This window comes from Rutilus rutilus, assembly GCF_951802725.1.
Source record: "Rutilus rutilus genome assembly, chromosome: 11".
NCBI classification, from domain to species: domain Eukaryota; kingdom Metazoa; phylum Chordata; class Actinopteri; order Cypriniformes; family Leuciscidae; genus Rutilus; species Rutilus rutilus.
The window spans coordinates 13,873,408-14,017,586 of record NC_140216.1 but is presented as its reverse complement, the minus strand read 5'-3'; the positions used below and the strand labels follow the sequence as shown (position 1 = coordinate 14,017,586).

The following is a 144,179-nucleotide window of genomic DNA, read 5'->3' as shown; positions in this document are numbered from 1 at the left end:
ATGCATGTTCTGTCATAGTGCGGGGCACTGCGGATGAGGAGAGTGATGAAGCTGCACGTTTTGCCCTATGTCTATTTTTGGCTGCTCCTAGCCTCCGAGGCCAAGAAACCACTTAAAATATAATACATCATCACTTGAAAATGGGGAATACGATGCTTAGCTGAAGGTTATATAATACATTCAACACACTTTTGCACTACATATATATATATATATATATATATATACAGTGAGGAAAATAAGTATTTGAACACCCTGCTATTTTGCAAGTTCTCCCACTTAGAAATCATGGAGGGGTCTGAAATTGTCATCGTAGGTGCATGTCCACTGTGAGAGACATAATCTAAAAAAAAAAATCCAGAAATCACAATGTATGATTTTTTAACTATTTATTTGTATGATACAGCTGCAAATAAGTATTTGAACACCTGAGAAAATCAATGTTAATATTTGGTATATAGCCTTTGTTTGCAATTACAGAGGTCAAACGTTTCCTGTAGTTTTTCACCAGGTTTGCACACACTGCAGGAGGGATTTTGGCCCACTCCTCCACACAGATCTTCTCTAGATCAGTCAGGTTTCTGGGCTGTCGCTGAGAAACACGGAGTTTGAGCTCCCTCCAAAGATTCTCTATTGGGTTTAGGTCTGGAGACTGGCTAGGCCACGCCAGAACCTTGATATGCTTCTTACAGAGCCACTCCTTGGTTATCCTGGCTGTGTGCTTCGGGTCATTGTCATGTTGGAAGACCCAGCCTCGACCCATCTTCAATGCTCTAACTGAGGGAAGGAGGTTGTTCCCCAAAATCTCGCAATACATACATCCTCTCCTTAATACAGTGCAGTCGCCCAGTCCCATGTGCAGAAAAACACCCCCAAAGCATGATGCTACCACCCCCATGCTTCACAGTAGGGATGGTGTTCTTGGGATGGTACTCATCATTCTTCTTCCTCCAAACACGTTTAGTGGAATTATGACCAAAAAGTTCTATTTTGGTCTCATCTGACCACATGACTTTCTCCCATGACTCCTCTGGATCATCCAAATGGTCATTGGCAAACTTAAGACGGGCCTTGACATGTGCTGGTTTAAGCAGGGGAACCTTCCGTGCCATGCGTGATTTCAAACCATGACGTCTTAGTGTATTACCAACAGTAACCTTGGAAACGGTGGTCCCAGCTCTTTTCAGGTCATTGACCAGCTCCTCCCGTGTAGTTCTGGGCTGATTTCTCACCTTTCTTAGGATCATTGAGACCCCACGAGGTGAGATCTTGCATGGAGCCCCAGTCCGAGGGAGATTGACAGTCATGTTTAGCTTCTTCCATTTTCTAATGATTGCTCCAACAGTGGACCTTTTTTCACCAAGCTGCTTGGCAATTTCCCCGTAGCCCTTTCCAGCCTTGTGGAGGTGTACAATTTTGTCTCTAGTGTCTTTGGACAGCTCTTTGGTCTTGGCCATGTTAGTAGTTGGATTCTTACTGATTGTATGGGGTGGACAGGTGTCTTTATGCAGCTAACGACCTCAAACAGGTGCATCTAATTTAGGATAATAAATGGAGTGGAGGTGGACATTTTAAAGGCAGACTAACAGGTCTTTGAGGGTCAGAATTCTAGCTGATAGACAGGTGTTCAAATACTTATTTGCAGCTGTATCATACAAATAAATAGTTTAAAAATCATATATTGTGATTTTTGGATTTTTTTTTTTTTTAGATTATGTCTCTCACAGTGGACATGCACCTACGATGACAATTTCAGCCCCCTCCATGATTTCTAAGTGGGAGAACTTGCAAAATAGCAGGGTGTTCAAATACTTATTTTCCTCACTGTATATATATATATGTGTGTGTGTGTGTGTGTGTGTGTGTATATATATATATATATATATATATATATATATATATATATATATATATATATATATATATGTGTGTGTGTGTGTGTGTGTGTATATGTATATATATATATATATATATATGTGTGTGTATATATTTGTATATGTATGTAGGTATATATATGTATATGTATATGTATTATGTATATGTATATGGGGTTAGGATGGGGGATGATGCCTCCTTAAGAACAATGTGGACTTGCTTAAGTTTAGCATGTGTAGTATATGTATACTAATATGTAGCCTATATATAATTGTAAGTGTCATTAATGTAAAATCCTAAAATTATTGTTGCCTATTCATTTTTATTTTGATAATAATTGAATAACTGATGACAAAGGAGAATACCAGTAAAAGAGATTAATCTGAAAGGCAAAATCATACTATGACTTCTATGCAGGCATATTACAGTTTTTTTCAATCGCTAACAAGCGCTTACCCATACTTCAGATACTTTTTCTAAACTCTTAACACAGACTCACACCTACAAAACACAATTGGCCAAATGGTTAATTGTCTTCTCAAAAACACATTTAGTTAAATATATACTAACTCTTCATTTCAAAACAGAACACATGTTTCTCTGCACACACTAACTTTACCAAAACACTGGAAATCTGACTCAAAATGAATTTTTTCTGTCAAAGAATAACACTTGTTTTCACTTCACAAGGTACATGCAGTCAATCAAAGTACACCAGGTTTCAAAATCCTGGCTATTGTTGACATTACTAAAACTGCATAGACTTTTATGTTTCAGTTTTACAGGTATTTGCATGCAAAATATGCAATCCACCGTTTTTACACTAAATTTCTTGGTTGGGAACTGTATGTCCACATGTACAGTACTGTTCACATTCATAAGCATTCCAGTAAAAAGCAAATCATTTTTTATTCCTTTACTGTTTACTACAGGAGGTACAGTAGAAACACGGTTTGATAGAACAGAAAAAGTTTTACAGTATTGCTTACAGTGAACAAAATATCCATGAAACACACAAGAGCATTCTGAACAAAAAAACACACCCACAAAACCCCCCACAAAATTACTGTATCTAATCTCTGCGATCTTTAGGGTTAGGCCACATGTTTTCATCAAGATCACATCTGATATCATCCAAGGTGATGCACCTGGGATAAAACTGCTTGGTATGTCGGATCCACCCTTGGAGCCAGCATCCATGGCTTCAAGGAGGGACATCTGGTCATGTGGCTGATGGTCATAAACCTTCCACCTTCACATTACATTTTGTCCAGGTTGACGCCATTTGGCCAGATTGAATCCTGCCTCATCTATGTATATGAATTCATGAGGGGCATGGCTGGCCTCCAATTCCATAACTCTCAAAACAAAGTTTATGTAAATCATGTCATTACTGTATACTATACTGTAACCTATTACTGTGTAGGTTACCTACTTGCAAAGTGCAAAGCTTATAGAACTGGACATTGAATTGAATATACAGTACACTATACCTGGACATATTGTCATTGTAGCTCCTTGACTCTCACTGATATATTGTTTTTTAACTGATATCATTGCAGAAGCAGAGGTTTTTATAAACTTTCATTTCATTTCATTTATTATACAGGAAAAGTTAAAAGTAACAGTTAAGTCACCGTCAAACGGGCCTGGCTCAGTTTAAGCAACTGGTTTACAGCAGGTTCCTGTTCTGCAGCAACATAAAACAATGAACAAGCTCAGTACATTTTTACAAGACATAGCAATAGACTGAACAATGAAGACAAATCTATAAACAAATTAGTGTGTGCAAGTATGACTATCCCGGAGAAATAGTTTATATGTTTTTTTAAAAAGTATGTTAGAAGATAATGTTCGAATATGATAGGGAATGTCATTCCAAATTTTGGTGTAAGTATAGAAAAAGGATCTCTTACCAAAATTATTTTTGTAAGACGGAACTGGGATAAGTTCCTGAGAGACTGACCTAGTGAGACGTTGTGGTCTCATCTTGTGTGTCGGAAGAAGCTCTGTGAGTGCTGGTGAAGTGCTGTTTAGAATCTGAGAGTAAAATGTAATGGCATGACAGTTTACATAGTTCTGGAAAGTCAAAGCTTTTGTATGTGTTAGGGCATTGCAATGATGAGACCATCTTGGGAGGTTACTATGAATCTTGAGTGCTCTGTAGTATAGTCGTGCTATCGGTTCGGTGATTTCTTTTGTAGTGAGAGACCATATTGGCAAACAATAAGACATAGTTGAGAACACAATAGCATGTAAGTAAGTTTCAGAGATTGAGGAAGAGAGATACGACCTTATCTTATTATAAACATAGAGTTTCTGATTCAGCTTTTATTCAGCTTCATATTGTGAAATATTAGTACAATTTGAAATAACTGATTTCTGTTTAAAAATATGTATGTTATGTAATAAATTGTGTAAAATGTAATTTATTCCTGTGATGAAAAGCTGAATTTTCAGCATCATTACTCCAGGAAGATGCATATGGACTCGAAAAGCTTGTTTCTTCATGACATTGTTCAAAAGCAACACATTTTGCTAGCAATCAAAATCACATTTTGCTAAAATCATGAAATTTACAAAAATGGTAAAAGTTAATGTAAATGGTAAATAAATAAATGCAGTCCATACTGTAGCCTATCTAAGGTTTGGAATATTGTTTTTGCTATTGTGGGATGTTGTGTGTTAACATTTGTAAATACTACAAAAACAATCCATCATTTTGTTGGGAGGTATAGCTTGTCTGTTAAGAAAATGTAAGCATTATGGAAATGTGTTCACTGACTGCATATTGTGTGAAAACGACAAGAAATGTGTGAATGGTATGGCCACAAAAGACCGATGCTGTGCTAATTGTGTTTAGAGTTTTGAAAATGTGAACACTGATTGGACAAACGCTTGTTAGCGACTGAAAAAAACTGTAATATTTACAAAATATTTACATATTTTAACTGAAGATATTTCACAATAGCAACACTATGAATGCAAATCAAATGATTTCACTTCACTAACCTGTTGGTTTTAATGAAAGCAAAGGTGCCTGAAATGTACATCTAATTTATGTAAATGCTGAATAATAACCCCAATTAATTAATTAATTATTAATTTTAAAAATGTCATCTTGCCCCATGGTGGCATCTTATACCTCAAATCCTCTCCTTTATGATGGGGTTAATGGAAGAACCACTATCCGTAGAGTTTTCGTAGGAACTTGTGGGTTCAATCTTTTTCCTCAGAGGCTTTTTGAAACTGCTATCCACATTTATGAGGGTTCAGAAGGTGTATATTGTTTGGGGTTTTGCACAAAATACTGTCTCCATGTCGGATTAGTTTCTTTTTTATGTTTTCTCTCACAGATCGTTTTGGATGTTTAGTATAAATAGAATCATCTTGTCTCACTTGTTGTCAATGTGACCCTGCAAACCAGTCACATGGGGCAATTTTTTGAAATTTAGATGTATACATCATCTGAAAGCTGAATAAATAAGCTTTCCATTGATGTATGGTTTGCTATGATAGGACTAGGATAACATTTGGCCGATATACAACTATTTGAAAATCTAGAATCCGAGGGTGCAAAAAAATCGGAACATTGAGAAAATCGCCTATAAAGTTTGCGATTGTGCTGTAAAATAAATGTTTTATATATTTACGGTTGGAAATTTACAAAATATCTTCATGGAACATGATCTTTACTTAATATCCTAACGATTTTTGGCATAAAAGAAAAATCGATCATTTTGACCCATACAATGTATTGTTGGCTATTGCCACTAATATACCCGTGCGACTTGTGACTGGTTTTGTGATCCAGGGTCACAAATGGTGTCTCTACAAGCTGTAAAGAACTAGTCAACCATTTTAATGCAATAGATTGAAGCTTATTTTGCCTCAGTCAAGTTCAAGTCAAAGTGTTTTCATAATGGAATAATGGCAAAGTACATACAGTAAAAAGTATATCATTCTATAAACTAAAGCCTATTAAGCCTGTAACAAAGATTTTTTAGATTGTGGGTGATAGTTTTAGAATAGTCCATTGAAATTGGTCTAATATGATATTGTGTTCCTCTGGTGGATCTTGGGGCCTGAGAAAAGATATGATTTCAGGCATAAATGGCACCATGAGCATGACCTGTTTAAGGGTAAATGCTCAGTCATCCATATTTGTTTCCATTCATTCTGTCCTGCGCTGCCTTCATCTGTCTTCGTTCTCATCTCTGTCTGTTTCCCTATTCACTTTAGGTTCCTCCTTCATCTAAATCAAGAGGTCTCAAAGTGTATTTCTTGATCTTAGCATAGCCACATCTCAAACTGCCTGACATCAGCATGGGCATGGAGAGTCAGGGTCCCACTCGCCCTGTAGGAAATCTGACGCCAAACCAGGTCAAGGCATTTCAGAACGTGGAGCCGAAGGCGCTGGGGGTGAGTTTTACATTCAACACCGCAAACAAATCTGATATTGAATGCAGGAAAAAGTGCACAGGAGTATCTTTATATACCAGTTATTTCACATGAGCCTCTTTGTTGCACATTTTTTTACAATATGAAAAACTGAATTAAATCTAATTGCCTTTTTGGAAACATACCAAGTTTATCTTGTTGTGTTGTTTCAGTCCATTCAGATCATTATTGGTGTCTTGTGCTTGTGTCTGAGCGTCACCATTCTTCAGCTCTATGAAGAGGTCCACTTCTCTCCTGATGTCATCGTTGTGGTAGTGATTGTTGCTCAGGTAAAGCTGAATGTACTAATGTTTATTTAATTTGTTGTAATCTGGGTTTAATATTTAATCTATTATTGAATCAAATTGTTGCTATAGTAGCAAACAATCATTTTTTAATCTGTTGTTACCAGTTGCTTGTGTCTGGATCCATTTTAATCCACACTGGAAGGTTTCCAACTCTGTTTTGGGTGAGTACAAATCAAAAGGATTGTAGAACCAATGAAAATATTTACCGACCAGACAAATGTTTGTTCCCCTCTTAATTATTTTAATGCTCATACACAAATGATTGTTATTAGTTTTGCAAAAAAAAAATAATAATTTGGAATGTTTTGAGCAGATAATGAATTCTAATGTTTAAATGATTGAAATTAGATTTGTAGAAAAAATAGAAATTGTGCCTGTTTAGGACAGTGTTGCCAAGTCCGGGGTTTTCCTGTGGAATTGAGCTACTTTTACACTGTTGCCGCTTGTTGAATCGCTTCCCCAGGAACTCCATTTTTATCCACAGGAATGTGACTTTTACGGTGGGACCCCCCACAGACATTCCAATTGATATTTTTTGGCCGTGATTGGGCGGGTTTGGTAAAAGCAATTGGGCATGTTTTGTTACGCAAACCTGGCAACCCTGGTTTAGGATTTTTTTTTTTTTTTTTTGGAGCAGATAGTAAAGGATAGGTAGCTAACAATTACATAGCCATCATACATATGAACTTATTTTTGGTCCTTATAATTTCCATACTTCCATTAATAGTTTGATTTGACGACTATTCAAATATGGAAAAGAATCATAAGAAAGTATATTTCAGTCTTTTCTCAGTACTGAGTTTCCCTTTTCAATGTTTTGACGAATCACAGTGAGTTATAGCTGTACAGTAACTTCTGTCCCATCGTGTGAAGGTGAAAGCCACACTGGTTGCTCACCTGGTCAGTGCAGCATTTTCCACTGCTGTTCTTGGGCTGCTGTCCCGTCACCTGCCTTACCGTCAGGACACTTACCACTGTGAGCACTGCAGGAGACTGGAGATCTATGCTGTGGTGAGCTCCCAGATCTGCTACTCTGTTACTGCACTGTTGAGCAGCTTGCATTATTGGAAGATGGGTTTGTGTATTTTTGCACATATACATTTACATTAATGATGAATGCATGTGGGTGTGTTTTGGGTGCAGTGGGATGGATGAAACACTGTAAAGTGGGTATGATGTGATGAACTGGCCACATCAACTTTCTTGTTACAGTTTTTTCTTTAAGAAATTTCCTTGATGCCTTTTCAAAGGACTGTACCGAAGTGCAAAACATAGCATCTTCAAAACTTTCAATAAAAAGCATAATGATGTTCTGTCTGTCAAAAGGCCAAGTGGTTCAGATGGTTGAATAATTTTTAAGAATGTGCAGTGCAGTGGAGTTAAAGAACTGTTTGTCTTTTTTTAACATAAAAGAAGAAAAGAAAAGAAAATTGGAAGCTGAAGTTTTAGTATAATTTTAAACCTTCATTTAAAATGATACGTATGTGATTAAATCTTCTGTTAATTTCTTTAATCAGTGTGATTATTTTGTTTAACCATATGGTTAAATACAGGCTTCATGAAGTGAAGGATTATGTTGTTGAAATTATTATTTGGGGTAGTGACTTATAATTTGATGTGGGTTTACACAACATACTTTATTAAATTGCTTTGAATAGGATTTTTTTTTTTTTTTTTTGGTAGAATATTAAGTGGTTTATCAATTGTTGAGAAATATAGAAAGATATGAATTGCTGACATAAGATGTAACAAAATATGTTAACATCGCTCCTATTCATTTGTTCTGCTTTGTAATTTATATTTTGTCTTATATAATTATAACAGAATAGAGTAATGGATATTGATCCTTTGCACTTGGTACAGACTTTTTCTGATGCTGGAGAAAGTAATAAAAACAGTGCCCTTTCAAGGTATTTGGACTATAACACTAAACTTTGGGGTTGGTTGGTTGGTTGGTTATACTGTACATTTGACTTTGAGGCTGCTCATGTTTATAGTCTATGTTTGTAGTAAAGTCCAGCAATGTCCAGCCACCTTACAATGGCTGGACATTGTAAACATACTCTGTGTAATACCTGAAAAGAAGTGAATAGTTTTTCAAAAGAAACATCTTTTTATAATAGCTGTCCAGTTAAGTGGTTTATGGGATTTGTCCCAATCTCAGAAGTCCAAAACCTTTCTGAGGGCACTGTAGTTTGTCAAGGAAGCCAAAAAACTGTAACAGTTTTTCTAAATTGACCAATTGGGTGTGCTTGCAGCAACATTTGTATATGAATAATAGCTTAGCTATATTTTTAAAGTGAGCCATGCAGGTCTTTGGCAAAATTCAACATGATTATGTTTTTTGTGTCTGCTTTTCCAAAGCAACAATACTGTTACAGGAAGTGCACTTATACTGTCGAGAGACATTGTAAAGTAAGTAATTCTTACCTTTATGTTTTTCTTTGTGTACATGAATGTGCTTAAATATTTTCTGATAATGCGAGAGAGAGAAAAAAAAAACAGGTACATAAAAAAAAGTATTGTTTTTAAGGTGACAAACATTTTGCTGAAATTCAAGCACAAAACATATATTGTTAATTCAGGTACATTTAGCCACCAATGTGACAGCCACTCTAACATTAGCCCAACATGCCTTGAATTCACCCTTTAAGGATCTTGTTTTTCATTGTAATTATCAAAAAATGATCAGTAGCTTTGCGTATACTTGTGTTTTGAGAGTGAATGCATGCGGAAGCAGGGTGTGGGTCATTTTGAAGATAGTCTTGTCAGTTTTGCACTTTGGGCCAGTTGTCTGAAAATGCTTCAGAATGAAAGATACCTTCAATTATTTGCAGATGTGCTATGAAAACTCAAATGGTCACCCTTGCTAATCTTCTGTCCATTTTTGTTATTTTTTATTATTACAACAATACCTGCCTTACTAGTGAGCTTGTCTGCATGTTTTTAAGAGCTGATCTCTTTGGCAACTTCCAAACATGTGGACGAGCACATCAGTTTTGATAGCTGTTGTAACTATTTTGTCTTTTTAGGTAAATTGACAGATGTTATAACCACTGTCTTGTTTTTCTGTCTCTTTTGGGTGCTGTCAGCTCTTGATTGATGGCTTCTTGGCCACCTTGGTTCTGTTTCTTGTGGTGGAGTTGGTGATCTGCATTGTAACCATTTTGTTTGGACTCAGTGCTCTTGCTAAAGCTGGTGTGAAGGTCAGTTAAACATATGCACAATAGTAGGATTAGAGAGAGTATGTGGTGACGTTGGAGATTTTGTTGTGTTTAAAGGGTTAGTTCACCCCAAAATTAAAATTCTGTCATCATTTACTCACCCTCGTGTTGATCCAAACCCCCCTTTCTTTGGAACACAAATGAAGGTATTTTAATGAAATCTGAGAGATTTCTGTCTTTCCAAAACTTTGATTCTTCAGAACGTTCATTAAGAGAAAGTAAAATGAAATCCATTTGAAATGAGCGGTTTAATTCAAGTCTTCTGAAGAGACATGATCACTTTATATGATGAACAGATTTTTTTTTATAAACATTGATCAGCTAATACATAGATCACTCAAACGGAAGTTTACCAAATGTTTACCAATGTTTAAGTTAACAAAAGCCTAAAATAGAGTTTTTGGTGAATAGTCTTTCAGTGGGAGGGACAGAAATCTCTCAGATTTCATAAAAAATATCAATTTGTGTTTAGAAGATGAACAAAAATCTTATTGGTTTGGAACAACATGAGAGTGAGTATTTTTTTGTGTGAACTACCCATTTAATGCAAGTAGTATGGTAAATTTGGTAGACTTCTGGTATAAATGTGATTTGCAATGTGCTCTTCAAAACTGTCTGAGCAAATCCTTTCCGTGATAAACTAATATAGTACATTGATGAACTCTGTTTTCCACAGTTTCCTGGTTTTAGACAGCGTGCAGCTCCATCTCAGCCAGAGGCGGTCACCCCTAGCCAACCTCAGGTACAACTATAAAGTTTTAGTAATTGTTCTTTGACAATAGGAAAGTCCAAACAACTATAACAATAACGACACAGAGGAATGATATCTTTGGAAACACTAACAGCCAATCAGAATCCACTCGACTTTAAAGAGCTCAAGCATTTAAAGCGGCAGACGACGTAACTGCAGAGTGTGCTTATAATAAACAGAGAGTTATTGTCCATTGTTGTGGATGCTAAGTATAGTTATTGTTATTTCTATCATGACAACTCTTGGAAGAGTCATGGTAATTGATATGACAATGATAATGTACTTGGTCTTGTTGCTGCTGCACAAATAGCATATGAAATTACTTGTAGCAGATCTATACAGGTGGAGCCGGGGAAGGTGAAGCACGTTGCAAACTGCTACAGTAAACATTGGCCAACTATTTAAATGTTGAGCAGCAAGCTCATTGGCTATATGCAACAGCTTGTGCCGTGTAGTTAACGATGCAATTTCGCTAAGGGCCCATCAGTATGCGCCATCTAGAGTTTCATGACAGAACTTTGTATAATCATTTTTATAGTAATCGTTCTTGGTGTGAAGGGGCCTTACTCCTTTTTTAGTTCTAGAACCTGTCAACCAATCAAACTTCTGTTTCTTCCCAATTCCATTCAAACCTTATAGGTGGAGGTGTTTGTCTCAGAGGTGGAGCCAATGCCAGAGCGCGTGCCTGAACCTCAATCTGAGCCAATAGAAGAAATCCCCAGCCCTCCCACTGAGCCTCAAGTGGCCCCCATGGACTCTTTAACAGACGTTTGACACTTCATGCTCATGTGATCTGTATGTATAGTGTAGGGGCTTTGGTGATCAGTGAGGTTTTAGCAGCAAGGGTTTTTATATTTTAGTGGTATATGAAATCGACATGATAGGGCTTTCCAATATGTCATTATGCTTAAAGGGATGGTTCAGCCAAAAATGAAAAATCTTCATCATTCCAAACCTTTAACACTTTCTTCCGATGAAAGTGGATTAGCATATTAAGTCATGTAATAGCCTAGTTTTGAGAGAGTACTTTGTGAATCATTATTCATTAAAAATCTTGCTTGACTTCTGTGGTCACCGTTCATGTTAATTGTTTGTAAAAGTGTAACATTCTATTATTTTGTCCTTTTGCATTCTACAGAAGAAAGAAGTTCTGGGTTTCAAAACACATGACGGTGAATGTTCATTTTGGGGTGAACTATCGCTTTAACATTGCATTACCTGGCCTAAAAAGTCTGTCAGCCGATGCACTCTTACTGATATTCACGACCAATTCGTACGTGTTTTACGAGGTGGCTAATTCGTATGAATTCGTACGATTTGTCTAAACCCCAGTGACGGGTAGGTTTAGTGGTGGGTTAAGGGGTAGGACATTCGTGCGAATTCATGAATTGGGCAACTCGTAAAATACATACGATTTAGCAAAATTCGTACAAGTGATGTCTTAGTGACGAATTAGCCACCTCATAACATACATACGAATTGCCGTGAGATTGGGTTGGATATTCCTCAAATATTCAGGGTCAACCCCTAACCCTGAATATTAAAGGTGCTGTATGTCCTTTTTTTAAATTGTTTTATTACTATACTAAAGGATAAAAATACCACAATATGTTTGCAGAGACTTAGGAAACATGCTATGTTTATCCCGCTCATTGCCAATTCACCCAATAGTATATCGATACCCCAAGTTGCCATTTGGAGGAAAACAAAGCGTATTGCAGCCATGGAAGTCAGCAAACAAACTGGGTCAGAGATTACAGATTATATCCGAACTAAAAAGCTGGCATCCATCTAAAAAGCATCCATCTTCGCGTCTGAGGAGGATGGGGTAGGGGAAACAACTCTCTCCAATATTTTGAATTTGGACTGCAGTACCCATTTCAACCGCTAGCTGTCAATATTACATACTGTGCCTATAAACATCTATAGTTAATTTAGCCTGAACCACTAATTTCACCGCTTGTTACCTAAAAAAATAAAAAATAAAGATACAAGTTTAAAAATCTCCCATTGATACGGTGATTGACTATTCATAATTTTAAAGTTAACTGGCAGCAAAGTTATCATCATGTTTGCATACTGCTTTGTGATTGATCTTCTCTCTTGCATCTGTTTGCATATTGAATTGTGATTGGTGCATGCTTGGGTTCTTCCTTGCATATATTTAAACATTCAGAGCATTTACACTGTGCAGTGTTTATTATTTCAATTGCAAATCAGCTCTAATGTAGCATTTCATTTACACTGAACCAAATATATGTTTAGATTTTAGACATGTGAATTTAGACGTGTGTGAATTCAATTTTACAGAGACTGAATTAAAAAAAAACTCTATTCAGGGTTTCCACGGACATGAAAAACCTGGAAATATCAGGGAATTCGAACATTGTGATTTCCAATCCTGGAAAAGTCAGTGCTATTAGTGAATGTAGATCTTTCAAGCTATCTCTATAAATGACTTATGGAAATTCCCCAGAAAATCAAGTACAAGATAATGAACAATAGCATTAATATTAATGCAGAAAGATCACAGCATGATTAATGTAAATGTAACAACAACAAAAATATGGAGGGACACATTTATCTAAACAATGCAAGCATGCACAGTTGGATCGGCTTAATGCGAGATGTTAACAGGAAGCAAATTTTTGATATATACTGTAAATCAGCTTTAAAACATCTTCAGCTCTCAAAAAATATATATTGCAGGTAATATTGTGTTAATTGAGAAATGGCATCTTACCACTTATTGCAATATTAAATACATGGACCTAACTTATCAACAAACAAAAAATGCTCTGTATGATGTTAATATACATGATGTAAAATATTCCCACAATTTGTTTGACCTCTTCAGTGTTAGTAGTAAATTGATGGCATTTACTGCCTAGCCTATCTTGAACTCAAATGCTCACAAGAAAATGAAAAACAGTAACACTATCATTCTGTTAAAAGAAAATAATATTTTGTGTGCTCTCCAAATGTAATATCAAAGAGTGGGATGAGTTCTCTGTATATATGATGTATACTTTCTAATGTAAAGTCATTGGTGCTAGTAGTAAATCTTGAAAATCCATTTCAGTGCAGGATGAGGTTGTGTGTCTAAGAGATCATGTTTTCATCTTGATCAAATGGAGAGAGTTAGAATAGGGGTTTTATGTGTGTAACCTTCGGCCCTTTCTCAGCTAACAAAATGTGTTCTAGAAATGTTTTGCTAACGTTCCCAACCGTTGCTAACGTTGAACCAACATTCTATTAATGTTACTGGAAGAACATTTGTTCATAACTTTGAGAGAACGTTAGCCGAAGTTCTGAGAACAGTCCATGTTAGCTGGGCTGTTTGTTTGCCATTATTGTTTCACAAGGCTTAATAGTAAAGCTAATAGTTATTGTTGTATGCTACTCACTATCCAGACTCACAGAATGTCCATTTTATTTTAGTATCTCAATTCATGAAATGAGATGTTATACAGTCATAATCCAAGGAACTACGGTTTATTACAGATCTAACAAACCAAAGTATTTTGTTTATCCACCGCATTAATACTTTCATTTACTTTCATACCTCTTTTACACAACATCTGTATATTTTGTGCTCTGTTCACTCTGTCACATATTGTTTGATTGTGATCTTAAGCATGCTGCTATTACTTCAGTTTCCACCAGATGGGGATCAAAGAAATTAGTCAGTGTAATAACACATTCTCATTGTGTCTGAAGTGAATTGACGTGTATTTTAGGTGCAGAATGGTGTTATTAAACCACTTTTTTGCACCAACAAGGTGATGTTATTGTGTCTTGTTTCCTTTTTTTTTTTTTTTTTTTAGTGTAGGCTATAAAAAGAACCTTATAGTAGTAAGTTGATGTTTTTCATGGTGGTTTTGATCAAGGGTAAACTATTATATTATATTATATTATATTATATTATATTATATTATATTATATTATATTATATTATATTATATTATATGCTGTCAAATCATTCAATCAAGATTAACTGCATTCGTCACAACTCCTGCTTGAAGCTAGAAAGACATATTAAATGATTTAATAAAAAAATATAATATGTATTTCTTATTAAATCATTTAATATGTCTTTCTTGCTTATATCATATATCAGATACTTTCAGATGTTTGCACTTTGTATTATCAGTTATGATTTAATATTATGAATCATCATATGCTTTCATAACATGACAGACTTCATGTTATTTATAGAAACGTGAAACAGTCGATACACTTAAGCTAAAGTAAAGGTTCCTCATTTGTGTTGATAGGAACATGATTGATTCTACCGTGAGTAGAGTAGATCCTTGTATTAAAAACATACGTAAACAACCTGAATCACCTTTCAAAAGCGACGGTGATTCATCTGCCCTTGTGAAAAAAGAAAGGTACACTTTAGCGTAATTCAATACGGAAGTATTTACTTTAAAAGAATACACAAGTGTGAACTGAATGTAATGTTTTCAGGAAATTAACTGCATGTAAATTGCAATTAAATAAAACCGTATTATAGTTTAAATTTAGATTAAATGCAGTTAGTTTAACTTTTTAGCATGCTTTTTTGACACATTAGTACATCTTTAAGTACATAATGTCCTGTACTCTCCTTGCCTTTTAATTTATTAGTAATTAATTATAGCTTTTTTTAAATACAATATACTTAAAAAATTTGAAGGACACTACAAGTGCACACTCGATACGCATTCATAAGAAATGCTTTCTTTATAAATAGCTGTTTAAAGGTAATCCTTTTTGATTAATAATCCACAAATAATGACTTTACACTCTTTGATTACCTTGTGACGCAAAACTGTTACTAAAGATAGAATTAGGTGCAGCACCTCTGACATTCGGTCAACTATTGACATTCTATTGAGAGTCAGAGTTTTTTGTCAGAGATGTCTGGCATTGCAGTTGTTTTTTTCTGATTTGGGATGATTACTCAACACATATAATGAATTTGAGTGAAGGCACAGCTTACATTAAAGTCTTCACTGATCCTTGACTGATTTTATGTGGTATTATCTTAAACTTGCTAAGGAACGTGTCATTGCAGAGGAAAACGTGGTATACTTGGAAGTGGTGTGAAGGATAATAAACTTTATTTTCTATAACGCCTTTAAAAGTTGCATCTCAAAGTGCTTTACAAGCATAAGTTACAATAAAAAAGAAATACATTACAGTTTTTCTCGATTGTTTACACACATTTTCTGAAAGCATGCCTCATATTCTCAGAACTCTACACACAAATCAAAAAACACACACACAATGGGCAAAACCCCTCATTTCTCCTGCAAAATGAAACTTTACATTCAAAACAATGTTATTTCTTTTCAAAATGGTATTTTGTTTTCAAATGACACACACAAACCATCATATGAATAGACATTTATAAGAACCAGTTGAACACTGATGTGCTCAATGTAAAACACTATGATGAATGTAAAACACTTCTTCTCCATTCATCATAATGACTTAGGCCTTTTTTTTTTGTTTAGTGTTACACTTTCTACAGACAGTACATACATAAGTGTGTTGTAAAATATTTGAGAATATTGTTTTTATACTCAGAACACACAAATACACGGTAACAAATATATTTTATTTTCCCCACAAAAACAATGTACACAGTGTACATCCCAACCAACACAAAATTGTACATACAGTGGTCTACATACAAAACAACAGAAGAATTGACTCTATACAGTTAGAGTAAAAAAAAAAAAAAATCCAATGTTGGCATCCACTGCTCCATTGAAGAGCTCACCTGTTGCCCTTTAATGCTAAAGCTCTGATTGCTAATTGTAAAACTGTGTGACGGGTGTTTGCCCATGTGATGAGTCAGTGTGCATATTTGAATGGCAGTGTGTTCCTTGTGAAAACAAGAGATTTTCTGCATGAAAATTGTGCCAAAAGCAGAGAATTGTGTGTAGTGTTTTGAAAAAGGTGTGTTTTAGAACTGCAATTTGAGTGTAAAGCAGGAATTGTGCTTGTAGTTTAGCAGAATTGTTTCAGGGGGTTGGTGAATGAGTTACATGTTGTGGTCATTGTGTCTCAAGTACCAGAAAATGTGTGTAAACAATTGAGAAAAACTGTAATATAAGAGAAAAGCATTCTGATACACAGTACAAAATAAAAAACCATGCTAAACAATTCGGCCAAATCTCGAACCGTTTCTCCTCCTAATCTCTTCCATATCGCTTTAAAATATCTATGAATTCAAATGGGTCTGATACGTTTTCTGGTATGTGCCGACTCATGCATATGATCTGCTCTGAGCATTTGATTGGACAGAAAATCTGATGAGAAGCTGAAGTGCAGAGTGATGTCATCAAAATCATTGATCCATGTTGGCGGAAGAGAGACTGTAAATTTTGAAACTTTATATCTTCTAAATGCGAATTGTGTCATTGTATTAGTGCACGCTAAGGCAAATATATAAAGCCCAAAAACTTTGATTTCATGGGGACTTTAAGGTTAAACACCCTTTAAGTAGCTGGTGGGGTGAGCCAAAGAGCATTTTCACAATTTTGAGACATCCATTTTTTTACATCTCAGAAATACATTGAGAAAGAAAGTCCACAGCCATATTACAGTTTTTCTCAATTGCTAAAACACTAAAACCCATTGGCTGAATAAAGTTCTCAGTTGCCTGAACTCATTTAGCTAATTGTGCAGTCTGTTGTCAATACCTTAAACCATTTCACATGGTAAAACACAATTTGCAGATCTCACTTAGACTTTTCAGCAAAACGCTAAACACATTCTCATTCTCAAAACACATTCTGCACTCTAATGCACGTCATCCATACTGGTAAACACAAGTGGCAACAATCAAATACAAATAGAGAACACACGTCATTGATTGAACACAACCACTCAAAATTAATTTAACCTGTTTCAAATGATGCCCAAAGACAAGAAGAAGCACACTGATCACATGTTTACTCCTTTGATTTTTGTCCCTTTTAGTATTGTATACTGTAGTACAGTGCATAATGCATATATCAATGATTGTAGGCTGTATACTGTACAATGAACAAACTGTATGGCCCTGAACATTGTGCTTTAACAGTACTGACTGCTCAATAGATTTTGACTGGCTGCAGGTTCATATCAACAAAGAACAAGAATTACAGTATCACAGAGACAAAGGACAATTTTGTGAGATGCAGGGTACAGTACTGTAAAAATAGGGGTACAAGGAGGAGGAAGAACAAAAAAAAATTGCAAAGAGCAAAGCAGAGTAGTAATTTCTGATAAATTTTGAGTTACTATGATAGAACATGTTTTCGTTCATCAAAAGACAATGACGGAAAAATATGAAATTTGTTTTGAGATTACAGTTTTTCTCAATTGTTTACACACAAATACTGGTACTTGAGACACAATGACCACAACATGTAACTCATTCACCAACCCCCTGAACCAATTCTGCTGAACTACAAGCACAATTCCTGCTTTACACTCAAATTGCAGTTCAAAAACACACCTTTTTCAAAACACTACACACAATTCTCTGCTTTTGGCACAATTTTCATGCAGAAAATCTCTTGTTTTCACAAGGAACACACTGCCATTCAAATATGCACACTGACTCATCACATGGGCAAACACCTGTCACACAGTTTTACAATTAGCAATCAGAGCTTTAGCATTAAAGGGCAACAGGTGAGCTCTTCAATGGAGCAGTGGATGCCAACATTGGAATTTTTTTTTTTTACTGTAACTGTACACAGTCAATTCTTCTGTTGGTTTGTATGTAGACCACTGTATGTACAACTTTGTGTTGGTTGGGATGTACACTGTGTACAATGTTTTTGTGGGAAAAATAAAATATATTTGTTACCGTGTATTTGTGTGAATAAAAACAATATTCTCAAATATTTTACAACACACTTATGTATGTACTGTCTGTAGTAAGTGTAACACTGAACAAAAAAAGGCCTACGTCATTATGATGAATGGAGAAGAAGTGTTTTCCATTCATCATAGTGTTTTACATTGAGCACATCAGTGTTCAACTGGTTCTTATAAATGTCTATTCATATGATGGTTTGTGTGTGTCATTTGAAAACAAAATACCATTTTGAGAAGAAATAACGTTGGTTTGAATGTAAAGTTTCATTTTGCAGGAGAATTGAGGGGTTTTGCCCATTGTGTGTGTGTTTTCTGATTTGTGTGTAGAGTTCTGAGAATATGAGGCATGCTTTCAGAAAATGTGTGTAAACAATCGAGAAAAACTGTAAAAATGTACTTCTCCCTGAGACCTATATGTTTTTTTTTTGTTTTTTTTTATCAAGTGCAGTCATTCAGTATGTCACAAATGAACTTTTTGATGGTACAGTAAGGTGTCACGGGTACACTCTCAGAAAAAAAGGTACAAAAGCTGTCACTGTGGCGGTACCTTTTCAAAAGGCACACCTTTGTACCTAAAGAGTGCATATTAGTCCCTCAAAGGTACATATTGGTACCAAAAGTGTACATATTAGTTCCAAAAGTATACATATTAGTACCTAAATGGTACATATTACAACCCTTTTGAAGGGTACTGTCCCAGTGACAGCTTTTGTACCTTTTTTCTGAGTGCAAGTCTACAAACAGAATAGCGGTCCATAGATATCTTTCGAGAATTATATGTTTTGAACAATGTGTTTTCTATTTTTTGGTGTATTGTTTTCTGACTGCTTGATAGTGTATATCATTTTGATCACTTTGTTTATGATTTGAGAGCAGTGTTTGATTTTGAACAGGTAAAACTGTTTTGAGGCGAAGGTTTTTAGAGGAGTCAGAGGTTTTGTAAATAGTGCTTGAAGATGAGGTTTTGTGTTTAATGTTTTCAGAAATGTTTTCAGAAATTGTGTTTTAGCAATTGAGAAAAACTGTATTATTATCAGGTTTTGAATGTTTGTAGATCTGGGTGTCATTTGCATAAAGATGAAAGTTAAGACCGAGTGATCTTAACAGTTGACCATCAGGAAAAGTGTGAAACTTAAAGAGTATAGGACCCAAAATTGATCCCTGAGGAACACCAGACATCCAGCCATAGTAACAAACTGCTTAGTGCTTGCTATCTGAGGCGGATGTTGGAGTATTGATTTTTCTTTTATCGTCTATGTACTTTGTAATAATTACTAATTCTAACATTTTAACTTACAATTAGTCTTATGTTGAAGAAAAATATTTGACAGCTTAATACCACTTTAAGCAAATTAACACACTCGTCATCTATAAAGTAACTGACACTAATTGAAGAGATATTACTCTTGACACAAGCTGAGATTAATCACTTTGTAAACTTTTGTGCTTGCAGCCTAGTTTCTTAAGCCCAACCACAACATGTTATACAATGTAAAGATAATTACTGAAGTCCTGAAGTCTTACAGAAAATTATTCTGTTGCAGTTTTATATTAAAATGATATTGTTAGCAAAACAATTTGAGTTAGAAGTTGAGTTGCTTGGGTATTCATTTTATGCTTTAATGACAACTACAGCACTTGAGCAGCATGATATCCACAAGCTTGTGTGAAACCTGATGATCATGTATGATTTTAGAATCTAAAGAGCATCTTGCACTGCAGTGGAAGCAAGAACATCTGATAAATGTTACAAGTGGCCTAAATCTTAAACATTTTTCCATTTATTTTTTAAATCATAAAGCTTTGATATTTATAGGTTTAAATTGGAAACTGGATCTCATATTTTTCCACGTGTTCTCAGACTATTGAACCCAATAATGTACATATTGCACAGTAATCAACCAGAAGACTTTTTCATTTAAGTACATTTAGAATTTCACAGCTGTGTAATCATTGCAAAAGAACAGAAACAACAATTCATGTACTGTATGCTGTATTTATTTATTTATATGTGATAAATATTGCAGTAAATATTATAATTATTATTATTCCCACAGACAGTGTAAATGTCCATAACATGAATGCAAATTACAACTGAAAAGAGGTTTATGGATTGATAACCTTGTAATCTGGATATACATTGAAGCAAACCACTACTTTTCTTCTGTAGCGTAAGATATCAGAGACCGGGGCAAGTTGTCACACAGGGAAGTGATTGTTGCATGCGTTTTATATGTGATTGCAATTCCTGTTTGCAAAACAGTGGTTTTAACTTGAGTCATCTTTTACATAATTGCTGTTTTATGTATTATTTTGTTTTATAATTATTTTATTGTTTGAGTAAATATCATCGACATACCAATTAATATCCTATAACAGAGGGTTTCAAACATTTAGATTTCAAGGACCCCCAAATATAATCATCCTTGTGTCAAAATTTGAAAGGTATCTTTTAGACCCAATTTATACTTTGAAAAATTAATACCATAAATCGGTCTAAAATTGTATTTGTGGAAATATTTTGTTTCTATTAAGTTGCATTATTACATTTTTCCTACTTATTCGTACTGTACTGTTATAGTGCTGTATTTATTTATTTATTTATTCATTTTAATCGTATTTTTAATATATATATATATATATATATATATATGGAATAAAAAAAATAAAAAAAAACTCAGATAGTATTTCATATTTTAAAAATGTATTTGTCTCAGATAAACTAAAAATTTATAATAATAAACTACATAGTTTGACAACATGCACCACTGTAGAAAACAACATATATTAAATTAGCTGTATTTATTTTGGGGGTAATAACAGTGGAAATGTTTAAAGGCTTTCTCAAGAATGAACATAACCTGAGACATATTTAGTGAAGTAAAAAGTGTGACAACTAACCCCGGTATGTTATACTGAGTAAGAGATGCAAAAGTTCACAGACCCAAATCCCCATATCTGTGTGACAATAAATAAAGTTCTAAAGTAATAAAGTATAATACTTCTATTAAACATGGTAATGACGACAAGTCCACATTTCTAGAATCGTATTCAAGAAACCAGCATCTTCTACGAGAGAAACCGCTTTTACCGTCCAGAACCTCCGTAGCGTCAGTTATTTCATGGCTCTGAAACAAAGACCACATTGTTTACATTAGTATTTATTTCACCAGTGTATGTAGACTTGCAACGGATATCGACATGTGATGTTCACTTTTCCGGAAATACTTCTCGGTAACTTATCAGTGTTCTACTAAATACTAAAAACCAATGCTACATCAGTTGATATTTTGAACCAGTTTCAACATACTGTTTACGTATTTTCACTGTTTAAGGTTAACAATATTACAGAGGTCAGAGAAGCACTACGTACGTATTAGGTTGTGTATTGTAAACTGTATTAAATATAGCAATGTAAATGGCATGTGAAGGGTGAGCTTTAATAGCTTAAGCCACTCCCTGGACTTTGTGTTATTTTTAGTGTATTGTACAACGTTAATGCACCAAGGTAAATAAGAAAGATCATTTCATTTATTTTTCACCATGACCCTACAGGACAAGCAGCTTCAAATAGTTGACGCATATTGTTAAAAATCAGTATACAACTATTTTTAATTAAAGCTAAATCATCACAAACAATTTAAGTAACCTCAAATAATTACTTCCACTTTACTCATCAGCATGGAGATTTTCCCAGCGATAGCTATAAATCATTGCCATTCAAAATTTGACACTGCAGCAACATATTAATCGTATGTAAAAGAACTGCATACATAGAGTTTAATCCTAATTCAATGCTAGCTTTATGAAATATATTTACTAGCATTAAAGCCCATATTTGTGTTACCATATTGTGCAAGCATTATGGTCACAATGGTAAACAGTTAATTGAATGGAGGGCTTGACCTCATACTAACCAAGTTTATGTATTTAATCTGCATTGTGTTGCTAGTGTCTCTTTGTTCATTATGAATAGATCTGCTCTCCCAGCAACTACGCGTTTCCCTGTAAGCCTCCCTCCATCATAGACAAACATGTTAGTCACTCCAAACCTCTCCCTTGGTTTCTGAGGCTGGCTTGAGAAAATGTGAACTTAAATGTTCATTTTAAACAATAATCAGAGTGTTGTTGTTGTTGTTGCATTTTTGTTGGTAAATGATAAATATATGGATGTCTATAATGTTGTCTGCAGAAGTTTGTTGTATACCTCTCTTATAGTGGTGTTGTGGTTATCATCTCTGAGGGTTCATCGCATACATCCCGGGTTGGTTGCCATGCTGTAGTTCCGGTTCTCCCTGTTGAAGAAACGATACAATGCTTAGGAGAGATCATAATAATAGAATCATAAGCATATTACACTGTTAAAAAATTATATGATCAATAAGTTATGACAAAATATGTTTTTTTACATTGCTTTAACTCGTCAAAACAAGTTAAGCAATTTTCAACTTTTTTTTATGTTATACAAGATTCAACTCATTTTTTTTAAGTCAGTTTAATGTAATTTAAGTTGAAATGACTTAACATTCAAGTTTTGTCTGTGCTCTGAATATTCAGCCGTTTCATTCATTGAATAAAATCTAAACAGTGAAGTTATTGAACATTGTTCCAATCTATTTAAGCATAGAGGATGCACTTGTTATAAGTCTGATGATCCGAACGATTCCAAATTGCGCAAATCGTAGATAAAAAGATGATTTATGTTTGAAACATGAGTGAATGACTGAATCACAATGTCTTATGCTGATGTTAACTAAATGTTTTTTAGGATAGAGGTGCGACCAAATTTCTCAACAGATTTTTTTAACTTATATTTCAGCCATAAGAAATTACATTCAGTTCTTACCAAGACTGGGTAGATTGGGTTGCTCTCAGGTGTGTGTGGCATATATGTGGGATTGGCAAGATGTTCTTTGAAAGATGTCCTCTGATAAGGTGCATGTTCTACTATGTTGGTTGTTTCTTCCTTTTTGACTTTTCTCCTACAGGACCAACAGCAGATCTGGAGAGATGGAAATGAGATTTCACACTATAGCATAGCATCATTCTACATGGGGACCTTTTTTCCTGTTATTACCCTTGTGAAAAAGAAGGTGAAGTAAGAGTACAGAAATAATATACTTAAGTCTAAAGCGAATGTAATGTTTTGTTAATTTACAGTTAAATAAAAATGTATTCTAGTTTAAATTGAAATCCGATTAGTTGAATCTAAGTGTGGTTTTTTGACCCACTTAAGTAGGATTTAAGTACATCTTTATATGTAATTTCATAATTGCTTCTATTATCTTTGAAATATGGTTCAAGTGTACCGCCGAATGTACTGACTTGCATTTATGATAAATTAAAATATACTTTGATGTAATTTCTATTGAAACTTGTATTTCATGTATTTAAATATACATAATTTATAAATTATAATATAATATAATATACATCATATAAATAATTACAAATTTGTTGTGATGAAGTTGCAATTTAGTACATTTAAAATATATTCATTTAAAAGTAAATATTGAATTACACTTAACATGTGCTTTAGTCTGCTAGTCAAAACATCAAAATAAGTGTACTTAAATAAATGTATTTTTTAACTTTAATTAAGATGTGCTGTGCAGTAAAACTTTTAATATGACATTAAAAACATTACATTAGAAAGTGCATTTTTTAAAAGCATACTTAAGTGTGTTAAGTGTATTTTAAAAGTGTGTTCTTTTTTTCAACATAATATATTATCAGCAAGTACAGTTTCTTAACAATACTTTTAAATTTTGAAATACACTACAAGTGCACATTGAATACAATTAAGGGCACTTCATTGTCACGAAGGGTACTTTGTGAAACTTGTGAGTTTAAAGCCAAGTGTAAATGTTAAGTTTTTACCAGTAGTAAGATGATGAGGAGAAGCAGTATGATGACGCATGCTAACACTAGCAATGCAATGGCCCAACCAGGAAGCCAATGAGAACCACTTCCTGCAAAGTGAGCAGCATTTCCTGCAAAGGGAGCTGCTGTAGCCATAGGAGTTGTGGATTTCGGAAAAAGCCAGACAGGCGTGACTGTTTCTACATTAAAAATATATATATATTCAAAATTTAGGTAATAATATAGGTTAATTCTAAAATGCATATATATGCCAGTTTAATTAAAATTTACACTGATAGTGATAAATCAAAAGAGATCCAATTCATAAATTCTGAACTTTGCCTGACCCTGATGAATACTTACCAGCAGTGAACTGTCTGTTGAGTGCAAGACCATTTGGTTGAGTATTATTATCTATGGCTCCCAGGAACAAATATTTGATCACAACATTGTTGATAAAAATGGTCTGAAACTGAATGGTACAATTCGCGATCATAGCCGCTCCTATGCTCCTGTAATCAAACAAGAAACAACATTTTGCCAAATTGATTGTAATATATAATGCAGTAAAATCACCCTTGTGTCAAAGAAGTACACTTTAGCATATTTTTAAACCGAGCATTTATTACCGAAATAATAATCTCTTTAAAACAATACATTTAACTATTGTATGTTGCTTGCAGTTAAATAAAAATATATTATTGTAGGCTACATTTAATTATAATTTAATTGTATTTTACATGGAACTAACTGACTTACTTTAAATGTCTTTGAAATTTGGTACATTTAGTACATTTAAAATATATTAACTTAAATAACAGTTAAAATGATAATCAAGTACACTGTAAAAAATTTCTAACCCTCCCAAATCAAAAATTTCAAGTGACCGATAACATCTAAATTTTTCAATTGGCCCAAGTAAAATTCTGTAAATTTCAATTGGCCCAAGTGAAAATCTGTACATTTAATTTTATAATTTACGGAATTTCACTTGGGCCAATTGAAAAATTTTGATGTTATCGGTCACTTGAAATTTTTGATTTGGGAGGGTTAGAAATTTTTTACAGTGTACTTTACATCTGTTTTAGTTTATGTTAGTCAACACATCAAAACGAGTGTCTTTAATGACAAAAGATTACTAAATGATTTAAACTGTAGCCTACTTTATAATAAAAAAAATTTAATTTGACATTATTACAAAGTGCATTTTTTTTTAAGTATTAAGAAATAGTTATGAAAGTGTACTCCTTTAATTTCATTGATATTCCGCAAGTACAGTTTAAGTACACTTCTTTTTCACAAGAGCATGCACTTATATGCTCAGTTCATTTAGGACCAAGTGACAAACACCTTTAGAAAAAGAATCAAATGAGGTTTACCTGAACCGTATATTTGTTACCCCTCTGTAAGTTTCTCTTGTGTCACAGTTAGAGCAATTAAAGGCCAAGTCCAACTGTGAAAGTCAGACAAAATCATGTTTACAGATCTCTCTTATAGGGTCAGCAGCAATTTACATGTAGCTGCTATTATGTGTAAAATAGGGACATCTATTCAATGATAGATCGCAGGAAACACTTACAACTCCAGAAACCTCGTTATACATCCGCTTGTACTGCTGAGAGGTTGTGTTGAGGAGGGAGTCATTGAAGACACGGTTGGTGATGTCCATGCAGAGGGAAAACGAGTAAAGGGGTGCAGAGTAGGTCTGTGGGGGTGACTGGAGCCCCTCAATAATCTTTAAAATGCTCAAGGGCTGAGCACCTACAAATACAATATGATTATTCATTGCCATGTTAGTAACCATCTAGTCACCATCTAATATATATATTGTTATTTGTATTAGATGGTGACTATATATTTATATATTACATTATGACTATTTTGGGGAAAAGACCGTCACAAAACTATATAAAATGTATTTGTTTAATTCATGTTTTGTGGCTGTGTATTTTTCCCATAATTCAGCTCATGTCAATGTCAGGACATTTGAATTCCAAAATTCTATTCTAATGGGTAATGTTAATAGTTTATTCACAAATCTCCAAGAGTTTTAAGTATTCAAGACACTAGTTGCAAATTGGTCATATTATGTATTATTTTACATGTATCAAAAATGTATTGAGATCAGACATTTTTTAAATAGCATATAATATTTATTTTTTTCTCTTTTTTATTACAAAAATTCCTGCGATTGTATGGTTTGAACAAACTGGGTTTACAAACATTATTGATATTTTCCAAAAACTGGCATTTTAAAATTATTTTAGCACTTTTTTTTTATTACTGACATGTTTTAATTTGTGTGTGTTTGTGTGCACCTATAAAAAAAAGAACAGATGTAGCCTAAATACCTATTAAACTAATAACTTCAACAAGCTGAAAGTTGGAGTCAGTGAATGAAATAAAAATGAGAAAGTGAGTTACCATAACAGTTTGTTCACATGAACTCTAAAGCGATATCCTGAAGATATTTCATTAAATGTAAACTTTTTAACGTACCTGCAGCAGAAAACAGCAGGAAGCACAATACTGCCCCGGTGAAATGCAACTCAATGTGCTTCATCCTGAAGAAACTGGATTAAAATTCACGGAATGTTGAAGTATTCCTGTGTCTTGTGTAGAGTTGTTCTGATGGTAAATGAGGTGTAATCTTTTATTTGCAAAGCTTTTATCAAGAGAAACTGCCAGCTGTCAATCAATCATGGATGGAGGCGTGGCTTTATGGGACCTAAAGTTAGAAACTGCTGATGAATCATATCTATTCTTTTTCATTGTTCTTCACTGAGATCCATGGACCTTCGTCAAAGCCATTTTGTTTGACTTGCACCCATACAGTACAGTGAAATATGCTTGCGTCAAAAGCAAAACTGTATAACTTGGCTGTGTTTAACCAGAGGTTAATGCGTCTGACAATGGTCAGCTGCACCCAAAGGAGAGGGATACATGTGCACTGCACAGGATGTGTTGTCATGGAAACATATTGTTAAACATTAAACATATATACAGTATGTCAAAATAAATAAAATGAGAAAAATCTGCTTTTTTCTCATTTTATTCAATTTGACATATAGTTCGAGGTAAAAACAAAAACAAAAAAACAAAAAAATAACTAAATTTAGCAGATTTTAAAACTGAAGTATAGGCTACAATTGCAAAAATGTAGAAGTTAACATGCAAAACATCAAACCAATAGCAACTGTTATTAAAAACTGTACCAAATAACAACGTATACAAATCTATGAATCTTGCCCCGACTTGACGTTTATGAGAAATGCTTTCATCTTGAGAACACAATTCAACCGTAATCTGCCTTCATTATTTAGTGGCCTATTGTCTTGTCAGTGTGTGTTTGATTGAATTTATTGAATTCTTTGATAGGCTACTGTGCATGGTTTGGGGAAAGAAGTTTCGAGGCTTTTTTAATTGTCAGCTTTTATTCTGTGGCTCATTGGTTCAAGACTGTACTTACATTCCATAACTCAAGTTTCCACTCTAATATCTGACTTAGGCAATAGGCAAAATAATTTTCTCACATCCAGCTAACAAATAGACATTTCTTGTTGCTGGTCATGCCAGATCCCTTTGCCAGTTTCAGTAATGTGAAATCATTTAAGTAGATTCAACCATTGTGACACCTGCTGGAATAAACATAATATTGAACTGTATCCTATGACACATAGGCCTAGTTCTTCTCCTCCAGGGGGCGCTCGACACTCAGAAAGGCACCTTCAGATCTCACAACGTATTGTGTCTTACAGTTTTTCACAGTGGCACAAGACACATTTCTTGAAACCTTCACCCATTTAATTAATAATAATTCATTACATTTATATTGCGCTTTTCTTGGCACTCAAAGCGCTTTTACATAGAGGGGGGAATCTCCACCTCAGCCACCACCAATGTGCAGCATCCACCTGGAAGATGCGATGGCAGCCATATTGTGCCAGAACGCCCACCACACACCAGCTTATTGGTGGAGAGGAGACAGTGATGAAGCCAGTTAATATATATATATATATATATATATATGGGGATGATTAGGATGCCATGATGGACAGAGGCCACTGGGCAAATTTGGCCATGATGCTCCTTTCACCTGTACTCAAAATTAAACTGCTTTCAGATCATTCACACAGCCAGTCAATGGATAAACTCTACAGATCATGCATTAGACACACTACATAAAAAGAAGAAGGAGAACAAAGCATCCAGAATTAGAGTTTTAGAGAATTAGAGTTTTGCAAAAAGAGTGCATGAGATTTGCAAATGGTGTAACTGTCTGAACTGTCTGAAGCCATAATGAAGTCAAAATTACTTTAATGATGAGTAACTGACATTTCATCACTTTTTGAACAGACAGCGACGCACAGATTAAAAAAAAAAATATATATATATATATATATATATATAGGCTATATATATTGTTACCCCTGGCACACCTGTTCAGGTTTTCCTTTGATTTGTCTGCTATTTAGTGTCATTCGTTTCTTTGCTCCTCTGGATTTGTTGATGTTTCCTGCACAGATTCCGGTTACTGACCTTTATCACCCGGCTTTCGACTACGCTGCCCTGTCTGCCATCTACAGAACCCGGTTTTGTTCATGAAATGTTCTGATCTACCTTTGCTTTTTATGTTTTATTTATTATACTTAAAATAAATTTGTATATTCATTTATTTAGGGTTTTTTTTTTTTATTTATTTTTTTATTTTTTATGTATGACTTTTGGAAGTGCAATTTGATTACCATATGCATTTTTAATAAAGTTGAATTAACGTAACCTTCTGTCATTTGTACTCTTCAAAGTTCAAAGTGTACACTTGCAAGTGTTGATTATAATTATTTAATGTTAGGCCCATTAAATAATAATAAGGATAAACAATATTTTAAAAAGTATATAATTATCTAACATCTGACTGATTAAAAATTAACCTCAAAACATAGCATGCTAAACGGGGATATCTATATCTAGCAAAATAATAATAATAGTAAATAAATAAATAAATAAATTTCAGTTGCTGAATGTCGCGACATCCCTGTCGCGTCTTAATTCGACATTGTTACAATGTTGCGAGCACGTATCAGCATAGTAGAAATGCAACGTGCCACAGACGTTGCCACAACGTAAATGTGTTTGCTGGGATATACCATATAATCGTTTAAATCTATTGACACTTGAATCTTTCAGGATTAGTGTAGCTTAAAAAAAAAACAGCGACCACAAACTATTTAAAATGGTTAAATAAAATATATTATCTTTTGTTATGTCAAATGTCTAATATGTGTGAAATCTTTTAAACACCACGGAATTTAAACAATTCAGACATTTCTCTCGAAAATCTGAGGGGGGGAAAAGTCAGAATTGCAAGAGAGAAAAAAATTTAAATTGTGACAAAAATATTTATTTATTTATTTATATAACTCCGCCCTCCAATAACTCGCAACATGTACTCTCCACGTGTACTCTCACTACACTAATTTCAGTGATATCTTTTTAGTTAGCGATATTTTATAGGTGTATTCAAAAAAAATAAGTTTACAACATCATTAAGAGCAAATGTGTTGTAATATCCTCAGTTGTAACAGTTGTAATATCAATGTAATGCCTGCTGTTAGTGCTAGGAACTCTTTGCCCGAGGAGTCTTTCTGGTTGGACTGTAAACTGAGGCGGACCACACGTGTACATGTGCCGGATGTAAACACAACTACCCACGTGTTCAAGTAGGATCCTAATGACTGTGCCTTACACATGGCTTTACATTCAGTAGGCAGCTGGTGATCTGTACACATATTTACTGGGGATTGAACCTGAAACACATTTTGAGGTAAGCTGTTCAGGGACTAATCTAAATATTATTGCTTAAAATAAAGTCATCTTTGTGGTTGTATCTTGCAGATTTCATCATGTAATGTTTTTATTGCTATTGGCTAGTTGTATGCTCATGCACGTGTTGACTGTACAGGTACAGTCATGGCAGGTAGGGGCAGAGGTCGTGGAAGAAGCCAGTTTACCTTCAGTGTGGACGCACTGGGTTTTGGGAGGGGTGAATCTTTACCAACATCTACACATACACCTTCTCCTCTTTTTCCCGTAAGTGTTTTAATGGTAATATGAGTGTCTTTACATTGTAATATACATTGTTAAAAAAATCTTTACAAAATTTAAGAAAAAAACAATCTGGCAGTTGTGGTTTAAACATGTTAGATGTGATATAAACAACATGTACATTTTACAATTTAAAACACATAAACCCAACAGCCGTTTTCTGCTGAATTAGTGAGGCAACTCTGCTTCTAAAATCTGTTTTGTACCTTTAAAATATAATGCCATCCACCATAATAACACTGGTGGTAAAGAGAAAACACATGATGAAGTTCTTATCTTTTCCACAAGCTAAGGTAAATACTAATATGAAGACACAGTGTCACACACACAAATACAAAACACCATCACACAAGACACTGAAATAATGCAATAAACACTAATTTAACAACATAAGATGTAACATAAAACCCTATTGTACATACCTGATTACAAACTAAGAAGAAACATAATTATTAAAATAAAAAAAACGATAAATTGTGAAATGTCTAAAATGTGAAATGGTATTGTATAATGACATGAAATGTAAGGTAAAATCTGTTACAGTTTTTCGTAGAGTAAGGGAACTTACTTTTAACCAAGTAACAGTTTTTTACAGTCTGAATTACAATAATTTTTTACAGTCTTACTACAGTTGTTGTTATTACACATATATAAATGCTATAAATGTCTTATTACGGATTTGTGAGAATTGATTGTTCTGAAAAAAAGGTTTGGTTTTGTTTGAGTTACATTTTTTCTTTTTTCTTTTTTCTTTCAGCCTATGCAATTTAGACCAGTGCCTCTGCTTACAGGAGAAGAGGTGGACTATATGCTCGCTCTGAAGCAGGAGCTGAGAGCCTCCAGCAAGAATCTGCCATTCCACATAAGAGCAGCCAGAACAAAGACAGGTACGATGGGTTGGGCAATACTGAGCACACTGAGAGTGGACAATTCTAAGCACAAAGGATGAAGATCCAACATGATTAGGACCCGTTTACACCTGGTATTAAGATGAGTTTTGGTCGATCGGATCACAAGTGGACGACGCTAAATACAGGTGTAAACGGGGTCTAAAACGTTTTGAGCTTGTCCACTTCCGACCACTTCCAGAGGTAGTTGAAAACGCGTTCGAACAGCCACAAAAGACTGCCTATTCTCAGACCTAATGCCTAGTCTGACCTAATGCGTAAAAATTATGGGAGGCATGCTAGCCAGACGGGTTTGGTTTGAAGTTGTTCTCTCAGCATTCCTGATTTCTAACACAAACTCACTGCGTGCGGCATGGTCTTGCGCATATCAGAGCAGAAACGAAAGCTGCTGCTCTGTATATTTTTCCGTCGCCTCTGAGCTTGTATATATGTAAATTATGCAAGCTTATTTCATTTATTAGATCGAAAGACATTTACCCGCCCATAAACCCTTCCGTCGAAGAAATCAGGACAGAAGTGGTTGAAAGTGGACAAAAGAGACGGATTAAAATACCAGGAGTAAACGGGTATGCGTCTCCCTCGTCTACTTGTGATCCGATCGACCAAAACCAGGTGTAAAAAGGGCCATAGGGAACGAGGTCATGCAATCTCTGGATTTGCATTTGAACTGTGGGCAGTCACTGAAATATTCAAAGCCAACGACCCATCAGGCATGGATGGTCAAAGACCAGGTTTGAACGGCTCTCTTTATTGTCTTCTTTTTTTAGATGTGGCACGGTACTCTGATAAATACCAAAACGGTGAGCCGAAGAACAACACAATTGAATGGAGTCCAGGTGAGACACAACGGATAATAAAGCAGAGGAAATTTAACAGTCAAACATGGAAACCTGAAATCCTCCACTGCATTCAAGTTTCAGGATGCCTTTTGTCTTTTTGTGATTTAAATGTATAAGCTGGCAGTAAAGACATTTAAAATGTTACAAATAAATGATGTTCTTTTAAACTTTCTATACATAAAAGAATCATGAAAAACATGTATCTGCTGTTACCACAAACATATTACGCAGCACAGCTTTTTTCAACATTGATCATCTTGAGCAGCAAATCAGCATATTAGAATGATTTCTGAAGGATTATGTAACACTGAAGACAGCTTTAACACCATTTTAAAATATATTCAAATAGAAAACAGCTATTTTAAATTGTAATATTAGTTCACAGTATTACTGTTTTTACTGTATTTTTGCTCTTGGTCTTTCTTTCAAGAAAATATTACCGACCACATGTACCACTGTAGAGGAATTTTAAAGAGAAATCTTTATTATTTATTGTGCTACAACTGACTATTCATTTGTATAGTCAAGAAAATGTAAAAGTCAGGTCTCTCTAAAAAATATTCGATTTCATTCCAGACTGGAGCCGACTGCCAAAAGAGCTTTGTATTAAAGTACGGAAACCCCGAAAAACACGTGAGAAACTCTATTATTATTATTATTATTACCATGTGCGTAGGTTTACAGTCTTATACACTAAATGCTACCCAGTACATGTGAAAATAGGAGTAAACCATGTGTCTTTTTAATACCTTTGTTCCGTAGTCATAGGTGCAAAGTCACAACTAAAGCGAAAACCAAAAGTAGTTGCTGGCAAAGAAGAGGTTCTCCAAAAACTAGAGGTATGAGTTTACTGACACCATAATATTTTGTTATGTTGCATTAACTGTTTTAAACATGCTTGGACATTCAAATAAATCGAAAAAATCTAAATAAAAAACAGACTGAAAGACTTTAAATAGAAACACAAACTATACCAAAAATTGATATTGACAAATTGTAACAAACGAGGCAAATCAACCATTTGCTTTCTCCTTTTAAAAAAAAATGCTGCTGTAATCTGTGTATGCAGCATGTTAGTAATGTTCATTTTATGGAATAACATTTAGACACTTGAGAAAAGAGAACAAGAGCAGCATTCTGAGGAAGAGGAGGAAGAGGAGAAGAAGAAACAGAATGACGAGGAGGAGCCAGATGCGGATGAAGATTATGTTGAAGAGGAGATTGAAGATGTAAGAATTTTATTTTTCTTCATAATTCGACACAAAACGCTGTGGCGCTGTCATTTACACATATGACTTCTTTCTTTTCTTTCAGGAGACAGACTACATCATGTCTTACTTTGACAACGGAGAGGAATTTGGAGCAGATAGTGATGACAATATGGACGAAGCTGTCTACTAATGTGGACATCACTGGGGGATACATGTTTCTATGAATGAGACTGAAAGTATGTATTTTAAGAAGTGTCTTAATTCGAGCATATTCTTTTTTTCAACTTGACACATGCTGAATCAGGTCAATACCGGAGACTGAATTTAATTTCATGACTAATGTAATTAAGATCTGAGAATCAATGCTGCTATTGAGATGCTGTTCAAACGGTATGATAGGCTCAGATACTGCTGCTATTCTAACAGTGTGCTGGAATGTTACTGAAAGACTATGTTTTTAATTGAATTATTGTAATTGGAAAGCTCTGCTTAAAAAGGGAACACACAGAAGCCAGGATCCTTTTTGTCATATAGGAGCGGACACTACAGACCATTTATCATGCATCTCATGTTTACACCTGATAATGCCTTGAATTGCAAATTAAAACTGTATGAGAAACTTCATCTGTTTTGTTTTTTTGTCTGAGTGGTTTTGAGTGTGTGACAAAAAACATCGGGACTACTTTTTTATGATGTTTTTTTATTTTTTTATTCGGGAGTTTGTATTCACTCCCATTACCGGTATATGGAAATGAGTGGCTAAGAGTGGACATTCTTACAAAATGTCTTCTTTTGTGTTCCACAGAAGAAAGAAAATCATGTGGTTTTTGTAATGACGTGAATGTGAGTAAATGATGACATTTTCATGTTAGCTATTTCTTTAAGAGCAGAGAAACAGCATCATTAGTCAGCCGGCAGATGGCGATATTTCCTTTCAGTGCAGGCTATAAACGAAATATATTCCCTTCAGTGTATAAACGAGTTCTGATAAGTCACCTGATTAGAGCTTTAACATCCCCATGTTGTTTTGCAGTGCAGGAAATATTTCACAAAAGCAATATCAGTACTTTTGAAAAAAGAAAATACATTTCAAGAGAAAGTATACATCAGTTTTGTAGTTAAGCTAACAAACCTTACTGAAACATATCAGCTCCCCTCTAACATTAAACCTAATTTACAAAGTGTCAAATCAGATGTGCTCCTTTTCAGAACCCTCGTGCTGCAACTACATCATTACAAATGTGTAGTTACATATAATTACTTAGCTACTATTTAGTATTTAGCTACCCTTTTTAAAAGTCTGCTGAAGTAGGCTATACTTCTTTTCATAAGGGGCTGAACTTGCACCTACACAACTTGCATGCAGAATTTTCCACCAGGGCCTGAGGAAAAACATGTTATACAACATATACCACGCGCTGTGAAGGACAAGGATGTGAAACTGAAGTCAACAAACAGAAGCAAACTCACGTTACTCACCTGAAGAAGGTACTCCCCACCCCCCATAAACAAATGCCACAGTCTAGAAACATGAGACGACCTGGTTCACTTATTGAATGTATTTGGACCAGCATGTGGCTATGTTGAATAAACATGGAGCATTGCTTACAGCAATGTTAAATGCCTGCAGTCCTGATAGTGATAAATGCACATTCAACAAAACTGTAGCACACGGGATATAACATTAGTATTTTTTTATTTAAAGCAGCCTGTTGTTTGTGCTGCATGGAGGGATCGTGTGTCAGTGTGAGGGCCGGGGTCTGTGAACTTATAACTTTGAGCAGCACCATACATTTCACAGCCCTTCACCCTGTCAGCAAGCTTAACGTGGAGGATCCCGAAAATGTCTCGGTATGCCATTGCCATGCTTTGCACAAACATAAACACACGTACTGCAGGTGGCTTTAACAAGCAAGAATTGTAGAGTTTCTCTATTAGTAAGACTCATAATAGTAATTTATGATTCTTTGTGGGCCATTTGGTTACATAAATAGGTGATGCTGCATGTTGACAACATGTGTAAACGTGTGCATACGTGTGACTTCCTTCTGAACTTTCTGTTCTCAGCGTGCCTTTGTGGTGAGACAAGGAGAACACAGTGTACACCCACAGACCTTATGCATGTGCTTCATTTGGAACAAGTCATTTCTGCTTTGTCCAGCTTGCTTACAAATGATACATTTGACCTGATTTTGACTTTTGACTGATTTCTTTTTTTGAATGTCAGTAATATAAACTATTATAACATACTCTCCAGATCAGAATCAAGCTGGATGCTGATGCTAAAGATGAAGCTATGGTTTTGTCAACCCAACACTGTACCAAAATTGTTTACCGTGCATAAATAAAAATGTCCTTAAAATCAAACATGCAATTTATTACTACAATGAAAGCACAACAATATGCTAAATTATTAACATCCCTTGTGAATAAGTGCACATATTGAATGTGCTCACAAACCGTATTTAAACCGTTTATTAAACCGTACTTTAACGGGTCTCGCGTTGTGATTTTTGTAAACCTTTTTTCTGTATCTAGGTATTGAGTAAGTTGGGTGTGGGCTCGAGTTGGCGTTTTGTGGATGTTTTGGGTCTGGAGGATGAGTCTTTGTCAGGGGTGCCATCACCCTGCTGTGCCATGATGCTGCTCTTCCCTTTAACGCAACAGGTACGTACGTACGTACGGACGCACGCACATGATGAGCGCGCACACAATGCATTATATTAAACGCGGGCGTGGTCATTTCTCACGTGTAATCCTTAAGACAATTTGTGTTGCTCAATCTTAATAGTTTTATTATAGGAAAGAAATGAAAGTTGTCACTTTAGTTTAATTGAACATTTAAACTCCCAGAATGAATCATATATTTATAACTTTAACCCACATCCTCCTCTTTCTTTTAGCATGAGGACTTTCGTTCCAAACAGTCTGTTGATGACACTAAATGTGTTTATTTTCTGAAACAAACTGTGGTCAACTCCTGTGGAACTGTGGGATTGGTACATGCTGTGGCCAACAACCAGGACAGTATTGATTTTGGTCAGTGGTGCCATGAACATCTGCTCATACACAATGCTTATTGATGCAGAGTAGAGCTGATGGCCTTGTTGATTTTAAAAATATTACATTTAACTTATCTTTTGAAAATTAGACTGGCTAAATAAATCAAACCAAAGATGTTTAGAATCCTTAACCAGGTTAATCCAAAGTGCAACAAATTTCATATGCATCCTTAAAGCTAAAACCGTTTATAAAAATATTATAAATCAGTCATATGGCACAGTTTAGGTTGTTAGGGAGAGAGGCAGATTCAAGACTTAACATTTTTGTATTTTGTATCTTCTCCCTACCATCTATAGACAATAACTCTACACTGAAGAAGTTGCAGATAATATAATATTAATGAAAAAAAAAAAAGCCACTTAAGTGAATCCGGCTCCAGGGGGTTAATAAAGTCCTTCTGAAGTGAAGTGATGCGTTTTTGTAAGAAAATATCCATATTTATAACTTCATAAACTATAAGCACTGGCTTCCGGTAATGGCTGTACACGAGTCGAGTTCCGATGGAAGAGTGACCCCTGACCCGACGCATGATGTAATGACGAACGCGGAAGCGTAGAAGATAGAGCAAAACAAAACAAAACATCAGTCACGACTCACGAATTAGAAGTTTAAAATGAGAATTTCTTAACTGAAATGTCGGAGCTTGAGCTTGTTGCCCAGCCCATTTGTTTGAACCGCTAGAGGTGTCTACTCTCAACTAAGCTTACGCTACTCCAACGTCCTACATCATGCGTCGGGTCAAAGGTTACTCTTCCACCGGAATTAGACTCGTGAACGGCCGTTACCGGGAACCAGTGTTTATAGTTTATTTACTTCAGAAGGTCACTTTATTAACCCCCTGTAGCCGTATGGATTACTTTTATGATGGATGGATGCGCTTTTTGGGCTTCACAATCTCAGGCCCTCACTACTCCCACTATAAAGCTTGGAAGAGCCAGGATATTTTTTAATATAACTCCAATTGTGTTTGGCTGAAACAAGAAAGTCATATGCACATGGCTTGAGGGTGAGTAAATGATGGGATAATTTTCATTTTTTGTGTGAACTAGCCCTTTAAGTCCTACTTAAGAGGGTCAAAAAGCACTAACAAATTTAGCTAACTGCATAGATTTAAACCATAATACATTTTCATTTAATTAACATGCAATAAAGCGTCTGAAACGTTTAGTTATTTCCATAAATAGCTCTTTTTAAAGTATTCTAAAGAGTACTTCTTTTTCACAAGAGAAGACAAGGCTGTATAAGAATACCAAATAGTTTCCAAATGTCACCTAAATTTTCATGTTAGTCATGTTCATAAATGGTAGATATTAATGTGTTCTGTTTTCTTTTTCTTTTAACTTGCATAAATATGTTTGCTGTAGCATACAGCAAGTCATATGTGCTTGCAGCTTCCTGTTTTCTCAACTCAACTTTATTTCTAGAGCACTTTCAAAAACCATAGTGGGTCCCAAAGTGCTGTACATGAGAATAAAAAAATTAAATAAAACCCCCTTTGTCGGTTAATTCTACTTATAAGGGAAGTAAGGAGAAAATTAGTTGCTTGGGTGTCTGTTTTGTCACTTTTTGTCATCACCTGATATTCTTGCCTGAAGGTCATGTTTGGTGGACTTCACACATGTCAGTTTCAGGACAAGATGCCAAAATGAGGTCAAGAAGGGCAGATTTAGATTGTCATGCTGTGCTGCATCAATCCAGTTAGGGAACTAAAAAAAGAGGATTCTGCTGTGGCAAGAAGGAGAAAGGCCTTGGAAACGGGCCCTCTCACGTGTGGTACAGCCAACACAACTGTGTGAATGTCTGAACAGGCTTGTGCTGAGATCAAATGTCCTTTAATGCACTTTAATATACTTTAAGGCAAGTGACAATATCAAAACAGCTTCTTTTTTTTTACCCTGAAAAGACTTGAGCAAGAAGCATACTCCACCCAAGTACACTAATGCAGATTTTATTCAGGTAGTTTATGATAGACATGTTGTAAACTAGTTTAACTTTGACTGCAGAAGAACACAGTTTATGTTAATGTGCACTATATAGGCAATAATGAAAATGCTCCGCATACTTGTTTGCATTATGAATTTTTGTTCTGATAGGGTATACAACACAAATATGAAATAAAAAAGTAGTTTCTGGCTTCAAACAAACGTAATACATCTTTCTATATTAGAAGATAGTCAACTGCATGTTATTTATTTATAATTCAATGAAAATGTATTATAGTTAATATTAAATTAAATTGAGACCTTAAAAGTGCTTTTTTGATACATACATCTTTATATGTAATTTCATAATTCTGTTGTCTTTGAAAGATGGTAAACTAAAATATAGCCTAAATGTAATTAAACGTATTATTAAAACATTATTTAAAGGTTTTTTGGTCCCACTTTATATTAAGTGGCTTTAAGTACTATGTACTCACATAGATAAATAAGTACAATGTACTTACTGTGTTCATTTTGTATTGTAAAACACTTTTGCTGCTATTGAGGTGTGATCCGGTTAAGGTTAGGGAGAGGTGTGGTGGTATGGGTAGGTTTTAATTTCTTCTTCTTGGAAGAAATTGCAGGGAGGAAAGAAGTTGCAGGGAGGGAAGAATTTCTTCCCTTATTCCCTCCCGAGTGTTCCTGCCCATGCAAAACTCTTAATAAACACCTTGTTTGAGTTTCACCTTGTTTCCTGGTCACAAAAATAAGGATACAATTACAAATCAGATCCTAAATTATATATATATATATATATATATATATATATATATATATATATATATATATATTGTGTTTACAGTGTGTTTCTATAACAAAGAAACACAAGAGGTCAGTCTTTGTTAAGACCCAAAGGAAACATGGATTTCAACCGATGTATCCACTATAGCTTCTTGATGTATTTTTTTTTTTTTTTTTTTTCACCTCTTCTGAGTTTGTTACTTTTTCAATAAATATATGTTAACGGTTTTATACATGGTTACTGTCTGGCAACTACAAATTGACATCCCAGTTCCGAGATTTATGGTTACTTATACAGGTTTTTAATGGAGCATGTGATTATTGACTCAATATAAAATATTTTTACTTAAATGTACATCAATAAACTGGTTGGTTCTAATGATCAAAGAGAAGAAATGTAATTTAAAGTAAAACTTTTAAAGTGTCAATTAAGTGGTCTTTTATTTCATTCATATTATATTATCTGCAAGTATAGTTTTTTTAAATATACCTTTAAGATTTGAAGTACAATATAAATGCAAATTCAAAACTATTAAGAGCAATTATATTTTTCACAAGGATGTTCAAATTTAAGGACAATGCTGTGTCAGTGATTTTGCAAAGATCTCTCAGTTATAAAATCCTCCCTTCTGCTGGTCACATGTTAGTCATGTGCTGCATCATTTCATTACCCCAGCAATTGCTTGAATTTGCTTTCCATTTAGCAGAAACAAGTAAACTCCTCCAAACCAAAAAAGATTTATGTATATATACGGCAATCGCTTATCTACATTTCTTTGCTGATTCTTAGAAACCATCTCTAACTCCTTAATCCCATGGGAGAACTGACTCAGCGCCACCCTTTTCCTGCTTCCTCATATTCAGGGTCATCTCGGCTCCTGAATCAAACTCTCATTGTGCGCTCATGGAACGTGTAGTATACTGCAGTATGCTTCCTTTGTTTGCTTAGTTCTTACTTCCTCATCACTCGTGATCTGTTATTCAATGACACAATGTTCTTGTTACTGCAATAAACAGTCCAGTTAATGAAACTGAAGTAAAGCAATAAACAGTCACAGTGTGAGCAACGCTTTGCATGCATTGCTTTTTTCATTACTTGTTTGCAACATTAACAGGTAAATTTGTACTAAACTGAAGTCGTGACATAGTAGTATGTACTTGTACCTCATATTTTGTTTAATGATCTCAGCACAAATGGTACATGACAATTTATGCACTAAAGTTCAATATTTAGGATTAGGCAGTTTGTTCAAATCTACATTAGCTATCCTTATTAGTGGTGCTTACTATTTTTACAAGGAGAAAATACTTTATACTTTAAAATAATGTACTTCAAGTGCATAAACTTATAATAATGTTTCTGGACACTAAATCACATGATAATTGCAATTAAATTAAAATGTATTATAGATTACATTTATATTAAATGCAATTAGCTGAACATTAGAGTGCTTTTTCACCCACTTAAGTAGAACTTAAGTACATATTAATATGCATATTGTTAATATTAGTCATATTGTCTTTAAAATGATACTGTCAAACACTTAGGGTGAACTAAGTTAATTTCTATTAAAATGTAATTATTTTAATATATTTGTAATTATACATTTAATAAGTTGGAATTATTTCATTTAACTCATATTATTAATGTATTATGCAAATATTAACTTTAAATACAATATCAAATAACACGAGTTAAAATTGAATTCAAATACTTCACATGTGCTTTAGTAAGTTGGTCAACACATAAAAAAAAGTGTACTTCTTTAAAGCTCAACAAAAGATTATTAAAACAATGTTTACTGTACAATGTACTTTAAAGTAAACCCTTTCATTTGACTAAAGTGCACTTGCACTGAACTCTGTTCTGAACTTGACTGAGTTCGTTTGGCCTTAAATGATCACATATAGACATGTATGTGTTTTCACAATTGTGTTTTTGAGAAAGACACTAAACTCTTGGTTGTTCCAGGGAAACGGTATATAAAACAGTCTGTCTGGGATAATGTACAATAAACAGCCCATTATTATTGGAAGACAAATTCCAACATTTGATCCCAGACATGAAGCATAAATGGACATAAACTAGATGTACCGCATGGCGGTACAAAATATGACCGCCGCTCAGGCCTGCACTGGCTTTCCACAAAAAGAAATGACGTGGAGCAATTTGGCTGTATATTGCGTGTTTATGTATATAAGTTGTATATTTTAAAAGACTGTCTGGAGTATTCCTGTGGATCATGGATAATTTAGAGTTTTGTAATTATTTGCTATTACTATTTAAGTTTTATATCAAAAGTCATTAGTTTAGACACTTAACATCCGTAATGTGAAAATGTCACATTCATAACAGTGGTTTTCCCTACATAATGTATTATAAAAATGAGTTTCAAAAAAACACTTATTGTGTTCAAGCAAGTCTTTTTCATGCTACATTGGTAACAACAAACAGCTTTTTAAACAAAAAACAAACAAAATTAAACTCATTCCCACTGTACCGTAGAACACTTAAGTAAATGTCCCATTGAAATGAATGGGATTTTATGGATTTAGGTGAAGAAAGTGTACACATAATACATTTTGGTCTGTACCATGAAGAGAAAACTGATTCAACTATATAAACTATATATTTTCTGAAAGCGTAGACTCTCAGGATGTGATCTAACATGGCATGAAACATGTCCCACCCACCTCATTAGTATACTGCCCAAGCATAACACATTGAGTATTGGTAAATCGGGTATATGGCTGATACCTAAAAAAAGTAGTAGTATGTGCATGTCTGTCTGTGTGTGTGTGTATGTGTGTGTGTGTGTGTGTGTTTGTGTATGTGTGTGTCTGTGTGTGTGTGTGTGTGTGTGTGTGTCTGTGCGTGTATGTATGTGTGCGTACATGTGTGTGCGCGTGTGTGTTTGTGTGTGTGTGTCTGTGCGTGTGGATGTCAGTGTGTGTGCATGCTTGCGTTTGTTTGTATTCCTGCATGTGTGTGTGTGACAGTATCATCCTAAACCAGCAACCCTTCGCTCAACAGCACCATCTACAGGCCGATGAGTGTACAGTCACTAAATGTGCACATAAATGAATTTATTTTATACCCCCCCATGGATGAAATTCTACGAAACTTAGCATACCCCCAGAGGATGTCAAGTTAATCATACACATGAAATATGGTGCAGTTCTGAACATCTCCACTGAAGATAGGGGCGATTAAAGCAGAATAATATTGCATTTTCATTTTTTATGGGAAGGGGCGCAAATCACTAATGAGTGATTATGGGCTAGGTTGATGTGGGCCCTTAAGACCAACATACCATAAAAATTTCTTCATCCTCGGTGCCACGGTTCAGGTAGTTATTTAGGAAAAACTGCATTTTTTGGGTTTGGGGGGGCCCAGCGCGAGGGGGGAGTGGCCCCCGGGGACCAAACGAAATTTTTCCGTAAAAGTCTAGTGGGGCTACATGCTCACCAAATTTCATGTTCCCCGGTGTTTCGGTGTCCCTGGTATCGTTGACGAAAAATTCAGTAGATGACCAAAAAAAACAACAAAAAAAACAATCCCTATATGACCGCTTTCGCTAGCTATGCTAGCGGCGGTCATAATAAATGAACTTAAAATGTTGCTATGAGTTGAAATAACTTCATAACGCAAGAAGAAAAAGAGCATAAAAGAGACACAAAAATATCAAAGTTATAGGAAATCACTTGCTAGTATTAATGCATAGAATAATGTTAAACGTTGAATGTTGCAATTGACCTGTTTAGTTGCTTTGACATATGGACCCTGCAATCTGCACTGGATGAAGGCTCTTCCTCCCACACGTATAGAAATTCCCATGTTCAAAAACACAACAATAATATTAGTTCCGGGAAACCACATGAAAGCAGGGAAGTGTGCTTATTGTTTGCGTAGAGTTCTCTGATTAGGGCGCTAAATGGGAATCAGAAGATTTTTAGACTAAACAGGAGAGAGACGTAATCAAGGGCATTACACTGAACATTATCTCTGGCTTTCTTACTGATGTTTTTGTCCTTCCAGAATCTTAATTAAAGCTGCACTGCTGAAATGTTGACGTAATGTAGGCTGACTAGCACTGCCCATAATATCAGTGCCAGTACCAAATCATTGCTTTGGGTCAAACATAAAGCATGTTCAGTGCCTTGACTTCCTCGTTGTGTCACTGTCAGCTTAGGCCTTACTGACGCTAGGGCTGTGATATATCATGACACTGTCTTCACACCAAGGCTTGTCAGCAGCTCATCAGTCCGCGGCGTCACCCCTAAATGAAGCCGCAGGTGTTGCTGTTCCTTTTAATATTGGCTTGAAGGACTGAGTCATGGCTCATTCAGTGGCTGAGGGGACTGTGTGACCAAGTTTGAGCTTCACTGATTTGTGCATGTCAAGGAGATTTCATAGATTATTTAAATGAATGTATATTTCACTCATATATACGCCACATAGAAAAGAAAAATCTATTGCAGCTTCTGTTTAATGCTGACTTCAGTGGGGTCATGCACACGGGCAAACAGGCAAACAGCCTTAGTGGTTATAATCATGTGCTACTAATAGAAAGGGATGCTCTTAGACAGAGTGACCCAGAAACTGCAGAGTTGATATCACACTCTTGCTGTCTCAACAATGCTCACTTGAGCCACTTAACCTTTGCCAGCAAGGATTCCCCCCACCATCTGCTGAAACCCTTTGGCAAATGATTGATGAAGTCCCTGGTATTTGGAACACCCTAATGTTCTGACCTTTTGAAGGGATACATTGAAAAATACATTTGATAACTCTTTGTATTGTATAAGATTAGGGAGCTATAAAGTGCCAATCAAAAATGTATGTTTCTTATTACATTTTGATCTAGAGGTGATTTTCATGAAACATTTCTTCTTATTATCAATGTTGAAAACTGTTGTGCTGCTTAAAGGTGCAGTGTGTGATTTTTAGCGGCATCTAGTGAGGTTACGAATTGCAACCAACAAAAGTTACGGTGGCCGACAGAGTAGCCAGTTCAGTTCATCTTTACAAAGATAAATTAAGAAATGATGGTCACTTTATTATTCAGTAAAACGATATGTTATTGCGAATATTATTGTTACTTGTTCATCATTGTGTCAGAGTTTTATTCGCTGACTTTAGCTTGCTTCCTTGCACGAAGAACAACATAGTGACGAAACATGTCGGCGCATGTATGTAGATAGAAATGCCTCATTCTAGGGTAATAAAAACATAACGGTTCATTAAAGGTGAACTAAGTAACTTTTTTACCTTAACTGAACAGCTTCGGAGTCATTGGAATGGTTATAATACTTATTTCGGGTTGAATGGTGGTCGTTTCGCACTCCCCTGGTGCTCGTGAGCGGAAAATACGCACTTGCAACTTTGGGGCGGCGGGCCATCGGCCGCCGCGTCAGGAAGTCTCGCGTGATATCAGGTCTCGCGATGTAAACAACTGCTTTACGGCCAAAAGAAATCTGCTAAAATGCTGTCATTATTGCGCTCCCTCACGCTGTCCGAACCTGAATGAAGAAGACGTTTTAAAGAATGTCCCATCTGCTTTGATGTCGTTGATCTACTAGCCTCTGGTGTCTGAGAATCACCAACGAGTTTTTACAACAGTGTTGTCAAATATCTATTCCGAAGCTGTGGGGGGAGCTCTAGAGAGAAACCTGCGAGCAAAAAGCGAGAATACAGCGAAGAAATCCCGAAGCTACTGAGTGCTGCTTTAAGTAAGGTCTTTATACACCTCTGAAAACATAGTTATGTATATGATGTTGCATTTCTGTCAACAGATCCTCCTAAATATTACACAATACACCTTTAACATACCATGATAATTTTTGGTCAGGATTCTTTTATGAATAGAAAGTTCAAAAGAACAGTATTTATTTGAAATATAAATCTTTTGCAACTTCATAAATGTCTGCTGTCACTTTTTGATCAATTTAACCCTTAAACGCATACATCGGGTCTTTAGTGACACTACCCTCATCCTCATTCATTATTTAAAGTTAGACATCGACCTTTTTAGTATTCCTCAATTAATTCATTATTAACAATATAACAAGAATTTTTTTTATACTGTATATATAAAAGAATACCTGTTTTCCCAGAATAAAAAACAAAAAACAAAATTGTATTGGGTCGCTAATGACCCGAGGTGTGTAACAGTGTAATGGCGCTTGCTCGCCTCAACTCGACTCGACTCGCCTTTGTTTGGTTTTCCACTGTGTAAAAGTTGTACCTGCACCTGCTTCCAGGTACTTTTTTTCGTATCACCTCCGGCGAGGTTCTGAGCGAGCTGAGGCGATACTAAAATGTGACGTGAAAACGCGACAGACTGCTGATTGGTCAGAGAGAATCGTCACTCATCATTTCCTGCGGCGTCGCTATGAAGACCAGGTACTATTGTGGAGGTACTATCTGCAATGGAAAAGCGAGCCGGGCCGGGCCAAGACGAGACGAGTCGAGTCGAGTCGAGTCGAGTTGAGCTGGTACTGGTAATGGAAAAGCGCCATAAGTATATTTTATTCTGCACAATAATGGTTGAATCTTTGATGACTGAAAAAGTACAATTCACCTTTATTCCACAAGGTGGCAATGTCTGATACACAATGAAGTGATGTTTCATTCATAGTTACTGCAGGCAGAAAACAAAAGAATTGGAAGTATCATCAGCAAAACTTGAAATGGCTCAGAGATTTACTGCAGAGCAAGTACTGAACGCAATAAAACATTAGTGTCACTGTCACTTGATGGTGGATCTGGTGAAGAAGCTGTCAGTGATCAAAATATTGATTTTGAAGATGTTGAAAATGATAGTTTGAGAATATGTTTGAGATGGCGAATATATGCTGAATGTACTGGGAAATGAGCTCTGACAAGGACAGTGATGATGATATAAAACATCTGCTCAAACAGAACCCTTCCAAGCTCCAAAAGGTAACAAAATGTGCTTTATTTTATTCTTATGTAATTGTTACTCTAATATCAGGAGAGCTGTATATTATCGGTAGAGTTCCATCCGTTTTAGATATAGATCCGCGTCGCTAAAGTCCCGAATATGTATTAATGATTGGCAAAACATTCATGCATTTATGGGTTAATTCATCTTTACTGAAATTTGAACAAAAATATAAATATGCATTTAAAAAAAAATCTTACTCCCAACTTATGAACAGTTGTGTACTTTTTAATGCTTACCATTGTTCATTTAATGTAATGTAATTTAGTTCAATTTAACAAAGGCATTCTTTTAATTCCTCAAACTCTCTGCAGTTCCGCCATAAACCTCTAGGGGTTCACAAACCCTCATTTCGGAATCCCTGATCATTTTCCAGAGTGGACTGTGTTTGCAGTTGTGAGTTACTTTCAATGAAGGGATCTTCATTTAAAAGCCTGGTACTGATCCTAAGAGTTTGTGCTTTCTATTACATATCAACTCATTATGAAGTTTGTGTACAGTTACAATTAAGCAACAATGCATTTTCTGTTCCTGTGCATCATGATATATCGGTGTAGGCATTACAGCACAAGTCAAGGTTAGCTGAAAAGATATTTCCTCTTGTGAAAAGTGTTTTTGCTCCGTTCACTGTAAACAGAACATTCCGATCTCATCCAGAGGCAGCATGGGAGGAGTGTGTCTGCTGCTTTTGCTATACAGGCCAATAGAAGCGTTCAGCAGCACACAGCACAGAAAATCAGAAAACATATCTGTGTACATTTCTGCAGCTCGTGCTGAGCCCTGAGGTTATTTTGATCATATCGCACATGAAATCTGGCACAATGTGTCAATGGATGAGAAACAACACTTCCCCAGTGATGTAATAATGTGAGCCTGCAGTGCTGCAGCCTAAAGGTATTTTTTTTTTGTTTTTTTTTATCTACTAATTGAATGTAACACGTATGCTAAGATTACCTTGTTTTGAAAAATGAACACTAAATGTGATGTTCTGGACAAATCCCATTTCCCTATTTTTAATCAGTTTCTCTGCCTTGTTTCGGTTCTCTGTGCCTGAATTTGTAGCTATTTAAAATTAACAACATGTAATGTGACCTTCAGTTCCCCTTTTAAAACATTCAACAACTTTAGGGTTGCTGTGCAGAACAGATTTCGACATACTGTTGGTTTTTACTCACAGAACTTTTTTTACACTCATTTTAAAACGTATATAAATATATATTACATTATAATATATATTACGTATATAAATTATATATTATTCCAGGCTTCAGTGTCACACAATCCTTCAGAAATCATTTTAATATATAATATATTGTGATCAACATCTTTGTTCAACAAATGTTCCTTGAGCAGCAAATCAGCACTGATTTGCTGCTCAAGGAACATTTGTTGAACAAAGATGTTGATCCAGGAACATGTACTTGGTGAAATCACAATCATCCATATGACACATATTAGCCTATTCTAATACTTATAGGTAGTGCTTTACTAACTGTGACCCACAAGACACCAGAAAATTCAGTACATCTCTGCTTGTATACAAATAAATTAGATCAATATTGAGCTGTTGGAGTGTCCAGGTTTAAATTTGCTCTCTCCGTGTTTATGTCTTACCCAATCTTCACAAGCCCAAGACATTGCCACGGTCCATAAAAGGGCTGACACCTGCATTTTACACAGAACAGGGAGGAATCAAGACACATCAGCCAACAGGGGATGCTGGCATGAATTCACAGCGTGATCACAGCATGCTCAAGCCACCCAACCAATGAGGTGGAGCGTGATCAGAGTCAACCACCAATCAGAAGTCAGAGACATTTCAGCTACAGTTGAGACTGAGTGTACACAACTATAGGGGAAGTAAATGTTCTCAGCCTCAAGCCAGGGAAGGATGACGTGGGTGGGGGAAAAAAAACTGCAACCTGGCAGAACACAGGAAGAATGAGAGCGAGGAAATGGAACATTTAGTATAATCTGTGGGGGTATCCAAATGTGCGTGGGTCAAAAGAGCGACCTCATAAATAGAGTTTGAATTCTGCCTGCTCTTTAATTTTTTTGGGAATTTAGCATAATGTTTGTCCTCTAAAATCATTGATGTTCGATAGTTCAGAAAAGTTTTATTATATTATTTTTATTGTATTGTATGATTTTTTTATATTATAGTGTATGATTGAAAGTCAGTGCCTCAATTTCACACAGTTGTAGTTCATCATAAATGAATATGAACATGATTCACTAACATATGACAACCACAAAGGGACATTTAGAACATTATATGTCATTTATTCTTTGCTAGCCACTTGGATTGATGATACTTTATCTAATGCTGTGAAAGTTTTACATTTTTGTAAGTGTTGAAATACTTTGAATGGGGCCACTTTGAAAGTATCTATTGCAGGAATTAAACTGCACACCATGACAGTTGTAAGCCAGAGGAACAGTCCGTTTCAGCTGAAGCTTATATACATAAGCACAACAGAGCATATCATTTTATCACACAATGATGTTGGAAAAGAACAAACATTTGGGATTCCTTCGTCAAAATAAGATTCATATTAGAATCTGACCTTCAAATCTGTTCTAATTGTACTATATTTGCTAAAAAATACAGTAGCCAAACAGAAAACAGGGTTGTGTGTGAGAGAAACCAAAAGATAAAGAAGGAAGACAAAAAACATGGGAAATCCCGAGCATGCATTAGGTGAATGAAAGCTTGCAAAACACTGGGCTCAACCAATGACATGCATGATTATGTATGTTTAGCCAATCAAAGCAAGGCACAGTTACGCAGCCAGACAAGAAAGTTGCTGTCATGGGATTACTATGTGGAAATTTTGAACCTGAACACATACCCACTTTATAGCGGGACTTTTTGAGTTAAGTGAAAATAAGTTGTCTCTGAAGAGTACTCAGAATTCCCATCTAAGTTTAGTCATCATTTGCGACAGGCTGGAGCATAGCAGATCAAAACTGAAATTGTGGTTGAAATAGTTTATTCTGTCTATCAACCCTGACTCACTTAACCTCAGATTCTGCTTCTGAGCTCAGAGAGTTGGCATTAGTACAAATTATTTCCCCTTTTCCTCGAAACCATTTCATGCATGTGAACAGTGGAGCTGTTTTTGTTTTTTTGTTACTGTAGTACTGCCAAGTAAGCCCAGAGTTCAGGCATACCAGAGGCGTTTTGTGTTGGGAGGCTGGGAAAGCCATATCTGGCCTCTGTATGCTACCGAAATGAACACGGATTGTTTTTAGGATTTTTCAGTTTACCGTTTGGACTACACAATGCACCAAATGCTTGGTTTATGACAATAACTATACTCAAATTCTCCCTAATTGTCCCCAAATCCCTGTGAATGTTTTTAGTCTGGATTAAACTTATTACAATTATCTGCTCTAGATTTAACCACATAACCTTTTTCAAAAACATTTGATTGTTTTAGGTCAGTCCTGAGCTAATGCTAATGTATAAAAGTTATAAGAGATAAGATGGCAGACTCTAAATACTATATGCTATGTGGTCAAAATAGTACAGTGTATATAGAATATGATGATTACACATACCAATTGACATGCAACACATTAACACGGTAACCACAAGATTAGTTTTTCTTTGAAAGTTCAATCTATCAGCTTAGTAAATGGGAGTGTACATTCTCTGAAATCTAACGCAATTTAAGAATGACCAGTGTAATAAAGTTTTTATTGTATCTGAGGAATTCATGACTTAAACAACTAGGCTACTTATTTCCATTTTCATAAATGAAGGAGTTTTTACATTGAAGCGGACTAAATTTCTCCCTGATTGGCTGGAAGGCACATATTGCCTTCATATCCTTATTAGTTAGTTTGCACATGGATGGTTACTCTGTACTCATATTTAGTTCCATCCCTAGTTCACACTTACTGGTGATGAATTATTAATGCAGTGGTTAGGTTTGGTCAGAATCTTAGGAAAGAGAATACTCTCTTAGGTGTGACATTACATGATGACGCACTAGCACAGTGAAACTACATCAGCTATGGGAAGCAGGTATAAAAATAGCTTCAAATATCATTTACTGATTGGAAATATATTTTTTGATATCTATATAATTCAGTAGTCATGTCAAAGCAATAACTAAATCAGCATACTATCATCTGAAAAATATTGCAAGAATTAGATGCTTTGTTTCCAGACAAGACCTAGAGAAACTTGTGCATGCTTTCATCACCAGCAGGGTGGATTATTGTAATGGACTCCTCACTGGCCTTCCCAAAAAGACCATAAGACAGTTGCAGCTCATACAGAATGCTGCCGCCAGGATTCTGAGCAGAACCAAAAAATATGAACATATCACACCAGTCCTCAGGTCTTTACCCTGGCTCCCAGTTAAATTTAGGATTGATTTTAAAGTATTATTACTATTATATAAATCATTCAATGGCCTAGGACCTCAATACATTGCAGATATGCTCACTGAATATAAACCCAACAGATCACTCAGATCATTAGGATCATATCAGCTTGAAATACCAAGGGTTCACTCTAAGCATGGCGAGTCTGCTTTTAGCTATTATGCCAGCCGCAGCTGGAACCAGCTTCCAGAGGAGATCAGATGTGCTCCTACTGTAGTCACATTCAAATCCAGACTCAAAACACATCTGTTTAACTATGCATTTACTGAATGAGCACTGTGCCAATGTTCGTCCGACTGTTTGTACTGTATTTTATTTTTTATTTTTCTAAACTGTTTTAATTATTCTTATTTCTTTTTATTATTTTAATTTCTTCTATGTAAAGCACTTTGAATTGCCATTGTGTATGAAATGTGCTATATAAATAAACTTGCCAACTTGCCTTGCCTAATTAATTGACAGATTAATAAGCCTGAGAGGCATTCTTCAGAGTTTAGTTAAACTATATTAGTAAATTAAATATATACATTAGTCAATGTTATCAACTAAATACCAAATACCCAAACTAGTTAAAAACCACACTATTTAGAGGGGTGTTTTTAGCTAGAAATTAGAAATCTATAGCTTTAGCTAGAAGTCTATAGCTAGAGTTAAGTCATGGTAACTCTTATAAAACGTGTGGACAGAGAGAGGGAGAGAGAAACATCCTAATCTCACATGTCAGATACATGATTTTGTATATGTGTATCTTATATATGTTACGCTTTTATCCAAAACATTTTACAGTGCATTTTAAGGCTTGCATTTGATCAGTATGTGCATTTCCGTGTTTTCTGGTGACTGAATCCACGAATGTCAGTTTACTGGTGTCATGCTCTACCAGTTAAGCTGCAGAAACAGGTTACTGAACTGGATATGTTTCACCTTCAGTGAAGAACAAGCAGCAGTTAATCATGCAAGTTGCTTCCAATCAAGTGTAGTCAATCAGTATTTTACATGACAGAATAAAGAGAATACAATAAAATAGGCCAAATGATAAAAAGGTACATTTACAGTAAATTCATTTAATTGAAAACATAAGAAAAAGCAGCAGTAGATCACCAAAAAAAATGAATTCTGCAATCATTTCCTCAACCGTCTTTCTGTCATTCCAAACCCATATGACATTTGTTTTTCCCCCACAGTGGAATACATAACTGGAGCTTTACGACACAAAATAACCATAAAAGTACTCTTCTGAATCCATATGATAGTTTTGTGTGAGAAACTGAATGTAAGTATTTAATGATATGGTAGTATTAGTCTTTACATTTTGTCTTTGGATCAGGGGTGCAGAGTTTAGCAGGCTTTCGGAATTGGACATTTTTCATACTGTCCATACTGTCATTCAGTAAAAAAAAATTATAATAATAATTAAGGAAATTATAAAATTAAGCATAATTTTCAAAACACAATTTTCAAAATGTGACCTGGACATGTTTTTGTGATGGTCCCCCTTGTAGTATTGAGATGCCTGTGTATACAAGCTTTAAAAGGGAAAATGGTGTGTTGTGATTTTGTCACGGAATAGTTGAACGTGAGACGAGGATTCAAATGCAGAGGAAATTTATTAGTCACTGGCAGACAAGGTACAAAACTCAAAACTCAGATAGCAAGCGGGAAGGAAACACCAGGAACAGGTAACTTGGACAACGAACCAGCACAGGACTACAAACACAGGGAGGCTAAATAGGGGAACAAACAAAGGAGGGTAACGAGAAAGACAGGTGGGACAAATTAACCAATAATCAGATAACAAGATGGGAGGGGCTAGACAATAGACAGGAGAGCACATGGCACAAGGAAATAACATGACAGCCATGTGCTCACAACAGACCAGACTAACACAAACACATGACAAACCGGGAGTGTCACAGCTCTGTCACTAAACCAAGAGAAAACCCAGACAAGGGTGACAGAACTGTGACACTACCCCCCCTCAAAGGAACGCCACCTGGCATTCCCAAAGAGGGACACCAAAAACAAGACAAGAACATCAAACGTGCAAGACCAAAGAGCAGACAAAACAAGCAGATCAGAACACATACACAGAGAGGGGAGGGAGGGAGGGAGGGGAGCCAGGGAGGGATGGGAGGGTTGAGCCAGGAGGGGAAGGGCGGGTCCGGACTCCTGGCTGAAGACCAGGGTGGCTCAGACAGTCCATCGGGTGGCCAGGGCGGATCAGGCGGCCAGGGCGGTGAAGCCCGTTCGTACGGCCATGGCGGTGAAACCCGTTCGGGCAACCATGGCGGAGAGAACCCTTCGGGCGGCCATGGCGGAGACGACCAGGGCGGAGACAACCCTTTGAGCAGGAACAGACACAGGCGCAGGAACAGACACAGGCGCAGGAACAGACACCGGCTCAGGCACAGGAACAGACACCGGCTCAGGCACAGGAACAGACACCGGCTCAGGCACAGGAACAGACACCGGCTCAGGCACAGGAACAGACACCGGCTCAGGCACAGGAACAGACACCGGCTCAGGCACAGGAACAGACACCGGCTCAGGCACAGGAACAGACACCGGCTCAGGCACAGGAACAGACACCGGCTCAGGCACAGGAACAGACACCGGCTCAGGCACAGGAACAGACACCGGCTCAGGCTCAGGAACAGACACCGGCTCAGACATCGGCTCAGGCACAGGAACAGACACTGGCTCGACGGCGGCCATCTTGTCCAGAGACACAGGCTCGGCAGACATGCCGAACAGCTCGGGCGGGGCCGGCAGGGCGAGCAGCTCGGGCGGGGCCAGCAGAGCAGGACGCCTGGGCGGCACGGGCAGAGCAAGTCGCCTGAGCGGCGCGTCAGGGATGGCAGTAACCTCTGGGATGGTCTCTGGGTTAGGAGCCACCGGACAAGTCGTTGTGGAGGGGTTTCTCCTCCTCCTCCGTCTCTGGACCACCGGACTCGAGACCACCGGAACAGGGACCACTGGTCTCGGGACCACCGGACTCGGGACCACCGGGACAGCGTCCACCGGGACAGTCACGGAGGGAGTCTTCCTTCTCCTCCTCTGTTTCGGGACCACCGGAACAGGGACCACCAGACTCGGGACCACCGGACTCGGGACCACCGGAACTGGGACCACTGGACTCAGGACCACTGGACTCAGGACCACCGGACTCGGGACCACCGGAACAGGGACCAGCGGTGAAGGCTCTGCGCTGGACGGGACCACATGCACCTGGCTGAAGAGCGATTGGACTCTGGAATGACGTTGGGGTTCCTGACGACCATGTCCCCCTCTACGACCTCCCCGAGTCCCAGAGAATCTGGCCAAGCGGGTTCCCTCAAAGCGTTGCAGGTGAATAGGAGCTTTAGAAGAGTTGCCAGTCGCAGACCTGGGCTTACCTCCTCTCAGCTAACCGCCGTCTGCCATGGTCTCCTCAGTCCTTTGAGCGCACCTAGCGAAGTAGTCAAACAAGGAAATTGAAGATTTCCCAGAGAAAAAAATCTCGCTCTGCTGTATCCACATATTTTGGCTGGTTCGTTCTGTCACGGAATAGTTGAACGTGAGACGAGGATTCAAATGCAGAGGAAATTTATTAGTCACTGGCAGACAAGGTACAAAACTCAAAACTCAGATAGCAAGCGGGAAGGAAACACCAGGAACAGGTAACTTGGACAACGAACCAGCACAGGACTACAAACACAGGGAGGCTAAATAGGGGAACAAACAAAGGAGGGTAACGAGAAAGACAGGTGGGACAAATTAACCAATAATCAGATAACAAGATGGGAGGGGCTAGACAATAGACAGGAGAGCACATGGCACAAGGAAATAACATGACAGCCATGTGCTCACAACAGACCAGACTAACACAAACACATGACAAACCGGGAGTGTCACAGCTCTGTCACTAAACCAAGAGAAAACCCAGACAAGGGTGACAGAACTGTGACAGATTTATGCTTAAAATGGGCACCATACATGTAAGGATTTGGTCTAAATGTCAGGGTTCCTATGTTTCAATGTGTTTTTTCCCTGTGACCCAGTTTAAACTTTGCCGCATTCATGGAGAGGGTGCTGGTGCTGGTGAACAACAACTCCCTGTTCACCATCGGCTTGGCAGAGGACCACACCAGCCCCACTCCACATCCAGAGACCTGTCATCCATCGACAACTGGCACAATGGAGATAAGAGAGTCCACCACAGGCAAGGGAGACCTGCCTGCCGCGATCGACGAGCCTAATCCAACAGAGAGGACAGGAGAGGACATCGACCCGGAGCCTGAGAGTCTGACCAAGTTGCGTGAGTCGGAAGCTCACTCCTCGGAAGCTCATCGCCACGGCTCCACCTCTGTCTCCGGTGCCAGTGATGGGCTCTTCGGCTCGTCTGCTACACCTGGGTCTCCATCTCCTGTAGCTGCATCTCCATCGGTCGTCCCCAGGGTGTTGTATGCTAAATAATAAACAATTACTTGTTAACTAATAATAAATTGTTACATTTTATTTTATTCTGACTACTTTTATTACATTGTATCCATTATTACCGCAAATCTGTGTCAGGTTAGTAACAGACTAAAGTCCAGTTTTGAGTGGAGCATAGGGCACGCCAACTGAGATTTTAGAGTTTCGGCTACATCTTGGTGCTAGTCCAAGTGTACTTATACTGTAAAGACTAATAAAGAGAATTTCCGTTTAGGAAAACAGAATGTTGCTCGACCAACCTAAATAGAGTGAGCCTTACCTCTGTTTTCTGTCAGGACCACTATCATCAAATACGATTGACAGTTAGCATACAGTTAGGATTGGTGGTATGGTTCTGTTCTAGGCAAGAACTCCCTGCACATCCAAGCAGCCTAGCATGGATATGAGCAGGGAGAGCAGCAATAACCCCCCTTAGGGCAAACAGAACAGAACCAACATGAATATATTGCAGACATCATTAATTCAAGATTTTAAAGTACATATGAGAAATTAGTCTGATTCAAAGGGGAATCAGAATGCCAAATCCTGACTGCACGAGAGGAGGAGCTGGGGATGGAGGAGGGTAACTACTGAGAAACACGATAGATGTTGATAATACTGAAGGAGCTTATATACAGTATGTATACAGTGATAGGCATCATATTCCTATAGGTAGACGTGAATCAGCTGAGAGTCAGCTGATGCCAGCTTGACTAATGTAACCTGCCAGAACTGACGCAACGTTTGATTATTGTAATATTACCCTAGCTAGTGTACATGGAGAAACATGAAATAACGAAACCAAAACTACTATCAGAGAAAGTAATGTTGGTCAGCCTATCTATAGCAGGATTCATGACCTCTGACTAGAGATAGTGTTGCTTTAATTCAAGTGTATACATATCTATGGAAACTAAACAAAATACTTTTAGAGAGAGTAAGCATGAGAGCAGGCCTCTAAATAATATAGTCAATTACATCTGTCCAGTGACCAAGACTCGAGAGTTTGTGACTGTGGGGTCCGCGTTAAATGGCCGCCGCAAGACCCTTAGCGACATTGAATGAACGAGTAAAATACGGGTAAAGAGTAAAATGGAATAATCAAATGTTTAGATAAATTATCATATAAATGACCAATAACTAATTGGCATTCCAACCTACATTCAAGGTCACGATAAAATGGAGTCAGATAAAAGTAAATTGGAATTAAACTACTTACGGAAATGACCGAACGTGAAGTAATCCTTCACCTGCTTAACGCAAACTTTCGTTGGGCATATTGGGTGGATCTTACACCTTCTTTCCCCTGTGGAACTCATTTGTACAATCTAAAGCACTTTTTTTTAAGTTTTAGCAATATTCTAAACAAATAGAGTCCAAACAAGATGGAAAAAGATTGAACTGTCATGCATTCATTCATTTGTACATCAACAGCTGAATTTGTGTAAGATGTTGCACTACAAATAGCTGTCACTGAGAATACTTATTCCTCTAAATAAGTATGAAATGGATGTGTGTAGTTTACATCAGTTTTACGGTTTCCAAAAATAGTTTGGAATGGATTGGATGGATCATTGTAGCCTCCCTTTGTTTCAGCCATTGCTCTTGCATCCAAAAAGTCCTAAATCATTTTTATGCGGTTATCTTCAACCAGGGATTAGTCTCATGATGGGTGCAGGGCAGAAACTGTCTGTGGACCAATGAGAAGTCCTGTCCTTCCCGTGCTTGAGGTGTCTGTCAGTTGTCCTAGCATCCTTATCTGATGGTGTTGGACCGCCAAGTCCACCTAGATCCAATCAAAATGTAGCAAACCTTTCTCCACTGTTGCAGTAAGAGAGGGCCCTGCAATAAAACTGGAATGTGCTGTTCCCTACATGTGGTAGAATGTATTCACGTAACAAGGTCAGGATTCTTTGTTTCTCATATGATGTGCATCACATGCTTGTATACAGAAGCTCCAATAAAGCATATGCTATGATGAGGAGCTACAAACAAGCAGACGAAAAAGAACAGCCGGCATTCCATTACCGAACAGGAATATGAGATGAGTTTCCATTACTGTAATGGAGAATCACCTTTGTTCCACATGGCTTGATGCCAAGCTTGCATAATATGACATCAAGACAGAGATGCCAACCTTGCAATGTCCCTACCCGCTCAGCACCTGCCTCTACATCTAAAACGTAAAAAAATAAATAAAAATGCCACGTTTTTTTTTAAAATATAACAAAAATTGACCCCTCACAGGCCTTTCAGGACTGTATTTGGAAATGTGGGATATAAAGAGAAAAGAAGCTAAACCAGAGGGTGAAAAGAGGTGCTGCAGCAATGTACATAAATAATGGGTTTTTAAATCATGCATATATCCAGACTCCAAAAATAAAATTATGAACTTATAAATGAGCATAATATCTGCACTTTAATACTAACATCATTGTTTGTTTGTTTTGAACAGACACGTGTGCAGTCAGTTTACTATGTCTATAAAGATCAATATACAGCCTATAAATATCTTTTATACTATTCCCAGACTGGCTGGCATGGCATGCTAATGATGGAAACAAAACAAACAAGCATTGTACTGTATCAGATAGACGTCTGAGCTGTCCTGGGTGACAGGTGACAGAACTCATGAGTCGTTTGTTGCACAATTTATTTTTGAGCTCTCTAATGGAACATTATTCAAACAGTCGCATATGACGTTCAGCACTAAAAAGTCTGAGCATCTGATGATAAACATACAGTGCACATACATCATTAGTTATAATTAAATTACGGGAAGTCCTTTGCGTGAAACTGTTGAAGAGGTTGTGTATTTATAAGGCAGAAAAGAATGAAAAGTCAAGTGGGGTGCTGTTACTGTTAAGGAAATGACTTGATTTTCCCACTCATGAATGGCAGATTAAGGACTGGCTAAGAAGCAGTAAGAATGAGGGGAAAGGTGAACGGAAGAGAGCAGTTTTTGAGGCTGTCACATGTGACTTCCTGTTTTTAGAAGCAGTGTCATACAGCAAGCTCGGGTTTCTTATGATGGACTGACTGGAGTAATATACACCATTCAAAATAAAGGTTCTTTATTGGCATTGATGGTTCCATGAAGAATCTTTAAAATCCATGGAAACTTTCAATTGTACAAAAGGTTTTCCTCTATAGTTGAAAAACTTTAGACTATTCTTTAGATTATTTTCTTCACACTAAGGAAATAGCAGTTATTTTAAGAACTGTTCACTGAAAGGTTCTTTTGGGAACCAAAAAATGGTTCTTCTTCGGCATCGCTTTGAAAAAAAACAACCTTTTGGAACCTTTATTTTTAAGAGTGTGTGGGGGATAATTTGAGGATGTAATCATAAATTGATGACTTTATGATGATTTTTAGTAGTGTGGTGCTTGCCCATGCAAAACTCAATGCAATGGCAACGTCTTGGGTGCTTTCCAAGCCATTTCTATGCAGTTAAGGTTTTTTAAATGTTCTAGGTACGTTGCTTGGGTGTTATGGGTGGTTAAAAATCAATCAACAGAGCCCTTTCCTTTGTCCCTTCACAAAAGTCCAATCACGTAAACAGCTTCTGTGAGCATGATTTGAGGTATCTCTCATGCCTGTAGTTAACTGATAAGACTCGCTGTGGAAAGGAGGTTGAGGACCAAATGTTTTTTTGGTCAGCTTAATTCGTACTAATTGATGTTTTTTTGAAAATGTAAAAATGCAGAAAGTTTTTTGTGATAGGTATTGGTTTAGGGGTAGGGTTCGGGTTAGGGGATAGAAGATACAGTTTGTACAGTATATAAATCATTATGTCTAATGGAAAGTACCCATAAAACCAGGAAACTGAGTGTGCGTGTGCATGTGCGTGTGCGTGTGCGTCAGTGGCGGATACAGAACGTCAGTAATGGGTGGGCCTGGTGAATATACGGAGGGGCCTCGGTTTTTTAAGCTTATATACACGCCTGATAAATATGTCAGCAGATCGGTACTTCGGTAGGGAATTTAAATAGGCCTATGCCTTGTAGCCTACTCATGTCAGTCAGGATCCCGCCTGCTTTAAACCTGAAGGTCATCTGTCTGTCATTACACGCGACTTGCACGTAGACTTTCACAACGTTAAGTCCATAGGCGTAATTTGCGTGTGGGACAGGTGGGACATGTCCCCACCACTTTTTGTCAGGGTCGATATTGTCCCCACCACTTTTTAAGACATTTTGCGGCACGAATGTACCAATTCTACAAATTAATAAAACGTCTCCAGTTAACTGGCAGAGCATTCATTTCGTTAGTTGTTTAAATAAGAGACGATCTAGCGCTTAAATGTGTTTTTTAAATCAAGTGATCAAAGTGCTCGTTGCCGCTGCGATCAGTGGTGCGGATACAGTGTTTTCTCGTGTGTCTCGCGCAAACGCCGCACTGTTTTTACTCGGACGCGCGCTTCAATCCGTTGCGGATATATTCGTTCTGGTGAAATCACAAAAACATAATGCAAACAAACGTGTCCCTGCTTGATATACAACCACTGATGAACATAATCGGTTGATGAGAAAAAAAAAAAAACAGCGCTACCTGAGCTCTAAACCAGGCGGAGTGTCCTGGGGTCTCATTTATAAAACTGTGCGTAGGAACCTTACTAAAAGTGTACATGCGCCCGAAAGCCAAAAATGGTGTACGCAAAAAAATATTCAGACTTATAAAACCGTTCGTACACCAGAACCTGCGCAGAATTCACTTTATAAATCCCAGTCAGCGGAAGATTGTGCGCACATGCGTCTCCACCCCGAAATAACCATATATGGAGCTTACAACGCCTAGTTTTACTATGCAGATCCTCATCTGCATATCATTTGCATATGATTATTCATCCACGTGATAACGTTTAACGGTACAAGACACATTACATTAATAAAAATCAAGTAGTTGCCTATATCTTGCCTTGTTTTTGAATACATAAATCAAACATTTCAGAGAAAGTTTTTCTCAATCTTTTCCATTGGCCGAATTGTATTTTTAATTGATTTATATTTTTAATGGAAACAGATTGGGCATTATTTGCACGAAACTATTTTCTCAGACAATCTGGTATTATCATGATAAGCAATTATCTCTGTGGTTAAAACATTAAAACACAGCACACCACAGGAAAAGTGTTCAAAAACATCGCATCCACAACAAATATTTCTATTGATTGAATATAAAAAAATGTTGTAACTTCTCAGTAATGATTTCACGTTTAAGTGTTAAACTCCATTCATTTGAATGGCATATTTAATCTAAATGTTTATATCGGAAGTAAAACATAGTTTAAATCATTATTTTATTTATTTAAACTGTTATTTGCGTCAGTTTCACTAAACGCCCCAACGCGCTCGCTGGCGTGGACATTTAAGAAGGGATGGATATTTGCTTCAAGGCTTGGTGAGTGAAATTATATTTTGTATTATTTTTCTGTTTATGTCTTTACATTTTCTGTCTAAAAGTGACCAAAAAGACATTTAACGTCGCCAAACTGCTCCATCTCCAAAACGTTCGTACGCATGGGTAAGAGTTTGCGTGCAGGTGCGCACATTTTCCCGTCAAGTTTGTTTTTATAAATCACAACTTATGCGTCGGAAGTGGCGTACGCCTCTTTTAGGGCCTGTTTTGTGCGTACGCAACGGTTATAAATGAGGCCACTGGGCTTTGAGTTGAGAACGTTGATTATGTCATCATAATCCGAACTGTCAAGTTCTCTTTCAAAAGAGAGAAGTCCAAAGTTGTTCAGGCGTCCAGTCAGCATGGATGATCTCAGGCGCGTTTGGATCCTGTTTGTTGCTTTCGGTCCGAAAGTTTCGGAGCTAACGCAGTGTTGCGTGATCGTATCACTGGACTGACGTGATATGCGGACATAATATTTTTCTTTTGTAGCTATTTTTCGTAGCTACAGTACATAAATGTCCTCAGGAAACTATTAAAATTTAATTATTTATTAATGCATTATCATTATTAATAAAATTAAAAATCTTTAATTTAATAGTTTTTATTAATCTGACAGGGTGGGCCACCGGTGAGGCCCACCCAGGCCCACCCATAAATCCGCGCCTGGTGTGCGTGTGTGTGTGCGTGTGTGTGTGTGTGTGTGTGTCGTTTTTGTGCTCACCCCAAAGTTTCGAAGAAAGGCAGAACTAATTTTCCATTCTCAGTTTGGCTTAATGACTCCATGAATAGCATTTCCATGATGGGAAATGGATGGAGCAACAATGCTGGTAAGAAAAGAGAAAGAATGGAGAAGAGACTGTGTGTGTACAAAACATTTAGGATGATTAGTTTAGGCTACATCAAAGATATTCTCCTAAATCTCCAGCATATTTGACAGTCATAAAGTTAGAGAAAATACGCCTGTCCAGTTTGGCCATAACAAATCATCACACACTGTCTGCAACCCAGTGCTGCATTTCCAAGAATTGACAATGACACAAGAGAAGGTCCCTCCATGAGGAAACATGTTTACCCCTGTACCCCTGACTATACAGAACATTTGCTATCATGTGCTAACCAATCAAGAGTGAGCTAATAATACTAGCTGGCCAAAGAATAGAAAGAAATGGGTGTGGTCAAATATTCTGAAATATATTTGATACTTAAAGGGTTAGTTCACCCAAAAATGAAAATTCTGTCAGTAATTACTCACCCTCATGTTGTTCCAACCCCGTAAGACCTTCGTTCATCTTCGGAACAGAAATTAAGATATTTTTGATTAAATCTGAGAGCTGGCTCACTCCTCCATAGACTTCTAAGACATTATAACTTGCTGGCCCAGAAAATGTATTAAAGACATCGTTAATATAGTCCAAGTTACTACAGTGGCTCAATCTTAAATTTATCAAGCAACGAGAATACTTTTTGTGCGCAAAAACATAACAAAAATAACGACTTTATTCCACTTTTCATTTCCTTCTCTCTGGGCCTCGAGTTTTTTCACGTAGTGTTTTAGCGCAGCGCGTCTGTGTCGCGTCTGTAAAATATCTTAATTTGTGTTCCGAAGATGAACGAAGGTCTTACGGGGTTGGAACAACATGAGGGTGAGTAATTACTGACAGAATTTTCATTTTTGGGTGAACTAACCCTTTAAGCATAGTAAAATCTGATTCATTCATTTAATTAGTATTTAATGTATTTCTATTTATTTCATTTTATTTACAAATTACATACAATAATTTCTAAGTAAATACAATTAAATAAGATTATTCCATTTAATTTACATTTATGAAATACATTTGAATAAATAAATAATATACATTAAGAATAAGAATAATGTTTTTTTTTATTCTTATTTAATTTATCGATTAATGGTTATCGCTAATCTAAGCATCGATCACTATTAGCTCCTAGGAATTTGAACAAACATAACTCATCAACTATTTGTGCTACTCACATTTTCTTTAAAAATAAATCTATAGTTTATTATATATAGGTTAAGCCCAAGTGAGTTACAAGTGACATTTCTCAGGTATAGAAAACCTATAACCTCTGGCTGAATACTAGAGACTGAGTGCTAATGGTTTTGACATGTCTGGTCTATAACCAACTGTATGCTTCAGGCAGTGTGAAACTATGTGAATCTATTAGTAAGCACACAGTAATCCTGAACTGAAACTCAGTCTCATGGCTCTACAATTTTATTCAAGGCAAGTTTAAAAGGTTAATGTGCTGATCTGGTGTTGAAGATAATGATAATCTATAAAAACGTATAGTTTTAAAAAGTATAAGCGGCTTTTCTTTACATTTTTAGAGGTGAAAATGCTGGTTTGAGAAAGAGCAGAGAAAGAGATTTGTTATCCCCAGCACATGAACTTTCACATTGTTTAAAAGATTCTGAAAAACTTTTCCAATTGCTTCTTACGGTCATTGACTTCTTATTTGTGAAGCTTTAAATGGCAAGAAAGGGCTTGTTTCCTCCCAGAGGTCAAGAAAATATTTGTTTGAAGTCAAAGGTCAAGAGTGTCTGACCTGTCTGTCTAAATATTCCCACTGAACTATTTTCAGGCATCTGTTTGCTTTTCGGCAATAGGTGCAAATCAAAAGTGAAAGCCCCCAGAACTGTGCTTAATTGTATTAAATGTGAATTTGTAGTGTAGCCTACTTCAAATCTTCAAAGTATATTTTTAACTATACCTGCAGATAATATAATACTAATGAAATAAAAGGCCACTCAAGTGTACTTAAAGAGAGTACACTTTCAAGACTCTTAACCCTTTAACTGTCAGTCCCATTTTTGGGGGCATAGACCCCTAAATGGCATTTCCACTTTAAATGGTTATAAATCTTAAAAACTTTGGAGCACAGACTTAAGTTTGGTCTCATTTTAAAGGAGACAATTGGCAGATTATTGTAGAAGTAAAAAAAAAAAAAAAGTGAAAAAGGTTTTCATTTTATGAAATGTAAATATTTAAAAATATAATTATTTTACATAAAATATATATATTTTATGAAACATGTTTTACTTTAAAACTGCAAGAAAAACAAAGCCATTAATCTGAGCAATTACGTTTTGTTCCAAATTTGAGGTTGATACCTCAAGAAATTAGCTTTCAGTGAGATTTTTCTGTTTGGGGTTTGGGGTTTTTCTGTTTGGGGTGTAGTACAACACTTCTCCACTAGATTACAACCTCCATTGCTGACCATATTATGACTCTTTCATTTCCATATATGGTTTGATTGATCTGAACCATATATTTCCATAATTTTCATACTATTTATAAAGTAGACAGAAGTAATATGGGCAGTCTGACAGTATTTGATTTGAATTCAACCTCTAGCAAACACATAAAAGACATGCAGAAAGAACGTGTGTTAGGCCTAATAGCTCACAGCCGCATTATAAATTGATATCTAATAATATCTTTAATATCTTATATTTAAATCTTTTTATATCTTTATATTATATATTTTTCTCTATCTCTATCTGTTCGTGAAATGACAGCAGAAAAGTACATTTTAAATGTAATTCTGTTCCCTTCATAGGTTTCATTTAACAAATATCCCAGCTCATAAAATAATTTTCTTTATTTTAATTAGCCTATAAAATTAAATGCACACAATAAAGCCACAACCTCAAATAAGGAGATAATAGAGGATTCGGTAACACTTGATTTTACAGTGTCCTTGTTACATGTTACATATACTTTATAGTAAATTATGCATAATTACATGCAACTAACCCTCAACCAAACCCCAATCCTATCCTAACCCTATAGTAAGTACATGTAGTTGCTTAATATTACTCAGTACTTACACTGTAACCGAGGTTTCTATTTTAAAAAAAGTGCTAAGAGAAATTCAAGTTGAAAGGAAATATTCAGTGATTGAAAATTGCTCAAACAAATTTTACTATGCATGTAAATTAAAATCTGAACAAATTATGGGCTAAAGTATAGGCCTACATAAAGGCAGCGTGCTATCTCCGGGAGAGAGTGAGACAGCGAGAAACATATTTGCCTAACATATCGTACAAGGTTTAAATAAACATATTAAGTAGAAATATGTATGATCGTGTAGAATCTTATAATCACTTGACATGCACTCATCATTGCGTAGTGATTTGGTTTGTGTATTCTTTCATTTGCTATCTATCCCTCGGCCCAGCTGTTATCCAGTAGGCCTAAACGGCACAAGGATTGAATGGGTCTGCCGAATATTTTTTCTTATTATGCGGTAGAATTCGGTATTCACTTTGAAGCCATTATCCGTTTCCGAATTAGGAATTTGGGTCTGTAGAAACAGTGAATCTTCAATGTTTTCACGTATAGGCTGTAGGCCACTGAGCACGTAGCACATGTACCTCTGCTCCTGAGGCTGTTTCAGAGGTGTAGCTTTAGAAAATAATGCTAAGCATTTCCCAAAAGGCATGTGAAAGGCATCCAACAAATAACTGAACACAAGACGTGCCTTGTCTGGTCTGCCTGTTCACCTGGTCATTATGCATGTGCAATTATCAATGACACCTATACCTCCCCATGTGTTTAGCACATCTGTAGACCTGGCTGGTCATGGTATATCAAGATCACAGTCCCATATACCCTTGTGAAAAAGAATGACTACTTTTAAAATGAAATAATATACTTTAAAATAATGCTTGAGTGTGAACTGAATGTTTTCAGATCCTTAATGTATGCTAATTTAAATACAATTTTTAAATGTATTATAGTTGACATTTATATTGAAATAAGCTGAACTTTAGAGTGCTTTTTGACCCACCTAAGAATATTTTTTTAGTGTAGCCTACTTAAGTGTGTTAAGAAACAGTCATGAAAGTGTACTTTCTTTAAGTGCACTTAAAGGGATAGTTCACCCAAAAATGTAAATTCTGTCATCATTTACTCACCCTCAAGTTGTTCTAAACCTGTATGAATTTCTTTCTTCTGCTGAACCCAAAATAATATATTTTGAAGAATGTCAGTAACCAAAGAATTGATGGGCCCCAGTGCTGCATCTGCAACATACAATAATATATTATGCAATTCAGAAAAGAACACATAATGAAGTAACATAATGTCAGTTACACAATCTGGAGGGGAAAAACACACTGTTGTTTGTATTCTAGAGTACCAAAATACAAGAAACACTGGATTTGTCAGTTTAACCATGTCTAGACAAGAGATTTCTCCTGTCAAACCAGCGTATGTGTAATATGGTCTGAATTAATCTGCTGGGAACCACATATTTTATACAGATATAAGAGAGGAAGATTTAGATTTAATATTAGTATTAAAGCAGCCATGTTGGGAGAGGGATTGCAGATTGGGCAAGTGCATTAAAAATGACAGGGTTTTCCTGAGGTAAATGAACAGAAAGCATGCGAAGGGAAGGACAGAGAGGGGCTCATTTAGCAAGTGTTTTGCACAAGATAAACAGTTTTGCCCTTATCGCTTGTTGCTCTGCGGCAGCTCTCACGTCTCAACAAATGCTTCATGCGCATAAGAAAGAGAGCAGCACAAAAATGACGTTAATGACTTGACCCCTCTTCAACTCTACAAGACTGTAAGAAAAACTGCTTAAGCAAAGAAAAACAAGGTATGAAGGCTGGATCTGATTCATGTGATAAAAAAACGTGCAGGGTGTCTACTTGGAATCAAATTTGGATCAAATTTAACACATTTTTCAAAATTCAGACCAACAGTGTTGAGTGTTTTGCCATTTTTCTCGCAAGAGACTGTAAACTACATACAAATCAATAATCACAAATAAAAACACCAACATTATGGGTAATTTAGATGTGTTTTACCAGTACCAGGGTCCTTGAATCCCAAGCAACATCCCAGGTTTTACTGAATAAGCCTTGTTTTCTGTCATCGATCAGATCCTGAGGTTTGCCTTGAACAAACATGAACATCCATGTCTGTTTACCTTGCATTGATTCAAAATTCACTTTTGGTCTCCTATTTCCACATTTAAAGGGATAGTTCACCCAAAAATGTAAATTCTGTCACCATTTACTCACCCTCAAGTTGTTTCAAACCTGTATAAATTTCTTTGCTCGGCTGAACACAACGGAAGATATTTGAAAGAATGTCGGTAACCAAACAGATCTCCTGCCCCATTGACTACCATAGAAGGAAAACAATATGGTAGTCAATGGGACCCGAGATCTGCTTGGTTACAAAGATCTTTCTTTTTGTGTACAACAGAACAAAGACATTTATACAGATTTGGAACAATTTGAGAGTAAACAATGACAGTATTTTGTATTTTTGGGTGAACTATGCCTTTAAATCTTCTCTTTAGCCAAGCACTGAAAATAAACAATGACCTGTGACCGCGAAACGATGGATTTTCTATCAGCAGAATTGTTTTTGATTGGAGAAAGAAAGCTTTTAAGGGTTTGTGTAATGTGTTGCTATCTTCTCCATCTGACACAGTCTATATCACTATAGTACTATATCAGTAAAAAATACATTTTTGCATGTGATAAACCTCCACCACAATGCTAATGCCAAATAGATGTTTGAATGGTCAATTACTGGCCCAAGTCAAGAGCTCACCTACGTGTTCTGACATACGGGTCTCTAGATAGACCTTCAACGCAAGTACATGGGATTGTTTTGCTTGTTTGATGAGCTAGGCGGAAATCACAAGTCTGATTGTTTCGAAAATAAAACTTCCACTCAATAAGTCACACGATTTGAGGTATGATTAATGTCCATAGCACAAACTGGACGAGTTTTAAAGTTTAATACCTCAAAAAGCCTCGGGACCACAGATGAAAATTAGCATTTATGCTATAATCTAGCTCATTTAGTCTGTGCAGAAGTGTAAGATTGTTCATTAATGTGCACTGTCCCAAATAAATAAATAAATAAAATCCCAATTTCCTAAGAATACACCACTAATTAATCATCTGTTACAATAAGCATTTGATCTCTGATATTGATTCATAAAATGTCTCTTACAGACTGTTTGTGGTTTTAATTTATGAATACTTCAACTGAACAAAAGAACGCAGAAATGATCAAATCATCTTAAAACCTTTATTGAAAATGCTCATACAAAAAAAAAAAACACTTTAATTTAGATACAAAAAGGATATTTTGCACGATTTATAATAACAGTAACAGTCATCTTGCACTCTATAAGAAACAAAACAACACAGACACACACGAGAAGTTAAGGAAGATATCCACAAGTGAAAATGTTGATCAAAATGTTTTCAGGATATGTCTACACACAGTGCAGGTTCTGGTCTCGCATATGAACATGGTCAGTGCTCGAAGTCCAAACAGACCCTAATTTTGGCACTTGAAGTATTAAGTTCTTTTTTGGCCAAATGTTCAAGTCCACAGTGGAAGAGGCAACATCAGTGGAGCCCTTTCTTAGGACGAGGTTTTGAATGCATTACTGTACAGAATCTTGAAAAAAACATGCAATGCCTGATCCCTCAGCGAACAATTTTGGAAGACAAGAGAAAAACAAAACAAAAAACAAAGGAAATCTCCCTGCGAGTAAGTTTTACAGTAACTTGCATCCATAAAAAGTGCATTCAAATGAAAAACAAAACACTGGTTCATTATAGACTGACACTACATGATTTTCCTTGATGAAAATATCGATATACTACATGTCTTCTTTACATTTCAGTTATTTAGAATAATATATTTCTGCCTAGCACATTGACTTAACCTCACAACCAACATAAAAAAAAACAAATGCATTTCTACAAATGAAATCTTTCATCCCCACAAAAAAACAAAAACAAAAAACCATTGGGTTGTAATGGAATGATAACAAAAATAAGCTGATTGCTATTGAATGATATGTTGGGGACTATTGGAAAGTACATGAACACCAATGGGGAAAGTCTATGTGTGCTTAAATGGCTATAATGCGGCACCATCAGTTTGCACCTCAGGCAGTAATCTCGAATCGCCAAACAGTCTGTGCGCCCTCTTTCAGACTCTGAAACAGCATCAAAAGTATGACAGAAACATGTTTAACTTAAATGATGCATTATATAAGATGGCTGTCAGCAATGCAGGCACAAGTGAGCTCGGACTTCACTCCTTTTTCCTCTGAACTTCGACTAGCTCATCCTGCAGAGGGGCCGCTCGGGTCCCAAAATCCTCCGCTCCTCATACATCCATACGACACTTCTCAAACCACCTCTGATTCGCATGGTGAAAGCCCGGAGTGCTTAAAGTGGGAAAAAACCCTTTTATGATGGGCATCAGTTCAGTTCTAGAGCTGCTGGGTCGGTTCAGCAGACAGGGAGCATGCGGGCGTTTCCATTGAATTCCTCTTCCACCTAAATGACAGAAAAACAAGAAATTAGATCAGTTTTTATGTTGATATTCAATAGCGACTGGTATTCATATTGTATACACTAAGGTGCAATCACATTAGTACTATTTTGGTAAAATTTTGATGGTTGGTCAGCACCACGTTGCCACGTGACCAACTGAACCATGAGCATAATCTGCATGGAGAACTTTTCCGCCCTCATGTCAAACTCCCAAACGTGCAAATTCTTATTGAAATTTCGCCAAGCAAAGTAAATGTGGCCGCACCTTTGGCGAATATACATTACACTCACCTCAGAATAAGTGGGGAGTGGGGGGAACTGGAATTGGGGTGCGTTCATGAAGATGGGACTGTCTCCTCCATCATAGTCATCCAATAGAGGTGTGAGAGGTTGATCTAGGCTGCAGTCGCGTCTAATGTCACAGTAGCTTGGTGGGGCGGATGACGGCATTCGCAGGGACACCCAGCTCGCCGACGCTGTGCTGACGGAACCATCCTGGCTGCTCATACTGTTGGTGCGGCTACCAAAGCCATTGTAGGGAACGGTCCCAATAACCAGAGGCAACTCCAAAATCAACTTATCACTGCCAGGGATGTGCATATAAATCTGTAGATAAAGAAGAACAAAGAGCTTTCAATAAGTGCCTACTTTGTAGATGAAAAACACAACATCATGCAACTACAGTAACTGCAATATGCAAAAAACTCACCATGAGTGCATATTCCACTCGAATGATGTTGCAGCCTAAGATGGAGGGCTTGATCTTAGGCACACGAATGCTCTTCCCCTGCCAGGCGTCGCACATGCCGGAGATGATATGGTTGCCACGTACTGAGGAGAGTTTTTGCCTGAAGACTTTGGTGCGGTTATTGGCCTGGTAGGTGTGCTTGGCGATGATTGCCGCTTTTGGTACCACGATGCGAGAGCAGGTGTTCTCAAATTTGGCATCAATGCAGATCTCTTCGCCCTCGCAGAAGCCACGCCTGTCAATCTTGGCGTTCAGAGAAACCTGGCCATCGGGGATGAACATGCAGGTGACCTTCTTCTCCTTCATGCCTCCAGTAGGGGACTGGTGATTGATGGAAAAACAAATATGATTAACTTGATTAACAGAACAACAGCCTCTAGAATTTGGATAAGCCCAACCAAAAGTGATGAACTATGGCCTAAAGCTCATCTGTTTTGAAATATAAAAGATATTAATATGAGGAACTCACCAGCAAGTCTGGAGTGTTGACATCCAAGGGCTCTTCAACTTCAAAGTGTTTCTTACACTCCAGGGCGGGCTGAGAGGGTCTTTCCATCAGAGCCTTCACAAAGTATTGAACAAACCCAAATTTGCCCTTGTAGGAAGACACCAGCTGCCTGTTGGGAAAATGACATTTGTATTAATTTACAGACAAATGTGACTTAAACGGAAATGAATGCCTAGAGCTTGTCAATTAGAATGCTTACCCTTGTTGAGGAAGCTCAAAGCCAAATGAGTATTCGTATTTGTTGCCAGGACGGAGAACAACCGAACCATCTGTGTCTGTGAGAAGCAAAGGTAAGTATATTAGTTTTGGACAGTTTCAAGAGATCTTCAACAAATGAGACAAAACAAACCCACTAAAAACTTTAGCAAAGGAATCCCCTCATTATGAATCTTACTTGGCTTTCAGTTAGGAGCTATTGTTTATATGTTTTGCATTTGACATGACATTTAGGACCACTTTCAACAGTATAATAAAAGATCAGTACAATGTAAAACATGCTTGTACACAATAAGTTTATTGTATCAAATGCTTCACTTAAATGGTAGCACTTTATTTTACAGACCTATTATCCATGTACATACTATGTACTAATAACTGGGTAATTCTAGGTCCTAACCCTGTCCCTGAGCCTATCCTTTAAACCTAACCTTAATTTATGTTACCTTAAATTACCCAGTACTTTAATAGGAAAGTACACTGTAAGTACACGTACTGTAAAATAAAGTGCAATCACTTAAATGTTAGTACACAGGCTAGTAGTTGAAGACAAAGTGTGAACGACTTATTTTAGAATATACAGTATTTCACAATGAACTGCCACATTCCAACATCAGCATCATCCCAGCAAATGCATCTACCAGAGCAAAGTCAACATTAAAGGGAAGATAAACCGTTTTAAATCACCTGCGGGATGGTCGTCCAAGTAGACAACCTCTTCATACTTCAGATAGTCAATTTCTTCACGGCATCTCTGTTTGCCTTTCGCGTACTCCACTTTAGCGCATCCAACTCCCACGACCCTCATGGCCATCACCTTGGTCACTTCCGAAACCTCCACCAAGATCTTCCCAGCCACTTTATCTCCACTGCAGTAAAATGTCTTGGATGGATCGCTGAAAACGATCTCAAAGGCCTTGACTCTTTTTGTCATCGCTACCATAGTGATTTACAAGCTAAAAAGAAGAAGGAAGATTCGCGTCTCTAAGCAACTAAAAGTTGGTAAATCAGCCAGATATTTAGTAGTCCTTCAAAAGTGCATCCAGTCTTCAGTCCAAACGAATTAAAGTTTGGTAAGGAATGAATTGCAGAAAATTAGTGATTTATGCAAATTCAAAATTCACACTGCTGGCTCGCATGGTTAGTATAGAAGCTTTGTGCATGCTGGGCTAGGCTAGGGTTTTATACTCAGACACTTCTGCCAGTGACTCACTAGTCTTGTTTACCATTTCAGCTGTTCATGTGGAAGTGGAATGCACTGGATGGCTCAGCGCATGCACAGCGCTCCCATTGGTCGAAATTAGGTGTTTATGTCGTCACTGGCCAATCAGCGGTCAGAAGCGGCGCGTGGACACCTCGTGGCTGAGAGCGCCGAGCGAGTGCACAGCAGCTGCGGGAAGGGAGGAGGCACTGAGGAGGAGGAGTTGAACCAGATGATGAGACGTTTCTGAACAATGCAGCGATGTTGCAAGGGCATGCCCAACAGTTTGGAGAACCAATGATAAATTCAACTGAAACCTTAAATGTGAGCTACGTGAAACGTTTGGTTGTTGATGAGTACCAGGACACAGGGAGGAGAGAGAAAAAGGCGGTTTCCCTTGAAAAAAATAAAATAAAATTGGGTGTGTTGAAGAAAACTGATGTCCCTGCTGGTGCAAACTAGGTTAACATCCAATGAATAAAAGGCACTTGACTATGTTTACAGAATTAGGGCTGAATATGTATGTGGTTTGGTTACGAAATTTAGCACATTTTTGTATGATGTATTATGCATTTGTCCTGTGTGAACACTTGAATGTACTTTTACACTGATCAACATGTTTGTCATTGGTCCTAGACAAAGTGCACCCCTACCTTTGCCTTGGGAGAGAGATTCTGCAGGGTTTTGATACATACTGCTGTATATGATATGACATGGCATCACAGAGGGGACTAGCACACTCTTGTGAATGCAAGAACAACTTTATATATATATATATATATATATATATATATATATATATATATATATATATATATATATATATATATATATATATATATAAAAATAACATAAATTACATTTCTTTAGTTTTTTCTTTATTTACATTTTTGTAAAAAATAATTATAAAAACGTGCTATGTGTTATCTTTGGATCACAAAAGGCAAATGCATACAGCACCTGGAGCCTGGACCTCTAAACACATCTAGGGATTGCTCTGACTCCATCTAGTGTTCAAAGAAATATTCTACAATATTAGAATGTTTTTCTAAACTTTTGAGAAGCAAATCTTAATTTTATTTATTTTTCAGATACTTTCTTCTTCTTGTTTTCCTCCGGAATATGGATTTTATGTGTAACTTGCAGAATAAACTGTGAAACACATGTAATCACATTCTATACTCTCTTAGTTTTGACCCAAGAGACCATTTAAAGGGATAGTTCACCCAAAAATGAAAATGCTGTCACATTTACTCTTCCTCAAGTTGTTCCAAACCTGTATGACTTTCTTTCTTCTGCTGAACACAAAAGAAGATATTTTGAAGAAAGTCGGTAACCAAACGACTGATGGACCCCATTGACTTCCATAGTAGGAAAAAAGAAATACTATGGAAGTCAATGGGGACCAGCAACTGTTTAATTACCAACCTTCTTTAAAATATCGTCTTTTGTGTTCAGCAGAAGAAAGAAAGTCATACAGGTTTGGAACAACTTGAGGAAGAGTAAATGATGACAGCATTTTCATTTTTGGGTGAACTATCCCTTTAAGCATGCCATAAAAATGTGAATGTGATGTTTGTTGGGCAGTTGATCCGCTGCTGCCACAGAGAACCACAGCGCCTCCTACTGGAACAAGAGATCAAGAGATTTTTGGGTTGAATGAAACATTTGCTCCCTCTGCTTTTCATTCCCGTTTATAGCACAATCAACAGAAGGCATGCCTGATTTTTGGAAACTACTATTTTTTTTTAACGTTTTATTGTTTTTCAGCACATTAGAATCATTTCTGACGGATCATGTGACACTGAAGACTGGAGTAATGATGCTGAAAATTCAGCTTTGCATCACATAAATTATAAAGTAGCCTATATTAAAACAGAAAACCATTATTTTTAATTGTAATAATATTTTACAATATTACTGTTTTTTCCCCCCAGTATTTTTGATCAAATAAATGCAGGCTTGATGAGCATATGAGACTTCTTTCAAAAACATTAAAAATAGTCATGTTTAATGTTGTAATTACTCCAATGATAATCTTTCTGTATGTGTCCATTCCATTTTAAAAATGTATTCTCAAAACTTATCCAGTGTTTCAGGGCATATTAATGAGCCAGCTGTGCTTTCAAATTCAGGAAAATAAAAACTAAAAATAAATAATACTAGGCCTACTAATAATTATTTGACACTCTATAATGTGGTGTGATAAAAATCTACTATATTTTACATTACAACATGCAAGTAATAAATCTTTCATGTTTGCAAACCACCGTTTGTAATAATTGTATCATTAAAAGGTTGAGGTATAACTCACATGTACAGTCTATTGAGTATTAGTGTAACCTTGCCGTTTTATAGTAATAAGCAAGGAGTTGTTTTAGCGTTTATTCCTTTAATAAGTGGTTGAAAATACATCATACAAAATACATAATTTTAATAGAAACATAGGGTACCACCATAGACTGGGAAAAAAGGGGTAGGCTACCACACAACTGACAGTTGCCAGTAGGAACCACAGAGCGCAGTACTTCCAGGTGAAAAGTCACTCAAATATGGCTGCTCCCTTGGAGTTGTTCTGTTGGAAAGGCGACTATGGATTACCTTCAGTAGATATCGACTGTTTAACTGTGCTGGTAAGAAAAACACATCGGTTGGTTGGTTTATCACATTAGTTTATGTTTTATGCTTTGCGGTATTTGTCATAAATGTGATGTATTTGTGTGTCGGTTGTCAGGAAAGATGGGAGGTGACTTCCAGCACGCGTTATTGATGGTGCCAAAATCGCACACACGTCTATGGGTTCAAACTTCAAACTCTCATATGTCAAACCGTTGTATTTCTGATAATATACTGAGCGGTCGTCTTTTTGGTTCAGTGGATGGGGTACGTCAATTAGCCTACAGTAATTTAAAGGTATAGTTCACCCAAAAATGAAAAATTACCATCATTTTCTCACCCTCAAGTTGTTCTAAACCTGTATGAATTTCTTTCTTCTGCTGAACACTAAAGGGTGAGTAAATGACAGAAAAAAAAAAATAAAAATTGAAGCATCATTTAATGAGATGTATTTTTTCCTAAAGTTACAGCCCTCCCTTTAAATCAGAGATGCTGGGTTTTCAGATCTACTGTACAACTTCCATTGTTTTATTAGAAAGAACAAAGACATCAATAATAGTGTGAAGTGGCCATGTGTGTCTATTATCACTTGTCTTTGTTTGTGTATACTACTCATTGTGGATGACAGTAGAGAAAGACAGGATTATCTGCCTGTCCGCCACAGCTGTCTAAACAACCAACAGTTTGTGTATGCTAGGGAGTGAAGTGTAGATATCCAAACTCCCCTAACACAAAAACAAACAGTGTAATCGAGAGGTTCTTATGTTTCTCGACAATGACAAAAACAAAAAAAACCTGAAACTTTTCAACATGAATGGACATGCAGTGATCCAGCTATTTATTCAGTCTGAGTTTCTTTTTGACCGTGCAACTTTGAAATAACTTCAATGAGTGTTTCACTATGAATCGATTGCTTTTATGTAACTAGGGAATTATACAAATCAGGTAATGGCACAAATGTAGTCAGTCACGACAGTAAGTAAGAAAGACAGTATAAAAGCCTAAACCCCTGTCTAAAGCCTAAACACTCTCAATAATTAAGCCGTTTGGATTTTCTGAGCAATATGATGTCATATTGCACAGGCTCCGCCCACAGCCGCTGACGAACTGTCCCGTATTAGCATATTTCCGCCCTGTATACTGTCCTATAATCCTATAATGTAGAGCTGCTTGATTCTGGATAAATTGAGGATCACAATTGTTTTTAAATAGAGATTCTCCCAAGATTCTGAATAGACAACTCAATAACATGCAATTTACTAGAGGTTCTGACAAAATGTTAATTGTTGCAGTCTATAAAAAAAAAAAAAAAAAAAAAAAAGGTGAATGATTGATTCAATGACTTGCTCATGAAGACCTCTTTTTTCATTATTGAAGAATCAGCATTTTTGAACAGATCTACAAACAATTGAACAAATGAATGATTAATTGACAAATGCATTTTTCTAACAGTCACTTGGTGCACATACTGGTGTAACAATTAATGTAATGATACAATCTTTATTTGAAGCATCAAGTTACTTTCAAAAGGTGATTTTAGGCTACTCTTTTTTTTATTTTTTTTTATTTTTTTTATGGCTATTGTTAGACATCACTGTTTTATATCCAAACTTTTATCCCAGTACTTCTGAGATTATTTGAATTATTGTAACACAGAAATAATGATAGTGTGTGGTTGAAAAAACTGTTTGTGAAGCTGTTTTATACCTGACAACAGCTCTCTCTGGGTCAGCAGCAGCACCAACACAGATTTGAATGGCAAATCAATGTTAATAAGGAATTAATCATGCCGCTGTACCATAACCATAAAAATATAGTTCTAAAGATCGTTCTAAATATAAAAGAATAGCAGAGTCCATACCACAACTTTTACGATAACGGCACAGAGAAATGATATTGTTGGAATCACTTTTAGAATATTTTTTTCTAGCTGATACAATAAAAAGATTGACATCCTGTGGGAATCAATCATTCTTTAAAGAGCTCGGGCATTTAAAGCGGCAGAATAATCATTTATTAGAATAAACGGAACAGTATCGTGTGTTGTATACATTATTATAGTTATCGTTATAGTAATATCTTTCTTGGTGTGAATGGGCCTTTACCCTTATAGTCTGAAAAGTCCATTGAGGATAAACTTGATACAGTCAGTCATATATTATATTAGGATATGCAATGGTAGAGCCTTTTTGTAAACATTTACAGTGAGGAAAATAAGTATTTGAACACCCTGCTATTTTGCAAGTTCTCCCACTTAGAAATCATGGAGGGGTCTGAAATTGTCATCGTAGGTGCATGTCCACTGTGAGAGACATAATCTAAAAAAAAAAATCCAGAAATCACAATATATGATTTTTTAACTATTTATTTGTATGATACAGCTGCAAATAAGTATTTGAACACCTGAGAAAATCAATGTTAATATTTGGTACAGTAGCCTTTGTTTGCAATTACAGAGGTCAAACGTTTCCTGTAGTTTTTCACCAGGTTTGCACACACTGCAGGAGGGATTTTGGCCCACTCCTCCACACAGATCTTCTCTAGATCAGTCAGGTTTCTGGGCTGTCGCTGAGAAACACGGAGTTTGAGCTCCCTCCAAAGATTCTCTATTGGGTTTAGGTCTGGAGACTGGCTAGGCCACGCCAGAACCTTGATATGCTTCTTACAGAGCCACTCCTTGGTTATCCTGGCTGTGTGCTTCGGGTCATTGTCATGTTGGAAGACCCAGCCTCGACCCATCTTCAATGCTCTAACTGAGGGAAGGAGGTTGTTCCCCAAATCTCGCAATACATGGCCCCGGTCATCCTCTCCTTAATACAGTGCAGTCGCCCTGTCCCATGTGCAGAAAAACACCCCCAAAGCATGATGCTACCACCCCCATGCTTCACAGTAGGGATGGTGTTCTTGGGATGGTACTCATCATTCTTCTTCCTCCAAACACGTTTAGTGGAATTATGACCAAAAAGTTCTATTTTGGTCTCATCTGACCACATGACTTTCTCCCATGACTCCTCTGGATCATCCAAATGGTCATTGGCAAACTTAAGACGGGCCTTGACATGTGCTGGTTTAAGCAGGGGAACCTTCCGTGCCATGCATGATTTCAAACCATGACGTCTTAGTGTATTACCAACAGTAACCTTGGAAACGGTGGTCCCAGCTCTTTTCAGGTCATTGACCAGCTCCTCCCGTGTAGTTCTGGGCTGATTTCTCACCTTTCTTAGGATCATTGAGACCCCACGAGGTGAGATCTTGCATGGAGCCCCAGTCCGAGGGAGATTGACAGTCATGTTTAGCTTCTTCCATTTTCTAATGATTGCTCCAACAGTGGACCTTTTTTCACCAAGCTGCTTGGCAATTTCCCCGTAGCCCTTTCCAGCCTTGTGGAGGTGTACAGTTTTGTCTCTAGTGTCTTTGGACAGCTCTTTGGTCTTGGCCATGTTAGTAGTTGGATTCTTACTGATTGTATGGGGTGGACAGGTGTCTTTATGCAGCTAACGACCTCAAACAGGTGCATCTAATTTAGGATAATAAATGGAGTGGAGGTGGACATTTTAAAGGCAGACTAACAGGTCTTTGAGGGTCAGAATTCTAGCTGATAGACAGGTGTTCAAATACTTATTTGCAGCTGTATCATACAAATAAATAGTTAAAAAAATCATATATTGTGATTTCTGGATTTTTTTTTTTGATTAGGCTATGTCTCTCACAGTGGACATGCACCTACGATGACAATTTCAGCCCCCTCCATGATTTCCAAGTGGGAGAACTTGCAAAATAGCAGGGTGTTCAAATACTTATTTTCCTCACTGTACGTATCACGTACAGCGTTTGTCCGATCAGTGACACTGCAAATATGCAAATAACTTATTTGAAATAAGAATGTTAACCCAGGGTTTAGGAATGTACAGTGAGCAATGAGAAACATGAAGGAAGATAACCCAGGATTCCGGTTACCTGGGGTTTAGAATAACCCAGGGATAACTATTTTTAGTGTGAAAAGTTTCACTTTGTTTTTTTGGTCTTCATTAGTCATAGTTTCTGAAAAACATGAATTTTTTTGCTCTGTGGTAGAAATGATATAGGCAGCAGAGGTGCCGACTTTCCTCTTTTGTCTAGCCTAAACATTCTCATGGAGAACGGGTGGTTTATGGTTTCTATGTCTACAGAAAAGTCATCACAGAGGCTCAAGTCTCCAGCTGCTCTTATGTTGAGTAGATTAAAGCTATGTAAGCAGATGCTGGGAATGGGAGCTATATTTATTGAAAAATGTGGGTGGATCACTATCACAAAATTGCTTTGGTTCAATTGGTTAGATAAAACAATGTGTAAAAAAGGCCAAAAAATCATCTGGATTTAGATTTAAAGCAGGGGTGAGTTCAGTCAATTGCGCTGGTACTGCTTTTTCTTATTTTCTGAAGTTTGACACATTAATTTATGCATTTGTCAGACGTTTTTATCATAAGCGTTTTGTATTGCATTGAATATAGCCTATGCTTTTTTTCATTAGTTCATGCATTTCCTGGGAATCAAACCCATGATATTGGCATTAATAGTGCCATGCTCTACTGTTTGAGCTACAGGAACACTTAACTGTCTAGTTAAGATAAATAATATTTTCCAGTGAAATAGGGTCTTTTTTTATTGGCCTGAACAAGTCCAACCCAATCTCATGAGAAAACATAGGCTAACTTCTATGTTTAAAAAAATAAGCATGAAGGTCCACCCCAAAACCTAACCCTCAGTCGGATATAAGCAGTTTGTACGGAAGCGTACAAATGAGATTATAGGAATTCACCACCAATTCACCAAAACTTAAAATAGTGTCAAATTCATATGATAGGTTATTGACAAGTCTTTTGCAGGGATGGGTCACATTAGTTGACTACCAATAAAACTGTAAAACATGCTTCGAGACCGCTGCATTCTGTTCTATTCCGTTGCACTCCATCCAGCTGTTTTTGAATATACAAAAATGCATCTTTCCCTGGCTATGCCAGACTATTATAACTGTTTTTATAGCATAACCCTCTAAACACCACATAAAAAAAAAAAAAAAAAAAAATCTTGCCAAGGCAACAGTTTGACTTGATGTACCAAAATGACTAAAAATTAAATATAGGCATAAGACATTAAAAACATTTTTTATTAAAAATTATTGATACACACAGACAGACTTGAAAACTTAAAATGAGTTCACACATTGATACTGAATAGAACATCTTTTTTTTTAACGTCCGTTAAGTAGTTAAAAGAAGAACTTATTTAGAGAGTAGGCTAGACGATCTCAAAAGCACCCTTTCGAGCTGCTCAGACCGCAACATAAATGTGCAGTCGATGTTAGAAAAACATGAATGAAGGTTTTAAGACCAGTAGCACATGGATAGGTGGTGCAGCTGGCTTGTGTGTGAGATTGAAAAACATAAGCATTACTTTAACTGCATCCAGACGTTTCTCAGGGCACTTCTCAGGTTACCAGCTGTGCTTGCAGCCATTCAACTCGTAATCTTAAAGATGTTGTATTAATGTGAGCCTGTCTATTATTACTGCTTTAAATTTTGACTGTGTCCCATGATCTCATCTTGTATTTTGGATACATGATTCATTTCTGTTACAAACATGCTATTATACTCACTCTGTTAGTTTTCCATAAACAAAGAAAACATAACTCTATGAATTATTTTCCTGTTAAATGCCTTCTCAGCACAGCAGTCAAGAGCCGCAAACCACACTGGAATTTACAGAGCGGCAGCGCTGTTGTTTGATGTTCTTTAGTAGTACATTCGTGATGGGTTGGAAATGAAAGAGACTACATCAGGTCTCTCTCATCTGATCTTTCCTACTTACCTTCGTCTACGTTCAGTGACTTTCATAAATTCCACTAAGTGTGAGAGCTGTGATTGGCGTCTTCATGTTCAATTTAATACAGAGCTGACTGCAAAATGTTGTTTACTATCTGGACTTGGAGTGAGTCCAGAATTTGATCTCCCCGTTGGCAAACATAAAACCCTCCCAGGCACTAACTCAAGTCAGCACATTTTTGGACGGCACAATTAGTGACTTACCCGTTGAGCCCCCACAGAAATGTCTCAATAGCAGTGTAGCAATGCTATGATGATCCAGCCCTACTATTACTCATCCGTGTGAAATTTTAACTCCTTTGAGGAGTAATGACAGACTTTTTATTTTTATTATAAATTTATTTAACTTTTTTTTTCCCAAGTATATATATTTTTTCTTGATTAAAAAGCATGGCTCTAGTCTTAGATGCTGAATGGTCATTACAGCGTTCCACCTGTGCCATAATTCATATTATATTAGGGTCAATGTCATGACTTTCATTTTATGCTCTATACATTAAAAATGCAATTCACACACCAAGGTTATTGTAGTAAACTAAAACCATTAAAAAACTGTGTAATTGAAATGAAATAAACATTATCTGAGATCAAATATAATTAAACAGAATTCAACTTATTTTCAACTAGTTGTCAAGGCAACATCTCATTTTCTCTCATTTTCATTGTGTTTAACTTTATAGTTATCTCAATGAAAAACGATTATAGTATCTCAATGATCCTAAAATAGCACTGATTCATACATAAAATTATTTTTTTAAAGTGAAGATAATTTTTTTTAGGGTGATACAACATTCCTGACATTAAAAGGAAGATAAAGAATAGACTTTTTTTTTTGGGCCAAAAAGTAATTTTTAAAAATAAAAACTTTGACTAAAAACCATGTTCATATATAGCCTATAATGTTATTATTATAGCTATAGCATCTTGTATGTTTATATGAACAATTTTAACAATGTTTGATTGCTTCTCCAAGGTCCAGATACTTTACAAATGGTTGTCATACTTTGTAAGAACTACTCGTGTTTATATGAAAAACTATTCCTCTGTGGATAAATTATTGGGATTTTACTTTCAGAACTCAACTGTTGCGCTACATTATTATTTTTTTGTATCTTGGGAATAAACAACTGAGTTTATTCCATGTTTTCTCTTTCTTTTTTTCTCTTTAGGCCTATGCCAAGTTTGCTGGAGCTCCTCTCAAAGTTCACAAAATCACCAACCCATGGAGAAGTCCTACAGGTGAGTGGTCATCTGATACATCAAGCTGTAAAAGTGAGCTACTGCCAAGGACTGAAGACTGAATGACAGCTTGTATGAGGGAACCTTAGAGTGACCCAAACTGAAAGAGGGTGTAATGAGCTGAGTTCAACAGGTCATAGGTCAATGTGTCAAGCCTCCACTGACTTCTTGAACCCTGCGTGGAGTGTGTTTGATTTGAATACACGTGTTAAATTTTTCTAAAATGTTCTGCTGCAGGGGTTAACATGCGAGTTGTTTCCTCCTCCAACAGGTACTCTGCCTGCTCTGAAGACTAGGGAAGAAGGAAGCATCTCCCAACCCAGTAAGATCATCATTCATCTCCGAAAACAGGTGAACAACCCCCCCTCAACCCTCAGAGGCTAACAACCTTTGGGGGCAAGATGAACTCTCTCTCTCTCTCTTTCTCTCACACACACACACACACACACACACACACACACACACACACACACACACACACACACACACACACACACACACACACACACACACACACACACACACACACACACACACACACACACTCTCAACAGGTGAGGATTAGACTCTAAAGCTTCTCAGCATCTAAATCAAGATCTGCATCCTCAGAAAACAGGTGAAGGATTTTCCTTAAACCAGTTTATGAGCAGATGCTAAGTAGATTGTGAAAGGGTGTTGAGTGATGTAAAGACAGCTGTTCTGAAGCTCTTTTAAAAGGAAGTTGTTAATGATAGTAAAGATATTTAAAATATTAAAGATATTTAAACATAAATATTTCTATTTCAATTTTTTTTTTGTTCTATTGAACTTTATGAAGAAATAAAAAGTCATTTTCCACAACAATATTTAGCAGCACAATTGTTTCCAATATTAATAATAAGACATGTTTCTTAAGCAGCAAATCAGCATATTGAATACTTTTTGAAGAATCATATGACACTAAACTGGAATAATGGCGGCTTAAAATTCAGCTTTGCCATCACAAAAATATGACATTTTACAGTATATTCAAATAGGGAACTGTTATTTAAAATTGTAATAATTTATATTCATCCTTGGTGAGCATTGGAGAAAAACATTTACTAATCTCAAATGATACTGCATAATTCATTACTGCTAGTTTATGTAGAGAAAAACCTAGAATAAGTCGATCCACTGACGGTCTTATTTCATAATATAACACCAACTGATTTTTTACACCATTGAATATCTGTATGCTAATAATAAATAAAATTCAAAAGATTGTTACCTGACAAAATCTAAATCCACCCAGAAATCGCAGTAAAATTATTATTGTACAATCCTAATGGAATATTTGCTGGACATTTTAAAAGAGTACGATGTTGGTCATATTGGTTGTTGTAGCTGTCATGAGATTGAGAGCTGTTTCCCAATAACAGCTTCCGGTTTGTGTTTTAAATGCGGTGGGTATGGCATGAGCGTTTATGGCTTGTTAGAGGTGAACTAAGAGCATGCACAGCATGTCCGAGTTGCTCCCAGGAAAGAACTCTGGAAATTGACTAATTTTATTGCTTAACCTTTCCTTATTATATCCATTAATCATTGAGAGAGTTATTTTTGGCAATGTGGTAGACATTCAGAGATGTCTAAACACATCATGGTCAGTTACATTCACTGCTTACATTCACATTAACAACTGCTGGCATACTGCAGCTGCTGCTTTGATTGTTAGTCACTGCTGATTTCACCCTTACAGTAGATGAAGAACAGAATGCAATCCAAATGTGATGAGTGCTTTTGAAAGTTGCAGTTAAATAATTGTCTGTCTCTTGTTTCAGAAGTACAATGCAGACTATGACCTTTCAGCAAAGGAGGGTGCCGATACGCTTGCCTTTGTCTCTCTACTGGAGGAGAAACTGCTACCTGCACTGGTGAGGAGTGAGCAGCAAAAGACTAGGGCGTTTTCACACCTGTTAGTGAACCTGGCGCGTTTTCACCCTTAGTTCAGTTCGTTTAGGCATATATGAACATGGCCACATCCGCACAGAAGAAATCAGTCTGAGATAGGCTGCGTTTATCGAAAGTGTCGTGAGCTAAGTTGATCGTAGAGAGCATTGGTGGCAATGGTTCTACTATCAACTTTGGCTTATGATGCTTTTGAGAAACGCAGCCGTGGTCTCGGCCCACTTAAAAAAACTAAAACTGGAGTGGTTAGCTTGTGGAAAGACCCAACGGACCAACGAACCAGGCTGTATCACAAATTATTTACGAGTAACTACGTAAGTTGCATAAAAAGCAGCAGTGAAAAGCCTAATTTAAATTTGGTCGGATGAACAACTGTCCAAAACGCGTGGAAGTTTACAAGGTGTTTAGCAAGCGTCTCAAAGAGATGTGCTTTAATTGCTCTGTGGAACAGTGTCGTGCGTAGGCTAACAAAAACTTTGTCAACAATACATGCATAAAAGTTTGAGATTCACTTCGCAAGATTGGGAGTCCAGGAGATGAAATGGATAAGTTTGTCAGGTGCACTCTGACCAATGAGAGGACAGGTTACTTGTATAAACAAATTTCGGTCTGTTTAGAAATGCTGCCTTGAGATAGCAAACCAAACCAAGAAGAAATTGCAACATTGTAACTATTTGAACTCCTGTTTCGGAACCAAGCAAATCTGAAAACTCCCTAAAACAGAGACCTCTGTCTGGACAAAACATATTCAAAGCCCTTATATTGTATCCAATATTTTCTGTTCATTGCAAAGCTATTTCTCTTTGTACAGTCATTTGTACTCTCTGCATGATGACACAGTTTGTGATGCTGATGTTTGATCTTTCACTGTCCCCCTCGGACATCCGTCATGTTTACTGATGTGCCGCACATCCTGTTTTCCTCTTTAAAACTGTAAGACGGAGACATTAACAGTCTTAGTGGAACTTAATTGGAGTTCTGAGAAACTTCATATGTCTCTGAACCATTCTGTCTGGGTAGGTCTACACACTGTGGATAGATTCGAAAAACTATGTGGATGTTACACGGGGCTGGTATGCAGAAAACATCCCCTTCCCTCTCAACTTCCTGCTACCCAACCGCATGCACAGCCAGCAGCTGGAGAAGTTGAGACTCGTGAGGGGAGACGCGGTCCTGGAGCCCGGTGAACAGCTGGAGAAAGAGGTGAGATGGGAGGAACAAACGCTGAAGATTTTAGTTCTGTCACAATGTTCTCCTTCAATGATTTAAAATTGAAATTGAATGCTTTGAAGAAATATATGACATGAAAAAACATACAATGTACGCTATTGTTCTAAAGTTTGGGATCAAGTACAATTTTAATTAATGGGTTAGTTCACTCAAAAATGAAAATTCAGTCATTAATTACTCACCTTCATGTCATTCCAAACCCATAAGACTTTCGTTCATCTTCGGAACACAAATAAAGGTATTTTACTGTTATTTTACCATTGATAGCCTATGCAACTACCACTTTCAAGCCCCTGAAAGGTAGTAAAGCCATCATAAAATTATCTCTAAAGCGTGTTGATGAGAGCACCATGACATATGCGGGTTGTGTTGACCTGAGAGCAGACGTTGTTGCGTGAACGTGCATTAATATTTTGTAAATTAGGTTTTTCGCAAACAAAGCACTCGCGTTGCTTCATAAAATTGAGGTTAAACCACTGGAGTCATATGGATTACTTTAATTATGTCTTTACTACCTTTCTGGGGCTTGAAATGAGTAGTCTCGTAGGTCATAAATGGAGGGACAGAAAGCTCTCTGAGCTTTCTGAAAGCAATTTAAGCGTTGTTTTAGGTGACTGTAACAGGTTAGACAACCTTTCTAAAAAGCTTTCACTATTTAAGTGTAGTTTAACGCTAATCGATACAATAAAGGTGTAATCTGCTAAAGTAAAATCTCATCCAAATTCATGTCATTAAAGGGGTGGTTCAGAATTTTGGACATCGGACCTCATTTACAAGTTAGCCTGTGTGTTATTTATCAGTGGAGACAGTTTTCAAAAATGTTCACCCAGTCCTTCCAGTTGCATAGTTCGCCAGTGCTAGGCTAGCGCGAGTCAACGGTATCTGTTAGCCTCCCATTAAAAACAGTTTTACCCACTCCACAGTACACCAAAAGCAAATAAAGTATAACGCCAGACTACCGATGTAAATGTCTGTTGAGAGAATAATGTTAGAAATCAAACTACTCTTGCATCTCAATGATCGCATTACATTTACAGGAACTAGTTTCTCAGCAGCGGCGGAATTTTACTTTGCTCCGGTTAGTAACTTGGTACTGTGCCGAAAAGTAAACACAGAACAGAAGCGCACTACAGTCGGGACGTCTAGCTAGCTAACTTATATGTAGCTATACATTTTCTGCACTGGCACCACCGGTCTCCCGATGTTCTGTCCCGGTTCTCTACGGCATCTCCAGCTGCTGTTGTCTCTACAGACAGACATTCTTTCTATTTCTGCCCTCTGTGTTCGTCTGTGTATTCCGGCTCATACATGTAAGTTACGGTTCGTTGAATAACACACATTCCTCGCCTGCATCGTCTCCAAAGTCCAAAACATTGCCATGGCGTTCAAACGTGGCCATAGTCCTATGTCTTGTTGATTTCTTCGTGAAATATACTCTGCTTCTGCTGTAGTGATGAGTGTCAGCGGCAGGTAAATACACTTGCGTGATTGTCATGTGGACCGGCTCTCTCGGTTGCCTAGGTAACTTAATATCACTTCGCCGCTGTTGTAGACTGTGCTAATAAATACAGGGAACAAAGTATAACTATTGCAATGCGATGAAAGGGTAGTTTGATTTTTAACATTATTCTCTCAACAGACATTTACATCGGTAGTCTGGCGTTATAATTTATTTGCTTTTGGTGTACTGTGGAGTGGGTAAAACTGTTTTTAATGGCAGGCTAGCAGATACCGTTGACTCGCGCTAGCCTAGCACCGGCGAACTATGCAACTGGAAGGACTGGGTGAACATTTTTTGAAAACTGTCTCCACTGATAAATAACAAACAGGCTAACTTGTAAATGAGGTCCGATGTCCAAAATTCTGAACCACCCCTTTAAGGCCTGGTTTCACAGACAGGGCTTAGATCAAGCCAGGATTAGGCCTTCGTTTTAATTAGGACATGTAAGTGGCTTTTATAAACATTACTGGTGTCTATCTCGAGACAAAACAATGGCACTGACATAATTTAAGATATGACAGTGCAAGTTGCTTTCAGTTAAAACAGCTCAAACATGCATTTTAGTCTGAGACTATGCTTAAGCCTTGTCTGTGAAACCAGGGGGAAGAAATTATTTTACCTCATCTCAATATAAGCTGCTACATTCAAACCATGAGAATTTCTATATGTGGGCTTTGTTTTTGACAGTCTCTTGGTGGTCTACATTTGTTTCAAAGACACTCCTGAGTCCTGGACCATTCTGCAGGATCTCCGTCATATGTTTACACAACATAGAAAGAATTGGGTCAGATGACTCATTGCCATGGCAACATGTCTTCATGTTATCACTGCTTTGTTGGGTTTAGAGGAAGGCTTTGGAAAGAGTGTGATTAATTTTGAGTTATGAGCAAAAAAGAATTGGCAGCAGTTTTGATTGATCAACTTAATCTTTGTGTTTGTGTTTCTGCTCTGTAGCTTTATCGTGACGCATTTGAATGTATGACCCTCCTATCGCAGAGACTGGGCTCACAAAAATTCTTCTTTGGAGACTCGTAAGCAACACCAATTGTGTGTAATTGCATAATTTGTGTATGTATGTGTTTGTGTGAGAACGTGCGTATGTGACCATGATGTTTCATGTGCTTCCAGTCCCTCGTCGCTGGATGCGTATGTGTTTGCACACCTGGCTCCTCTGTTGAAGATCAAACTGCCTAATGGAAAGCTTCAGCAGCACCTCAACTCTCTGAACAACCTGCAGCAGTACTGCTCCAACATCCTAGAACTCTACTTCCCCTCTGATGCACGAGGTGGATATTGCTGTATTATATTTTGTTTAAGATTTTGATCTTGGTAGTAGTATCATTATTTTTATTAGTAGTAGTAGTAGTAGTTAATAAATATTATGAAGCTAATACAAATAATAATACCAAAAATATTCAATTATTATTTAATTTAATGTTTAAATTAAATGATTAATAATGCATTATAGTAGTAGTGGTAGGAGGACTAGTAGTAGGCATAATACAAATATTATGTATATTATATTTATGTAATAAGTATTAACAATAACAACAATAATTAATAATTTAATGTAAAAGGTTAAGTTAATAATAATACAAATTATTATTATTAATAATAATCATATGAATATTAAATTAAGGAAAGTTTTTGGTATTATTAATTATATATTTTTTTTATTATTATTAATTATATAATACTTACACGATTATTAATACATTTTATTATTATTAATTTAAATTAACCTTATAAATTAAAAAAAAAAAATTATCAGTAGTAGTAGGCCTAATATAAACATTATGTATGTTATATTAATTTAATAAGTATTATTAATTACAACAATACTACTACTACTACTACTGATAATAATAATAATAATAATAATAATGATGATAATATAATTAATAATACAAATTATTATTATTATTATTATTATTAATTATCATATGAATATTATATGAATAATATTACGAAAAACCTTTCCTTAATTTAATAAGTATTATTATTCATAATCATAATAATAATAATGATGATGATATTAAAACTTAATCATTTAAGGTTAATTTAAATTATTATTATTATTATTATTATTATTAGTATGAATATTATATAAATAATAATACCCAAAAAGTTAATTTAATGTAATGCTTTATTATTATTATTATTATTACTAATCAATGAATATTTTAACTTATTTTAATAAGGTTCTAAAAACATTGATGTAAATCTAATGTAAACTAAATGAAGTAAAATTAGATCTGAGCCTCCTTTTATGATCGCTGATAGTGTAAATGCAGAGAACTGGGGGTCACTTTTTGGTCCATTTAAAGGGGTCTGAGTTTGGTCCAGTTATAGAGGACTCAAATAACCCATTTTTGCTGAAACTGACTTAATTAAACTTCACCTTCCCCCCCTTTTCAGAGGCACCAGGTCACAAGATTCATGTTCAACCTCATAGCGGCGACTTCGACAATGAGCCCCACAAGCGCCGTAACCAGATTCTTTCTGTTTTGTTCGCTGTGGGAGCCATGCTGGGTTACGCCATCTTCACTGGGATTGTTAAGATCAAGCGTGAGCGGCCACAGCTGAACAACTCTAGCCATGATGACGAGGATGAAGAAGACGAGGACTAAATGCAAAAGGAAAAGTGGGATGGGTGCCACCAGGGACAAGTAGTGCACATTCTAGCTCACCAGCCATTGAGAGCAGAGCTGCACATACTATTACCTCAGTTCTTTTTACATCATGCACGAGTGTGCTCTGCCAGAATCGCTCACTTGATGTAGCCTCAAGCGAGCCCTATATTGGTGCTTTTCCTTTTATTTTAATTATTGTTAATATAATTGTTATACTTGTGATTCTTCAGTGGTCTGTAATTTTGTCAGGTCTCACACAGGCAGGAATTTTAACTTGTTTTTTAGGTCATTAAAAGATATCTCACAGTTTTATCTCCTGGTCTGCATTCACGTAAACATGCCACTTCAAAAAACTCTCAACCTGGGAAATATTCAGCACGTTTACATGTATGATCTTAACCCGATTATGTTAAGTTTTCCTTTATCGGAGTAAGGTTATAAACGGCTTTAGCATAAACTGATCGAGACTGCTAGATTTTTACCCCATATCCTGATTTCGCCTGGCCATGTAAACATTAACCTGGTTCTGTCGGCCTATTGAAGTGCATATATGTGATATGTTACTGGAAAGTGTTCTTACTGCGGATTTAAGCACATCCAGACAGAGCGAGCGATTCATAATAGGGGAGAAGGAAAAGCATCACTAAACTAGACTCTTTCTTTTTCCAAGAAATTATAAAAATGTGTTCTCATCCCATGCAGTCGAAGTAGAAATGGTACTGTAAAAATACTGCTTATTTATTAAGCATCACATCTCACATAACAAATGGAATACGCGGGGCCCTATTTTAACGATCTAAGCGCATGGTCTAAAGTGCATGGCGCAAGAGCGTGTCCGAATCCACTTTTGCTAGTTTTAACGACAGGAAAAATGGTTGGTGCGCATGGTGTAAAAGGGTTGTCCCTAGTCTCGCGTAGCCAGACCTTCACACTGACGGCAGAAGGTCTGGACTCTATCGTAGCTTTTCTTGGCCAAGGTCTACCCAAGAGGACGTTTGACTGACATGTAACGCAACCAATCACGGTTCGTTTTGTTCCGCGTCATGTTTAGGGGCGTGACAATATAATGTTGATGTCCCTACAATAACAGGCCGGCGTGCATCTAATAAATTATTCATTCAAGAACGTTGTGCAAGTTTACTGCAACAATGGAGCCGTGAACTTCACATACTTTTGAAAATCCAGCGTTTAGTTGATCCTGATAAGCGCTCATTGTCACGGTTGTAAACACAACGGCTTTCTTCTTCCACAAGGGGTTTTGGCGTCACAGCATTTGTTTCCAGGTGGACCGAAAAAGAACGCGACACACACGTCTCCCGGACATCCTGTAGAATTCAACCAATCAGATCGCGACTTCGAAACTCCTGAAGTGTTTCCAGAAAAGTGTGCCATATACATCAGACGTTCAGCCATGGTCCGTGGGCGGGACGTCTGAGGCTGAGACTAGGTTGTCCCTATTCTCTTAATGAGTAATGGGTGTGTTTTGGGCGTAACGTGCAATAAACCAATCAGAGTCTCATCTCCCTTTCCCTTTAAAAGCCATTTGCGCTCGCGCCATGGCGGATTCGTTATTTACATGGCGGAATTTGCAAGCGGAAAAACTGAACGTTTCTCACGCGAGGAAACAGATCTGCTCATGCGTGAACTTAAAGCGCGCAAACTGACCATCTACGGGACAAAGTGTACGTGCGTTGTGCACCCGCCTATAGGCGCATATTACTAACGCGCTCTTTAAATAAAAAAACATTGCGCTATTGATTTTAGACCAGGTTTCATTTGGTCAATGGCGCAGTCTATTTCAGTTGCCTCAAAATAGCAACGTGCCAAAAAAAGCGCCTGAACACACCTCGTTTTCAGACCAGCACGCCCATGGGCGCACAAATGGGCGCAAATACATTTGCTATTTAAACAACGTGGCGCAGGACGTGAAAATGATAACTGCGTCGGGCTGAAACTAGCAAAAAACACTTGCGTCTTGCCTGGCGCTGCATTGCGTCTGGTGTATGATAGGGCCCTCATAGTCAGATACACTAATGATTAAGTTTACCGGGGAATAACCTGATTTTTGAATAAAATCTTGTAAACGTGGTTTACTTGCATTACAGGGTTATTGGTTTGCATGTTAACCGGGACAACGGGTTAATTCAATAAACTGATTTTTTGGAGTTATCGGTGTATTGGTGAGTTTTAAACACATTAATATGAGCAAATCGGTCTATGCTCCTTTTTAACTGTACAACGTAGCAATCTGTATGCTTGTACACTGTACATCATACATCATCGTGGAAACCGACTGTTACCAGCTCTGAAATTAGATATACAGAAGAAAGGTTGTTAACATTAACAGCTGCATTGCAATGCTTCATCACTTTTTTTACGCTCTAAATCTTACATTTATATGGTGCAGTGACCTAATATGCTGTCCTGCAGACTAAACATACTGTCAAACTATTAACATTTCCAACACATTGCAGAGTCAGCTTGTCAGAGACTTCTTATCTTAAACCAACCATCTTGGAGCTCTTTGACCACTCAAGATGCTAAGCTTAATAAATCAGCCAGATTTTAGAGCTCCCCAGAGAACTGCTGACGAGAACTTTATTATTTCATGCCAAACACTGCAGTTAAGTTGGAGTCTGTGGCCATTATACAGCTGGTCTTCTCCATCCCAGTCTCACCGGAAACCCAAAGCACAGTGGGCTCATCCGTTTTGTTGCTCTGAGGCCAGACCTACGCTGTACCTCACAGGGTTAAACCTTCTCAAAGTTCCTACAAAAGTATTTTACTGTCAGTAACTTGTGCAACTGTGTAATCATGAAAGGATTCCACATTTAATGACACAATGTTTTGTTTAAAACAAATACAGGCTGCTATGCATTTTCTGTATAATGCTGGTCCATAAATAATAATAAAAAAAATCAACATAAGTGTACTTTGAAGCAGCGTTTAATAGTAGACAGTTTTAAGGGCGTTTTTTATTTTTGTTTTTTGAATTCTTTCAGCATTAAGTATTAAGTCATCATCGGTTGAGATTAACATAGAATGTAGATGGTTGTTTACACAGCTTGCATGTGCTTAACTTTATCATTTGTTTTATGATCTTCAGACATATCTTGATCAAAATTCTTTCAGTAGTATTGTTTCAATTATGCTGCTGTTTAGCATCAAGTCAAAGATTTAGTTGAAAATTTCTGCCTCCTACTTCCCATGGAATTTGAGGTGTTTGTGTTTTAAATGTAATGTGAGTGTTTCAAATCCCAGTTTGGTTAAACCAATCAATTGCAAAGAGTGCCATAGGGTTTGCGTTTGAAACTATTTTTGACATGATCATAAAGTTATAATCCATAGAAACTTAAAAAAAGAAAACTTTTTATCTGTTTTAGCGTTTACACAACAACAGTGTTTTTAGGGTCCTGAAAGCGCAAACATTTGAAAACAGGTTTCAAAGTGCAAGTTTTTGAAAACGTTATCGTTATCGTTGCTACAAAAACACGAAATCGTAAAAAATATGACGTCATGCGCATTCGTATCATGTGTTCAGTCAATAGGCGTGGTTTCTTTTTTTTCGACAGCATTGCCACATGAAAAACACAACCTTTCCATTTTTAGTACATCATTGTTGTGTAAACGCACGTGGCGTGTGTTTTAACAAAAGATAACATTTCAAGCAGTAGCTTATGATGTTCATAATCATAGTAGCCTACATCCATCATGAAAAAAGTTAGCTGAGCATAATTTGTTCAGATGTGACTTAGTTTTGTTATACAAATGATTCTCTCATTTTACATGTGACAAGATACATTTGCCTCCGGCCCATACCCGAAGATAAAAGGTTTGTTGTGGATCTTAAAATGCAGTGGTTTTGGTTGGTTTTCTGGGCCCTTTGTACCGTTTGCATTGAGCCCTTATATCTAACGTACATATTTGTGTGTCTAAAAAAAAAAGTATATATAGGCCTATATATATATATATATATAATACAAAATCAACGTGTAGGCTAGCCAAAGTTGTTGTGTGTGTGTTTTCTTCTTCTTCTTTTTTTGGTAAAAGCACCAAACAAACGCTCGCGGAAGTAGCCTATTAACTAGCGCTTTCCGCTATTTCCGGCTGCCAGTGCCAAAGCTAGACACTTGTAGCAAAAACATTGAAAAAAACACTTATGTCATTTATCATAACTAAACAAGGTTGTTGTTTTTTTGTTTTTTTCTTCTCTAAATTAAGACAAGCGAAGACAGTGAGCTTTGAATTCCGCCCTCAAAATTATCAAACCGTTGTCGTAGCTTTAATTTGCACTCTGTCGTCTATCTATGCTTTATGTATTGTTGAACCCAAACTCAAATATCTATTTTTAGTTCACCGAAACAAAAACTTTCATAGATTTTCATTTGCACGATGAGATGGGATGAAATGCAATAGTCTGAGACGAGCTCAGTGCGGTAAGCTTAAGTCGCAGCGGGAGAGACCCGCAATAAATACTTGTAAGTTGATTGACAAGGCTCGTTATCTCTCCCCCTGCCGTCCTACAGCTCAACTTCTGTTTCTCATTTGGGATAGAAAGTGTTGAGCGCCGCAGAGTCTCAGAGGACCCGCAGAGTCAGACTCACCCGGCACCCGCTCAGACACTTTGAACCCCGGGCCGTTCAGGTCACAGCGACTCTCCGGTCAGCGGGTTTATGTGATGTTATGAAGATCTTGGGCGCTTTGAGCTGTTCGTGTCTTTGGGAAACAGGACTTTAAACTGGAATATATTCGAATCGTTTTATTAAACAATATTTGCTGGACTTTTTTTAAGAGGATGGAGTTGAGGAAAATTGTGTCAAACCTGCTTGTCCTATATGTTGCGTTTGGCCACTTCTCCGAATCGTCGGAAATTAAAGGTGGGTTTTTTAGACATCTTAAAATGTAGCCTAATAGAAACACTAATTTGTGTGGGGGTTTTCTTAGACTTGGATCCTGATTATTTTACCCCCACTGTGTTCAATGTGAAAATAACAAGCACGTTCAGTGCTATAAAACTTTCACATTCATGAAGGGTTCAGCTGGTTAGTTGCACTGTTAAACCGTTAATTCCTCATTTAAAACTGTTCTTTATTGGCTCACTTAATGCTTCCCCCTAGTGACCCAGTCCTATAGTGGTCAGACAATGTCCCCAAACAATGAGGTAATATCATGCAAATAAGTGGAAGCTGTTACCCAGTAGGCTATACAAACTCTGACTGTAGAAATAAATTACATTTCTATTGAGGGGCAACCTTTGGCCCCTTATAATTGTCTTTGTGGCATATTGTTTAAAAGCTCTATTTATTTCTGCCATGTTCTGCAATATAGCACATTCTGCTTTGAATAAAAGTGTCTGCTAAATTCATTTATTTTAAATGGAAAATGTAATTATTTACAAAATCAACTCGGTTGAACAACCAATAATTGGTTTTCACAGGATTGTTCATTTATTTACATTTATTCATTTCTAGCATTTAACGATTTATTTGTAATAATCACTTAATTAGGCTATTAAAAAAAGTGTTGTTTATATGTTGAATTATGTTTTTTAATCCATGAGTGCAGAGTCTGGTCATATTGTGACCATTGCAGTGTGAACAGCTGAAAGTCTGTACATTTTGACAATGAACCTGATTTGAATAATTTCGATTGCAGCTGTATATATTGTCTGTACAGCCTATGGAGTTGCATCATTATTTGAATGGATCAATAATTTGTTGCATGCCAGTCTATTATTTTGGTCTCAGGCATTTCAGGCTTACCTGCCCCTAAATGTTTTGGTGCACCTGCACCCATAATGACTGACCAAAAGCATTTGGCTGGTCATTTTACATATTGATCAGACACCACTTACTTGGCCAATTATACTCAATCTCATACAAGTGCTTACTTGTGTGCACAGGTTTTCATTTAACATTTACACCTGACTGTAAGCGTGTAATGGGTGCTACTCTGCAGTGGTACCAGTCTAAAATAGTCTGAATATTAACACTTATTATAGAAGTACAGTAGTGATTCAGGATTCAAGAGAAAAACATGGTTTGGAAAATGGATTTTTGATGGATTAAAGGGTATTTAAAAGGTGTCTGTTTTCATGACAGATTTATTCAAACTTATTTTACATCTTCAACCTACTTTAGTCTGTATTGTTGCTGTCTGAACATGAAAAAGGACTGCAAAGTTACAAAGTCCACTCCAAAGGGAGTTATTCTCTGTATCAGTAAGCACTGTTTCTGAACACCCTAAAATGCCTTGATTATAGACTTGAGTTTTCTTCCGGGAATATCCACGTCACAATATTCCTCATTTAAATAATTCCTAGGCATACGCAAAAAAAAGGCCTGATTGATTTGCGTTAGTATAGTGTGGCCCTGTCCCAAATGGCTCACTTCATGTGCACTTGCGGTCTTTTGAACTTATGATTTCTGCAGTGTGCATGTTTCCGTCAAGTTCACAAGACCAAAGACTATCAATATAGGAAAACGGTTCACTCCTATTACTTATGACTTGGTGAAACTGCAACGCGCAATATGGCGTAATACATCCCACCTTCTAAGTAAAAGAGCCAATCGCTGATTGGTAAAGTCATTGCGTCACTGCAGCTACCATAAGAAGCTCCGGTTCCCATAGAAACCTGAGACTCGCGAGCTTAGGAATGCACATGCGCATTGGCTGTTCTAGCCTGAAAAATTTGCTTTTTTTAAACACTATTTGAGTAATAAGAAACAACATTTATGGGACAGTTCATGAAAGATTTTGTTGCAAGTAGTTTTTGAGATTTCAGGATTCCCCCTCTCAAATAGATAGGACTTGGTCTTGGATGCCTCGCTGCCCGGAGGCGTTGCAAATATGGCTGCCGAGTGAACAGACTTTCCTTGAAAGGGACTTTGACAAGACCATAGGGTGTCCCATTTGTCATTTCAGGTTTCAGAAGGGGGCTCTTTTTGGCCGTTATGCGCCTTTGATGCGCACTTTTACCGAGCCCACAAGCCTGCGAGCTCCGCAGAAGACTTCTACCCGTCAGTCAAAGCAGCATTACGTCACGAAAGTGTGGACTCAGAGGAAGTTCGCGAGGGCTTAGGGTTCCATTTGGAACAGGGCCCTATGTTGAAAAAAAGATGAACAGCACATCTCTGCTTCTTTCCACTGTATAGGGAAATGAAGCCAAAATATCCCAGAAACGATTGTTGCTGAGTACGTCAATCGGAGCTTGAGTCTTTGCAGTAGTGATCCTGAGGTGGACGCGTGGTATCAAGGTCCTGCCCATACTCCCGCAGACACTGCTGTCAATCATGACGTTACACCCCATTATCAAATAACTAACTGAATCCAAACTTATTGCTAAAACGAACACCTGAACATACGTCTGTGTGATAAGAACTAGGCCTACCTAAAATGACAGAAACAATTAAAAAAAATAAAAATAATAATTGATGTGTAATTGGATTGTTTAGTTTGACTCTTGTCCCATTCAATTACATGGAGAGGGTAAGGTTTATAACCTATACTGTATGCAGCCACCAGGGGGCGATCGAAATGCTTTGGCTTCACTTTTCAGGTAGTGTGCGGTAGCCTACACTTGGGTGTAGAAAGTTGCGGTTTTGGTAAGGGGCGTGACATTTCCAAACACGCTATGACCAATTACAACACACTGGTCCATCTGACCAATAAGAGCCCTTTGTCCTTTTCGGAAGGAGGGGCTTCATAGAGGCAGAAACTAAACAGAGCATTACTGATGGACTGGGCAGAGAGTGTGCTGCAACAATGTCAAAATATGTGACAAATAATGTGTCTTTTGAACATTCAAGCATTAAAACCTCTTCTAGTAGACCCCAAAAACAAAATCAAGACTGAAAAGGGGCCTAAAATGTCCTCTTTAAATAATGAATATAACAGGTTAAATAAAAATATAATGAATATTTATAGTGCATATATTCAACAAAATGATCTGTGCATAATACCTGCCTGAAGCAAACAAATCTCTTAAAATCTGTTCTGTTTCTCTCTCAGTGATAAATATTTTGGAGCTCCGTGATCCACGTCAGACAGCTGCAGCTATAGAGAATCTGTTTGGATCTCTTCAGACAGTGGGAGATCTGTACATCACCTCCACCTTCATGCTGCCACCCAAACTCGGCGGCGTTTTGTTCGGCCTCTATGATAAGGAGGACAACAAGAAGTACCTGGAGATTGCTGCTGTAGGCAAGATCAACAAAAGTGAGTGCTTTTCCCAAATACCTTTGCAAACATTCCCTCATATGTAATTTGTGTTTCAAAAGGTTCTTAATAGTTTAAGTAAGTCTTTGTTTATGATTCCTGTCATTGGAAAGATCAATTCTCCTTTCTCTCCTCAGTACTGGTGCGATACTTGCGCTCTGATGGAAAAGCTCATGCTGTCAATTTACAAAATCCTGTCCTCGCTGAGGGACGCACCCAATCACTTATTCTCAGAATGGGTGGACTTAGACGGAGTCACATAAACCTAGAGCTTTATGTAAACTGTCGATTGGTCGACTCTGCTCAGGGCCTCCCTTCCTTTGTCGGGCTTCCATCAGAGGCAGAATCTGTGGATGTTCGCACCGGACAGAAGTCTTATGCCAGGATACAGGTGATTCATTTAGGTCAACAATTAATTAACATTTTTTTGTCATGGTTTGCAGTCTGTGTGAATCAAAGTAACTGTTCAGAAAACTTTTTTTTGTCATTTACTCAAGTGCATGTTGTACCAAACCCATAAGACTTTTTTTCATTTTCGAAAACACAAATGAAGATAGTTTTAATAAAACCTGAGAGACCTTCAAGTCCATGCAACCAAAACTCGGATGCTTCAACGTGTGGCATTGTAAAGATAATCCATATGAATTGTCCTCTGAAGAGAGACAATCACTTTATATGATGAACAGATTTATTTTAGGCTTTTATACATACATGTATAAAACTTGGGTTAAACCTCTCGATTCATATATTAATTACACTCATAGTATTTCTTTTTTGCTTGGTTAATGTAGACAAATTTTGTAAAAGGATGAGAGGATAAAAATGTCTTAATTTGTGCTTCGAAGATGAATGAAAGTAAGTTTGAAATGAGGGTGAGTAAATGATGACAGAATTTAGCTTTTTTGGTGAACTTAACCTTTACAGGAGCACATATAATGCATAGCTCATAAATGATATTTCAAATTGTGTGGTTTGTACTTTTCAAGTGACTTAAATACTGTTCTGATGGATTTTTTTTAATACATTTTCAGTGGTACAAGGTCAGTGTGTTAAATGATGAAGTCTGGAAGAAGAGAGATAAGGATACATGTGTAAATATGCTAGTAATGAGTATGTTTCATATATATATATATATATATATATATATATATATGTGCTGTATACATTTTAGGGCTTAGTAGAGTCTGTCAAACTGGCTCTCGGAGGCTCTCTGGCTACAGCTGGTCTTCTCATTGACTGTCCATTTCAAGGAGATTCAGCTATAAACAATGCAGGTAATGACTTCACAGTATCAAAGGAACTTTAACTATGTGGTAACTTACAAGACATTTAAAAAAAAATACATAATTTACAGCAGAGCACACTGGGCACTCAATGTCCAACAGTGCACTCAATTCATCCTTTCATTTACACTGTGACAAATAAACTATAAATAATATAACCACCTATATCATGTGACAGCACTAAAGCATGCTACTTTTTGTCAGACCTTTATTAATACATACTATAATGTTTTTCAGACAATTGTTTTTAAATATTAGGTAGGACAGTACATACTGCATAGTATACCATAGGCGGTATAGTATTCCATTATCATGTCATCATACTGCCCTCTTGTGGCAATGCAGAAATTATGCCCATTATAGATAGACCATTTGGGAGCAGACGTCACAATTACGTCACTTGCACCTGCATGCGCATTATGGTGGCAGAAAAACAGTGGTAACAATTGGAGATAACTGGCAAAATCCACAGAATAAGAATTTTTATATTTATAGAATTCCGTCGTCAAATACGCCCTTTAAAACTATACAAAGACATTTATGTTACAAGCCACAGACTGGACTGGTGAAATGATTAGTCTACTATTAAAGCATGAATAAGTCTACATAATTTTCACATATGCTGTTCAAATGGGATACAATGTATTGGGCCTACAGTTAAAGGTACAATATGTAAGATTTTTGTAAAAAAAAAAAAAAAAAAAAAAAATCACTTGCACAGATATATTTCCTGCAGTTGTACTTACAATATCCCAAAAGTTCCCAAAGATTTTTAATTTCAGAGAAATTCCAATTTTAAATACGTCTAGCGGCACGCTCACACTGTTGTTGTTTCATTCAAACATTATGGACCATGGCAAGCAGACTTTGGGACAAAAGGAGAACTAAAACGAGGATCAATATCAGCGTGGCGTTTTCGAAATGCCAAGAGCTCCACGTCCGCGACTAACTTCGACTTGACAGAGACGCCGCTCTTGCATGTACTTTATTAGACAGGTGAGCAAATGTACATAAAACTAATCAATGTTATATAGCTCAACATGATGAAATGTTAGAGAATATGATCAGTATTTTATTCTAATGTTGATCTAGCTTACTGCTAGTCTCATACAGCCAACAAACTAACACATAGAATAACATTATAACTTTCAACGCACTCAAATACAGTTTAGTGTGATAGTGTAGACCAAGTGAAACAGCGTTGCGTTACCTCAAGTTTCATTCGTCTAATAAACTGACCTGTGTGTAGTAATTCTGCACTTGCGTGTGTTTCGGTAGAATGAAATGTCCTTATTTCTTATAACGTTACTCGCGTGTGGGGCTGATATCTGTCTCTCATTAGCAATGGCGACCTGCTTCATACCAGAGTCATGTTAAAAACAATGTATTCACTCATTCCTTTCATAATTGTGAGAGGTAACTCAAAATGACCTTTTTCATTTTTTTATTCTGTGGCTTCCATAGACTTATCACTGTAGAACTGTCATTATCTGACACCAGGCATTTATAATTTTATGATTTTAACTGAATAAATTTCAAATTAAAATAAACGGTGTCCTTTTAAACATTCAATTCATCAAAGAATCCTGATTTTTTTTTAAAACAATTTCCACAAAAATATTAGGCAGCACAACTGGTTTTAAAATTGATAATATTAAGCTGAAAATTCAGCTTTGACATCACAGGAATAAAGTACATTTTAAAATATATTCAAATAGAAAAGTATAAATTGTAAGAATTTTGTGAGCATGAGATATATGCATTACAATTTTTAAAAATCATTAAAAATAACATCACACAACACATTTTTTAATTAAAGATTTTTAAATAAAAAAAAAAACATAAAAAAATTACAGACTTCAAAAATATTTGTCTGTATATGATTTTGTTTTAGAACAAGATTTGTTTTATATATATAAAATGTTGATGCTGTTTCTTTACAGTAGCCAGTGACATCAACGCCATCCTTGGTAAATATCAAATATTATCAAATCATGTGAATGTACTATCACAATTGAATTATCTCCATGCCTGTAATGCTTTTCTGTGATAATAAAAATACCCTCTCATATGGCCAGGTGATCACACCAAAGCTCTGATTGGACAGCTGATAATCTTTAACCAGATCATGGGAGAGCTGAGAGAGGATATCAGAGAACAGGTATTGTATTGCACATTTCTGTTTTTAATTGGGGTATGGGATTTTATCAAATCAAATTCTCTCTGCTTTTCTGTGTTTTTAGACTAAAGAGATGTCTCTCATAAGAAACACCATCCTTGAATGTCAAGTGTGTGGTAAGTGGTGGAGAAAAGCCGGAAGGATAATGGATCTGATAATGGATCTATTAGGTTTTGTTAAAACATATCTGAAGATTGTCATGGTATTAACCTTATTTTTCAACATGGAAATAAGCTGTTTTCTGTGAATATGTGAGGCTTCCAATTCCCAATTCCTATAGGGAAATAACGAAAATAATATCAAAGTTCGGTAAATGGTAAAACTATTTGCGCTACAAACCAGTGGGTTTATAATTTTGACAATACATTAAAATAATGTGGTAAGAAATAACCAGTTTGCAATATCAAGCAGCATAATAATAACTGGAAGCGGATGACACCAGAAGCCAGACACATGAAGAAATTTACAATTGATGAAATTTACAAATGGCCGTGCCCGTTCTTTTATGAAAGGTGGAGAGAGGTAACCTGTATGTTGCTCTCTCTTTGTTTATCAGGATTCCATGAGCCTCAATCACGGTGTCATCCTAACCCCTGCTATAACGGCGTAAGCTGCATGGAGAGTTTGACGTACCCAGGATATCAATGTGGCCCCTGCCCAGAGGGCATGACAGGCAACGGAACACACTGCCAGGACATTGATGAGGTTCCTGCTAATATCGCATAGTTTATTATTATAATTATTAGTGTTTGCTAAGGCATCAAGTATTTTTTATATTGCTCCAAAAATACCAGAGTCATACACTTAGAAGGACACTTATTACTTATTATTAGTACTAATTACAGAAATAATATACTCAAGGGAGGATAATCAACAAAACAGGGAACAGGTGTGTAACTTAATTAACAACCATGGAAACTAACAATGACAAGGAACACAGGCAAAACGGGAAGAGCGAAAACAAAATAAAAACACCATGAAACTAAACATTACTAAACATAACTCTGACAAAACACCCACCTCCCAGAAGGTGCATCATTGTGCATTTGAGGAAGGGTGGCAGCTCTGGAGGTGGTCGAAAAGCTGGAGACAGACGGACACTAGGAGGTGGACCCACCGGTGGAGCCAGGATAGCTGGAGACCCAGACAAAGGAGGAGACACAGAGACTGAGTGACACCATAGGTAGTGGAGGCCAAGGTGGAACCGTGGTGACGAGCAGGCAGAAGGAGCCAGGGTGCCGGAGGATTGAGGCAGAGCCGGTGGGACTGAGGCCCAAGGTGGAGCTGAAGGTAAGGAGGAGCCGGACAGAGCTGAAGGGGTGGAGGGACAAGGTGCAGCCAAAAGCCCGGAAGTCCTGTGGCGTAAGCAGTGATGACTGACCAAGGCAGAGCCGGAGTGACGAGGGAGCCCGGTGAAGCTGTGACGACGATGGTCCCAGGTGAAGCCGAGGGGGTGAGGAACCAAGGTGGAGCCGACTGGTCAACGGGCCGAGGTGGAGTGACGGGCTTGGCAGCCTAAGGCGGAACCAGGGGATCCAAGGCGGAGTTGGAGGCTTTGGGAAATAACCACTTTCCTCACAAACATTTACAGAGGCCAGACACATCTCACCCTCAGTATCTGGAGTATGGTCAGGGTTCCAATCCAAGCCCTCGTACTCCACGAGGACACCCACTGGGACGGACGGTGTTGCTTGCTCACGCAACTGGTCAGACTCCGGGATGAAGTTGGGCTCAGGCGTCAACTCTGGCTCACCCGTGAGGCAGACAGTCAACAGCGAATTGTTATTAGCCAGCTCCCACTCCACAAATTTGGCAAAAATGTCCCTTGAGGACCATCTTTGTGCAGTCGTGCCTTAGTTCACTCATTTTAAAACAACGACAACACCAAGCAAAAAACTTGGAGAACTGAGGGCTTAAATACACAAGGGTGGATAATCAACAGAACAGGGAACAGGTGTGTAACTTAATTGACAACCATAGAAACTAACAATGGCCGAGAACAGGGAAAACTAAACCAAAACACCATGAAACTAAACATGACTTAACATAATATTGTGATATTAAATAACAGACTACAGTTAAAATTAGAATCAATCAAATTAGAATGTTAATCAACACATCAAAATATGTGTATTTCTTTAAAGCACAGCAAAAGATTATTAAAATATGTTTTAAAATGTACTTTAAAGTAAAACGTAATTTGAAATTAAGAAGTGCACTTTATAAAAGTGTACATAAGTATTTTAAGAAACAAAAATGTACACTCTTTAAGTACTCTTAAGTTGACTTTTATTTCATTGATGTTATATTATCTATAAGTACAGTTTATATATATATTTATTTATTTATTTATATAAACTGTAGTTGCTAGCTGCTTGCTTACTGGGCAAACTCAAATTGACCAACCCCCAAGTTTCTACAGTGTTCTGATCTGTAGATACCCTTGTGAAAAAGAATATACGTATATATATATATATATATATATATATATATATATATATATATATATATATATATATATATATATGCCCAGTAAGCAAAGCAGCTAGCAACCACATAGCCACACTCATGACATCTTGGTAAATACATAGCATATTGAGATATTTAATCTGTGCTGCAGCAGAAAATGGAAGTTACAGTTTTAACATAATCTGTTTTCCGCCATACTTTTCTTTTTTCTATCAATATCTCCCTTTGTTATAGTGTACTTCTCAGCCCTGTTTCTCTGCAGAGTTGTGTGTGAACACAGCTAAAGGCTTCACCTGTGAGCCCTGTCCCATAGGATTCACCGGTACAACACTCAGGGGGGTTGGTTTGGACTTTGCCAAGAGCCACAAGCAGGTAAAAATGTGTCAAAAGTCCAATTACAACCAAAAATAGTGAGGATAACAAAATGTAAAGATATGGCCTATTCAGACCTCAGTATTTTTTATTTCATTGAACAGATATTATGTCTGCGATTAGCTTTACTGTTTAATGTTCTTGGTGTGAACAGGCTTTTACCGTGAGAATATTGTTAATTTTTTTCAGGAATGTGTTGATATTGATGAGTGTGCTGAGCACTCAAGTGCCTGTGTGCCCAACTCAGTCTGTATAAATACAGTGGTGAGTAAACTCTCAAAATTTGCACTTTAAATAAGTTAACACCAGAATTCGCCATAATTGGTGAAACATAAACGTACCACTGTCAAACTGATTTCTCTCTTTTCATAGGGATCGTTCAAGTGTGGCCAGTGTAAAGCAGGATTTGTGGGTAATCAGACTGCTGGCTGTTTTGCAAGGAGGACGTGTGAAACTCTGGGCTATAACCCCTGTGATGTAAATGCACACTGTGCGATGGGCCGCAATAATGACATTTCCTGCTTGGTGAGAATCTAGAAATTAATTTTCCTACCTGGAAATTCTGAATCTAAAATCTTCATTTGTAATTAAAGCACATACTGCTCTTAAGTGAGATGACAAATTCTTTAATGTTTTGGATTACTTCTTTGCTTCTTTTAACTCAAAAAGCCAGAATTGTCCAAATGGCTGATCCTTCTCTTCATTTTGTGTCCCGCAGTGTAACGTTGGCTGGGCAGGTAATGGGAACATCTGTGGTCCAGACTCAGACATTGATGGTTACCCTGATGAACCACTTCCATGCATTGACAATGACCAACACTGCAGAGCGGTACATACTCATTCACAAAAAATAAATTGCACCCACTGATAGTTCTTTAAATTGCTCATCTGCCTTGTTTAATCACCCAATTCACTAAAGAAATTAATCATCAGAAGACAAACACTTGTGCTGAATAAAAAATCCATGCCGAATTGCACTGGCCAGATCATAATGTCTAAAATACTGAGAAACACTGGTTATAGCACTCTTCTTTATCAATTGATAAATTACTACCATCTTGATTGATACAAAGTGTACAAAATCTTGTTTAAACAAGATTACATTGGCCATCAGAGTATTACTTAATTTAACATGCTTATTGCATCGCAACACCAGTCCAAATATCACCTGGTTAAATTAGCCGAAACTGTGTTGAATTTGCCACATTCTGTCCAATTCATTGTTTACTACCCTGTGAACAGATTTCTGCTTAACATCTCTGTTGTTAATCATGCTTTTTGGTATAATATGAGTATTAATAATTTGAATATCCCTGTGCAGGATAACTGTGCGAATACCCCAAACTCTGGACAAGAAGATACAGATGGAGATGGGATTGGTGATCAATGTGATGAGGATGCAGATGGAGATGGAATCAAAAATGTTGAGGTTTCTGATCAAGTGGCTAAGGATTGTTGAAATATTGAGCAATAATTAGATAACACACCGGTTTCATATTGGCTGATGTCCTGATGTTTTTTTTTTTAATGTTTTTTATTATTATTTTGAAACCAATTGTCTGTAGGACAGATCCTAAGCTGTAGCTATTCTAATTGCATGTTTCTAGGACAACTGTCGTCTAGTGCCCAATAAGGACCAGCAGAACTCTGACACAGATTCGTATGGCGATGCTTGCGACAACTGCCCTAACGTTCCCAATGGAGATCAGCTTGATACGGATGGCAATGGCAAAGGAGATATCTGTGATAATGATATTGATGGAGATGGTACTGGCCTACTCACTTTTAACTGTTCTGTAGTTTTACAGCATTGTACAACATCATCTACTCCTGCCACTGTATTCTCTTCGCAGGCATCCCTAACGTTTTGGATAACTGTCCTAAGATACCCAATCCCATGCAGACAGACCGAGACGGAGATGGTGTGGGTGACGCGTGTGACAGCTGTCCTGAGGTCAACGATCCTTTGCAGGTTTGACAAAGGGATCAATATAATGGTAAAAGGAAGGGAAGAGGGGGCACCATCCAGAGATGAAGCTGAAGGTTCTTCATCTCGGGTTGAGATGTCTAAAAAATGGAGGCAGAGATACAGCTGAGATAGTGGGGACATTAGGCCGGAATGATGTAAAACTGTCTATCATTTGTGTAGAATCATAGGAGAAGTAGTGTGCTTTTATGTTAGTGCCCAGTGAGGTTGTGTACAGTATATCGAGAAGAGTAGAGGTCCAAGCACTGAACCTTGAGGCACCCCAGGGTTTTTTAGGTTACCTGACTAAATATTTTGCATAAATTGTTTACTGCTCATTGCTCACCCATTGCTTTAATTTAACTCTGCTCATTTGAGCAGTCAAATTAAAATGTTGCATTTTCAATAGCCAAATTCCACAACGTGACTACTTAAGCAAACTTGTATCATATTCCTAAAAATAGATTAAAAATGAACATGATCAACCCATCACTTTTTCAGAACTTTTGATAACTACAGAAACAGTAGCTTATGTTAGGGTTAACTTCTGTTAATGTACAAGAGATGAGCGCTTCAGTGACATTAGTTGAATGTATCAACATTTCTTCCATAATTATTAAAGAGGCATATAAATAATAAATAAAATGAAATTGGTTAGATTTTGTGAACCCTGCTTTTTAAATATGAATGCAATGGTTAATTCTCATATTTTGCTTTTTTGCAGTCAGATATGGATAACGATTTGGTGGGAGATGTGTGTGATACAAACAAGGACATGTAAGTACTTGTGTTGATAAATGTTTATTTTACCCAAGATTTTTACAGTTCTCTTAAAGTGTAATAGTTGTTTTAAGTTTGTTTTCTTTTAGTATAAGTCAATTTCAATTTCTTATGTGGTATAATTCATTACTCAGAAAAATCTGCTTATTTTGTGTTTAAAGACCTACTGAAAATGATTCTCTGCGTGTAGGGATGATGATGGATATCAGGACACGAGGGATAACTGCCCTGAAGTGCCCAACAGTTCTCAGCTGGACTCGGATAATGATGGCATTGGGGACGAGTGTGATGATGATGATGACAACGATGGAATTCCAGATATCCTCCCTCCTGGTCCAGATAACTGCAGACTTGTTCCCAACCCCAGTCAAAAAGACACTGATGGTCTGATTCTTAATTCTGTATTTTGGAAAAGCATACTACACTTACTGTTTCTGCAGTATATATTCAGTGCACAGAGTATGTACATTTGAAATTTTATACTATTTTTGCCAGAATGTGCAGTAACAAGCATTGCACGAAATACTATATTCCACAATGCTATCTATTCAACTTGGCTTTCTATTTCCAATGTGACGAAGGAACTCAAAGTAATATCAACCACAACTTTAAACATATTTGCTTGACTGGAGGTCATAATGTTTTATTGGAGTGGGACATTTTACACAAAATTAGATTTTTTATTTCTGAGATGATATCTGGACCAACGCTCACTGAACTAAACTTCTGAAGTAATGAGATTATGTGACATCAATATAGTATAGTATAGTATAACATTTTAAAAAACAATGTGCTGTTTCACAGACTTTTCAGATTGTAAAAATATGATGCAGTAACCAGTATGCTGGTATTCTTTTCCAGAGATACTTATTGTCTTATTGACACAGTCTAGAAATTAACATATTTGTTTTGTACCTTCTCTCCTTTCAGCCAATGGAGTTGGTGACATGTGTGAGACAGACTTCGACAACGATAAGGTGAATGACTTGTTGGATGCGTGCCCTGAAAGTGCTGAGGTCACTATGACAGATTTCAGGGCGTTCCAGACAGTCATTCTTGACCCTGAAGGAGATGCTCAGATCGACCCCAATTGGCTGGTACTAAATAAGGTGATTATTGATTAAAATGGCTTTTATTTGATCAGCTAGCTTTTCCTATATTGTTGTGCTTATTGTAGACAAAGTCTTTGAAGTATTATAAAAACAACTTTGGTGTTATTTTAGGGAATGGAGATTGTGCAGACCATGAATAGCGACCCTGGTTTGGCTGTGGGTATGTACACTGAACAAAAATTTGTGTACGGTTTAGGCCTACTTTATAGCAATTTATACTCAGAAATTACTTGTAAAAGTCACAAGTAATGAAAAAGAAATGGCAAGTAATACATTGAATTAAACGTGACATTTTGAAGTAGAAAGACTGAAATAGGATTTTCTTGTTAAACATTGTTTTAACATGTTTTAATAGTGTACATAAAACTCTTTTACATTTTCGTACAGCCATAAAATCACAGTTGGTGTTTTGTGACTTTTACAGTTCATTTACTTCACTTTCAACAGATTAATTGACATTTCTGTGTCTCAACAACTATTAACCTCTTTATTTTTTTATTTAGGTTACACAGCGTTTAATGGTGTTGATTTTGAGGGCACGATCCATGTGAACACGGCCACTGATGATGATTACGTGGGCTTCATCTTTGGCTATCAGGACTCTTCCAGCTTCTATGTGGTGATGTGGAAACAGACAGAACAGACATACTGGCAGAATTTACCCTTTAAAGCCTCAGCTCAGCCTGGACTACAGCTTAAGGTAAAGTCAATTTAAAATATGCATTAAAATTAGGGCTGTCAATTGATATGTAACTGAATTATGCACCCCTTACAAAAAAGAAGTTTAAGTGTGCTACTAGTATACTTCTTTTAAACTAAAAATAAAACTTTCAGTCTACTTTTTATGTACTTCTCAGAAATATACTTAAAATGACACTTAAGTATACTTGAATTATAAATGTCTAAGTATATTTGGCCTATACTTGTACTCAATCTTTTGATCGAGATGTACTTAAAAGTATAATTAAGTATTCTAAGTATACTTGGATTGTAGTTGTGTTTACTCTTTTGATTGAGTAACTTATTAATTAGTATTTTCTCATAGTTTTACATTGTTTAAAAAATATTGATTTAAAGGGATACTCCACTTTTTTTGGAAATAGGCTCATTTTACAACTCCCCCAGAGTTAAACAGTTGAGTTTTATCATTTTGGAATCCATTCAGCCGATCTCCGGGTCTGGCGGTACCACTTTTAGCATAGCTTAGCATAATGAATTGAACCGGACAAGACCATTAGCATCTCTCTAAAAAAAATTAACAAAGAGTTTCAATATTTTTCCTATTTAAAACTTGACTCTTCTGTAGTTAAATCGTATACTAAAACCGACGGAAAATGAAAAGTTGTGATTTTCTAGGCTGATATGACAAGGAACTATACTCTCATTCCTGCGTAATAATCAAGAAACTTTGCTGCCATACCATGAGTCCAGCAGGCGTAATGATATGACGCAGTGCCTGCCGCCTGATAATAGGCTACCGAGCTGGGGACTATTATCAGGCGCTGCGTCATATCATTACGCCATGTTCATTTACGAGTATTTAAAAAATTTTGTCCACTGGTAGTGTACATAGGAATGGACTTCAAATTTACTTAAAGTACAGTGAAAAGTATTTTTAAAGGTGAACTAAGTAACTTTTTTACCTTAACTGAACAGCTTCGGAGTCATTGGAATGGTTATATTACTTATTTCGGGTTGAATGGTGGTCGTTTCGCACCCCCCTGGTGCCCGTGAGCGGAAAATTCGCACTTGCAACTTTGAGACGTCAGGAAGTATCGCGTGATATCAGGTCTCGCGATGTAAACAATTGCTTTACAGCCAAAAGAAATCTGCTAAAATGCTGTCATTATTGCGCTCCCTCACGCTGTTTGAACTCGAATGAAGAAGACATTTAAAGAATGTCCCATCTGCTTTGATGTCGTTGATCTACTAGCCTCTGGTGTCTGAGAATCGCCAACGAGTTTTTACAACAGTGTTATACTTAAAGAAGTATACTTATTTTTTGTAAGGAACCTGATATGCAGATTAATGTTAATGAATTAAATAAATGCAGGGATTAAAGTTCTCCGTCGCTACGACGGATTTCCGTTAATTGCAGCAAGTCTATGACGGATTTCCGTCATTGCGGGTTCCAGTCTGTCCTTAAAGTCTTAAATTCACTTTTCATAATTTTAAGGCCGTAAATAGGCTTTCATTTCTCAAATAGTGTAATAAATATCTTAATTTTAGTTTGAATAGGTCTTAAATTAAGGAAAGACGAGGTGTATTCACCCTGCTGAGGGGGATGTGATCAAAGCCTGGAGTGGAGCAAAAGCACGTTCCTCTCTCCACTCTAAGCACTCTGTAATCACTTCGCTCATAGTCCACTCCGGGTTTTCAATTACCGCTCACGGAAAGTGCATGTCAGGCTACAGCTGAGCGCTGAGGTAGAACTATATTTCAGTGACACACTTATAATGCAGGTAGGGCTGGGCGATATCGATATAAAAAATATATCGATATATTTTTTAAATGCGATATGGAATTAGACCATATCACATCGATATAGTTCAAATTTGCGCTGTGATCCTTGCTCCCCGCGCCTCCGCTCCTCCTTTTCCACACTGCGTGCGTGTTTAGAGCATGTTATGTTATGAGAGGCGAATCATGACTACTTCAGAAAACCCAGCACAATAGGAACTACCAGGCAGGCAGTGACATAAGTGTACGCTGAAATAAAGTTTTTCACCTCAGAAAAACGGACTTTCTTGTCCTGTCAGCCGTTATCCTGTTCTCGTAGCGCACACTCAATTGCACGCGCAAATTCAGCGGCGCGCGCTGTATTGCTTCACTGATCAAGTGCAAAAGAAACTACGAGCATGCAACGCCGTTACGTTGTAAATTACACGAAATAAAAGTAATGCAGGTATGATTCTCATTCTATTCACCAGTTTCCATGTTTCATTAACAGTTATTGTTAATATTGTGTATTCACCATGGTAACTGTCGTTTCCATATAACCCCAAAATGCCACTATTTTTCTTTGTGTTATTTTTTATATTTATAAATGACTGTAGTGGCTCATACCAACATTGTATTAACAAAAACTAGTTTGGGACTGCTATTTAACAGCTTTAGCCTAGGCCTAATGTTTACAGTGCTATGCATAAGTTTAGACACCCATACTAAAGTTGACTAAAAAGAGGAATAAAAAATCATCTTTTGGAAACTGAACTTAATGCCTTAATTTGAAAAATTAGGAAAAATCCAACCTTAAAGGACACCCATTTTCTTTGTGTATAAATAATGTATCGTAAATAAATAAATGTTCTTCCTTAAAATACAGGGTGCATAAGTTTGGACACCCCTATGTTAAATTCCCATAGAAGCAGGCAGATTTTTATTTTTAAAGGCCAGTTACTTCATGGATCCAGGATACTATGCATCCTGATAAAGTTCCCTTGGCCTTTGGAATTAAAATAGCCCCACATCATCACATAGCCTTCACCATACCTAGAGATTGGCATGGTTTTATTTCAGTTAGCCTAATAGCTAGTTTGATTTGCATTGAGAGATGATCTTATGGAAAGTATCTCTAGGTATGGTGAATGCTATGTGATGATGTGGGGCTATTTTAATTCCAAAGGCCAAGGGAACTTTATCAGGATTCATAGTATCCTAAAAAATAAATAAAAAAAATACTTAAAAATAAAAATCTGCCTGCCTCTATGGGAATTTAACATTACTTGTGTGTTAACAAATTTTGTGTAAACGTGTTATAATTTGCATATATATATATATATATGCAAATTATTAATTATATTAGTATGTTCCATGCCTGGTTTTCATAGATTAAAATATAGCTTTTAAAATACGCCTACTGGCAATATTAAAGCGGTTTAAAACGTCTCCCCTTAAAACGCTACTGGTCTCGACTATTTAAAAAGTTAAAGGAATATGACTTGGCCTAAAAAAAAAATTTCAGTCAGAAGAATTTTTTTCACTTTAATCCCTGTAAATGTGAATATTTGCTGAGAAAAGCAAAGCAAATGTAGTACTTTATTGTGGCAGATAATTAAAGCATTGAATACACAAAATTCACCGGTGTTGCATTTTTACGAATGTGAGAAAGGAATGTGGAGGGAGAAAGGAGAACATTTGGGACATAATGTAGGCCTGATTCAAAAATTATTTTAAATTATTTATTTTATTTTAAGGTTTGGCAACAGTAAGATTTTTTTTATAATAATATATATTTTTGCTCACCAAGGCAGCATTTATTTAATCAAAAATACAGTAAAAATATTATTATTGTGAAATGTTTTCTATCTGAATATATTTTAAAATGTAATTTATTCCTGTGATGACAGTTGAATTTTCAGCATCATTACTCAGTATTCAGTGTTACATGCTTGCTCCTTCAGAAATCATTCTAATATTCTGATTTGCTGCTCAAGAAACATTTATTATTATCGATGTTGAAAACAGTTGCGCTGGCTATTTTTATTTTTTTATTTTTTTCAGGATTCTTTGATGAATAGAAAGTTCAAAAGAACAGCATTTATTTGAAATAGAATTTTTCCTTAACAATGTAAAATTATTTGCTGTCACTTGTGATCAATTTAATGTGTCCTTGCTAATTAAAAGTATTAATTTATTTTTAAAAATCTCACTGACGGGAGAGTAGTGCATATGTTCATGTTTAAATGCCTTTTATTAACATTACTCTGAAGTCTCTTTTTACCTCACTCTTCCAGGCAGTGAAGTCTCGTACCGGCCCTGGTGAGTATCTGCGTAATGCCCTGTGGCACACAGGAGACACATCAGGGGAAGTTACTTTGCTTTGGAAGGACCCAAGAAATGTGGGTTGGAAGGACAGAACGTCCTATCGCTGGCACCTCTCTCACCGCCCACAGGTGGGCTACATAAGGTGAGAGCTGATCTGATTTAACTTTAAGAGATACACAAAACATTTTTCTATGAATGATGACTCACACAATGGTATCTCTTACTATTACTGACTGGGTTCTTTATATCTATGGGACAGATTAAGATTGTATGAAGGTACAGCCCTGGTGGCCGATTCAGGAGTTGTGATAGACACCACTATGAGAGGAGGGCGGTTGGGCGTCTTCTGCTTCTCCCAGGAGAACGTCATATGGTCTAATCTCGGCTATAGATGCAATGGTAAGTAACATGATGTGAGATGCATTCTAAATGGAATCTCAGTATCTGAGTATTTTTTTCTCCTGGTATTTTGCACAGATTCCATACCAGATGACTTTATGCTGTACCAAAAGCAGATGAATCTGAGGACATGAGCATCGCGCTGCATCCCCTCATCATGTCTACCTGTGTGTTTGTGTATATGTGTGTGTTCAGAGAGGTAGGAGGAGATCATGATTAAAATTAGTTTTTTATATTTTGAAATTTTTGAAGGGTAGAAATATTGTCAATCAAAATGATACACTACACTGCACAAGTCTGCATCGTGCGCCATCATGTATGCTTGAAATATGAGTGTGGTGTCTGTGTGCTATTTGGATGAGAATCAGCAAACCTTAAAATGCAAAGCTGATGGAATAAATGTCCTTAAGTTTTAAAAGCTATTAATAAGGTTGTAAATTAAAAAAGGCAATACATGTAACTAAATAGGTTGACTGTGAATTTGGCGTCTTGCAAAAAAATGCTAATAAAAATATCCTTATGTAGTTAAACTACATTTACATACATTTAAAAATACACACAGTTGTGTTTCATTATATAAACCCCATAATTCAGTAATTGTGCTTTTCTAATGGTTTTCCCCGCCAGTTTTTCATCCAAAGAGGCTGTGATTGTGAGGTTATTTTGTTCATTTCAGCACCATGGACAGTGATCTGCTACTTGTTATTCAGTGTGCTGCAAGAATTTAGTGAAGAAAATGAATAAGGACATTTACAAAACTGCATAACAGGTGTATTTGTATGATTTATCCCAGACATAAGCCATTCGGTATTGGTTTGGTGTGAGATTGGAAGCCATGGCAGTATAAGCAAGACAAGGGCACGCCAGCAATAAGCTAAACAAATTCACTGATCTAGCGTTTTACATTTCAAACATATTAACAGAATAAAATAAATCTAAGCCAGACATCTGTACTGTTATGATTTATGCACTTTAAATCATGTTATCAAGTGTATTAATTTTATATTGATGTGTGTCGGTTGGAATAGGCCTGGTTTCACAGACAGTTCTTAGATTAAGCCAGGATTAGGCTTTAGTTCAGTTAGGACATTTAAGTATCTTTAATAAATGTGCTCTAGAAAAAAACATTACTGTTGTGCTTCTTGAGACAAAACAATAGTGCTGGTATATTTTAAGATTGTCAGTGCAAGTTTTTTTTTCAGGTAAAATAGCTCAAAAGTGCATTTTAGTCTGGGACTACTAAAGTCTTGTCTGTGAAACAGGGGACAGGGTTCTGGTTCCTAAATGGAAGCTGTCACAAAATGTAACATCTGACCTCTCGACCCACACTCGTTGATATTATATTGATTAAAACCTGTCAAGGTGTGGACATGAGCGATATTTCAAACATTCATGTAAAAATAGAAATTAACTCCACAGTTAAAAATGTTATGAGAATAATTTAGCATTAAAAAAAAAGTAAAGTATGTTATATCATACAGAAATACAAACCAGTTATTTTGATAGAATAGATCAATAGATCTTTTCCCCGTTATGCTTGAATCACGGAAGCTACTCCAGTTACTTTGCAAAGAGATCTCTTATTTATTATTTTTATTCATGTATCAGACATACGAGAGAAACAGGCATAGAAGAATAAGGCTACATGAGAGGTGGTCTTCATTCCAAATTTCTCTGTTCCCCATTTCTCTATCCCCAGCTCTATATGGTTTCTCTGTGTTTCTCCTTCCTCTCACCCCGTCATGCCAGCTGTATATGGTTTCTCTGTGTTTCTCCTTTTTCTCACCCCGTCATGCCTATTTTAATACAGTCAATACAGTAAGGATTGAGCTTATATACACCACTCTGGGACTTACAACTTCCTTGTAAGGTAGCAAAACACGTTGCTTATGTTTAAAAAGGAACGTATACCTCATGCCTACACATGGTACATGCCATGACATGGTCACTATTCATGTCCACTATCAGTCAGTCTCACTCAAATGTGCTGTAGTGTTGAAAGACTGTAATTGCAGTATCTCCATTTTCAAAGTTACTATTATTTACTCCATTACCAACATACTCTGACTTCACAAAAGTCAAAACACGATTTTCAACCAATGAAAGAGAAACTTGATCACATGCTGAATGAGGTTAATCTTGGAAATTGGGTCATGTGGAACATTTTTGCTCTATTTAGTCTATGTAAACATTTCTATATTATAACTGGGTTGCCGTTTGACTCAGATCACTTGATTTATGGGTCTGATGTCACTGAGACAGGAGAAAAAAACAAGAGCGTAAATATTTCTGATTTCTGATTCAGATATTCAGATATTGCTGTATGTTTATGATGCACATAGGCTATAATACAAATTTAAACAAAAGTTGGAGAGCATGTTTTGGCCATTTTGAGACAGTCATTTAAATGTTTCAACTGAATAAACATCTAGGTTTTCCCCTGCATACATTTATTCAATACTTAGGGAAAAAAAAAGAATTTTTATATTATTTTTATTTTTATATAACCTATTCATATTATTGCAATATTAAGCCATCACAATAGCATAAAACATACTACAGTCGTGTCATTTTAATGTCCTTCTTTCTCCTCTTTCACTTATTCACATAGTCATTCATGCTCTATCACTTTTGGTCAAACACGCTTGAACTGCATAAATTACAGTAATACAGTGTCCCAGATTTTGAAAAAAGTGGCACATAGTATGTATGATTTTATATATATATATATATATACCCCCATTAAATTCACCCTAGCATTTGTATAAAATGTAACAACACTCCTAGGTGTGTTAATGTGCAATTGACCTTTGGAATGATTTATTTCAATAATTCCTTAAAATGATGTTGTTTTAGCTACTATTTGTAAGTGGTGAAACCCTTTTCCTTTACATATTTGCCAAGGCAATCATTCAAATGTTTGGCCGTGGTATATGATGTCAGATGTAATGTAAAAACAAAACAAAAAAAAACAACAGATGTTAAAGTTCAAGTCCAAGTCAGTCTATAGACGTTTAGGCTTTCTTGCTTTTGACCACTAGAGGGCAGCATATACCTGAATGTAAAACATAACAGTGTAGAAAACAAACAAATCTCTGGCAGTCTGTTTGTTACTCACTTGATTTCACGGTCTTTGAGATTGCAAATTCAGTGGTCACAAGTCACTATTCATGTCCACTATCAGTCAGTCTCACTCAAATGTGCTGTAGTGTTGAAGGAAAAGTTACTGAAAGTTACTATTATTTACCCCATTACCAAGTCTACCTTTTTGAAAAGGAAGTAAAACATTTTTAGCATACCTTTATAAAGAGTACTTATCACGGAAATATTGTATTTTAAAAGATTATACTTAAGTGCAAAATGAATGTAATGTTTTATAACTTTACTGCATGTTAAGTGCAGTTACATTAAAATGTATTAAATTTGTTTTAAATGCAATTATCTAATCTTTAAAGTGCCATTTGACGTATTTAAGTTGGACTTAATAAATTACATCTTTATATGAAATTTCATAATTTGATTGTTTTTAAATATGGTTGAAGTATAATGCTTGCCAGCATTTATGGTAAACTAAAATATAATGTCATTTCTACTAAAACGTGTCTGTCATATATTTAAATATATTTGTACTTACACGTGATGCTGAATTTTAGTACTTTTAAAATATATTAACTTTGAACATTGAATAATGTTTAATGTTAAAATTGTAATCAAGGACTCTTACAATTTCTTTAAAGCACAACAAAGTACACAGTCAATACAATTAAGCACACTATTTTTTTTTATTTTTTTTTTACAACAGTGGTATCTCTCTCTTGTGTTCTACCGCTCCAACACCAACAGAAGGTGAAATGGTATGACAACAGGTACAGTATGAAGACTAAAAAAAGACAACAAGAGAGATTTCTTCACAGCTCCTTCATCATTGCAAACTGCACATTCCATGCCCATTCAGTGAATAACACAATACATGAAGTGCCATGTGCTGAACCCTGGTCATAAATCCTTCTTAGGCAGAAGAGGAAGCATGTGCAGCAGCAACCACACAGAATTACTTGTTTGCTGAATGGTGAAAATGTCTACTCTGACAAAAAACCACTCACGGGCACCTGTTAGCTTGAGTTGTTCCAACTCACTCTTTCTGAGGAACACTTTGTTGTATTTCCTGAGCCGTTTTGTAATCAAGTGATATAACAAAGTTCTTGTGCTACTGTGATCTTATCAGCTCCATGCTATGCTGTTATTACTCAACAAGGGGCAATTGTTCTCTGCCAGAAGACGCGAAACCGTAGAAAGATCTTACATTGAGATATTTGTTCACTTTTATATATGAAAAGCTCACAATTGTAACATGCCTTTCAATTAATTATGATACAATATACAGTAGCCTATATGTTAGTAAGTAGGTTATAGGCTAAATGGGTCTTGCATTTTAGCTTTAGTGGGCATAGTTCTACACACACACATGTTGGGTTTACATGTTTTATGAAGACATTCCATGATAGATTTTTATACTGTACGAACTCTACATTCTATCCCCTAAACCTAACCTACCTGTGTGTGTGTGTGTGTGTGTGTGTGTGTGTGTGTGTGTGTGTGTGTGTGTGTGTGTAGCCTCATCAAGTTTTTCCTCATCAAAACATGTGAAATATGAATAATATTAAGAAATATTATTATTATTATTTAAATCTATTTGTATATCTGTGATGGCAAAGTTGAATTTTCAGCATCATTACTCCAGTATTCAGTATCACATGATCCTTCAGAAATCAGTCTAATAATGCTGATTTGCTGCTCAAGAAACATTTCTTATTGTTTTCAATGTTTAAAATAGTTGTGCTGCTTAATTTTTTAGTTGCTTGTAAAAAAAAAAAAAAAATCAGGATTCTTTGATTCATAGAAAGTAAAAAAAAACGAAACAACAATAAAAAATAAAAAATAAAGTTCACATGAAATGTAAGTTGCGATAGTCTTTTCTTCACTATTATGATGTGTGAAAAGGCTTCTCGAACAAGTAAAAAATGTAGATTCGGATTTGAATTTGTCCATATGGAATTGATTGGATGGTTGTGGTTTGCTATTTCTGTGATGTCATGTGAGTGACAGGTTGCCCCGCCCTCACGCCAGTAAACACGTCATCTGAGAAGAGAAGATGACGCTGCAAGATGGATGGCAAGTTATTTTGATTAAAAAAATTACGAGGGTACATGAATAAATTTTTTTAAAATATGTGCACGGATACATTTTTTATATTAAATACTTTAGAAATAGTCTATAATAAAAACTGCAACATTCCAAATAAAATAAAAAATAATTCATTCTAACGTTGATACACGTTAAAAATATATATATTTTTGGGGCCGATGTATTTCTGTATACCTATTGGTCTCTACGTGTGTTCATCATGAGTATCTACAGACCTGTTGTGTGCCAGTCAGTCAGTCAGTCAATCGGACGATATTAGCGGAGGAGGAAGAGGTCACATGTCTCGAGGAGGAGTCTCCGCTGAAAACAGAGAGCCTGATGTGCAGCAAAGAGGACCAGAGCACAAACTCCTGCTGTCAATACCAGGACTGGAGGCTCTTTTATGAAGACTTATATGCGTGCGCCTTTGCATATATAGGATATCTTTTTGGCGGATTTTCTGTTACTGGCCCAAACATAGGCTACTCGGATTCATCAGCTGTTTGTTCATAGTGCATAAGAGATGGAACCTGGAATGCCGTGAAAGTGTTATATGGTGTAAAAAATCCTCTTCTTCAAATTAATTCGCGCAACTTCAAATGAGGACACTTAACAAGCAGCGTTTCTGGATAATGGACATATTTGACCAGGAACGGCATCAGTGAACCTGAACGACTTTGTTTCTAACTGGAGCGGACACAGAGAACAGCTCCTGTTGGATGCGCTTAAGTTTACTATGTTGTCAGATTCAGGTTTAGTTGCGCGACGGAAGGATTTAATGCAAACATTAATGCAGTAAGCGCGTGCGGCGCGTTTCAGCGCGTGCGTGTGATGTGCAGGACGCAGTCAAGACGCAGGGTTGAACTGATGCGATCCACTGATGTCCTCCGAACAGGTGAGCAAAACACTGTAACCTAATAGTGATAACCTAAATAGTAGCCTACAGTGACCATTGCTATTCATGTAAATGTAAAACCATAATAGATTAAAATTGGATCTCAGGGTGAGAATCGTTCTGTCATTTAAACTTTCTTGATGACAGAGGCAGCTAATACCAAATTACCCATTTTATTGCAGTGACAATAACTTTACTAATTACTACAATTTGGTTCAAGTAGGCTAGGTACCGTACTTTAATGTTGCTATTTTCACAACATTAATAAAATAGCATATAATACAGCTCTACAAATCAATTACTCTGATGTGAAAATAGGAACATGATCTATGTAAAATCAAGTTAAATATAAAGGTGTGTGTAGAAATAGCCTAACACAGAAAATTGTGCTGTTTAGGGGTTTGCTTTTACATGTTTAGTTGTGGTTCAGATCTATAGTCCAAATTAAGTGGGTCAAATTGTGCCTGTTCTCTCAACAGTTGGTGTTCTGAGTAAAGTAACTAACAAATATCTACAAAAAGTGCTATTTGATCGATTTATATAATTTAATACAAATTTATCTCTCATGTTGATCCAAACCGTTTGACTTTTTCTTTCTTATTTTCATGCAATTGAATGGGGACTGCCGAGATTTCAAGCTTCACCGCGGACACAAAAACAACATAAAATAATCTAGCCTAATAATAAAATGAGCAAACCTGGTTCATATAGGCTACATATACCGAAATTTAAGTAATTATATACTGATAATATTCCCCTGCCCCCAGTGCGCTGTAACTGCTACGACTGGATGACTAAGTCAGGGGTTCCCAAACTTTTTCGTTCTAGGACCCACCTAGACAAGTATAATCAATCGCAAGACCCACTTGCACTGGTGCTACCAACTTTATCAGTTGGTCGCACCAGCATGATTTGGTCGCACTTTTTTTTTTCTACATGCAATGGGATTAATCAATGCATGCTGATGGTCTTAATCTGCATTCCCTAGTTTTGCACTGATGTAAAAAGACTGACAGTGACAAGCCTTCATGTTAGCAAAATATTTTAAACTTTTAACTCTTAAAAAAACTTTTAAAAACATGTATGTTCTTTAATGTTTGATTATAATTTTACCGTCTTCACATAGGGATGGGAAATGATAAGATTTTATCAATAATAATAATGCCACTGACGATTCTGATTATCGATCCGATTCTTTAACGATTCTCTTATCGATTCTTGATAGCACTGTGTGGAAAAATGTTGTCATATGGTTTTCAAATAAAAACAAGGGGTTTTATTTATTTTAAAGCTTAAGCTTGAGTAAGCAAACTGTACTTTTTATGTAATTTATGTAATAAATAGAACTTTATTGTAAAGTGTTACTGATCCAGACGTCTCCTGAGTTCACTGTTGGAAAGATCAGTTGTCCATTCATTAAAATGAATCGTTCAAAGGAGTCATTAGTTCGCGAATTGGACGTGTCATGCGCGTTGTGTGATTATCCCAGCAGTTAGGACATAGACATCCAAGATTTGTGTCAACACAGAAAACATTTCATCACTGGATAGTTTTTTTTCGTTTAATTGAAGTGTTGTTTTATGTCAGCTGAATCTGGGACGCTTTTCAGAGAAGATAAGGCAACAACTTATTTAGCACAATTCACACCCAGCGGTAATTGAGGAAGAAAAAAAAATCTCCGAATGCTCCACATGAAACTTTGCTCTTCCGACCTTTTACCACCGTGTCGATTTATTTTGATTAATATGTGCGAGGGAGAGAGAGCAAGACAGCGCTTAGTTTGGAGACGGTGAAGTCTTTTTTACACTTTCGCCTGGCTCCGAAGAGAGAGAGTGTGCGCGCGCGCGACCGAGTAGGCTACTCTCTCTGCTCGTTCTTTCAGTTAAACATGCACTGTGACTCTGTCACAAGCGCAGCAGTTCATCTACATTACTCAGCGATCAAATAACACTTTGGCGGGCGCTAAAACTCATAGTCGTTTGGTCATTAATCGGACTGGTTTTGTTTCACTCATCGTAACGTAAATTTAGCTGCAGCTAAGTGCCTTTGTGCGACCCACCTTTTCTCACTGTGTGACCCACAAGTGGGTCGCGACCCACAGTTTGAAAACCACTGGACTAAGTCATTGAGTCTGATTTGTGAACGAATCATTCAGATCAGTTTTGTGAACTGGTCAACTGATCCATTGAAAAGAACAGACTAAATGTGATTCATTCACGACTCAAATAATACTTCTGTTGTAAATTGTTATGAGAACACCAAGGAGAGCTGCACAGGACAAATATCAAGATTGTTTCAAATTTCAATCTTTTTGTCACACAAAACTATTGCATTGCTTCAGAAGAGTCCGATATAACACATCGCGTGGATCGCTCTTTGGAAACATTTACAATGTTTTTATGCATATTTTTTTATCTTGAATGCATCAGTAGGCTACATATTCTTTTTTCATTTTTCCACAGATAAAGAGAAAGGTTTGAAACAACATGAGGATAAGTAAATTATGACATAATTTTTAGTTTGGTGTAAAATAGGCTAAATCAATTAACAAGGTCAGAACTGACTTTATTAGTGACTGAAATAAATAGTGGAGAATCTTAAATATTTGTCATTATTTTATACATGGTGGTAAACAGTTTCCTGATTTATTTTCATTGCAACAAACTATATGTTATTGTTCAGCTTTTTATATACAGCTCTTTATGTAAAGTAGGTGTATATGTCTAACTTTATTGGCATGCATTATCTATAGCATATCTACTGCTTATTGCTTGTATCCTTACAAAATGTAAACTATATTATCGCCCATCTCTAATCTGCAAAAGGCAACTATAAGGCATAAAGATGTTAAGATATTATAAGCATTGCATCATGATTTTCTGTAAAGCTGCTTTATAACAAGCATTGTGAAATGTGCTATACAAATACATTTTATTTGACTAGATTTGAATTAATATAAAGTAACTTGCATTTCTGACAAAAAAAAAGGCCTTTAAGTTTGTGTACTTTTCTCTGTCAATGTAAACCGTTCCAAAAGTGGCCAATCAAGTTTCAGAATCAAAACTGATACCATAATTATTGGGGGTGTAACGATACCCTCATGTCACGATTCAATACATATTACCATACTGAACTCGCAATACAATATTATTGCGATACTCCAAGACATTTGATTGAAGGTTAACAAAAAATTTACTGTTGATTAAAATGCTCAATTTGGTATTACATTGGTGTAAATGAAATGGTGACACCAGAGTAAAAATATTCTTATTCCCGAAGCTGAAAATACAGAATATTGTGTTTCCCAAAACTGCATATAGTGTTCTCTCTTTATTTACATGAATTTGTATCTGTCATTTAAAAGTGTCCTTTATTTATTATAATGCTCTGCATGTAATCTTCTCAGGAACTCATCCAAACTCCTCACCAGCCCAGTCTTGACCTTCCAGCATTCAAACAGTGAGGCACAAGCACTTTATTTTTGAGCCACATTAACCCACACTGCTGGTCGCTTCACCACCTCAGTGGACTCATGGGTACCGTACTATCCCTCTCGCCGGGTACTCGAAAACCTGGTTATTATGACGACCGGCCCGGTTCTCTAAGCCATTACCCGAGCCTGAGCAGCCGCTCGCTGAACACTCAAAAGGACCGCAACCTCAAACGCCATTCCATTTTCCTCCCCGCTCTCACCTGGAAACGACTGGTGGCCTCCACCAAGAAGCGGGGTGAATCCAAAAAAGCCTATCCTGGAGGTCATGGCGCCTTTGGGGCTCCTCTCAACAACAATAACATCTACCAAAAGGATCCGGTCTTGCACCTAAACCACGAAAATGTGAAAAAGTCTCTCTCCTGCGCCAATCTCACCAGCTATGAGGGTCCAGCGGGTCTAGGCCTGGGCTTGGGTTACGTAAAACCGCAGCAGATTTCTTCTGTTAAGAAGGTTGCGCCTACATGCACTTCCACACCCAAGCGTGTGATCGTCCAGGCCTCGACTAGTGAGCTGCTTCGCTGCCTGGGCGATTTTCTGTGTGGCCGCTGCTATCGGCTCAAGCACCTTTCCCCCGCAGATCCGATTCTGTGGCTGCGGGCTGTGGACCGCTCACTCTTGCTCCAGGGCTGGCAGGACCAGGCCTTTGTGACCCCAGCCAACGTGGTGTTCGTGTACATGCTGTGCCGTGACGTGGTGGATGGCGACGTGGTGTCTTCAGAGCATGAGCTCCAAGCAATTCTACTAACCTGTCTGTACCTGTCCTACTCCTACATGGGGAACGAGATCTCGTACCCGCTCAAGCCCTTCCTGGTGGAGGCGGGTAAAGAGGCATTCTGGGACCGTTGTCTGGCCATTATCGACGTCACCAGTGCCAAGATGCTGCGCATCAACGCAGACCCGCATTTCTTCACGCAGATCTTTGCCGATCTGAAGAGCGAAGGCGGTTGCCCTTTGCAGGACTACGCTAGAGTTCTGGATCGGTGAAAAGAGGACATAACAGATTTTCTCTGCGAAAGTGACTCCGTCAGCATCCCTCACCTTCATTCTGCCCCCCCAAATGCCTTGTCACAAAACAGTGGGACTCACTTTTACTGAAAATTCTGCAAGAAACAGAAAGGATGCAACATATTCCCGCTGAAAAGACTAGCTTAGACCTGTAGCGTCCAGGCTGGTTTATGTTGGTTGGGTTGCTGGTCTAGCTGGTAAACTGCACAGTCTTTTGGTGGTTACGCTAGTTAAGAAGCATGCTATCTGTAATGGTCTTTTCAGCAGGAGAAGAACATATATGGAGACAGCATGAAAATAACATACACTCATACAATGAAGGTTCATTGTTGGCATTGATGGAGAACCTTTAACATCCATGGGGCTTTTCCATTCCACAAAAGGTTCTTTAGATTATTAATAAATTCTTCACACTTCACACAATGGTGCTTTTAAGAACTGTTCCCTGAAAGGTTCTTTGAGGAACCAAAAATACTTCTTCTATGGCATCACTACGAAAAACCCCTTTTGGCACCTTTACTTACACAAAGGCTGTTCCCAACTTATTTTTCTCATTCAACTCCCCTATCTTTAAAAAAATACACATACTAATAATTTAGGGATGAACATCAAATTGAAGGGAGTAATTGTCCATCTACAGATTACGTTTGTTAGTTATGCTTTTGTCAAAACCAGCCTTTTTCAGAAGTAGTTACGATTCCTTTGCTAAAAATTTCGCTTCCTCTACCTTTTCAACGTCTAGTCTGAGATAAACTGCAACAGAAACCATACACCAGCGGAACTTTTAGTGGGAGTGCACGTGTATGTGTGTGTGTGTGTGTGTGTGTGTGATGGGCAGCAAACAGTCAACAGCTGTTGGTGATCGTGTTGTCCTTCCTTTATTTCATGTGCTGGACGTTAGGGCACCAACTGCAAAGGCATTAACAAGATTAACAGATTAGTGTCACACACACACACACACACACAGAGAGAGAGAGAGAGAGAGAGAGAGAGAGAGAGAGAAAGAGTTCTCAATGCCTCTCTTTGCTCGCCAGCTCTATAGGTTGAATGGCTAATCCATGTAGGCCATACACACTAGTATATGTTCTGTCTTGGCATACGTAGCAGTACAGTGTCATTGAAAATTTGTATCCGGTTTTAATGAGTCTATAAGAGTAAGTCCCATCCCTCTAGAGCAAGAAATATATGAACAAAGAAGCCTGGATTCTCTAAAGTCTCAGTGTCGGGCCACTGTTGTTTACTTGTGTCTGCATCTTCTCTCTTTAGAGTTTTTCAGTTTCTTTGAAATATCAGATTTCTATGCTCTAAGGTCAACATGAAATCAAAATTGACCCTATTTACTTTCCTAACATACACTCCTGCTCTTATTTTTGCCCGATTCATCAGTGCACATTATTCCTAAGTCAATCGTCCATCAAAGCCACCTCTGCCTCTGAAGCTACTTGCAAAAATAATAAAACATGTAATAGATAAAACATGCAGATACAACAGATGTCATCGTCTCTGGGTCAGGGTTTCAGGTGTCAGCGTTCAGACAGAAGAGCAGGGACAGCAGCATGTGGCACGGCAAGCACTCGCTAATCTTATTGTAGAGTTTTAAGGCAGAGTCATGGGTGCCATACTCCAACTCCCCTGCAAAAGTCAACTCTAAACGCATACTTCAGCCCACACATGCTCTCATATATGAGCACATGCTCACTCAAAACGACCTGTAACCACTAAGCATTCATTTTCAGGCTAGTAATCGCAAACGCACTGATACGCATGTGTACATGCATGCAACTTCTCCCACACGCCGAAGCGTTAATCCGCTCTTGATCCTTGCCAGCAATTAGGCAGAGTGAGCTGAAAATGTCACAATAACAAAATCCCATTCTGATCAGAAGAGATTTCGCTTCCTGAAACGAACAAAAAATACACATCTTGCATTTTGACTGCGTTGCACAGATGTTATGCAACAAACAAGGCAAAACAGAATAGTGAACTTTTAACAAGTACTTAAATACACGCTTAATTGCGAGGGATTGAAAGAAAATACAAAGTTTCACTTTAAAATGGTTTACCCTGGTGAAAAAGAAGCGTGCTTAATTTTATTGAATGCACAATACTTAAAATCTAAAAAGTATATGTTTTTATTGTTCTTGCAGATAATATAATTTAATATTAATGGAATAAAAGGCCACAAGTGTACACTTTCTTACACTATTAAACGCAAAATTAAACGTTTTACTTTAAAGTATATTTTAAATAAATTTGTTTTAATAATCTTCTACCACGCTTCAAAGAAGTACACTTCTGTAATGTATAATTACAAATATGTTTAAGTGCATGACAAGTACACATATACAAATAGTACACTTTGAATTATGCTTAAAGAGCACTACCAACTGTATTGACAAGCATTTATAAAACTTGTATGTGTGTATTTAAATATATATATACATACAGTATATCAGACTGTAATACATTTTAATTTAAAATGCTAAAGTGTACTTCCTTTTCACAAGGGTAGAGACCTCATAAAATGCAGATTCGTTTTTGTGGCATTTATTTCATTTTTGTTAGCTTTGAAGCATTTATAAGCTAATGTTCTCCAATAAATTTGAAAAAGTGCATTTGCATGGTGTAATACTATAGGAAGATACAGCTATTATGAGAACACAATTCGAAATATGACCACGTACACTCTAAGCATGAGTTGTTTTCCTCAATTTGTAGCAGTCTTAATTTGTGACCCCACTTTGTGGTCACAGTAATTATTCCATGCTAAACACAGTTGCATAGAGGAAGAGGTACAGATCTCCATATCCATTTCAGCCTCAGGGTGTGATGTTATTTACAGGAACTTGTGGCCATAGACAAAAGATTGGCATACTATAGGGTGTAAATATCCCTCCTGATCCACTGTGATTCCCCCATCCTTCTCGCCTTTCACAAACATATCACTTGTTTTCCTCGTCCTGGTTAAAGTGATTTAGTTTGCCCCTATTGTGTACAGAGAGCGTTGACAAGAGCGCCGTTGTTGTATTGCTAGCGTGCGCAGCCTCAGCAATGGGCTTGTGCGATGTGTTGTCTGCTGTGTTTCCAACTAGGACTGTTTGCTCTTACACACTCGTGTCTGGCTCGTCTCCATGCTCCTCTGCTGGACTCTTTCTCCATTGATTCTCTCCCATGTGTACTGAAGCTCTGGGATTTCTCTGGAATATTTGCTGCCTTCAAGTTCTCCCGGGAAGTTCCTAATAATGAAGTTTTATGACATGATGTACGTTCAAGTGATTTTGGATAGAATAAAATGGATGTTTTACGCATATTTATTTCCTTTTTTCCCACTTCCTGACAATATAAAGGAAGCACAAAATGTGTAACTCATTGGCTTTATTGCTAATCCTCATCATCATTACCCAAAATGCATTGTATATTCAAAATTACAGCTTATTATGATAAATATAGTCATGATTCTTTCATTGATACGACCCCAACTTGGAAAGCAACGGGTTGTTACTCATAATTACGGCATTGTAGTGGCGTTCCTGTGAGCTGGTTTGAAGGCAGCAAGTATTCTAGTTTCCATGCTTGCTCTGAACTTCTAATGAATGGTGTTAAATATTTCTGATGTGAAACGTTTGTGCCTTGTTTTGGATAGAAACTGTCTACCTAAAGATTAGAGATATTGAATATCGCTCAACACGCGCATAAACACGAGCCCCAAGGAAAGCCATGACTCAAAAAAGGATTGATTATAGAGACAGAAACTTTAATTTACTCAGGCTAGAATAATCATATCTCATGAGCCATTTTCCACTCCATCAATGCAACTGTTTGGCAGAATCATTTCTCCTGTTGCCAGTCAATCAAATGGACCTGAAACCACGTGCAAACAACCTTTGAAGGACGTGCTTGCACAAACGTCCTCATTGCACCTCAAACACTTCATCGACTGCTGTACGTGGAGATTTTTAATGTGACAAGCACACAGAGACCTCAAATCTCTATGGATTTTCCAATGAAGAAAACTTCTGTTATTAGACAGAGAGAAACTTATGGATGGGAATGACTGTCATGTGATTCTCAAGTTTAAGACACTATATAACATGTGGCTCTTTATTTGGACACTCAGGATCTGGATGTTGAGTAGGCTTCGCCGTTACTCTATGAGTTATGGCTACTTTATCAATGTTTTCTATGCTGCTAAATGTATGTAGAATACAAAAGGAACGCCATGTAGAGACAGAAGCATAACCAGTGTGGTGTAAATATGTTGCTTGTTTCAATGTGAAATTACTGAAAAAAACTGCATGTATGTCATTCAGGAATTGCTGCTGTGGTGGTGTACATGTAAACTTGACACTTTTTTAAAATGAATTATCCTCTTTTTTTTTTTTTTTTTTTGTATTTCAGTTTAAGGTTAAAAGGAAATTCCAGAATGTTTTGTTTGTGTTCTTATTATAATGATAATTATTATTTTTACTGAAAAAGATCCTATCAGCTCATCCCAGGTTTGGGAAATATGTCAACAGTATTAGAATGTTAATTTCACACTTCTGTTTTGCATTGTCGTTTTTTGATGTGGTTGTTTCAGTGACAGCTTGTTCTGTGCACTTTGGCAATTATACTGGGTACCTTTGCTCTGAATACTGATATTTATATAAAAGAAATCCAGCTTTGATAGTACTAAGGCATCATACACTACAGCCTGGGCTGTTGAAATGTGAGGGTCAGGGTGAAGACAGTCAGACAAACATGCTTTCGCCAAACAGGAAGCGACAAACATTTTGCTGTTGTCATTTCCTCTGTGGCGATCATGAAATAGATGTTATCACGCAGTCACTAACTCGTGTTTTAAAGCTGCTGTGTGTAATTTCTGCACCAATCTCCACCAAATGGAATTGTAAAAATATCTGCCATTGGTCAGACAAGCATTTAGTCCACCTCTAACCATTGGTTAAGTCAATGTTACTGTGCCAATAAGCTCATTCAATGAGCGACAATGTTTGCGCTTGCCCATTAAACTAGATACACACATCAGCTTTAACCAATTCATCAGAAAGACTGTGACGCAGTCTCAATAAACATCTCTCCACCCCTGCCTTCACCTCTATTTCAGCACAAATGGTATTCCTGTCTTGGTAGACATCAATTTATTTCTACTATCTATCAGCTTTCGTTGACATCTTCAAACAGACGAACAGTATGCTGTGCCACAAAGGCCTTTCAAAGAGCAAGCCAATCTGGACTATTCTGGACTGAGCTCATTGATTGTGCACAAAAGCTCTCTGGACTGTGGTTATGTAGCTCCTGAACTTTCCTTCTTAAATCAGCCTGGGTGTAGCTTCTGAAACCTCCTGTGCTCTTGTTGGCACAGCGCAGTCCAGAGGGTTGTGCTTCTTTTCTCTGGAAGTAGTACACACGCATATATTGTAGCTCACAGAGTGATGCTGTTGTTGTTTCTAAAACTTGAAAAGAAAAAAAGTTGTGGAAAATGTGACTTCTGATAGTGGAATTTCTTTTTTCAGTATGATTATAATTATTTAATAAAGTATTCAAATGCTATTTTGTCCCTTGCCTTGATTCTGCATAAATCTCATGAAACTAGTCAAGTCATTTCACCCCATAATCAAAAGAAGTAATAAAATGTATTTTGCATAAAGAAAACGAAGTCTGTTTTTATGACTATTACACATTTTTTTGCGTCAAGACATTTCTTCTTATGTGAAAAAATTATATTTATTCAATAAATATTTAATTTAGTGCTGTGAAACCGATTAATCGCGATTAATCGCATCTAACATAAGTTTGTAAATATATATGTGTGTGTGTGTTTGTTTGTGTGTGTACTGTATATAATGATATATATAATATACAGTATATAATAATGGAAATACAATAAAATAAATCAAAATCAAGTAAAATGGCTGCAATGTCCTCTAATGAGAATCTAGAGGTCAGATAGTCATGAAAATGTTAGAATAGAAAAAAAACCTGCTTTCTTCACGCAAAATGTAATTTCCTATTATTTATTTACTTTTAACGTTGAGGTTGTTGTGAAGTGGGCTAAAAACTATGCTTGCTGATGACATTGTTAATGATAACATTGTTTGGTCGAGCATGAACATTTCTCTCTCTTTTTTTGGTTGGAACATAAAAGCAAATTTATTACTGGTATTCACAGACAGGCTCGTATATTCTACACAGTAACAATTCTGTGCACCTGTTTGGGTTTGTTTATTGTTCATTTTTGAAAGCTTTAACTTTGACTCTTCACGGCATGTGCAAGATACACAGCACTATTGTGTCCCTGCTCCATATAATATACGCAGCCCAGCCCAGCAGTCTGTGAAGTGAGCGTGTGCTGCCGTAAATCTAGTCTGAGAATCAAACCCCCCTCGATTCACTGGGCCGCAGATGGTTATATGTGCAGGGAGCTGCTCTGAATCAAAGCAAGTCCCTCAGCAATCACCTACTTGTTCACATATTCACTTCCGTGACGGCTGCAGAAGCCCACTGCCTTCTGATGTGGTGGTTGAAAATGCACTTAGATGGGACTGGTTGGGCAAGTTGGTTATTGTTCATACAGAAATATGGACTTGAACAAACCCCTGATCCTGAGTATTAAACTCTTTGTGATATATGAAGGATATCTCAAATTACGAGTTATGCAACGTCCTAGCAATCATCCAGAAGACCAAATATTCAGAACATTCTAGGAACCACCAAGAACACTCTAGGTGTTTCTCAATGTCAAGGATACTTCCTTGGCAGGACTGGTCCTTCCAAGTCACTTCCTTCAGAGGCTAGGCGAGGCTCCTCTTTAGCATTCGGAAAACACGTAAATGGAACAGGCTAGCAAGTGCACGTCAGTGCGTCATTACGTCAGTGAAAATGAAAAACAGAGCGTTGCTATGGACGCAGTTCTGTTCACTCAGGCAATATAATCGTTTTTAAATCAATAAACTCCTTTTTAATCATATTGATTATTTGACTGTCAAGTGTGTTTAAACAGTGTGGGTCAATTTGACCCATAACATAATGGATGTAATTATTTTTTTAAACAAATGTTTGGTAACGTAAATATATTTACATTTGAAAGCATATTGACCCGTTAACGCTCCGACTCCGTTAATGTCCAACATTTTGAATTTTTTGAACAAGATAGCAAAGCTGCGCGCATAGGATTGTGGGTGATTTGAGAGCGCGAAGAGCACGAAGGCTACACATATGCATCCTTTCCTGTATATGGGATATTTTTCGAACGAAGGACTCAGTCCTTGGTGGAAATTCCGAGGATCCTCGACATTGGAACAGTCCTTTGACGGATGTCGATGACGTAGCATCCTCGAAATTCTGGCTTCCGAGGATCCTTCCTTGACATTGAGAAACGCCTTCTGTCTAACCAACACCCTAGCAACCAATTAGCAATGCCTGAGCAACCACCCAAAACACCCTGGCAACCACCAAGAACACTTAGCAAACAAACACCCTAGCAACCAATAACAATGCCCTAGTAACCATTCAGAAAACCCTGGTAACCACAAAGAACATGTTACCAAGCCAACACCCTAGCAACCAATTAGCAATACCCTAGCAACCAACCAGAACACCCAGGCAACCCATTAGCAATGCCCTAGCACCAACCCAGAACACCCTAGCAATTAATTAGCAATACCCCATCTTGCAATGCCCTAGTAACTACCCAGCCCACACAGCCCAAAAAACACCCAGAACACCCTAGCAACCACCTAGCAACATCCTAGAAACCTCCCAGAACATCCTAACAACCACCCAGCAACCAACTAGCAATGACATAGCAACCACAACTGAGACAGACATATAGCAAAATCAACCCTGTATCACATGAAATACGTTCTGAGGAAACTATTTTGCAAATCGCAATTACGTTACATGCCAACATATAAGCAGTGCTATTACGTTGGTCCTTAACCTAATATAGCCAATCTATTGCAGTGCTATTACGTTTGTCCTGAACATAATACATCCAAAGCAGGTTTCTTTTCACACGTATAGCAGCTCATTTTGTTTTAATTATTTACTCCCTTTTTTCTCATTGGGCTACAAAATATTATCTATGCCAGGGCGAGTCAAATGGCGGCACCCAGATAATTTTTATCTGGCCCTCCAACTGGTTTTTGATGTTTAAAACCTCTCGCAATCTGATATCAAAGTCCCCGCAAAGGTTTAGCGCGTTCAGCGGTGAGTTTAACAACGCACGTGATCATTCAGCGGTGAGTTTAACAACGCACGGCAGTTCGTGATATGGTCACGTAATTTAATCTATTGATTCGTGCCACGGACACGTTTATTTCGTTATTTTCGTAATACCAGCACGTTTTTTAAACTATTGTATTTTCAATGGGAAGCGTCTTTCGTGATAACAGCACGATTCTTTCTGCCTGTCGGCTGCAGCAGAGAAGCTGTTTAATCAACATTTTTTTCACGAGATCTTATGTATTTTTATGTATTTTTTTAATGTTATTATTTCGGTCTTATTGCCAGGGAAGCTGGATTGCTTTGCTGTTTATTGATATTTTTAAAATTATATTTTATCAGTAGGAAATCGCGCTGAAGAAGTCTCGTTCCGAACACATCGCGATATTTGGCATCAGTTCACGTGATGTTGGTAAGTAAATACCTAAATACGCTGTCCTAATAATGTGTGATATCATGTCTTTTCTGTTTGTCGATATTAATCTGCCATTATATCTGCCATCTCCACGGAGACTTTGCGTTTCATTGCTTTCTAATTCAAAACAGGGTGATTAACACTGCCTCTCACGTGACGTGCTATAGGCTTAGATATTCATATCAGATTAAAAATAGTACAATTAGTTCCAAAGTTGTATTTGTAGTAGAAGCACAGTAAAAACAACACTTACCATGCTTTTACCACAGTAACATTAGTTTTACTGTGATAAGTGTAGTAAAAAGACAGTTCTCACAAAACTTACCATGCTTTTACCACACTATTTGTAGTTTTAATGTGGTACTTATTGTAAATGCACAGTAATCACAACACTTACCATGCTTTTACCACAGAAACCATAGTTTTACTGTGATAGGTGTGGTAAAAGGACAGTAACCACAAAACTTACCATGCTTTAAACCTCAGTAACCTTAGTTTTACTGTGATTGGTTTAGTAAGGACAGTAATCACAAAACTTACCATGCTTTTACCTCAGTATTGATAGTTTTAAAGTGATATTTGTTGTAAATGCATATTAACCACAACACTTGCCCTGCTTGTAAGGCTTTATAATGTAACATCCAATATTTGTAAGGTAAATCAGTACTTTTCCCTTTAAATAATCCTATATATTATACATAATGATATTTTCTTTTCTCTTTTTTCAGCTGAAAAGACCAAAAGGGCCTTTCGGACTCAGTCGTTCCATTATTGTTTGAGGAGAAGTAAACGGAGGAGACGGACAGCTGCAAAGGCAAATATTCGCAATGGTATGTATGTGTTGGTTTTAACCCTAAATCAAACATTTTATCAAGCATTTGTTGTTTCTTAAAACTTTTCTCACAAAACCCATAGCCCAATCAGTACAAACATAGTCTGAAAGTCTTAATAATTCACAAGATTTAACAAGTTGTCAAATTCGTACGATACTCGTACATATTTGTATACTCGTACACAATCCTGCAGCTTTTACTCCTAGTGCTGTCATTGGCTACTGCCTCAATTCCTGTACATATTTATCGCGATATTTGTAAATCAGTTGCGCCACTTCTTGGAAAGTTGTCGGATGTCACACACACTGTCAGAAAGTTTATATTAATTGCAAATTGGACCCTGTGTGTTTATGTTCCAGTAATACATGATGTCTCTCCACACCTCATAACCTACCTCTGTTTGCAAGAGTGGAAAAGCTTATCTGACTTGTCACATGACATCAGATACTCGATTATTTTGTCATAATCAGAGCAGTTACACTGCTGATAACTGTCCCGTTTGCATGTAAATCTTTTTCATGATTATTGCTTGCTATTAAAGACATACTTTTATTCATAGAAATGCCCACATATCAGTGAACTTATTACATAAAAATGCTTTTAACATTTAATTATGCAACACTCTTTACAGAAAACATATCCTACAGTTATAAACTCACAACGTCATCATCAAGTCCTGTGCTGGGCACATTGGGCAACAACTGTCCTCCAACGTATTCGATCCGTGGCCAGGTTCTTCACATCTTCCCATGGGACACTGACATTCTTCAGGTCTTCGTGAAACATCTGTCTCCATGTCTTCCTTGGTCTTCCCTGTCTCCTGCATCCTCCTGGTGGTGTCCACTTCATCACTGTGTTTGGGTGTTGTTGTTTGGGCATGCGTAGGATGTGTCCAGCGAGGTGCACCCTTTGCTCTGTCACAGTTTCTGAAAGTCTTCATGTGAAGTCCCATTCCTCCTCAGGATCTCTTTGATATATGCAGAACCAATATTGAAAATAGTGATTTATCTTTTTCCATATTTTTAAAGCATTTTGTTTTCTCTTTTCAGCTTCATAAACTGTACTTGATTTCTGCCTAATGCCTTTATCAAAAAAGTGTCAGTGTTCATCAGGTGTTTTGCTAAAGGACATATTCATTGCATAGTTACAATAAAAGTGACCAATAATCACAAGGATATAGAATGAAAGTTGAGAATGTAAAATGTTGTGCTTATGTTTTTGCCTATTTGTTCTTTAAAGCGAAGAAACAAATGTATGTTCACATAACAAACTTGAATCTCATCTCTTGGTTTGTAAATATATTCAACTTCATCATAGCAATTTTTTTTACGTTAATGTATGTGTCACTATAATAGATTGCTCCTGTATCTGGATATTTTTAATAAACTGATTTTTATACTGTTGTGCAGTAGTTTTGGCAGTACATTTGTCTTTAAACAGTTTGACATTAAATATTGGAATAAGCTTTCAAAATGGTGTCCATTCATTGTGCTTTTGTTACATTTATTTGAATATTATTGATATACCTTTAATATACTATACATACACTGTAAATGTTAGAAGCACTTTAGTACATGTAATTATCTTTAATTAAAATACTGCAAACCTACCCCTGCTGTAGGCCATTGCTTAGAAAAAAGTTTCTCTTTCAAATGTATTTATGCATCAGTCTAATCAAATAAGCAAATTTGTGTCATTGATCATGTGACCTCGTTTTTGGATGGTAACCACACAAAGGAGTCTTTTGTTTTTAAATATGAGTTTTATAATTTAATTAGAAATAATACATGTTTAACAGCCTAAATATAAAATATTTAAGGTATCTATCCCCGCAGCCAGAACCAGAAGAGATCTGTCATCGTTTACCATAAATGGGCATGTAAGTGTAACGCATCTGTTCAGCTGGGTTGTTATTGGCTGTGACTTTATCGCAGAACTCGCTGTGATTGGACAATCGTTTAACCCATATAAAACGGCGCTTCATGTTACAAAGTATGTTTTGGTGTTATTATTACGTTAGTTATACATTAAGCTAACTATAAAGTGTCTCTATGTTGTGAGAAATTACTCCTTTACCGAGATCCTAACCCTAACCCTAAGCATGTCTGCACATTTCAATGAACTACAGCACAATGCTGCTCCACTGATAGAATGACAGAGATATGTGGGTAATGTAGTTTAAAACGTTTAGTAATAAAACAATAAATGTTAAATAAATAATATATTTAATGGACAACTGGATATCTAAATTTGTTCATTGTGCAAACCTTTATGACATATATGAGGGACAGGCTGAAATTTGATATTTTACTGTGAGCACTTTAAAAATAACCTTTATGCCAGCTTTCCATATATGTCTGAAAACTGTGGCCAACATTATTTATTAAACATGGTATAAGCAGTTGTCCAGCCAATTTTCTCTTTGATACACTAACCAGACTTTGAGTTACAGCCATTTGAAATGTGCATTTGTTTGCTCTTCTGGGGGCCATTGCTGGGCCCTGGGGGTGGAAGGACAGTATAATCTACACAGATCTACACATACTATTACTATTACACAAGGATAATGCACCATTCAGTAAAACAACAAAAAAACAGTGCCAACATTTCCTTTTCACCCCCTCTGATTGCTGCTTATATTCCTGACATCAGTGATATATAGAGTATACTATATAGAGTATACTAGAATGATCAACATGGATCATCTTCAATTAAGCTTTAGGTATTTATAGCAAGATAGCCCACTGCAGCCTCTTGCTATTCACATAGCTTCCTTTTATTTCACTGGAAACTGGCATACATGCAAGTATGTGCAACTTTTGTTGCATTGTTGTCCCAAATATCATTAACCAGATCTAAATTTTTATGTCCCAAGTAAAAGAATCATGGTAATTAATTATATTTAGTTATTTATAAGTTATTAATTATATGTAGTTATTTTTAAAGAAACAAGAAATTAAAATTTCTCAAAAGAAAATTTCTATTTACTGTACCAAACACCACTTTCAATACACAATAGTCACCATACTTTATTAAACAACACTTTATTGGAGAACAAAGCATAAAGTTGATAAAGTAGCATAAAGACAAATGAGATTCAAGATAAATAAAAATGTGTCTTCAAAAACACGTTAACATCATATGAATCCATTCACAGCTGCTGAAGCCACAAAACGAGTGCCAGATAATCATATTCAGTCACATATGATACAGAAAACAGATTTGATATTGTGTTGGAAAATAATGATTCATTATCACAGCTAAACTGGTTTCTTGCTCTTCCCTGTACGTCTCGATCGTGTTAGTGTTCTTCTTCCTCGTCTTAACAGTTTGTTCAGTTGAAGAACAGAAGAACAGAAGATGTGATCACTGATGTGGAGTAGCTTTTTCTCAACCAGAGGAAGAAGTCTCAACATCCCATTGTCAGGCGTTCTCCAGTCCTGGTCTGAAAGGAAAACAAAAGACAGAAACCATTCAAATAAAGTTGTTTAATGGACAGTCGGGTCAGCTTATGTTCTGCGTTATTTAAAGCAGTGATGGTTTACTCTGGCCCTCAGCGTCCACTGTCCTGCACATTTAGCTCCGACCTCAAACCCTCCTGCCTATTGTCTAGAAGTAAACCTGAAGACTTTGGTTAAAATTTTCAGATGTGCTCGATTAAGGTTGGAGGTTAACTCTTAACTAACCTCAAAAAGTAGAATGCAAAGGGCCAGAGTTGCCTGTTCCTTACATAAATTTACAAAGCAGCAGTCAGTACGTTATATAATATACACACATTGAAGTATTATATATATATATATATATATATATATATATATATATATATCAAATATTGCAGCACAAAATAAGCTAAGTACTGAACAAAAACAGTTTTACCCATATCAACAGCAACATATTTTAAAAGATTTTTAAGAAAGGCATGGTCTCTTTAGAGCCTTTGCCAGTGATGCTTGATTTCTTTCCAGACAACATACTCTTCTGTCAATTGTTTCAAGAGCTTCACTTGGTCAAAAACCAAGTGATAACCTGTACAATGTAAAATTGTCAACATCAAATTATGTACTACATATTACAGCATTGTTTCAATACAAGACATACCAATGGACTCGCGCACTTTTCTGCCTTCTTTGGGCATCAGATGTTCCTTCCTCACCCGAAACAAAGGACTTATTCGATTAGCTTGCGTTGATATAAGGACTGGTCTTCCTTCTCTGCTGTAAAACAAGATAGTCTCGACTTACTCTATGTGCAATTACTATTGTTCTTGAAACACAAATTAAGACAGTTATAAATAAGTTAATTTACCATATGATTCAGGAGAGAACATTTGATGAGTAAAAACTGATTGCAATATTCTAGAAACTTCACCTGTGAAGGGCTGATCACGGCAAGATTCGCTGCGACTCACTAGTAGCTCTTGTAATGGTTGGCTCTTAAAAGAGCTGTTGAGTTTGATATTGGTAGAGCTTTAAAAAAAAGGACTAAGTAATCCTGCAAAACAGAAAGGAAGGTAATTTTAATACATTACTTGCAAATAGTCAGTTTATAACTGTAGGATATGTTTTCTGTAAAGAGTGTTGCATAATTAATTGTTAAAAGCATTTTTATGTAATAAGTTCACTGATATGTGGGCATTTCTATGAATAAAAGTATGTCTTTAATAGCAAGCAATAATCATGAAAAAGATTTACATGCAAACGGGACAGTTATCAGCAGTGTAACTGCTCTGATTATGACAAAATAATCGAGTATCTGATGTCATGTGACAAGTCAGATAAGCTTTTCCACTCTTGCAAACAGAGGTAGGTTATGAGGTGTGGAGAGACATCATGTATTACTGGAACATAAACACACAGGGTCCAATTTGCAATTAATATAAACTTTCTGACAGTGTGTGTGACATCCGACAACTTTCCAAGAAGTGGCGCAACTGATTTACAAATATCGCGATAAATATGTACAGGAATTGAGGCAGTAGCCAATGACAGCACTAGGAGTAAAAGCTGCAGGATTGTGTACGAGTATACAAATATGTACGAGTATCGTACGAATTTGACAACTTGTTAAATCTTGTGAATTATTAAGACTTTCAGACTATGTTTGTACTGATTGGGCTATGGGTTTTGTGAGAAAAGTTTTAAGAAACAACAAATGCTTGATAAAATGTTTGATTTAGGGTTAAAACCAACACATACATACCATTGCGAATATTTGCCTTTGCAGCTGTCCGTCTCCTCCGTTTACTTCTCCTCAAACAATAATGGAACGACTGAGTCCGAAAGGCCCTTTTGGTCTTTTCAGCTGAAAAAAGAGAAAAGAAAATATCATTATGTATAATATATAGGATTATTTAAAGTCCGCGTGAACCGGAAGTTGCAAACGACTTTTCTCCAGTGCTGTGACGTATTTCCCAGTGAAAAGGAATATTGAACAGAGGGCAGGGTTTTACTCTAGTGCTCCTCCTCTCCATCTCTCGCTCATTACAGACTAACGATTTGAGGGGAGTGGTTAAGCGTTTCTCAACCCAAGCCGTCAAGCATACGTCATCAGGGAGGTCCTCCAATGCAGAGAGGAGGGGCATTTTCAGATTTTGATTAAAGATTACGAAGCCAAAACATTTTTTTCCGTGTTTTAACTTGGATTTAGCACGGATTAATTGTTCACCACAAGACTAGTAATATGCGCTAACAAAGTAAATAGGGTCCATTTTGATTTCAGTTGGACTTTAAAGGGAAAAGTACTGATTTACCTTACAAATATTGGATGTTACATTATAAAGCCTTACAAGCAGGGCAAGTGTTGTGGTTAATATGCATTTACAACAAATATCACTTTAAAACTACTATCAATACTGAGGTAAAAGCATGGTAAGTTTTGTGATTACTGTCCTTACTAAACCAATCACAGTAAAACTAAGGTTACTGAGGTTTAAAGCATGGTAAGTTTTGTGGTTACTGTCCTTTTACCACACCTATCACAGTAAAACTATGGTTACTGTGGTAAAAGCATGGTAAGTGTTGTGGTTACTGTGCATTTACAATAAGTACCACATTAAAACTACAAATAGTGTGGTAAAAGCATGGTAAGTTTTGTGATTACTGTCCTTTTACCACACCTATCACAGTAAAACTATGGTTACTGTGGTAAAAGCATGGTAAGTGTTGTGGTTACTGTGCATTTACAATAAGTACCACATTAAAACTACAAATAGTGTGGTAAAAGCATGGTAAGTTTTGTGATTACTGTCTTTTTACTACACTTATCACAGTAAAACTAATGTTACTGTGGTAAAAGCATGGTAAGTGTTGTTTTTACTGTGCTTCTACTACAAATACAACTTTGGAACTAATTGTACTATTTTTAATCTGATATGAATATCTAAGCCTATAGCACGTCACGTGACAGGCAGTGTTAATCACCCTGTTTTGAATTAGAAAGCAATGAAACGCAAAGTCTCCGTGGAGATGGCAGATATAATGGCAGATTAATATCGACAAACAGAAAAGACATGATATCACACATTATTAGGACAGCGTATTTAGGTATTTACTTACCAACATCTGACACACGTGAACTGATGCCAAATATCGCGATGTGTTCGGAACGAGACTTCTTCAGCGCGATTTCCTACTGATAAAATATAATTTTAAAAATATCAATAAACAGCAAAGCAATCCAGCTTCCCTGGCAATAAGACCGAAATAATAACATTAAAAAAAATACATAAAAACACATAAGATCTCGTGAAAAAAATGTTGATTAAACAGCTTCTCTGCTGCAGCCGACAGGCAGAAAGAATCGTGCTGTTATCACGAAAGACGTACGCTTCCCATTGAAAATGCAATAGTTTAAAAAACGTGCTGGTATTACGAAAATAACGAAATAAAAGTGTCCGTGGCACGAATCAATAGATTAAATTACGTGACCATATCACGAACTGCCGTGCGTTGTTAAACTCACCGCTGAATGATCACGTGCGTTGTTAAACTCACCGCTGAACGCGCTAAACCTTTGCGGGGACTTTGATATCAGATTGCGAGGGGTTTTAAACATCAAAAACCAGTTGGAGGGCCAGATAAAAAATTATCTGGGTGCCGCCATTTGACTCGCCCTGGCATAGATAATATTTTGTAGCCCAATGAGAAAAAAGGGAGTAAATAATTAAAACAAATGAGCTGCTACGTGTGAAAAGAAACCTGCTTTGGATGTATTATGTTCAGGACAAACGTAATAGCACTGCAATAGATTGGCTATATTAGGTTAAGGACCAACGTAATAGCACTGCTTATATGTTGGCATGTAACGTAATTGCGATTTGCAAAATAGTTTCCTCAGAACGTATTTCATGTGATACAGGGTTGAGCAAAATATGAGGCACTCACAAAACCTTTGTAACTGCATAGCAACACCCTGACAGTGTTGCAGTTTCACCAAACACCACTTATGTTTTCTTAAGAAAATGTGGGGAAAAAAACAAATAATATAATCTTAGAACATTTTGAGCCAAGGGTTGTTTATTATTGTGTAAATTCTCTCTGCTTCCTACTTGGCCTTTACCTTGACTTTCTCTCTCTCATATGAGTATTAAAAATGTGTTACTGTCCTCTTACAGAGACATTTTTTTGAGAGATGAAGAGAATAAAACCATTACACCTACATTCACACCTCAAGGTCGAGATTATGCAGTGCTAAAAACAGAACTTCATCTATAGTGCCTACAAAAGAGGCAAGGTTCAACTGCTTTATTTTCTTATCGAGAGAGTAACAGACCAAAAGCAATGAGTGTAATGAAACTATAGTCATTACAGTATGTCAGTATGTACAGGGGTTTGACAATGAAACTGAAACACTTGGTTAGACCACAATAACTGCTGTATGGTGTAGTAGAGCCTCCTGTTGCGCCCAATTTTGCAACCAGAAACCGTCCTACATTTGATCTTATGATTGTTTCTCAAATGTGCGTATGTGTGATTCAAAGACCGAACGTACAGAACGAACAAGGGTTACATACGTAACAGAGACGTTTTGCACTGTTGGCACCAATTAAACCAACATTTGGCATTGGCACGAGTAACTAAAGGTTTGACTATATAGCAGCACGACCATGAATATTGAGCTCCCGACAAACAGCTTTGATGGAAACAGGAGCGTCCAGGTGCGTGAGTTGGGCAGCTGTGGTTTTATGTTTTTTTTGGATTCAATCCGGGTTACATCCCTTTCCTATCTCCCTTTCTTCCTCTTGCGTCGACAGTCACTCCTGATGAATCTGGTTCGTCCTTCATGGTGATATGCTGAGATTACTCTCGATATATACCATAGCTCGCGATACACCAAAGCCTCGCTGTCCTGGTCACAGATGAGTCTGATATTTCTCCTATTATGTTGTGTGGATTGCAATATTTTATGTACAGCTGTGCTATTGCTCAGCTTATACATCCTTCTCAATCTGCTCTTACTGATGGAATGTAAAATCAGTTAAGATTGGCCACCAGGCCACGCATACGTAGGCGTGAAACCTCCAAAACTATATTGGCCAGTGTTTCAGTTTCATCGTCCAACCCCTGTAGATCTGTATTTTAAAAAGTGTTTAATCACTTCTGAGAATGTAAGAGGTATTGAACTTGAACAAAACAGAATCCAACCAAAAATGCATTTCGAACATACTTTGTGAGAACTCTACTTAGGATTTTTTAGGCTTAGTCACATTTATCATATGCCTCTAATTTGCCCTAATTCCTCTGGTCATCACATGCAGTGTGAGAGATTAAGAGACGAGCTTATGGCTTTGACCGAGGTCAGAAATTCTGACAGGGCTCTTAAAGAACTCCACAGAGAGGAGGAGGGCAGTGGTGTGAATAGGATTGAGGTGGAATTGAAACAGAGAATGAGGATTTTGTGCAGATGGTTGTTCTTTTGCTTCTACCGACACAAATCTCCCTGTCGTCCTGCGTCAGTCTCATCTTTTGTGCGATGGTGTATAGATGCTCTGACACTAAGGTCTTTCTTTTTATCCACCCACAGATAAATCTCACAAATTTTTTACAGTCCTTGAGGCTTCTAAACAGACGCGGATACTCTCCTGCTAGACATCTGTTAACGTGTTTTTGTTTTTCTTGCTTTGTTTTCGGTTTTGCTCCAGCGCTTGACATTGTGAAAGAAAAATGACGAATCTTTGTGTTTTCACAAAAATTTGAAGGTTAGAGACAAGAGAAATATTTTTAATTCAATTCAAAACCCAAAGACTTCAAACTCAAAAAATTATTTTGAAGTCAACGTGAAACTAAAATAAACCCTATTAGCTTTCTGAAAAGACATTCCTGATCTTATTGTGGATTATTTATCAGTACACCTATCAGATTTTTCCATTAATTCAAAGATACAAAACAAAAACTTTGCCATCAAAATGGAATAACTTCTTCTGCCTTTGAAACAACTTCCCCTTTCAGGTAAGCAGTTGTTTTCTTGCCAAACATCCTGTTTTACTCAGAAATGATTATTATCATATTATCATATTATGGATGTGTATGTACAGCTCATAATCAAAACTAAACTGTTGTAATACAATACATATGTTTCTCTAAAAGTTTTCACTTTGCTCAGCAGATGTAAGTCCTTCCACACACAGGCAGGATGCCTTTTCTCCATTTCTCACACTCGAGGCACATGGAATGTGAATTGCTGTGCTGTCAAGCTGTATATTATTAAGTTCCAGTGAAATTAAAGGGTTAGTTCACCCAAAAATGAAAATTCTGTCAGTAATTACTCACCCTCATGTTGTTCCAACCCCGTAAGACATTCGTTCATCTTCGGAACACAAATTAAGATATTTTTGAGAGCTGGCTCACTCCTCCATAGACTTCTAGGTGACCGAAACTTGCTGGCCCAGAAAAGTTATTAAAGAGATCGTTAATATAGTCCAAGTGACTACAGTGGCTCAATCTTAAGTATATCAAGCGACGAGAATACTTTTTGTGCGCAAAAAACAACAAAAATAACGACTTTATTCCACTATTCATTTCCTTCTATCTGGGCCTCGAGTTGGTTCACGTAGTGTTTTAGCGCAGCGCGTCTGTGTTACACGTCACCACGTAGGCTCACTATTGGCCGACGCTGGTCATGTGTGTGATGCGTGTGACGTACAACACAGACGCGCTGTGCAAAAACACTACAGAATTTTCATTTTTGGGTGAACTAACCCTTTAAATGTGAAATTTCAGGTGAAATGAGCAGTAATGTTCTATAAGTGAACAAACAACATTTAACTGGACACTTACTTCCTCTGTCTATCCAACCCAATCTCACTGGAAAATGTAACTATTTTACAAGGTGGTGATTTCGTATGCATTTATACGATGTTAAACGTAAACGTAAAATGTAAAAAAAAAAAAAATAGAGTTAAGGGTCCTCCCCTAAACATAACCACCTCTAAGCAGATTGTACAAAAACGTACGGATGAGATCCTACAAATTCATACGAATTAGCCACCAATTCACCAAAACGTAAAATAGTTGCGTATTGCCGTGAAATTGTATTGGTCTACCTCATGTTTAGTCACAACCCTATCTAAAAAATTTAGATATAAGAGACTGCGTCCCTTTAGCGTCTTTGTGATTATGCATGCCTTCCATGCCGGAGACGCCGGTTCGAATCCCGCTCGGAGTGGGGTTTACATTTGGTGCCATGACCCGGATGGGAGTGAGGTTTGGGGGGGGGGGGGGGTGAGTGTAACGGAAGCAAGTCAAGAGCTGTGTGTGTAAACCTCACTCCCCTGGCCTTAAGAGGCGCGTTAGAGACTGTGGTTTTTAGCGTCCTTGTTAGCGCGCTCATCTCCCATGCCGGAGACGCTGGTTTGAGTAGGACCGGTTCCATAGAGAAGGATCTGATTATGGACACTTGTTGACTGCTCTGCTTCACTATATCATCTCCAATTAATCAATAAAATAAACAAATAATAATAAAACAAGTTGAGTTTGGTTAAAACATTCCAAATTTAATGCAACAGGTGATATAGTTTTTGAGAAACATAAAGTGTGCCCAAACCTTTGATTGATAGTATTTATCCCACAAAGCTGTGTGACAAAAGTGCAAAAAGTGAAATGTACACTACTGTTCAAAAGTTTGGGGCTTTATTGTTTTCGAACGTAGCCACCTTTGCTCACCAAAGCCACATTTATTTGATCTAAAATACAGTAAAACAATAATATTTATATTATTACAGTTTTAAACTAACTGTTTTCTGTTGTAATATATTATAAAATGTCATTTATTCCCGTAATAAGTATTCAGAATCTGACACCTATTCAGACTATTCAGAATCATTACTCGAGTCTTCAGTGTCACATGATCCTTCAGAAATCATTCTAAAATGTGATTTGCTGCACATTTCTTATTATTATCAATGTTGAAAACAGTTGTCATGCTTAATATTTTTGTGGAGACCGTGATACATGTACGTGATACAGTTTTCCAGCATTTATTTGAAAAAGAAGAATGTAACATTATATTTTATTAACTTCTTAAAAAACTTTATTGACTGCAAACTTTTGAACAGTGGTACTTTCCGTTCTCTGTCTCTGTTGGAACCAATAGATTACACATATTAGCTGAGTTCAGGTTAAAATAAATGTTCTCGAGGTTGTTCTTCATGGTTTGAAAGTACAGTGAAGTGTTGTCGCTGTGCAACTCCGACATTTGTCCTAATGGCTTGTTCAGTGAAAGTGAACATGCATGCAACCACAGTAATCAGCTACATGTGACCATGAGAGCAAACAGCACAACACAGTCAAATTTAACCCAAAGATTAGGAGGCTTGCAGCTTATGTTTTATTATATTTATTCTTTTTTTAAATAATGTTAAAAAAACATGTTTTCTTTTACATTCTTCAAATAAATGTTTAAAAAGAGGACAAGGATCATGTATAACAAGACTTCTTGTCATGGCTGGGTGAAAATCTCCATGCAGTCCACCAGAACAACAAGGACTCTTTTATCAGAACAGAGCCCTGTCACTCAGCGAGCCATATGATTGGACGAGCTGTCACAGATACAAATGGCGATTGTTGGAAGTTTTGATCAAGATCTCCACAGCTGCACAATGATTGGATGAGCCTTGATCCAATCGGCAGAGTGGCAAAAGAAATGAAATGGAAAGATGA

General features: G+C 36.9%; 6 protein-coding genes and 3 long non-coding RNA genes across 13 annotated transcripts in view; 6 read left to right on the top strand and 3 right to left on the bottom strand.

Annotated features, from left to right (window-relative positions):
• The window catches only part of LOC311299298 (uncharacterized protein), an 18,504-nt gene extending 4,135 nt beyond the window's left edge, over positions 1-14,369 (top strand). Inside the window, exons 2-9 of one of the 2 annotated variants that reach the window (XM_084422795.1) lie at positions 6,118-6,297; positions 6,489-6,605; positions 6,728-6,784; positions 7,497-7,634; positions 8,988-9,038; positions 9,716-9,829; positions 10,524-10,589; positions 11,238-14,369. In XM_084422795.1, coding sequence (XP_084278921.1) covers positions 6,202-6,297; positions 6,489-6,605; positions 6,728-6,784; positions 7,497-7,634; positions 8,988-9,038; positions 9,716-9,829; positions 10,524-10,589; positions 11,238-11,372 — 774 coding nt within the window. In that variant the 5' untranslated portion in view covers positions 6,118-6,201 and the 3' untranslated portion in view covers positions 11,373-14,369. The remainder of the gene's footprint in view (positions 1-6,117; positions 6,298-6,488; positions 6,606-6,727; positions 6,785-7,496; positions 7,635-8,987; positions 9,039-9,715; positions 9,830-10,523; positions 10,590-11,237) is intronic. The other variant, XM_084422796.1, reaches the window with a different exon arrangement.
• Positions 14,370-21,128: 6,759 nt separating this feature from the next.
• Positions 21,129-24,475, bottom strand: LOC311300411. The gene is made up of 4 exons (XR_014629306.1): positions 24,345-24,475; positions 23,311-23,466; positions 22,672-22,759; positions 21,129-21,592 (listed from the first exon to the last, which is right to left on the bottom strand). It is a non-coding gene; the product is annotated as an uncharacterized lncRNA (long non-coding RNA).
• A 5,541-nt stretch (positions 24,476-30,016) lies between these two features.
• On the top strand, positions 30,017-34,012 carry polr3gla (RNA polymerase III subunit GL a). The gene is made up of 8 exons (XM_084424327.1): positions 30,017-30,150; positions 30,289-30,416; positions 31,189-31,318; positions 32,107-32,175; positions 32,755-32,811; positions 32,941-33,017; positions 33,285-33,407; positions 33,493-34,012. The coding sequence occupies exons 2-8, from the start codon at positions 30,297-30,299 to the stop codon at positions 33,577-33,579; spliced, it is 663 nt and encodes a 220-aa protein (XP_084280453.1). The 5' UTR covers positions 30,017-30,150; positions 30,289-30,296; the 3' UTR covers positions 33,580-34,012.
• A 12,702-nt stretch (positions 34,013-46,714) lies between these two features.
• LOC311299364 (uncharacterized protein) lies at positions 46,715-54,996 on the top strand (the record flags this gene model as incomplete). Its single annotated transcript, XM_084422880.1, has 2 exons — positions 46,715-47,037; positions 54,582-54,996. Exon 2 carries the CDS (start codon positions 54,601-54,603, stop codon positions 54,994-54,996), a length of 396 nt encoding a protein of 131 aa, XP_084279006.1. The 5' UTR covers positions 46,715-47,037; positions 54,582-54,600.
• A 12,475-nt stretch (positions 54,997-67,471) lies between these two features.
• Positions 67,472-71,505, bottom strand: txnipa (thioredoxin interacting protein a). Its single transcript, XM_084422905.1, has 6 exons — positions 70,913-71,505; positions 70,209-70,284; positions 69,971-70,118; positions 69,463-69,822; positions 69,045-69,359; positions 67,472-68,756 (listed from the first exon to the last, which is right to left on the bottom strand). The coding sequence occupies exons 1-6, from the start codon at positions 71,166-71,168 to the stop codon at positions 68,709-68,711; spliced, it is 1,203 nt and encodes a 400-aa protein (XP_084279031.1). The 5' UTR covers positions 71,169-71,505; the 3' UTR covers positions 67,472-68,708.
• Positions 71,506-73,945: 2,440 nt separating this feature from the next.
• Positions 73,946-112,920, top strand: thbs3b (thrombospondin 3b). Of its 3 annotated transcripts, XM_084422782.1 has the most exons (29): positions 73,946-74,059; positions 81,073-81,142; positions 81,414-81,493; positions 82,942-83,034; positions 84,089-84,271; positions 86,754-86,830; positions 86,928-87,085; positions 96,443-96,649; positions 96,787-97,040; positions 97,821-97,923; positions 99,876-99,902; positions 100,011-100,093; positions 100,176-100,227; positions 100,668-100,816; positions 102,815-102,952; positions 103,142-103,216; positions 103,325-103,477; positions 103,671-103,781; positions 104,274-104,381; positions 104,560-104,719; positions 104,806-104,924; positions 105,643-105,695; positions 105,889-106,082; positions 106,629-106,807; positions 106,922-106,970; positions 107,314-107,510; positions 111,547-111,719; positions 111,837-111,976; positions 112,055-112,920. In XM_084422782.1, exons 1-29 carry the CDS (start codon positions 73,979-73,981, stop codon positions 112,108-112,110), a joined length of 3,522 nt encoding a protein of 1,173 aa, XP_084278908.1. In that variant the 5' UTR covers positions 73,946-73,978; the 3' UTR covers positions 112,111-112,920. The 3 variants fall into 3 exon arrangements, with proteins under 3 accessions (XP_084278908.1, XP_084278906.1, XP_084278907.1); XM_084422780.1 differs by lacking the exons at positions 73,946-74,059; positions 81,073-81,142; positions 81,414-81,493; ... (2 more) ...; positions 86,754-86,830; positions 86,928-87,085 and adding an exon at positions 93,002-93,309; XM_084422781.1 differs by lacking the exons at positions 73,946-74,059; positions 81,073-81,142; positions 81,414-81,493; ... (2 more) ...; positions 86,754-86,830; positions 86,928-87,085 and adding an exon at positions 93,095-93,309 and having other exon boundaries at positions 99,879-99,902.
• A 4,591-nt stretch (positions 112,921-117,511) lies between these two features.
• On the top strand, positions 117,512-124,459 carry LOC311299896 (cyclin-dependent kinase 5 activator 1). Its single transcript, XM_084423828.1, has 2 exons — positions 117,512-118,055; positions 121,462-124,459. Exon 2 carries the CDS (start codon positions 121,588-121,590, stop codon positions 122,530-122,532), a length of 945 nt encoding a protein of 314 aa, XP_084279954.1. The 5' UTR covers positions 117,512-118,055; positions 121,462-121,587; the 3' UTR covers positions 122,533-124,459.
• A 7,382-nt stretch (positions 124,460-131,841) lies between these two features.
• Positions 131,842-133,427, top strand: LOC311300410. Its single transcript, XR_014629305.1, has 2 exons — positions 131,842-132,021; positions 132,656-133,427. It is a non-coding gene; the product is annotated as an uncharacterized lncRNA (long non-coding RNA).
• A 1,625-nt stretch (positions 133,428-135,052) lies between these two features.
• Positions 135,053-138,799, bottom strand: LOC311300399. 2 transcript variants are annotated; one of them, XR_014629298.1, is made up of 5 exons: positions 138,579-138,799; positions 137,224-137,325; positions 136,393-136,515; positions 136,123-136,238; positions 135,053-135,469 (listed from the first exon to the last, which is right to left on the bottom strand). It is a non-coding gene; the product is annotated as an uncharacterized lncRNA (long non-coding RNA). The 2 variants fall into 2 exon arrangements; XR_014629299.1 differs by having other exon boundaries at positions 136,123-136,235.
• Between the last annotated feature and the right edge of the window lie 5,380 nt (positions 138,800-144,179).

Bases quoted from the DNA above. Each gene is read 5' to 3' on its own strand.
- polr3gla (XM_084424327.1), top strand. From the start codon at position 30,297: ATGGCAGGTAGGGGCAGAGGTCGTGGAAGAAGCCAGTTTACCTTCAGT. The intron at 30,417-31,188 runs GTAAGTGTTTTA...TTTTTCTTTCAG, and splicing joins CACCTTCTCCTCTTTTTCCC to CCTATGCAATTTAGACCAGT. The intron at 31,319-32,106 runs GTACGATGGGTT...TTCTTTTTTTAG, and splicing joins AGCAGCCAGAACAAAGACAG to ATGTGGCACGGTACTCTGAT.
- thbs3b (XM_084422782.1), top strand. From the start codon at position 73,979: ATGGCTGCTCCCTTGGAGTTGTTCTGTTGGAAAGGCGACTATGGATTA. The intron at 99,903-100,010 runs GTAAATATCAAA...TCATATGGCCAG, and splicing joins TGACATCAACGCCATCCTTG to GTGATCACACCAAAGCTCTG. The intron at 104,382-104,559 runs GTTTCTGATCAA...GCATGTTTCTAG, and splicing joins ATGGAATCAAAAATGTTGAG to GACAACTGTCGTCTAGTGCC.
- txnipa (XM_084422905.1), bottom strand. From the start codon at position 71,168: ATGGTAGCGATGACAAAAAGAGTCAAGGCCTTTGAGATCGTTTTCAGC. The intron at 70,285-70,912 runs GTGATTTAAAAC...TGCTTCTCACAG, and splicing joins CTTGGACGACCATCCCGCAG to ACACAGATGGTTCGGTTGTT. The intron at 70,119-70,208 runs GTAAGCATTCTA...TTTTCCCAACAG, and splicing joins TTTGAGCTTCCTCAACAAGG to GCAGCTGGTGTCTTCCTACA.
- LOC311299896 (XM_084423828.1), top strand. From the start codon at position 121,588: ATGGGTACCGTACTATCCCTCTCGCCGGGTACTCGAAAACCTGGTTAT.